The sequence below is a fragment of the Vulpes lagopus genome, chromosome 7 (genome assembly GCF_018345385.1).
Source record: "Vulpes lagopus strain Blue_001 chromosome 7, ASM1834538v1, whole genome shotgun sequence".
NCBI classification, from domain to species: domain Eukaryota; kingdom Metazoa; phylum Chordata; class Mammalia; order Carnivora; family Canidae; genus Vulpes; species Vulpes lagopus.
The window spans coordinates 54,074,953-54,217,617 of NC_054830.1; the positions used below are offsets into that span (position 1 = coordinate 54,074,953).

Below are 142,665 nucleotides of genomic sequence, written 5' to 3' on the forward strand. Positions count from 1 at the left end.
TGCCTTTTTGTTACCCAGACTTAGAATCAGTGAGTGGGAGGGCCCTAGGCAGGTGGTGGAAGCAGGCAAATTGGGTCTAATGGTGAAGTTTTGGGTAGCTTCCGGAGAGCCATCCAGCTCTAACCATCTTCCACAGCTCAGAGGATTGTTTTCTCTGCTATGCAATGGGAAATCTTCTTAATGTATTTATATTTTAATTTGTTGACTCATGAAAATAAGTTGATTTTCACATGATAGTCCACTAATTTTAGATAACCATTCATTTCTCTGAATATAATGGCTTTCTCTTATTTATTGTATCAGTTCTGAAGGTATGTATTGTTATATTATCAATTCATATCTTTTACAATTTAAACTTGGTTAACATATAGTGTATTATTAGTTTCAAGGGTAGAATTTAGTGATTCATCAGTTGCATATAACACCCAGTGCCCATTCCATCAAGTGCCCTCCTTAGTGCCCATCACCCAATTACCGCATCCCTCCACCTGCTTCCCCTCCAGCAACCTTCATCTGTTTCCTGTAGTTAAGAGTCTCATGGTTTGCCTCTCTCTGTTTTTATCTTATTTTTCCTTCCCTTCCCTTATTTCATCAGTTTTGTTTCTTAAATTCCACATGAGTGAAATCATGTGGTATTTTTTTCTCCCATGGACTTATTTTGCTTAGTACAATACCCTCTAGTTTCATCCACTCATTTTAAACCCAAACCTTACTAATTCATATTCATAACTTATTTTGAAAGGGTAAGTTTCAGCTCTGGTTTTTAATTAAGTATACTCAGTTTACTTCTCTCCATGAGTCAACTAGAACTATTATTTAATAAGTGCTGCTGTAATTGTGTAATTAAGAAAAGTCAGATTCTTTATTAAGAAATAAGGTTCTTTGTTCAAAAAATTGCTTTATATAGCAACATTAACCACAGTACTATAAAAAATCTACCAGTATTTTCTCATGAAAGCCTTGTTTGCCCAGTTTTAATTTCACAGATTTCAAATCAATGGCATTAGCACTTAAGCCTGTGCCTTAGCAGGTAGAAATTTCAAATCACAGAATAGAGAAAGTGAGGCTGCAATTAATTAAAAAATAAAGAAAACAAAGTGATGATGACAGAGATTTCTTCTGCTTGTTTAAGGATCTGATCCCCCAGAAACTGGTGAGAAAAGACTATTTGGATCAATTTATCTTTTCTTTGCAAATTAGCTCATATTCATTTAAAAAATTTCCTTCCCCTTCCATTTATGACATACATGCTGAAACACCTTTGACCAGGAAGAAAATTTATGACCCTGATCTCTATGCTTGGGTTTTAAATATTTTTTTCCAAACTTCATCTTATCATGCATTCATTATGAACAGGTAAAAGTGAACAGATCTCCTTCCTTGTGACTAAAATACAAATGTTTTGGGATAAATGAAAGTGAGAGCAGTTCAACAAAAAAGCCATCCTGCTCTGATTTCACCATTGGTTGGTTGATTGAAGAAACCAATTCTTACGCAGGAGCATTTGGGTTCCTGATTTTTGACAATTTCATATTTGTGATGTAGTGCCTCTGGGATTTTAATGTTTCTTCAATTTAGAAAAAGAATTCCTCTTCTCATGATTGTTCTCAAAGTAGATGAAAATATATTGATACTTTAAATACTGGAGTTCAAGTGAGCACCCTGAGATGTACCTTACGATCTTTTCAATTTGCAAAAATCAATACATAATTGTCATCCATTATTTTTGAAAAATAGCAGCCATCCATGTACTTATATATTCCTTAAATTTTTCTTCCTCATCCTTCCGGAGTTCATACTGGTCACAAATGCTCTGTACACAGCACTGACACGGAGTTGGTGAAGACTTGACTTTCCTGACTGTGCCAGCTGTTCCTCCCTACAGGTATAGCTTACAGGTATCACTGGTTTGGTGCCAGACCACCACAATAAAGAGAATATCACAGTAGAGTGAGTTAAATGAATTTTTGGCTACTCAGTGCATATAAGAATTATGTTTATACCATACTGTAGATTATTAAGTGTTCAAAAGCATTGTGTCTAAAAAAAACAATGTACATACCTTACTTTAAAAATACATTAGTGTTAAAAAAAATGCTAACGACTGTCTGAGCAAGTTGTGATCTTTGTGTGGGTGGAGGGTCTTGCCTCGATGTTGATGGCTGCTGACTGATCAAGTTGATGATTGTGGCCATTTCTTAAAATAAGACAAAAGTGAAGTTTGTCATATCAACTGACTCTTAATTTTCACAAACAATTTTTCTGTAGCATGCGATGTGCTTGATAGCATTTTATCCCCAGTAGAACGTCTTTCAAAATTGGAGTCCATCCTCTCAAACTCCGCCACTGCTTTATCAACTAAGTTTATGTCAGATTCTAAGTCCTCTGTTATCCTTTCAACAATCTTCACAGCATCTTCACCAGGAGTAGTTTCCATTTCAAGAAGCCACTTTCTTTGCTTATCCATATGAAGCCACTCCTCATCTGTTCAAATTTGATCACGAGATCACAGCAATTCAGTCACGTCTTCATGCTTTACTTCTGATTCTGGTTCTCTCGTTATTTCCGCATCTGTAGTTACTTCTTCCCCTGAAGTCTTGAACCATCAATTTGTAAAAACACAGTATCTGTGAAGCGCAATAAAACAAGGTATGCCGGTAGTTCTCCTCATAGTTCTCCAACTAAAATTGTGCCTCAGGTAGAGAAGATTACTTAATATGCCCACAGCCCCAAATGCATAGTGTATGATCAATTGTGCCTTATAAATGCCTTTTGTATGTTCAATTTAATTCATAGATGACAAATGTAATGACAACGATGGAAAATTTGACACATATAATAATGACAAACCGGAGTCTGCTCTTTCATATATCTAAGGCACATTCCTAAGTGCTGACACTAATCGTGCTACTTCTACATCACCTCCACCCTAGTAGATGTGCATTATTATTTTCACGGTACACATGAGCAAGTGCATGTGCCCTTCCTTCTTTCCCTTCACCATGTAATCTGTTCCACCCAAAAGAACAAGAGCACAAAACTTGTATTGGGGTTTAGCAAGGGAATTCTTCGCTCCATTATACCTTCCACGTCCTTTGTGACCACTGGATCCAGTGAAATGACCTTACTATTCTTCACTAGTTGATGGTCCTCTTGATTATCCATGATTTGGACAAGTGCAGAATGTCTACAGTGATTGCTTTTTTTGATCAGGGTATCACAGGGTCTTAACTGCCATATCTTTCTGATAGCTTCACTATCAGGTCTAAGAGCTCTTGGTGGTAACTTTTCAAAATAAATGTTCAAATCTCTCTCTCTCTCTCTTTAAAAGATTTTATTTATTTATTTGAGAGAGAGAGAGCACAAGAAGGGGCAGAGGGAGAGAGAATCTGAACAAGACTCCCCACTGAGTGTGAAGCCTGATTGAGGACTCGATCTCATGACCCTGAGATTATGATCTGGGCCAAAACCAAGAGTCAGATCCTTACCTGACTGAGTACATTGGTGCCCCTGAATGCTCAGATTTCTATTTGGCATTTCTTACTCAATTGTGTTTTGTTTTCCCCTAATCTGTTATTTGCTTCTCCTTCATCTTTCACAAAGTGACCTCTCCAGATGTGGCCTATTTTAGAATTTTCTTCCATTTTATTTTCTCTGTGGTATTATGTCATTTTAAATATCTCTGAGGGCAGCTAGTTTTCTCCACTATATAAAATGAGATTTTTTTTGTGTGTGCCTGGTATATAGGTAAGTCAGGGACCATCTCAACATTAACTATTCCTAAGAGCTTTATTTGAGGAAGGTCTCCTAGATCATTCTGCTAACGGGAAATGATTCTTTTCTGGCACCCTAATCTCCTAAAACAGTGGTGTTTATTCAGGTAATGACTGCAAAAGGACACACTAAATTTCTTTTAGTTTCTTTTAGTTTGTTTTTATGAAATGTTCATATCTACTACTTTATATAAAAATAATATAGTGACACATCTTTATAATGATTACAATCTACACATATTTATAATATTTACAAACAAATATAAAATGTGTATATGTGGAGTGTGTGCTTCATCGATATAATTTTGTGTAATCCACCAAGTTTAGAGACAGCTAGATGAGTGAGATAATATTTTCTGTTGACTCTCCTCTACTCCATGGAGGAGATATAAGTGGGATGCTCATGAATGCATCAAATTGTGTCATGATACTGGGCAAAAGGAGATTAACTTTTCTTGGGCTTCCTATGGGATTTCTCCTATAGAAAAACAAGAATTTCTAGTGGCCTTTTTTTTTCTTTTTTAAGCAATTATGTCCTTTACTCATGGGAAAAGGATCTCTTTCAATGTATCAAATAGTGGGATGCCTGGGTGGCTCAGTGGTTGAGCATCTGCCTTTGGCTCAGGTCATGATCCCAGGATCCTGGGATCATATCCCATGTCAGGCTCCCCCTGGGAGCCTGCTTCTCCCTCTGCCTATATCTCTGCCTCTCTCTCTCTCTGTCTCTCATTAATAAATGATATCTTTTAAAAATGTATCAAGTAATAAATGAAAAGATATGGGTAAACTGGAGAGGTCATTAAGGATGGAGACAAATCTGGAAACCTGTCTTACTATTAAACAGTAGGGAAAACTGGACTCTTTTGCTTGGAAAAAAAAAACTTTAGCAGGCACATTATAATAATCCTCTGATAATTTAAGATGTTATAAGAAGAAGGAATAGATTTGCTCTGTTTGGTTTCAATGAGCAGATATTAAGACCAGAGGTTACTAGGAGATCATTGTGTTTCAGAATAAGAAACTTCTAATAGGTGCAACTGCCCACATACAGAATCAGGCTGATTCATGAGGAGGAATGAAAACTAGGAGTTTATCTTTAGAGCCCCTTCTTACAGGTTGGCTTCCTGAGAGGCAGGCTCAGAGAAAGGGATTAGCTGTAGGATCCAGTGGTTCTAAAGCAATGACCACCTAAACCGTGATTTCCTAAATACCAGGGCAAGTTCAAGGCAACTATACACCCCTGCCTTTCCTTAATAATTTTTATTTGTAGGACTGCAGTCCCCTTAGTAATATTGAAAGTAATGGGAGTTCTACACCCCAATATAGAGGATTGAAACATGCTACTTGACCACTTTTACAATGTTACATACTTATAAAACTGTATTTTCAAACTAAATTAAAGCGAAGTTTGTATTCACAGAAATTACACATAAGAATTTTACAATTTTCATTGTAACTTATTTTATACCATTCTTTAAAATGTTGTCCTTTAAGATATTGTTTATTTATGTGAGACACAGAGAGAGAGAGAGAGATAACACGAGCAGGGGGAGAGGAGCAGAGGGAGAGCGAGAAGCAGACTCTCCACTGATCAGGGAGCCTGATGCAGGACTCGATTCCAGGACCCTGAGATGATGACCTGAGTGAAAGGCAGACACTTAACTGACTGAGCCACTCAGGTGCCCCAAAATGTTATCCTTTAAATAGTATATCTAATTAATGTTGTTCTTTTAAAATGTTATCAGTATATATTTCAATTCCTATAGGAAATAATTTATAGGAATATATATATATTTCATAAGCACATAACAGACAACGAATACCACTTAGGACTGTATACGTGATGATATCATCGTGACCCAGAAAACACAGAAAATTAATATTTTTCTGTTATTTCTTCTGGGCATATCACAGGAGTAAACCCTAACTTGTTGAATGTGTGACTAGAAAAAATTATATCACTTTACTTGCTCAATATTTTGGAGAGGGACTGGTATATATACACAATGGAATATTAGCCATCAAAATGATGAAATCTTACCATTTGTAACAACATGGATGGAATTAGAGGGTATTATGCTAAGTGAAATAAGTCGATCAGAGAAAGACAATTATCATATGATTCCACTCATATGTGGAATTTAAGAAACAAAACAGAGGATCATAGAGGAAGAGAAAAATAAAATAAGATGAAGTCAGAGAGAGAGACAAACCACGAGAGACTCTTAACTATAGGAAACAAACTGAGAGTGGCTGGAGGGGAGATAGGCAGGGGGATGGGGTACCTTGGTGATGAACATTAAGGAGGGCACATGATGTAATGAGCAGTGGGTGTTACATATAACTGATGAATCATAAACTCTACTTCTGAAACTAATTATACACTATACATTAATTAATTGAATTTAAAAAGTAGACAGATATGGAGGGGATAGAAGAAAAAAATATTATTTTTCTAATGCTATTAAGGAATTTCTGTTTAATAAAATAAAAATTCCCCAAAGGCTTTAGAACAAGTACCCATCTAAATGCTATATTATGTTGATAGTAACTAAACATAATAGAAGTACCTGTTAAATACCTGTGAAAATATTTGAGCCTTACATTCTTGATTTATAGACGACAAATCTGAAAATATGTGTCCGGACCCATTTTACAATGTTATGTACTCCATATTTTTAAGGCTTGAATAAAGTAAATACCTGCATTGTATAGGGAAGATATTCCTTGTGTAGGGCCATCACCAAGCTCCCTGGTGTAAATTTTACATTTGGTCCTTATGGGATATCAGTGATTACTTGAAGGAGACTTGGATGCTTGAACTTCTGTGGAGAAACATCTTTCAGGTTGGGGTGATCATCAGTCTTCTAGTTAAAACCTTTCCAGAAAGTAACCCAGAATCTATTTAAATTGCTGTTATCTTTACTACCCTGGTACCATTTGCAAAGAATAGAGAGAAAAGAAATTTGGAGAGAAAATTGGGAAATTTGGGAATTTGTTCCTGCTAATGATTAGTTATTTGATTTTGCTCACTTAAAATTGTTTTTTTTTTTTGCCCCCTTCTTGCCTGATAATAAAAAATACATAAAATGTGAAATTTCTTGGAGGATTCTGAGAAAAGAGTAAAATTTCACCAGCGTCCTATGAACATAGCTCGTTAAAATGTTCTACTATTTTAATAATTGTTTCTCCTCTCTCTCTCAGAAAGGACAGAGCTAGGGAATTATTAGATAATTGCATCAACTCTCTTAAGTCACAGGTATGAGGAACTAAATAATAATAAAAATAATAGCTAACATTTCTGTGGCAATCCCTATGCATCAGGCACTCATCCATGTTCAGTATATTGACTTAATCTGTTTATCCTTATATCTTTAGGATATAGGTACTATAGTTATCCTTTACATGTGAGCTCAGTTTAATGCTAAACTGGTTGCTCAGGTTCATGCTTGTATCAAATGTCAGCTCATATGTTTAAATTCAGGCTGCCTGACTTTAGGACCACACATCAATATTTAGTCTTATTTGGTCTGGAAATAAACCAGAATCAGAATAAAGACTGTAGTGAACTAATACATCTGTATGCATGGCTATCTCATTGACTCCTTTTGCTTGGGAGGGCCTTATTTCCACTTTTAGGCAATTTACCTCACTGTAATTCAGCAAAAATTATAGAGCTCTTACTATATATCCAGCATTTTATCAGGTTCTGTAAGTACAAAGGCAAATTGGCTTTATGAGCCCAACAATGAAAACACAGTCCAGGGAAGACTGGGAAGTTGCAAAATGAGGGGAATTTGGAGATGGCTTTCAGGAGGGTGCTAGAGTGGTCTTCTGCACTAAAGGGTAGGAAGCAGGACATTGGGATTACTCCACCTATTTTCAGGATGGCAATTGTGATGGTTAAGTTGATAACTTTGTTCATATTTGTGATAAAGAGTTTTTCTTGAGCTTCTCCTTAGGCATTTACTACATGTTTATTTTCCACCATCATAAAGATGAATAAAAATAACAAACCTTCCAGTTTTATTGATGTAAGGAATGCCTCTTTCTCCGAAATTGGAATTGGGATCACAGCCAATGCCATCCTTCTTATCTTCCACGTCAACGCCTTATTTCTCAAGCACAGGCCTAAGCCAACTGACCTGATCATTGTTCACTTGGCCCTAATCCACATAGTCATGCTACTAACCATGGGGTTCATGACTGCAGACATCTTTGGGTCCCAGAAACTTTGGGATGACATAAAATGTAAATCAGTTATCTATTTGTACAGATTGATGAGGGGCCTATCTTTTTGTACCACCTGCCTCCTAAGTGTCACCCAGGCCATCACCCTGAGTCCCCGAAGCTCCTACTTGGCAAAGTTCAAACATAAATCATCACACCAAAACATGTATAGCATTTTCTTCCTCTGGGTCTTCAATACGGCCATTAATAGTAATTTCTTAATATCTACTATTGCCACCCCCAATGTGACCTCAGCCTGTCTTCTATTTGTCACTGAATCCTGCTCACTTTGTCCTGTGAGCTACTTCTTTAGGTACATATATTTTGCACTGGTGGCATTCCAGGAAGTCTCCATGATGGGGCTTATGACCCTCTCAAGTGGGTACATGGTGATTCTTTTGTACCAGCATAAGAGGCAGACCCAGCATCTTCACAGCACCAATCTTTCTCCAAAGACATCTCCAGAAAAAAAGGCCACTACGACCATTCTGTTACTCATGAGTTTCTTTGTGGTCATGTACTTTTTGGACTTCATTGTCTCCTCTTCTTCAAGAATGTTGTGGAACAATGACCCTGTGCGTCTGTGTGTCCAAATGATTGTGGGAAATGGCTATGCCACCATCAGTCCTTTGTTGCTCATCAGCACCAAAAGACAAAAATCAAAGGACGACAATAAATGTGTAATTTTTCTATGACAGTTTATGCCTTTAAAGGATGATCCAAGGCACTGACTTCAAACCAATTCAACATAGCGTAAAGGGTATGCTCTCTGGGTTAACTGAAACATAAAGACTTAGGCTTTTTCTGTTAAGCCTGTTTATTTTGGTATACATGGCTCACAACTACATAGTAGATCATTTAAGAATATACCTATATGATATAATTCAGGGATTTCATTCAAATCTCATTCATAGGAATTGGACCCCTAACCCAGTAACAAACTTTTAAGTGATAAGGAGATCAGTGACTATCTGCAAGTGGCTGAGGGGAACAAGAAAAGCAGAAGGCAAGATTTACAAAGGGACACGAGGAAAGTCTGGGGGGGGGGTGATGTGATATTTTCATGATGTGTATATATGTTGAAAGAATCCATTTGTATGTTTCAAGTATGTATAGTTTATTACAGATCAGCTAACTCAAGTAAGTTGTTAAATGACAAAGTGAAAAACAAGGAAGACAAAACCTAGATAACCAATTTGAAGACTTTAATCACTTATTAAAATAATATGTACATATGTGTGTGTCTGTATGTGGGCACAGAATATATTTGTAAGACAGAGTTTTAAATATTGAGCATGTACAAGGTCAGAGAAAATCTCTACATAGTCCATAAATAAGTCTTGCAGTTTTAATTATCTAGACATAATTTATAACATCAGCGAATAACAGCAAAATGCTTACATGTAAGAATTATTTATCCCCTTGCAAGATGTATAAATCTTTGTACATTAGTACATTATGTACTAAATTTTTATATGTTAGTAGAACCTATAGACTATATATATATATATTTTTTTTAAATGAAGTTAGATACAAGGAGGCAGAACAGAACATGAATTCAAATCTTTAATTGTATATGTCAGATTCAGAAACCAGAGGTCAATAATTTTAACCACTGTTATAAAAAAAAAAAAACCACTGTTATATCCCTTTAGTAACATGAAGATTATAATATCAAATTCTGGTGGGTTTTTAAAAAGATTTTTTAATTTAAATTTTTTTTTTTTTTTTTTTTTTTTTTTTTTACTTATTTGAGAGGGAGTGAGAACCACAGCAGGAGCAGGGGAAGGGGCAGAGGGAGAAGGAGAAGCAGGCTCCCGGCTGAGCAAGGAGCCTGATGCAGGACTCCATCCTAAGACCCTGGGATCATGGTCTGAGCCACAGGCAAACACTTAACTGACTGAGCCACTCAGGTGCCACATGGTGTTATTTCATTTTTAAAAATGCAATCAAAACATTAAAATTATTATTCTTCCTATAACATAATATTAGAAGCAACACAGAATGAATATGTCACAAAGTCAAGATTATTGACAACATACTTTTTTTCCTCCAACACAGTCTGTGTGAAGAGTCTGAAAATCGCATTCCTGACACATACAATGTGACTATTGTTCCTCAAGGTGATAAGATAGTCTAGTCAGTATGAACACCTCTTTTTATAAACTGTGGATAAATTACAGTAAACATTCCTTTAAATACTTAAAATAACATAAACATAAACATAAAATAAAAATAAACATAAATAAATAAAATAAACATAATGTCAGGGTTCAAATATGAAGAATGATCTAAGACCAGAATATTAAGTAAGCTGAAAGCCTGTGCTGCTCTTGAGACATTGAGTGATAACCTGGATAATGAGTTTTTGCCTGCTGGGCTAGGGCAGGGCCCAGGTCTCCATGCAGGTCACAGCTGCAGAACATTCCAGTTTACAGAAGCGTCTGAATTTATATAATCAGTCCCCACGGGTGGATCTTTTGATTCTCTGGGCCTCTTGATATTTCAATTAATGCCTCTGTGAGGCATTTGGTCACTTGGCACATATGTGAGCCTCCCGGAGGGTCTGTATGTCTGGTGGTAGACTTGTTGGGTTGAGCCCCAGGATGGTAGTAAAGGTCAGCAGGATAAGGGGCAGGGGGCAGAGCCAAGGGGTGGACAAGGACAGGCGTGGGAGTCCAGGGGAAAGGGCTCCCTCTCAGCTCGCCCCAGAGGGGTGGCGGGCGGCCACCAGGGTTGCCCTCAGACTAGGAAATTAGGGAGAGTTTAGAGAGGGACTGCTGTCCAGCAACCTGAGGAACGGGACAGAGTGTGGGATAGCTACACGATGGAGTATTATTCAGCCATGAGAAGGAAGGACGCATTGGTTACATGCTACACCATGGAAGGACCTTGCAAACATTATGCTCAGGGAGGGAAACTAGACACACCAAAGGCCACGTGTTGTATGATGCCATTTATGGAAAGTGTCTAGAATGGGCAAATCATGAAGACAGAATATTGTTTATCTTTTTTAAAAAAGATTTTATGTATTTATTCATGAAAGACACACAGAGAGAGGCAGAGACACAAGCAGAGGGAGAAGCAGGCTCCATGCAGGGAGCCTGATGCAGGACTTGATTCCAGGACCCCTGGATCACACCCTGAGCGAAAGGCAGACCCTCAACCATGGAGCCACCCAGGTGCCCCTGGACCAAATATTTTTTTAAAAAACCTGTCAGGACCCCAAAATAACAGAAACAGGTCAATCATAGAGGGAGACAAAAGCTGGAGATCCATCCTACAAAGAGGATAGTTTCCCATTTCTTTTTTAGAATACCTTTTTTCTTTCTCACAAAGCAGCATGGAAGAGGTAAAAGAAGTCATGTCCTTCCGACCAAGAGAAAGAAGGAAAGGAGTCCTTGAGGGGTAGACGGTGTGAGAGGGAAAGCCAGAGATGAGACAATCAGAGAAGGGGTTCTCCAACTCTGCACCTGTTCCTGCAAGGGTTTCATCCTAACCCCTGAGCATGTCTGGAGAAGGCCCAAACAGAGCAGAGATTTAGCCAATGGGGCAAGAAGACAAAGCAGCACTTGTACACTAAACGGACCGGGTTGGCTGTCTTCTAAACATTAGCATTCTCCACAGCAGGACTGAGAACACAGCAGAGTATTCAGACAGTTCAAGATACAATGCAAAATTACCTGCTGTACAAAAAATGAGGAATATGTGAGTAACTCTAAGGGATAGATACTTTCAACAGAGGCCAAACCCACGTTCACATGATGTTGAAATTACCAGAGACTTTTAGGAAGCTTTGATGACTAGGTTCTATAAAGTAAAGGAAAGTAACTAAGAAGGAACAGAAAGATAGGATTTCTCAGTAGAGTAAGCAAAATTACAAAAATAAGCACATGGACATTTTAGAATAGAAAGTACTATATACCTGAAATAAGACCTCCCTCTCTGCTCAATAGCAAGATGGAGATGATAGGAGACAGTAATACAAGAAATGAGAATGAGTAACATGGACAGAGTTTCAGAGACCTGTCACACAATATCAAAAGATTTAAAATATATGTAATTGGTTATTATGATAAGAAAGGGGAAAGGGATGGGGGGGAATAATTTTTTAAATAACAGTCATAAAACTACCCAACTGTGATTTAAAGACACAGAATTTCAGCAAACTTGAAGCAGGAAAAATTTGAATAAAACCATGCCTAGACAGATCATAATAAAACTGCTAAAACCTGGGACACCTCGGTGGCTTTTGCCTTAGGCTCAGGTCATGATCTTTGGGTCCTGAAATCGAGCCCCATGTTGGGCTTCCTGTTCAGCGAGGAGCCTGCTTCTCCTTCTCCTTTTGCTGCTCCCCCTGCCTGTGCTCACACACACTCTCTCTCTCCCTCACTTTCTCAAATAAATAAATAAAATCTTAAAAAAAAATAACTCAAAAGAAAGCAGCAGAAGAGAAGAATAAAAAAAAACAAGAGATAAATAGAAAATACATCAGGAAATGATAGATCGCAATCCAACTGTATCAATAATTATATGAGATGTTAATAATCTCATAATCCGAATAAAGACAAATATTAAGAGTGATTTAAGAAAAACAAGTTCCATACTAGATAAGATATGTTTTCTAAATACGAATACTTTAAACAGGGAGTGAGAGATACACCACATTAAAACGTGAGCAGAGGAAGTCACAGGTGGCTGTTCTAAGGTAAAACAGACATAAAGACAAAGCAATTTTTTCCCTTTTAAAACTTGGTATAAAATACTTCACACATCAAACTTAACATCTTAACTATGTTTAAATATGTAGTTCAGTGGCTTTGGCACATGCACGTTGTTGGGTAACCATCCCCGGCATCCATCTCCAGAACTCTTTTCATCGTGTGTCGTTGAAACTCTGTCCCCATGAAACTTGTCCCTCCCCCAGTCCCTGGCGACCTCCAGCCTACTTGAAGTCATCAGATTCAGATGCAGGCCTACTTTCCATCTCTGAATCTGATGACCCCAGGGACCTCATATAAGTGAAATCATTCCATATTTGTCCTCATTTCACTGAGCACCTCAAGATTCGCCCAAGTTGTAGCATGTCAGAGTTTGCTGTGACCCTCAAAGTCCCCTTCCCCTCTTACCTCTGGCTAGAATAATGTGGTTTCTATTATTACTTCATGAGAGAAAAGAAATGGGGAACTCACCCACAAGCAGGATGCATCTCCAAATTTTGGCTTGCTCCACGATTGGCCTGCTTTTGTTCACTTTTCAGAGTCCTCAGGTAGCCGTTTTTCATGTTCTTCCCAAAGATTATAGCTGTAATTAGCAAGAGCAAGTTTTCACTAGAGAAGAACTGGAGCCCTCCCAGCAAATTTCTTTTTTTTTTCCCTCCCACCAAATTTCAATTTAAAATGTTTTCACTTTACTTTTGTAATTTTCAGATGGATCTGATAGTAATGGAGGTCCTCCTTCATATTAGTTTGGACTTCAAATTTTACAAGTGTGTATGATTCAGAATAGACATTCTCTAGTTATTCCTCAAGAACAAGAGGGAAACAAATAGTAATTCATTCATAAAATAGTTCCAAGAGTAAGATCAGCTATATATGAGTGAAAAAAATCTAAACTTTTAAGACATACATAAGCCTAATTTCTGTTGAAATTAAGAATCTAGATGCTGTAATAACCAAGAGTGCAGATATTATAATAACCACATATGTAATATAAGCATGAAAATATTAGACATGAATATAAGACTTCAACGTGAGCAAAGATCAAAAATACTTGAAAAATAAACCAGATGTATATGAACGGGGCTGAGTTACCCAATTCTTGGCTCTCATGGATTTTTTTTTCTCCTGGATTGGCCTGGCAAGAGTAATAGAAACCATATCCCTCAGGCCAGTGAATACAGGAAAAGAGCCCTTGAGGACCAGAGAGTGTGGGAGGGAATTCCAGAGGACAGAACCAGAAACGCTCCTAATTCTGTGTGGGTCTCTGCAGGTGTCCCAGCCTAATCCCTGAGCACATATGGCACACATACGAAACAATGGAGCTACGTGGTCTAATACACAATCTCAACCAGACACAAAGGCTCACTGACCCAAACCAGGTCGATTGCTTTCTACAGCAAAGTAACATCTCACGAGGCATATACCAAGACTGAGAACACAACATAATACTCACAATGTCTAAATATAATTCAAAATGACTCAGTATACAAAGTATCAGGAAAATGTGACCAATTCTAAGGGATGAACACAATCAATGGATGCCAAACTTATATTGTACAGATGTTGAAAATATATTGCTAGGTAGTCATTCGGTTTGTGGTCATTTGTTATGGCAACCCTAGAAATCTACTAGGGTTTTCTTCTGATGTGTAATAAAGTATGACTCACTGAAGAAAGCTTTACCACATTCATTGCATTTATAAGGATTATCATCGCTGCAGAATTTTGGTGGCTAAGGAGTTTTAACTCCTGGCATTATAGCTTCTCACTTACAGTAAAATCAGAGGAATTCTTTACAGTATGACTTGTCTGCTCTCTTCCCTAGTGAAAACCCTCCTACATTTATTACACTTATGGGAATCTCTCCACTATTAATCCCTACAGATCTTATGAGGTTTGTTATGACTGAAGTTTTTCCCATACTGATTACATTTTAAAAATTTTACTCCTGCCTGGGTTGTGCTCTTAGAGAATAATTTCCCACATTTGTTATGTACATAAGAATTCATGCTAGCAGCTTCTCTCATCTTTGTCTACACTACAGTGAAATGCCCTCAAGTGATTATGGGATATTTTTCTTCGAGGAATAAGCTCTGAGCTCCAATCAAATTGGTTTTTCACTTTTACCACATTCATGTTCCTCCTCCAGAGTCAATGCTTTATTGAAAATGAATTCATCTGGCTTGAAATCTCCTTTTCCATAAACTGTATAAATAACTATTCTTTCTGAATATTCTTACAATCTACTTAGGCATATCTTTGGTCAGAAGTGTCCTGTTGTGTGTCTGATATCCTGGTTTCAGGTCTACTCTTCCAGAACTAAAAAGAGCTCAAGGGCGAATAGTCCCTCTCCTATCTGAAAAAGTACCTGTCATAAACCAATTGGTAGAAAAATGGACAATTTGGGGAAGAGAACATTTGAATTATTTCAGATATGCTCCTAATGCAGAAAATCCATAAAGCACACACAAGAAATAAGTAGAGGAGAATTAAAGTACACAGACAGATGAGTTACCAGAAACTAAAGAGCTTAGAGAGATGTCAGAGAGAATGACAGAAAAAGGACTTCCAATATTCTGCTTCATAAAAGCAATGAGCACACTGGCAAAAATAGTCAAAATCAACCCTTTCAGACTCTTGAAATTAACCAAAGACTTGTAATAAGAGAATTCAAGAAAGGTGGCTGAATATGGGTAAGCACAGCATGCTCTGTGGCATTGAAATTGCTCTATCTGTACCTTCTTCTCCTTGTCTGTGGGTATCTTTGAAAATCAAGAGCCAGCAGTCAGAGTGAAAATCTACGGCCTAGCTGCCAATGAAGGAGAAACAACTGGGTTGGAATGCTCCAAGAGAACTGTCACTATTTCACCTGTCTGGAAGCTCCAGAGATAACCTCAAAGCCCTTCTCTTCATTTTTCGTTACTCAAAATTAACCACTGCAAAAAGCCAAGTCAACAGGCCATCTGTCAAAAATAATCAGCAGTTGAGCTCCTTGAGGTGGTGTTAAGAGGTGGGATTTTAAAAAATCAAGCTAACCAAAACCTTTTAGAAAGTAAAATCTGGAGAACAAGCTGTCAATGGGAGGTGGGGGTGGGGGTGGGGCTCTGAATTTCGGGGGAATCTAAAAACCACAAGCACACATAGGGTATTGTGCAGACTCAGGGCTTCAGGTATGCTGGGAAAGACATGACAAAGCCCTGAACTCTCACCTGTGGCTGATCATGATGCTTCACACAAGTAGGAAGCCAAGGCTAAGACAGTGTTATAAAGTGCCCTGCGGTGTCAAAGTCATGCCCCTTAGTCCCAAGATGAGCAATGTTAACTCCCAGGGCAGGTCTCCTTTTATCTCATTTTCCTTAGTCAGAGAAACATTACCTGTGGTTGTGGCCTCTACTTCATCCATTCCATTCTCCCATCAGCTCACCCAACTGGCTTCTGTCTGTACCACCAAGAGCATCAGTAGACCCCATGGTACCAAATCTAATCATCCCCTCTTGGTCTCTCTGTTCACTGTCTCACTGGGTTTTCAGCACAAGGTGGCATCACCTTTCTTGAAATCATCTCTTCTTTGAAATCCATGTCATTACATTTACCCAGTCTGCCATCTGCCTGACTGAATGCCCTTTCCTCTGTCTCCTTCATGTGCTTCTCTTCTCTCTCTCTAAACGTCAGCATGCCCAGGACTCAGGGTGAGGTCACTATGTTTCTGTCTGTACCCTCAGTGTCACGGTATTAAATATTATCCAACTCCCATGACTTCTGGCCTCCTTCCTACCTGGAGTGCTCTCCCCAAGGATATCTAATAGTATCTTACACCGGACAATGCAAACACAGAAGACCCCCACCCCCATGTCCTGCCCTGGGGAAAAATCTGTCCCTTTTTTTCCTGCCCCAAGTCTCTAACTCTCTGTCCAGGATCCAGCGACATGAACCCTCTGTGTTACTGTCATGAGCATGCTATGAAGGGCCACACACCCCCAATGTCAGCTTTATGCAATCATGAAGCAAGGTGAACATAATTATAAAGCTGGTTCAGGGGTGGCTCAGTGTTGAGTGTCTGCCTTTGGCTCAGGGTGTGATCCGGGGTCCTGGGATCGGGTCCCACATTGGGCTCCCAGCAGGGAGCCTGCTTCTCCCTCTGCCTGTGTGTCTGCCTCTCTGTGTGTCTCTCATGAATAAATAAAATAAAATAAATAAAGCCGGTTCAGGTTTCTAAACTGCGTGACATTTCACCACGTGATTAACTTGGCTTCTGACACAGCACATGAAGCAGAACACAAGACAAGTCACACAATGAACAGGATAACACGGAGGGCAGGAAGTGAACAGACCAAACGCCAAGTCAGTGGACACGCAGTTGAGATAAGGCCTCAGTCCGGTCCAGGTCAGCTCTCAGCACTCGCTGCTGCTTCTGTTCAGTGAAGAATCTCTGTTCTTTGTGGAGATGAGTTGGGCAGAGCCTTCGGCAGCAGCTGCCTTTTTGAAGTGGTCTGTGATAGAGGGGTCAGTGTCTGAGGAGTGTGACGGTTTACTGCAAAAATCCTCTCGTTTTAAAGGGATTTCAGTGGTCTTGGGCCCCTGCAGACCTCCTCTGCCCCTGCTCGCCCTCAGTTCCCAGGTGTCGCCAGCTGGTGCTGGTCTCGGACATATCTGGTAGCTGCCATCCACTTAGCTGCTCGTGTCATTGCTTGACACAGGCCCCTACATGACATGAGTCGCTCCATCTTGCTCTCTACACTTGCCCAAGCCAAGAGCTCAGGAATCATCTTTAGATTCTTTTTTCCCATATCCATCACACCTATCCCATCAACAAACCCTGCCTTCCCTAGAGCCAAAATAATAGCCCAAATCCCACCACTTTTATTCTATCACCTAGTCACTATAGAATACCTATTATATATTCTATTGCTACCCATCTCCATGGCAGCAGGATTTGCTGGGTGCCCACAAACCCTCTTCATACAAGATTCATTTCCAGGGATGCCTGGGTGGCTCAGTGGTTGAGCATCATCAAGATTTTATTCAGGATCACACCCTGAGCCAAAGGCAGACACTCACTCTCTGAGCCACCCAGCTGTCCCTAAATAAAAATAAAAATAAAATCTTAAAAAAAAAAGACTCATTTCCCAGTCTCTCTGCAGTTACTTCAGACCCTGACTGGGTTCGTGCTGCTAGAATGTGGAAACAAGTAGCATATGCTGCCTCCAGCCTAAAATGCCCCCTCAATCTTCCTCTGATAGGCTAGAAACAGGGTCAAGGAGTTGGCAGTCACAAGCCATTCCAGCCCAGACTCCAAGACACCTTCTGGGGTTGTTGCTCAGAGTTTCCTTCCAACCACATTATACTATGCAGTGTGAGAAATAAACTTTTCAATGTTAAGCAACTGAGATTTGGGAGCTTTTTCTGGCACCATAGCTGGCATGTCCTCTAATGGACGCATAAAAAGCACACGTAGAGATCAACCCACTTGGACCAGTAGATACCTCTGGTCCAAGTGCTTGAACTGGGTGCATCAGCCTAATTTACAATGTTTTCATTTTCACAAGGGTAATGAGTATATAGATTTTAGGTGTGGGTAACACATTTACAAGACAATCCCTGCATTCCCCTCCTCTTGCTCTTGGAAAACCCTATCTATTCCCAAACTGTCCTTCCCTTGCTCACCTCCATTGTTCCCTGGGCTCCATGGCCTTGGCTCAGGGCTAGGGCAGGAAAGGAACCATGAGACATAGTCAGTGAGTGAATCAGTCAATAGACACTGGCACCAATCCCCTGGGCCCTGGGGCTGCTGCAAACTGGGCACCAGGAGATAAATGAGTCATGTTCCTTGGTCCTGGGCAGCTCCCATAGTCTGGCAATTTCTCCTCAGAGTGACCACTCCGTGCAAAGAACTGTGCTGCATTAACAAGCTCACATGCTGAAAGTGGGACTTGTCTGGGATACAAGGGGGCTCACTCTCTGGGTCCATCTCTTTCTCATGGTCCAAAGCTAGCAGAGCAGCGGAACAGAAAAGATAAGTGTGTCAGGGCTAGGATAGTGGTGTGTCCTCAGATCAAGGGGAAGGGCCACAGTGGTAGAAGACATCAAATCAGGAACACCTAAAGAAAACTCGCCTAAGGTGGGTCTTCATAGCTGAGCAGGAGCTCAACGAGACAGCACGAGTGAGGCAAGGATCATGCAAGGCAGCGGGACCCACATGTGCAAGGCAGTGAGGAGTGAAATGATCCTTTACTTTCAAGGCACTGATGGCCTCAGTTTGGTAGAAACACAGGTGTGTACATGGGAGAGGCTCTCTGGGCAGTCCACCCCATATGAATTTGGACTTCATCTACAGGGCTGCCACAACCATTGTATAGATGGTGTCCTTGGGTACCTGGCCACAAGGGCAAATGCGGCTGAATTCCAATCACGCTCAACCCACCATGCACCCTGGCACTGGTTTGCGTCTACCAGGAGAAAGGGATGCCTTTTTCTCATCTTCCCAAATGTGCTGTGTAGTCTACCAGCAGCCTTGCTTATCCTGCCCCCAACACCACAGCTCTCAAAGTCTGGGAAAAGGCTTATAGGATCTTACTGAATTTTCACAACTCTAGGGAATAGGGATTATGAGCATAATTCTGTAGATGAAGAAATAAGGCTGAGAGGTGGAGAAAGACAAAACTCTCCAAGAGGCACTGCTCAAGTTCCAGGGATCCCACTCAGGTCAAAAGATCTTGGGACAAGCCAGTGAGACTCCTGGCCATGTGCCCCGTGCAAAACACAGGCTTGATAAATACAACTCAGATGTATAATACATTATACAACATGACCAGAAACAAATTTGAACAAGGCAAGGCAAAATCATAGCTCTTGTAATTATTCTAATATTTCCCTAGACTCTATTTGGCTGTCTTTGGGGAAAAAACTCATCTATAAAAGGATGGCATGTCCCCTCATGACCTGGCAGCAGAGACCAGGTCATGACTGCTTTTTGACAACAGATTTAAATCCATTTTGTGGACCCTCCTATGATTGGGGGCCAGGCAGCCTCCAATTTCACACATTTGAAATGTTAGAAATTTTGCTGAGAAACCAGTGCAAGTAACACGATCTGATTTTTACCTAATACTACTTGGGAAAATAAATGGGACTTCAGGGGGAAAAAATCTTCCTGATTGAATTCTGTTTCCTGGCTTATAAAAAGCAGAGCCTGACGATGAGAAGGGGATGTCCCCCCAACTCTGGCCAAAGTCCTTGAAGCATCCAGGCAACAAAGGTTGTAGGAAGAATCTGTGAGTGAATTCAGATCCTGAACTAGCTTCCCGAGAACAGCTATGTGGCTTGCTGTCTGAGTATGGATGATGGTTCTGCAACACTGGGTAGATATTACTCCCATTCCTGTTTACATCTGGAACATTAATTAGATACATAAAAGTCATCAATACTAGTACCAAAAATACATAAGCTGTTTATGAAACAAGTTGTTAAGGGGCTTTTTTGTTAAGCCCCTTTTTTCCCCCAGTAACCAAGCCAGTTTACAGGTAGCCACCGCTCCGTGGCTTCTAGAGAAAGCTTTGAGTACAGTTTCGGCGCCATCTCGTGTCTAGTACTGAGATCAGCACATCCAAACAAGGAAAAAATACATAAGAGCAGAGAGGTATTAAGGAGTTGATCTATTCTGGCAGGGGTGAGCAGCCAGGCGTTCCTGAAAATTTAGGGAGAGGAGAGAGGTGCAACTGGAGAAGTAGGCTGGGGCCAGCTCCTGGAGGAAGCTCACAGGCACCGAAGGGGTGTGAGCACCTCAGTGCTGTCATCAAATGTGTGTTTCTGAACAATTCAGCTGTAGGCACATAGGCATGGGCTTCAAGGAGGCATCAGGCGCTTATGCGGGTCAGCATGTGCAAGACTATGCTTACCGTCTCAATTCTTGGGCCAGATCATAGGAATAGCTGCTTTCTACCAGAATATAAATAGCGATTATTGGCTGATCTGCTCACATCTCTACCCACACCGCCTACAACTGTGCCTGGGACATAACAGAGCTATGCATGAGTGTATTTAATCATCCCAAAGTAATAATGGCTTCTAATGTCAATACACAAAAGTGGTTTTTTTTCCAATATAGAACAGCTCAGAAGCTACTTTTATAAAGCACCCTTTCCTTTAAAAGATCCTTTTAAAGATGACATGATAATACTGTCCACATGCAGATCCCCTACCCCACCCCTCGTCAAGGCATCTCTTTAGAGGATAAGGGATGTGCTCTGACTTTTCATCAGCCTGTTGGGCAGGCATCATCAGCTTCCCAATCTTGCAAACGAAAACAAGGAGGCTTGGAGAGGTGGCTCTGCCAAGGGCCAAGGCCCCCTTCCCGTCCGTGACTCTCTAGGACCAGCAAGGCTCCACTGTGCCAGCGGTCACACAGTCACACAAGCCCCCTCTGGACCAGGTTACAGCATCTCCTGCACCCAGGGAAGTGTCCTCAGCCCAGCCTGAGGGGCAGTTATACCTCCAGAAAAACAGCCTTTCAAGGGACAGTCCCCAGGAAAAACCCCAACCAGAGAGGCAACAGTCAATCCCACAAGAAACTATGACAAGTCTCTATCATTCCCCAAGGGGAAGGCCTTAAGAAAGGCTGCACGCCCCAGCGTCTGCTGCCCCCGGCATTGCCCTCATTTTACAAATGGGGAAACCGAGGCCACCGAAGGCAGAGAGTCTCTGTGAGAGTTGCTTCATGGGCTGAGGAAACCAGAGGCGGCTTTCCCCTGGGCCTATAGTGGCGGGGTGCAGAGGAGCTGTGCCTGCCACAGTCTCCCGGGGCTGCCTCCCGGCCGCGCTCCCACCGCTTCCGCGAGGCCCACCCACTGGGCCTGGCCCCTGGGCCCCTGCTCGACTCCGCGGCCCCTGCTTGGCCAGACCCTTGGCCCCCTGGCCCATGGGCTTGGCCCCTTGCAGCCAGGAGGACACCGTATCTTCTCACCGTCGCCCTGTCTTGCCCCAAGGCCACGTGCCGGGCTGGGCCAGGCCCTATGTGACCCACTTTGGGTTGTGTGGCACACAGCTGGGCTTTACTGGGTGCCCCTCGTCCCCTTCTTCAGTCACGTACGAAGCCCCCCATACACCTGCCAACTCCTCTCATACCAGGCCGCTCGGGGGTAGTTGGTCTCACCCGACCCCGCAGGGTTTCCAGGCAGACTGAGGGACAGTCCTGGGTTCTGACATTTGGTGGACTTGGCATCTTGTCCAGGACCCCCACATCACATGTGGATGACCTTGGGGGCACGTCTCCCCTCTGAGGCTCTGTCTATCTGCAAAATGAAGCTGCCGATAATTCCACTTTCCTGGGACTCCTGGGAGGACCAGGGAGCCCCTGAGCACGTGTTGAGCACCGTCTGTGTGCTGAGCGAGTGTAGACGCAGAGGAGACCCTGGCCTAGCATCCTCCAGGAGCACACAAGCCTAACCAGGGCGTTTTTCAGAAGACCAGGTCCTGTGCTCTGCTGTAGCTGTGTGGCTCTGAGCACGTCACTTAGGTACCCCAAACCCGAGTTTCTGCTCCCTCAGGCAGGCATAGCTCCTTAGCATGCAAGAGCCATCAGTGCTTGCCCTGCCCTCCAGCCCAGGACGTCTCAGGATGAGGCTGCAAAGGCGTCCGTCCCCTTACCTGTCTTTCAGAAGGTTGACTTGGGGTAAGGATAGCCTCTCACAACAGCCCTCTGTGCAACTAATATTCATTCTAGAAACATTTAATAGCTTTGAACTCTGCAGAGACAGAGCAACAGTTGGGTACTTGAGTTGCAGGCTGCCGAGACAGAATTTACTAATTTAAATTAAAACAATTGTTACAAGGACACCGGGAAAGTAGTGGAATAAGGGAAGCCTGAAGACAAGGGTCAGGAGCACCTGGGTGGCTCAGCGGTTGAGCATCTGCCCTCAGCTCAGGTCGTGATCCTAGGGTCTTGGGATCGAGTCCTGCATCAGGTTCCCCATAGGGAGCCTGCTTTTCCTTCTGCCTATGTCTCTGTATTTCATGAGTAAATAAATAAAAACCTTAAAAAAAAAGAAAGAAAAAGAAAAAGATGGGTCAGTAAAGCAGGAGCTGGGCTGTCTCAGGTGGTTTTGTACCCAAAACTTCTGAACTGTCACTCCTGGATGCTACTGCTCTATGAAGGTATTCCAACCCTTTCTACTATCTGACTGGGCTGTCACTGCTAGACTCTATGTGTCCGGAGAAACAATCTCATTAGTGGTGCCTAGGTGTCTGGACATTCTTCACATTGACCTGAGCAGGTTTCAAAGGATGAATAGAAAGTAGCCAAAGGAAAAGGGAAGGGGACCTTCCAGGCAGGAGCTGCATGTACGGGGCTTGTCCAGCATAGGGCAGGAATCTTGGGGCCAACTCAGAATTCTGCTTGCCACACTGTGCCAGGTGCTTTCCTGGTCATCTTATTCAATGCTCACCAAAACTCTACAAAAATAGGTATTATTAATTTTTTTTGAAAATGATTTTATTTTCTTATAAAAATGCTAAATACGTTTTACAAAGAATTCAAGCAATAGGCAGAATGGTGCAAAAATGAGGGGGAGTAGGATATCACACATATTTCAGTACTCCAGATATTCAGGATTAATGCTAGGCAATATCATTCCAGATATCTTTGCAGGCATATATATTGCAGGGGGCAAGAAGGAAAGAGAAGGAAGGAGGAAGTTTGGGTGGAAGGAAGGTGGGGAGGGTAGAAGGAAGGAAGGAAAAGAAACTTTAGAGTCGATCACACTCTTCAAGAAAATTTTTATTTATTTCCATTTGGGATGTTTATTGTAATAATTATACAAATATAAGGTCAAGTCCTGAATTTTCATTTAATACTGTATCATGAAAACCTTCCAAGTCTTTAAATAAGGTTTGGAAGCAGCATTATAATGGCTGTATAATATTCTATCAAATTCATGAATTATAAATCATAATGTATTTTATTACTTACCTATAGTTGGACATTTTGATTATTGCTAATTTTCACTATTATAAATAACACTGCAGTAAAAGACAGTGTTTAGGCATCTGTATAGACATCTTTGTATAGACATCTGTGAACCCATCTCTGATTATTTCTTTAGAAGTAGCACTATTGACTTACGGACTATGAATATTTCTGAGATAATTCTCAGTTTGCTTTCCTAAAATAAATATTAATTTATAACCTCACAAATGATGCATGAGTACTTGTTGTAATGAGTAGTGAGAATTAACATTTAAAGTATACTTTGCCGGGGCACCTAGGTGGCTCAGTCCGTTAAGTGTCTGCTTTCGGGTGAGGTCATGATCCCAGAGTCCTGGGATTGAGCCTTGTGTCAGACTCCCCGTTCAGTCAGTGGGAAGTCTGCTTCTCCCTCTTCCCCTCACCCAGGTTGTGCTTTCCCTTGCTCTCTCTCTCAAATAAACAAGTAAAATATTTTTTTAAAAAGTATATTTTGTCAATTGTATAGATAATAAATAGTATTTTATTGTGGCTCTAATGCATATTTCTCTAGTAATGAATTTGGTAATTTTTAATATATTTGTTGTAATTACTGTTTTTCCTATCCATAATTGTCTATTCATGTTCTTTATTAGCATAATAGTGACTTTTTAGAGATTTTTGTTATGTATTAAGGATAGCTACCTCTTGTCAAAATTATTTTTACCCAACTATTTACTTTTATATTGTTTGTGTTCTGTTTTATGATGTATTGAAGTTTTAACTTTATCACATCATTTTTTCCTTTGTCATCTCTTTCATTGCCTTTTCCTTAGAAAGTTCCTTTTTACCTTTGTACCAGTTAAAAAGACACATTTGTTTTTTGTAGTATTTTAGAGTTTCATCATTTACACTGAAATCTTTAATAAACGCATCAGTGTGGTATAAGTTGAATGCTTTTATTATTAGATACATTCCCAAAAGTCTTTACTAAGTAAACCGTCCATCTCTTTGGCATTTGTTTATGATGCTTCTTCACAATACACCTATTTCTTATTCTGTGTGCTAAATTTTAAAAATAAAATATGGAGCTGATTTATCCTCAAATTTAACGAAAGAAAAAGAATTTAACTGAAATCAAAGCAGTTGCTAACTTGACCCACTGCTCCATTGTTTCGTTACTGTATCAGATATTGTTTCCTACAAGACCCCCTAAGATTATGAAGAACATTAAGAAGTTGGGGGGGGGTTGTATATTTGTTTAATTTACATGTTTCACTCTCACTTCTATTTTTCCCTACTGTGAAGGGTGAGAAAAGTTAAGTCCCTCGCACTCTCTTCCCTGCACACGCCCAACACTCTGTGGCTCGGCTATTGTTTTTTATAATGCTGAGGTCTGTGATAATCACATTTGCTCTCTCACCTCCCTTCCCTTAGATGTTCAGACCTAGTTCTGGGTTTATTTGGAAGCATTACTTTGCATTTTCCCTCTCTGAGTTCCCGGACTGAATCTATCTCTTGGTTGGCAGAGGCCCACTTACAAATGTGAAATCAGGCTTGTTCAAAGACACCTTGCCCATGGCAAATCAGTGCAGGAGTTAAGATTCTCATATACTCGCCTGACTCCAGAGACCATGCTCAGGAGAGCAATGGGAGCCAGGAGCTTTCAGTCTTGGGAGGAAGGAGTGAGGCACTTTCCTTTCTGGAACCTTCTAGAGGTCAGATTTGGGGCTGGGCAGGCTTTCCAGGGTACCTAGAGGGCTGACAAGGGAATTAATGACACAGGCTGCTGGTCCTCTTGGCATAGATTTAACTGGAGTCTGACAACTATGAACAGAAAGAACAATGAGTGTGCTTGATTTGGGGGTGCATATAGCAAAATTGGAATGATACAGAAATTAGCATGGCCCCTGTGCAAGGGCGAGACACAAATTTGTGAAGCATTACATATTAAAAGAAAAAAAGATAGTAGAACAACAAGGAAGCCCAAAGCATCGGTTTTCCTTCTACTAGAAACAAAAAAACTCCCTAACCAGGAGCCTAAACAACAAGAAGTCTATTTTCCTTTCACTTGGGGGAAAAATGAAAGCCCAGAGGTGCAGTCTGGGCTGCAATGGCAGCTCACCCATGCTGGCAAGTCCTTGTTTTCCATGCTGGCAAGTTCTTGTTTTCCATTCTGCCGTTCTTCAGGATGGCAGCCAGAGGCCCACAAAGAAGGGCAAAATCAAGAGACTAAGAATCTGTGACTTCCACCTACATCTCAGTGGTCACAACAGAGTCCTGGCCACTCCTAGCAGATCCAGGTGGTGAGATATATCATTTTTTTTTTTAAAGATTTTATCTATCCATCCATGAGAAACACAGAGAGAGGCAGAGACACAGGCAGAGGGAGAAGCAGGCTCTCTGTGGGGAGCCCCATGTGGGACTCGATCTCAGGACCCGGGATAACGCCCTGAGCCAAAGGCAGATGCCCAACCCCTGAGCCACCCAGGTGCCCCAAGCAAGGGATGTGTCATTTTTAAAGTCTGTCCAAAGACAGGAGCTTTGTCTTGTGATAACAGATGTTTCACTTTATAACCTATGGTAAGCCACACTTATTCATTTGCAGATATTTGTTGGAAGTGCCACGTGTGGGTTGGGCACAGCGCTCACTGTTGTGTGCACTGTGGTGAAGTGACAAAGGTCTGCTCACATGTGTCACTTGGGGTGCTCATTATGTGCAAAAGACATACTACGTATTATTCCTTTTATTTCTTGTAACAGCACTGGAATGTTAAGTACTAATTCCCAACAGCACTGGAATGTTCAGCACTATTATTCCCATCTATGCACAAGTAAACCGAGGCTTTGGGAGGCTAGTGATCTATTTGAGGGTCGATAATTATACAAAAGAGCCAGAATCCAAACCCGTGTTGATCTCCTCCAAAGCTTTGGCTCTTAATATTGTTTTTCTACACCAGTGATTTCCATGCCTGGCTGCATCCAATGCCTGGGACCTATCGCTCAGATTTGGATTTAATTGGTTGGAGGTGAAGCCTGGGTATCAGTCAGCTTGTATTATCTTATTTAATCCTCACAACAATGGGAGATGGAAGTCTTTTTTCCTCTCTATTTAAAATTAGGTAAACTAAGATCCAGAGAGGTAGACTCACTTGCCCAAAGTCACACAGCAAGTCCACAGTGGAGCTGGGATGTGTGTCTACAACTCTTTACCTTCTCCAAAGAGCTGTCCTTGGTTCCAGAAAAAGGTGACTTCCACAAAGTTGTGGGGTACACTGGTCAACCCCTCTGCTCCAGCTAGCCCAGAAGCTTCCCTGGGAATGTGTGTGCCCGAGGGGCAGGGCACCACGCGGAAGCTTGGTGATAAACGGGTCAGGTTATGCCAGGATGTGCGGCGGAAGCCCAGCCTGCCGAAGGCAGAGGTGTGGCTGAGCCAGGGTGGGGGCCGGACATGGGGATGCACTTTTTCCCCAGCACAACAAGCTGTGGGCTTCCTCCTCTCTAGCTGAGTCCTGCCTGATATGTCAGGCCCAGAATGGGTCACTGGCCAGGGACTGGAGGGCTGGCAGGCGGGCAGGGGCCCAGGGCCAGTCCCCAGAGGAAGTCACATGGCGGGGGTCACAGGCCTGACCCAGGAATGGTGAAGGGAGGGAGATATTTCAGGCCTGAGAGGAAGGGCCCGGCCCACGAGATGAATCACCCGGGACAGATTATCCTGAGGAAGACCTTGGGGGTGGAATTGTGATAAGCAGCGTCCTCCCAAGGTGACCAGGAGCCCGCGGTCAGCTGGCCGGTGATCAACGAGGCCACATGAGACTGGAGTACTCAGATGTATCTAAGAAGACCCACTGGCTCCAAACGAATTGCCAGAGTGACTTCTCAGAGACCTTCTACCATGAGGATGAGCATCTCCACTTTCAGGATGAGAAAACAGAGCTTTGGAGCTAAGTCACTCACCCAAGGTCACATGGCTGAGATGGGATTTGAAATGGGAGCCTGCCTTTCTCTTGTTGCCAGCTGCTTCCCCAAAGCAGGAAGCCAAGACAGGGACTGTGCTCCCTCCCCGCTTGCTCCTGTGAGGACCTGGGAGTCGCACAGACAAAACGACCCGCCTCTACTCAGGTCTCAGGCAAACCAGGCCTCAGGTCTCATTCTTGCTTCTGGATGACTTGTCCAAACTCCTCAAGGTATGAGTGGGAAGGATGGATCACAGAGAGGGCAAAGAAAGGGCTTGCCCAGGATTCCAGAGTAAGTCTGTTGGAGGCCGACTCTCTCTGCCTCCTCGCCTCCCGGCCCACGGGTCTGGATTTGGATCCTCAACAGCCTTTGCTCCTGCAAAGCCAGACATGGCTGGCCCCTGGGGGGCTGCTTAGAAGCAGAAAGGCCACTCCCACCTCTCCCAGGCAGCCCTGCTTGATCTGGAAGGGACCTGGGCATCTGTATTCGTTACCAAGTCATTCTGACAGACGAAGAAGTTTGAGAAACACGGGCATAGATGACCTTTCAGATTCCTTCTGGTCCTAAAGTCTGGGTTCCAATATATGTCATTACTGTGATCATCATCAAATATCAACGTACGTTGAGTGCATGATATATGCCAGAGGCTCTGCTAGATGCTTTACATACATGATCACATGTAACTCAGAGGTAGCATTATTATCATCCCCATTTTATGGAGGAGGAAACTGCGGCTGAGGGGGACTAATCATTTTTCTAAGATAGCATAGCAAGTGGCTAAGCTGGGACTCCAGGCTGCGTCTGCTGCCCCACAGCCTCAGCAGCCTTTCATGTGTGACTCTTCCCGAAGCTGGCCAAGTCTCAGGATCTTCTAGTATCTGCTTTGGGATTCAGTCTCCTCATCTATGGGATGGGCTGCCTCCTTGCACCCTTCAGGCTCTGCCCCAAGTTTGCAAACAGGCCTTTGGGTTTGCTGCCCAGCCGAGCAGTTAATAGGACTTTGGCAGCAGGAGGAGTGAGACGCTGCTTTTCCAGCCCTGATCCCCATGTTCCAACTCCTCCCAGTCAGGATGCTTTGGCCCTACTCATCCTGGCCCCGCTGTGTTAGGCACTGAATCACTGACCTCATGCACAGCAGTGGGAGGGCTGGAATGGAGATGAAACCAGGATAGAGGGCCCCGTTGTTGGCAGGGGTGGGAAGACGTGGGGCAAGACAGAAAAGGAATCGATAGTTAACTTTTATTGAGCACTGACTGTGTGCCAGACACTCCGCTAGCTGCTGGACAAGCCACTTAACCTCTCAACATCTCAGTCTTCTCTTCTGGAAAACGAGGTGGTTATGAGGAGTAAATGAGACCCACTCAATTACTCATTTATCCAGCAATCGTTCACTGAGGGCTGATTATGTGCCAGCCGTCATTCTAGGAATGCAGCAGCGAAGCGATGAGTATCTATCTCTTGTAGGGCTAACTACAGCTGGGAAACATATTAAAATAAGCCAATGAAGAAACCCATTGTGTAAAGTTGGAGAGAGTGTCAACAAATGCCTAGAAGCTAAATAAAGCCAGGGTAAGATGTGTGTAGGTGCCGTGTAGGGACAGGATGGATGATCAGGGACTGCTTGAATGAAGTAAGGAACCACTGGTAAAACTACCTGGGAGAAGAGTGTTTCCAGGGAGCAAAAAACTCAGAGTCCATCAGGGGGCCTGGCACATAGTAGGTGCTCAATAAATGGTGAATGCTATCACAGTTCCGAGGGAGACACCATTTCCTTATTCTACCAAGTGGGTGGGCTCTGTGTTGTTGCTGTTTCCTAGCTGTGGGAATGTGGTCCCCCTTCTCGTCCCACTTGCCCCCATCGTGGGAGAGAGGGCCTGGAGGTTGACAGCCCCAAGCAGGAGGAGGAGGCAAAGCTTCTGTGGGAGAGGCTGCACAATGCCCACCAGCCTGACACACAGTGGGAGCCTTCCAAGTGGAGACTGACATGCCAGTCACCCAGGGCCTGGACGCTGGACAGCCACAAGATCATAGCGGCTCACCTCGCTCATGGAAACCTGCACAGGACTGGGTCACTGCCCTCCTCAGACGCAGATGACACTGTGGCTTCCCACATCCACAGATTGAAGTCTATAGGCCTTTTTACTGTCAACTCCTGAGCAGCTTCTGCAACTCTCTTTAAAAAAAAAAAAAAAAAAGATTTTATTTTTTTATTCATGAGAGACACAGAGAGAGGCAGAGACACAGGCAGAGGGAGAAGCAGGCTCCCTAGGGGGAGCCCCATGTGGGACTCGATCTCAGGACCCGGGATCACACCCTGAGCCGAAGGCAGACGCTCAACCACTGAGCCACCCAGGCTCCCTGCAACCTTCTTTCCAGCTCCTCCCAGTCGCCTCCCAACTTCTCCCACCCAGGCTCCCTGCAACCTTCTTTCCAGGTCCTCCCAGGCGCTCCACGGACTGGTTACCCTGGGTCCTGTGAGCATCACCTGAGCATGGCATCTGTGAGCCCTCTTCTGGAAGTGCTCACGTGAGGTGAGGGGGACAGACCAGCCTGCAAGTCAGGGTGATAGAGCTGGCTGGCTGCTGTGACAGGGGTCAGGGCGGGGGCCTGTGGAGATGAACATGCCTGGGGGAGGAGTCTGCTGGGGACGATGTCTGGAGGAGGGGAACTGCATCTCAGAGTGTGTTTTCCATCATATGGTTGTCAGCAGAGAGGTCTCTTCTGGCCACACTGGCGAGAGGCCCCACTAAGCTCTACTCTCTTGCACGCTCCTTATTAAGACTCCTTATGAACAGGACCCTCCACTGACCTCATGGGGGATCTCCGCTCCCACCTGCCCTTCCAGAGTAGGGAGACAGACAAGAAAGAGACAGGATGCAGGAGGAAAAGTGGGGTCCCTGCAGTGGCCAGTGCTGTGAAGGGAGTAGATCGGTGAAGGGAGGGAAGGTGGCTGGAGGTGAGGCTCTTTTAGACTGAGTGGCCTGGGAAATGTCTCTGAGGAGTGACATTTCAGGGACTTTCTCAAAGCCACACAGAGTAGTGACAGAGCTGAGGGGAGAAGCTCATCCTCTGGCTTCCATAGAACAGCTTCTGCCCCAGGCCCCATGTTCCCAGAGTTCCCTCATGCTGAAAAACCCACACTCTTCCAACAGCCTTCCCCAGACACCCATCCCTGGGGGCCTTGTTCACGGGAATCTCTGCTCCTCCCAGTTGCTCCCAGCAGCTCCAAATACTTTAGCTATAGAAGCTTTTTCCCTGGTTTGCATTGCTGAAGTTTTCCTATAAGCAAACATGAAGAAACAAAAGAAGCAGAGACAAAAGGGAAGACTCTACAACCTGAACCCTAGGAATCCAGCGACGGAGGTGGTCTTAAACACGGACATCCTGTCCTGATTGGTGGTGGTGCCAAGTGGCGGCTGTGGCCTTTCCATTAGTTTTATGGTCCAGTTGCGTGCGTGGCACATGGCAAGCACTTTCCGGGGCGGGGGGGGGGGGTGCACCTCAGTCCTGGCAACAACCCTAGGAGGTAGAAACTCTTATAATCCTCAGTTTACAGATGAGGGAACTGAAGCAAGCAGCATTTAAGTATGTTTCCCAAGGTCACGGAGATAACAGAAGGAAGCCAGAACTTGAAACTTCAAGAGCTGCTTCATGTACAGCAGGGAATGGGCACCAGTGGAGCTCGGGGCCTGTTCTGTGATGCGGGCCTCGGGACCCAAGCAGCCTCTCCTTCTGCATCCAGCAGGGGGAGCCAAAGGCCAGGGTCCTCTGTGCCCCTGCCCCGGGCAGGCTGGCGTGGCTCAAAGTGGAGGCGCACCTGCTAAAGAGACACCCTTCTGCCTTGATACAGGCAGAAAGAGCCACATGGGGAGAAAGCCTCTTGCTTAGCATGACTCTGCCAAAGAAGGACTTTCTGCAATAGGTCCCACTGAGTCATGAAGCAGTTAGTCACAGCCGGTTCGGGGTCTTGCAATGAATCAGCTATAGTTCCCTCTGGGGGAGTTCTCATTCAAGTGAAAGATTTTTACTCCCAGAGAAAGCCAAACAACTCTTTAAAAAACTGGCCTGGATTTTGCAGCTATTAAGTGGCAGAGCTGGTATTTTCAGACTCAAGCCTCTGACTCCAAAGTCTATGGGTTTTGTTTTGTTTTGTTTTGATCAAGCCATGGTGGTCCTCAGTCGAGGCGGGGTGCTGGGGATACAGAGATGCAGGAGCGAGGGTCCTGTCTGCAAGGACCTCATGTTCTAATGGAAAAGCGAGGCACCTGAACTGACATCCTTCCGGTGGGAAGGGCTCCACCAGGAACAGCTAACGGGCCATGGAGCACAAAGGAAAAAACTGTCTTCAGTGAATGTTGGATGGATGGATGGAAGAGGAAGAGACCAAGTGCCTAGGACAGAGGCAAGGCTAATCAGGGAAGGCTTGTGATGACCCTCACACTGGGGAAGGTCCTGAAGGATGAGAGGAGCTAGCCAGGTGGAAAAGAAGAGAAAGGCATTCCAGACATATGAAAAGGAATAACAGGATGGAGGAACAGTCTCAAGTTTGTTTTTATTACAACTCACAGTATATACCATACAGTTGGAGCCTTATTATGTACAATGTCTGCTGTTATTTTCTGGTCTAATTTCATTTTGTAAATATTGGTGGCAACCCACTAATTTTTTTGTGATATGGGCACAGGGGATTTGGGAAACGTGGAGGCTGTAAAGGTGATTTGGAGCCATGCTGTAAAGATCTCTGGATGCTTGGGTTGACGACTTTGGATCTTTTTCAGTCCTTGCTTCCCCTGCAAGCTCTGACCCTGCAAACCCTTGCTCTTTCTTTTTTATTTATTTTTAAAGATTTTATTTATTTATTCATGAGAGACAGAGAGAGAGAGGCAGAGACATAGACAGAGGGAGAAGCAGGCTCCCTGCAGCAAGCCTGATGTGAGACTCAATCCCAGGACCCGGGGATCACAACCTGAGCCAAAGGCAGATGCTCAACCGCTGAGCCACCAAGGGTTTCCTCTTTGCACCTTCTCTAGCTCTTTGAGAAACCTCCTCTCCACCCCAGCTAGTCTTTTACAGTTGCCTCTGGCTGCTTCTTCCTCTCTGGTTGGTTCCTCAATGGTGCTGAGTTGGGGCTCTGTGCTAGGCTGTCCCCACTCAGCCGTCTCAGCCTCCCTAACATCTCAGCCGTGCCTTGGTTTGGAGGACTGCCTGCCTGTAGCTGTGGAGACCTTCACCCTCCAAAGCCCACACTCTCCCTCCTGAGTGCCCGGCACACTCCAACTTGCCCTTCAGTGAGCTACAGACACAGCACCCTCAAACCTGCTTCTCCCTGTCCCGTCTCTGTGTAGTCCTCACCAGTCACAGTGTCTCCAGGACAGAATCTTGTCCATGGGGATGCATCGTGCTGTCTATGCTGCTTTCACACCAGCTCTCAAATCTGTCCACTTTTCTCCTTGCTGTCTGTTAGCACCCTGGCGTGGGCTGGGCCTTCCTGTCCTGCCTATCTGTTGACACCTTCTGCCTCCGTATGCTGTCCCCTTCCCTCAATTCCCTGTCACTGCTGCCATCAGCCTTCTGTAACATAAACCTGATCGTGTGACACCCTGCTTCCCTTTATGATAAAGCCCAAACTTATTCATATGCCCTGTGTCCCCAGATGGGTCTCATCTCTGCAGCCCTCCCTACTTCCATTCCCTCTGATGCTCCATTCATCAGGGCCCTCAGACTTCCACAGGCTTTGCTCCCTCTGGCTTTGAAAACTCTGCCTGGTGAACCCCAACTTATTCCTCTGGATCCTGCTTTAGGAACACCTTCTCCAGGAAGCCTTCCATGACCCACTCATTCGCAGCCCTCTTCTCTGCATCCCCACAGTCCTCCGTGCATCTCCCACCTTGATGCCTAAAACCTTCTTTTCCATAGCAGTAGCCTCCACCTCTCTTTTCCATTAGACAGGAGGCATAATTGAAAGATTAGAGCAGATGCTCTAAGTCAAAATTCTGCAGGTTCCAATCCCATTTCTGCCATGTGACAGCTGGGGGAGTTTGGGATTTTATTTAATCCCTCCCTAATTCATCTTCTCCAAACGATAAAATGATGATAATTATGATAATCATAAAAATATTAACAAAAGAATGGTGCCTGCCTCACAGTATTGTTAGAGGACTGAGTGAGTCCCTGTGCTGATGACAGTGCCTGGCACATAGTAAGTGCCACCCGTGTGCCTGATAATCAAATCAGCCCTCAGAATAGTTGCTCCAGGAGGGCAGACACTGGGTTTATTTGATCCACTGCTACATTTCCAGCACTTGCCCCAACATCCTGAGCGTCGTCCAACACTTGTGATGTGAATAAATCTTTTGTCCAAGAGAATGTCCAGGAAAGAGAGGACCCATTTGAATGATGCTTTGGAGGACGACTGCTCAGAACCCAGCGCTGACTGCATCTGGGGGTGGGAGAGAACAAGGAGGAATACGGGAGGGAGAGCATGGCTAGGACAGACTTGAGGACTGTTCCTCCCAAGCCCTTGGCTCTTCTAACCTCCCTCTCCCACTCTCCCTCATTGCTACCTTCATCCATGTGAGGGCTCCTGCCGGCCTAGGGCTCACTGTCCATCTCTCTCTCTGTCTTTCCAACCCCTCACTCCATTGGGTCCTTCTATGTCCTGGCAGGGCTGCTTGTGATCCATGCCCAGCATCCTCCCTTCTCCCTGCACCCTACTTCCACCTTAGCTGTTCATGTTATAATTGCTGTGTAACAAGCATCCTCCCCCCACAAAAAATAGTACCATAAAGCAGTCATTTCATTATATTTGCAAGTTATGGGTCTTGGGAACTTAGAGCACCCTGGGGATGACCGCAGAAGCCCCTGTCCACAGCGTCTCAGCTGGGAAGACTCAAAGGCAGGGATGACTTGGCGGCTGGTAGTTGGAATCATCTGGAAGCTCCTTCAGCCACATGTCTGGCACCTGGGCCAGGATAACTCCAACGCTGAACTGGGACTGTGGATTGAACACCTCCCTACCTGGGCTTCCTCACATCATGGCAGCCACCAGACTCCTTCCACGGTGGCTCAGGGCTCCAGCAGGAGTGTTCCAGCCAATGAGGCGGAAGCTGCCTTTGCCTCCTTTGACCCTGCCTGGAAGTTTCACAGCATTGCTTCTACCACACATAAGCCCACTCAGATTCAAGCAGGGAGAGCACAGACAGCGCACCTCTCAGTGGGAGGCACGTGGAATAATTAATTGTGTGGCCGGGTTTTAAAACCACCAATGTTTGTACCTGGACCCCTGGGGTAGTCTCCTCTCTGGTCTGCCTGGCTCCACTTTGCCCAGCCCTACCCTTCACCCCACGCCTCCCCGGATTCTCTAGGGAGCAGCCAAGGGGAGCTTTCGAACACACACATCGGATGAGTCACCCTTCTTCATATCCCTCCAATGCCTTCCTGCTGAACCTCCCGCCCCCCCCCCCCCGAAATCTAAGCTCCCTGACATGCCCACACAGCTCTGTGGGATCTGTGTGCCCCCATCACCTCCCTTCTACCCCACTGGCTTTCTTTCTCTTCCTTGAGCACAGCCCCACATCCCCTCCTGGTGCTCATGCCCAGCTCCAAGCTTCTGCACTGCTATCCTCCCTCTTGAAATGCTGGGACCCCAGACCCTGGGTCCGTCATGTCTCAACTCCAATGCTACCTCTCTGATCTCAAATAATCCCCTGGCACCCAGTATTGTCTCTCTCATCACTCCGTTTTATTTTTTTCACTTCTCCCTGTGATGTCTGAAATTACGTATTTGTTTACCTCTGGTCAGTCTCCCTCACTAGCTCCAAGACAGAAGGTCCCATGTCCCTCCTGCCTTTATCCTCGGTGTCTGCCGTGATGTCTGGCACAGACATTCGTGTGATGTGAATGAAGGTATGAACAGCGGTTCTCAGGGAAGATTTAGAAAAGTAATTCTGAAGGACTGGCAGTCCGGGCGTGATGGCAGTTAATGTGGGTGGGTGGGTGGGTGCTGTTTCCGAGCTGGCTCTCCCACCCACTAGCTGGTGACTTTAGGAAAACACCTTCGCGTCTCTGAGCCTCAGTTTCTTCGGCTGGAACGTGAGTCCAACAGCCGGCAGCTCACCGGACCGGGGTGTACATCACAGGGAGGGATCTGCAGCTCGGGCAGCTCGGCCGCCAGAGCACCCGGCTTCGGGGAGCCAGGAGGAGCCCCGGCCCCGGCCCCCACCAGGTGTCGCCACGAGCGCGCGCTGAGCGGAGGCGGCTCGGGAGGCCCGCGTCTGGGTCCCGCGCGGGGCGTCCCGGCCTCAGCCCGCCCCCGACCGGCCGCTAGGAGCGCAATCCCGAGGAGGCTGCCCCACCTGGGCTCCCACCTGCCGCAGCCCCCGCCCCGCGAACCGACAGGGCTGGGGAGGGAGTATGCTGAGCCGGTTGTCCCCGCTCGCGGAAGGGGGCGCCCTCCCTGGAGCTGGCCTTGGAGACCCGGGCCAGGGGGACCCCGATGCCACCTAACCGGCAGCCCCCGCCAGCTCTGAGCGCCGCGCCAGCGCTCGGGGTTTCGGCCGAGCCTGGATTCTCTCAGCCCGCCGGCGGCCGCAGGGCGCAGCTCGCCCCGCAACTTGCGCGTGAGCGACCCGGGGTCCGGAGGGCTCCCACGGCCCCTGCCCGCTGCGCGCCCGGGAGCCGGGAGGGGGCGCCGCGGGAGCGCGTGGGGCAGGGCGTGCGCGCGCGCTCGGAGCTGGCGGCCGGGTCCCGCGGGCGCGGGGGTGCGGGGCGGGCGCTCCGGGGAGGCGGGCGGGAGGGGGCGGGAGAAAGGAGGAGGGCCGGGGGCGGGGGCGGGCGGGCGGCGGCAGCGCCCCCGCACTCCCCGCGCCTCACACACTTGCACCGGCCGCTCGCGCGCAGCCCGGCGTCGCCCCGCGCCGCGCTCGCTCCTCCCTCCCTCCTCCCGCTCCGTGGCTCCCGCGCTCCCGGCGAGGCTCGGGCGCCGAGCGCGCGGACGGGCGCACGGACAGACGGCCCCGGGACGCTTCGGCCCGCGCCTCCCGGGCGGGCTATGTTGATAGCCCCGCCGGGGCCGGCCCGCGGGATCAGCACAGCCCGGCCCGCGGCCCCGGCGCACAGCGGGGACTATGAACCGGAAAGCGCGGCGCTGCCTGGGCCACCTCTTTCTCAGCCTGGGCATGGTCTACCTCCGGATCGGGTAAGGGCCGCTCGCATCCCCTGCACGCGTGTCCCGGCAAAGTTGGCTTGGCCCGGGAGGGCGTCGGCCGGCGGCCACCAACTTGTTCGGCCCCTCCGAGAGGCGGGTGGGCGAGGTGCGCGAGTGGCGGGCGCACAAAGGCCCCCCGCGGACGGGCGCCCCAGGGCGCGCACAGCTCCAGACACGGGGCAGAGGTCGGGCCATCCTAAGGGTGTCCGAGTCTGGAAGCCCCCAGAACCAGAGGCAACCAGTGCGGACGGTCCGGCTTGGGGGGCTCTGAGGAGAGCCAGCTCCTGCAGAGGGTCAGCCTCTGCTGGGGACGCTTCTGCCGGTCCCACGGGAACACCGGAGCCGAGAGTCAGGACGACAGCAGCCCCCAAGGAGCTCAGCCCCCAGAGCCGGAGAGAACTCTGAACAGAGGCGCGGGCACAGCCGCTGCTGGGGACTGGGCAGTCCCCGGGTGGCAGGTGGGGCCGGTGCGTGCCACGGGAAGCAGGTACCCAGAGGGAGGGGCCTTCGCTGGCAAAAACAAGAACCGCTGCTCAGATCCCTGACACCACCCGATTCCCAAGAACCCTCAGTACCCCCAGAGCCCTTCCCCGGGCCAAGGGGACAGTGCCTCCCATGCCCAACGAACACACACACAAAGGTAGCACGAGAGGTGCCCCCAAACACCCAGGGAGACAAGCTCGCAGAACCAGCGCCGGAGAGAGGCGGGCCACCCCGCCCCCTAAAACTGGGCACGGGAGTCGGCGGGCGCGCTGCGGAGCGGCCCTCCCTGCTGCACTCCAGCGTTTCCCCGGAGGTGGGGCCGGGGGCGGCGCTCCGGCCGGAGAGAGGGAGCGGGCGGCTCGGGACGCGTCTTGGAGCTGCGTTTGCAGGGCCAGTCACCCTTTGTACTTAGGAGATAATGCGTGTGAAGCACGGAGGCGTGGGGGCGGGGGCTTTAGGGATGGATAGAGGTTCTGGCGCTGAATTAGGGCCACCTTGGCGGGTTTCGCACGACCTGCTTTCCCACCTCCCCGCTGCCCGGCTTCGGGGAGGGGGCGGCCTGCGGGGGCTGCGGCGAGGGGTGTGTGCGCCCGAGCCTTTGTGTTTTGCCACTACCACTCCTCCCCTTTCCCCACCCCGCGTTCTCGGTAGCGGGCGTTTCGCAAGTTGAGCCGCCGCGGCTCTGAGCAGGTGCGCGCAGAGCGGACCAGGCGGCCGCCCGCCGCGACCGCGGACCGAGAGGCGACCGCAGGCGGAGAGGCGGCTGCGGGGCCCGCGCGCTGTCTGCCTGCGGGTGTGTGTTAAGTGTTATTGATTCGTCCGCGTCTGGGTGGCTTTTCTTTTCCTCCCTGCTTTAATCTTCATCTTGGCCCGCGCCCCGCCGCCCCGCGCGCATCCAGCATCCAGGAAGCTGGTCGGGCTGATTGGCGCTGGCCGCGCGAGGCTTTATCTTCTTTTTAATTAGAATCGGGGCGGAGGGACCGGGGAAGGGAGAGGGAGAGGGAGAGGGAGAGGGAGAGGGAAAACAACAGAAAAATAACCTCCCCTGGCCGTCCCGCCCGCCAGACCTCCCGCCGGCGCGCGGAGACCTCATTGGCCCCGCGGGGGCCCAGCAGCCCGGACGGAGGGAGGGAGCTACCGAGGGCGCTGGCCTTCAGCACCGCAGTCGCCCTTTTGGGCGGGGAGGGGTCCAGGTCAGGAAAAGGGGTTGCAAGGTGAATCTGGCCCCGGGCTCTGCTCCTCCTTGAGCCCGGGGTTATCCATCTGTAAAATGGGCATGAGGGGTAGAGTCCCAGGGCCCTTAAGAAGCCTTCCAGCTCCCCAAATGTTCCTGGTTCCTCCCTGCTCAGGGCTGATGGCAAGGCATCTGCAGTAATCTGTTAACGTGGATAGTTCCAGTGAATCAAGTACTATCTCCTTCCAACAATCAAATCCAGCAACAATAAAAACCACTACAGCAGCACATTTATTGACTACCTATTAGGTGCCTGGCACCTTTTGAACACTTTCCGTGTTTTAACACATTTAATTTTCACAGCAGCCCTGTGAAATGAAGACTAATGATCTATATCCTCATTTTTGTGATAGAAAAGCTGAAGTACACAGACAGGGGATGTAACTTGCCCAAGGCCACACAGCTAGTAGGTGAAAAAGAAGCTTGGATGGCACCCTAGGCCTGACCTTTTAGCTGCTAGATTAATTGTTCCTGTGAATTTTTGACTCTAATATATTATTTTACACTGCTGGGGTAGGAATTCCTTGGTGGTCAGCTGGATAGTCACAGGTTCCCCCTGACTTGTGGCAAAACATCTCCACTTGACCATCTTTCCATGCTGCCTCTTCTTCAAACATTCCAGCTCTAGCTGTATCAGGCTGTCTCTTGGTGGCTGAAATGAATGAATGAGCTTCTGTTTCAGATGGGTGACCCACTAGCCTCTAGATCTCAATCTCTGTGAGCCTCAATTTTCAGATATGTGAAAGGGGTATGGTAATTCCTGCCCACCGGGACTGTTTAGAAAGGCTACATACATCTCATGTTTTCAGCAACACCTGCCATCCTGCCTTGGCGTGGTAAGGATGCTGCAAAAGTTCACTGATGCATTCAGTGCCTATGGGGGAGGGGGGTCATAGGTACTTAACCTGAGTGAAATTTTGAGAGCTCCGTAATTCATTCATTCATTCAGTAGCCATTTAGTGACCAGGCTAATAGCATTCCTGTCCCCAAAGAGCTCATAGTCTAATGAGAAGGATAAGTGATAAACAAAGTGGGCACACAGAACCAAACACGTACATCAAAGCATTTCAGGAGACCATAAGTAATCAAGAGAATTAAGTAAACAAAACAGAGACTGTCATGCAAAGTTATGAGGGGTGGGGTGAGGAAGCAGGTTCCCTTAGCTGGGATGGTCAAGGAAGGTGTCCCTTGAAGTCACAGGAATGATGGCAAGAAGCCAAACCTGTGAAGCTCAGGGGATGAAAGAGATTCCAGGGAAGGAGACCAGTAAGGACAAAGGGCCGGAGGCAGGAAGAGGGCTGATCTGAGGCAGAAGTAGAGGAAAAGAGGGTAGGAATGATCAGTTGTGTGCTTGGAGACGAGTGGGGTCACCCATCTCCTGCGCTGTTGGTGCACAGAGCCTCGCTTTAAGAAATTCCAATTCCAGAACAACTTCCTGTAGCTGAGTCCCAGGATGGAAAGTGTGAGGCACTTTGCCCAGGGCTGGCTGTGACCTTCAATAAATGGAAGCTCTTATTATTATAACCAGAGTGAGGCATCAGGGGTGAAGTCAAAAGCTCCGGACGTGTGGACCATCTTTGTGTAAAGGGAGGGCTACCTGGTCCATCAGGGTTGCCACTGGAGCCTGTCGGGTTATCTTGATATTAGGAAACGGCCCCACCCTCGGCCAGATACCTAGGAGTCACGCTGACGCCTGCCTTTCCCTCGGACTCTCCCCCATCCCTCCCCCTCGACTCCACCCTTCCATCAGTCCACCCGCATGCACGTTTGGTCGCTCCATCTGCAGCCACTGCCTGCTGCTGCCAAGGCCAAGCCCGCACCCCCTCTTGCTCATACCATTCTCTCTGCTCCTGCTCTGGCACCCCGCATGCCTCTCTCCCTCCCAGGGGGCTGGACGGATGGGATCCTGTCACTTTCCTGCTCACAGTGCTTCCCGATGCACCTGAGAACATTCTAGCCCTCTACCAGATTCTCTCCTCAGACCCCTTCCCCGAGCCCTGCACCAGCTTCTGTGGGTTCTTTCTGTTCCTTGGTGATCCTGAGCTTGTTCCCCTCCCAGAACTTTGCATTTGTGGTTCCCTCTGCCTGGATTACTCTTCCCCAGACCTTCCCATGGCTGGTTCCTGGCCATTCAGGCCCTGCTGCACTGCGCCTCCCCAGGGAGGCCGTCCTTGACCACCCAGCTAAAGCGGCCCCTCTCTCGGCCCTCCAAGCCCACCCTCTTCATTTACTTCCCTCACAGTGCCGAAGGCTGTCCGAAACGGTCTGTTTGATTCATTTGTGAAATGGGGGTAGTCTCCCTCCACATAGAACCAGGAGAGCAGGCCCTTGACTCTCTCCCGGCATGGTGCCTGGCACGTGATAGGTATCCAACATGTATCTGCGCAGAGAATAAGTTAGGAAGATAGAAAACGTATCAATAGGGACACCTGGGCGGCTCAGCTGGCTGAGCGTCTGACCTCAGCTCAGGTCATGATCCCAGAGCCCCGCTTTGTGTGTTGTGTTGGCCTCTCTCCTCATGAGGGAGACTGCTTCTCTCTCTCCCTCTGCCACTTCCCTGCTTGTGCTTGGGCACTCTCTCTCTCTGTCAAATAAATAAACAACAACAACAAAACCGTATGAATAGTCATAGGCATTTTCTAGATGGGTCATGCCTAGAGTGGGGTACGCATGCTCCATTGGCATGCAGAAAGAAAATACTAGACCTTCTATTTACAATTACTTTTGAAAGATTTTGTTTGTAATACAACATATACGTACATACCAGAAAGTATATAGGACGTGTACAAGCAGTTGCGTTTTTTTTTTAAGATTTTATTTATTTATTCATAAGAGACACACAGAGAGAGAGAGAGAGAGAGAGAGTCAGAGACATGCAGAGGGAGAAGCAGGCACCATGCAGGGAGCCTGACATGGGACTCGATCCTGGGACCCCAGTATCATGTCCTGGGCCGAAGGCAGGTGCTAAACCACTGAGCCACCCAGGGATCCCCAGCAGTTTTTGTTTTTTTTTTTTAAATGTGTACCCACAACCTCTCAGGGCAACTGCTGAATGAAACTTTGTACTTCTCATCCCCTTGCTTGCCTTTGCAGTTTTACCACATTGACACAATTCCTAAACAATATTGGCTGTTATTTTGCATTATCTTATTTTATTTTATTTATTTATTCATATGACAGAGTGAGAGAGAGCACAAGCAGGGAGCATGGCAGGCAGAGGGAGAGGGAGAAGCAGGATCCTCACTGAACAGGGAGTCTGCTGCAGGGCTGGGGGCTACATCCCAGGATCCTGCGATCGTGACCTGAGCCAAAGGCGAACTCTTAACCTAACCTGCTGAGCCACCCAGTTGAGCCTAGTTTGCATGATTTTAAATTCCACCTCAATTGAGCCCTAACCATAACTAGGAGGGCAACTTGCTTTGTGTACAACATTGTATTTGTGACATTTGTCATCTTTGTGTGGGTGTGTGTTTGTGTCTTAAAGGGAAATCAAGCCTCACTGGTATTGAATATGCATGCTACACAAGTACCGATATGGAATAAAGAAATGAATAAATGTGGGTTTGGGGTGCAGTATCAAAAAAGTTGGGAGAGCTCTGCTGGGAGCAGTGGGTGAGGGGTGGGAGGAGTGGAAGCAGCAGCACCTGGCGCTCCGGGAGGGCCTGGAGGCCATGCCCCCGCCTCGCTGGCCTAACGCTCCGTTTCTCTGTGTCCCCTGCTCCAGTGGCTTCTCCTCCGTGGTAGCTCTGGGCGCGAGCATCATCTGTAACAAGATCCCGGGCCTGGCTCCCAGACAGCGGGCGATATGCCAGAGCCGCCCCGACGCCATCATCGTCATAGGAGAAGGCTCGCAAATGGGCCTCGACGAGTGTCAGTTTCAGTTCCGCAATGGCCGCTGGAACTGCTCAGCCCTGGGGGAGCGCACCGTCTTCGGGAAGGAGCTCAAAGTGGGTATGTGCTCACCCAGGTGACCTGCGCAAGGTCTTCGCGGCCATGGGCCACCCGAGTACCCGCGGGAGCCCCGGGAGCCTGTCACCGGCCCCAGCTGCCGTGCTCCCGAGGATGGGATCTGCAGGTGCCACGACTTGAGTCGGGTCTCCCGGTGGGTGAGGGTCAGCTCTCAAATCCAAATCCAGATCACTCCAACCACGTATGGCAAAGTTGAAAACCAGCAACCAGTGGCCTAAGTGCTAACCGGCCGGGACGGCACTGATGTTTCTTAAATCGAAGCCCAATTTTCAAAAAAGAAAAAAAAGCATAAGTTTTTCAGCTAAAAGAATGAATTTCTGTCTTATTTAAAAAAAAAAAATCTGGCAGATCTATTGATAACTTACCATGGGCCTACATGGTCATGATGGGGTCAAGCCGAGACTGCAGCTTCCTTTAAATGGAGCCATTGCCACAGCCCACCACTCCCTATGACCACCATGTCCCCTTGTGTGACTCCCCAGGCCACTGTGGACATTTGAATTTGCAACCCCTGTTTTGTGGGAATGTGTGCTGCTCAGCCGTGCGTACGTGGGCATGCGTGTGTGTGTGCACACACACAGATACACATATACACAGACTTGCACAAAGTGTCAGGTCACACTTTTGGTTTTTCAAAGCAATTGTGAGGAAAACCTGGTGGGGGGGGGGTGGTCATTGGGATATTTGTGGAGAAGGCCACGCTGTGTGTCTTGCTTGTGTGTGTCTGGACTAGGGGCCCAGGACTTCTGCAGGCTTGCTGCCAAGCTGTGAACTTCCCTGAAAGTAAGTCCACCTCAGGCCTCTTTGGGCTAGAGTGGTTCTTAAAAGCACCCCGAGTTCTCTCTCTCCCTTGGCCCCAACATCAGTAAATTCAGTGGATATTGAAAATATTCTCCCCAAATCCAGCCATTTCTCCACGACCTTACTTCCTCCTCGTCGGGTCCCACAGCTGGCACCTCTGGGGTCCCTGGCACCCCCATCAATCCTGCTGCCCCCTAGCTATTCTGCAGACCTTCCTGTAGGCAGTGTCCTCCTTTGTAAGTGAAAATCAGATCGTGTCATTTCCCTGCTTTAAATTCCATGAGGCTCCCTCTCATTTTAATTTTTTTTAAAGATTTATTTAGTCATGAAAGGCACACACACACACACACACACACACAGAGAGAGAGAGAGAGAGAGAGAGAGAGAGAGGCACAGGCAGAGGGAGAAGCAGGCTCCATGCAGGGAGCCCGACGTGGGACTCGATCCCGGGTCTCCAGGATCACACCCTGGGCCGAAGGCAGTGCTAAACTGCTGAGCCACCAGGGCTGCCCTCCCTCTCATTTTAAAACACTGCTGACCTCTGCCCATGTCTGTTTCCATCTTCCCCCTCCCCCTTGCCCACCCAGGCTGGTCCTTTTTCTCAAACACATCACTCCTGCTCTGGGGCCCCCGCACCACACATTGTTTCTGCCTCACATCCTTTATCACAGCCAGCACCCCAGAGCCCGTTCTCTGAGCACATCTCTCCCTCCTAGCCTCCGGGCCTCCCAGGGCCTCCGTTGATCACTGATGTCTAAAGACCCCTCTCCTGGGACACCTGGGTAGCTCAGTGGTTGAGCATCTGCCTTCAGCTCAGGGTGTGATCCAGGGTCTGGGGATTTAGTCCACATCGGGCTCCCCACAGGGACCCTGCTTCTCCCTCTGCCTGTATCTCTGCCTCTCTCTGTGTCTCTCATGAATAAATAAATAAATCTTAAAAGAAGTCCCCTCTCCCCACGAAGCTCCAGCCCCTCAGCCAAGCACTTGGCGCTGTGACTCATTCCTCACCCCTTGGGAATGCCAGCTCCATGTGGGCCAGGGCTCCCTTGTCACATTCGCCACTGGGTTTCCTTCCTCCTTCTTGGAAGGAAGAACAGTGTCATGTCAGTCCTGAGCAGGTCTTGTTTTGTCCCCATCTTCTGTAGGCACCTGCTTACTCACACCCAAGGGAGCCAGATGCCAGCTTCATGGTCAGGTTGGCAGGGGGGTGTGGCAGCCTCCTCTTACAGAGCCTCTCTTTCCACGCATGCCCTTTCTGACATCTTCGTGGTTAGAATTTTGCCCTGTGCCACCTGCCCTTCCTTCTCCCTCTTACCAACCTCAGGCTGACTTTGCAGGTGGAGAACAGGGGTCCAGAGAGGGGGCGGGGCTGCCCTGGCTCACACCACGAGGTGGTGTCACACTGGGAGTCCAGTGTAGGTCCCTGAAATCTCTGTCTGGGGGGGGGGGGCTTTGTTGGCACCTATAGTTTTTCTGCCTTCTCCTGCTCACATCCCCAGTCCCCTGTTCCTGGGACGCAGGCCTGGGCTCTGGCACTATCTTAAACTTGTGTTTTGCTGATGTATGAGATGTTACAGATGAGGAAACAATCTCCGAAGGGACTAGTCCTAGGTCAATGAAGAGTGAGTGACAGAGTCTTCCAGGACTCGGTTCATGCCACCACAGGCTGCAGCCTTGGAAGAAGCAGCCCATAGCCTGGCATTGTAATAGAGCATGCTGGGGTACAGCAGAGGGCTGTGTTTACGGGAGCCCCTGCTGTCCAGCAGCCCTCCCAGCTGACCAGAGTTGTAGAATTGAGGGAATCCAATGCACGTTGAGTGGCCTCAGGGAATCCAAGCAAAAAGAGGAGCCCAAGAAAACCCAGGGCATGGCAGTGCTAGGGCAACAAGTCCAAGGGCCTGGAAGTGAGTGGGAGCCAGGGCTGGGAGGCATGTGGCGTAAGTCTGAGCAGTTTGAATTTCTGGGTGGTGGGAGCAGTTAGAGAATTTTGAGCACGAGCATAGCTGCCAAAGTAAGGTCATACTGTATGAAATAGCCACTATTCAATGATTTTTGGCCTCCAAAAATGGCAACAGCGCATATGATTCAGCCTAATAGCAATTCTGGAAGATTCATTAAAGGGTGGCTATAACACTCATTCATTTATTATGTCATTTATTAACTCATATATTCACCAAATATTTATTGAGTGCCCAGCATGGCTGGAGGCTGCCGTTCCAGCCTGTTTGGTCAAGGAAGGCCTCTGGATTCATGAAGGAATAAGCCATGGACATGTTTGGGGAATGGTGTGCGGGGCAAAGAGGATGCATGTACAAAGGCCCCCAGGCAAGAACGTGTTTGAGGTCCAGTGAGGGGGCTAGTGTAGCTGGAGGATATCAAGCAGGTGGAGGAGGAAGTCTCAGAGGCCAGAGAAGAAGCCAGGAGGGGGACAGCATGACATCTTCGGGCAAAGTCAGGGGTTGGGGTTTTCCTCCAGAGAATGGACAGCAAGGGAATGGCAGATCTGGCTTTGGATTTAGCAGCATTGCTCTAGGTGCTGGGAATGGAATGAACTGTGGAGGGGCCAGGATGGGAATTAGAGTCTGGTCCAGTCTTCCAGGCAGGAGGTGATCCTGGCTACGGCCTAAGTGATGGCAGTGGAGTTCTCCTTTGGAAATGAGTTGTAAAGGATGGAGGGAGCTGATGACCCAAAGGCCACTTAGGAAGAAGTTACCCTGGGCCTGGAACCTGAAAGGTGGTGGCAATAGAGAGAGGAAGAGGAGGCCCTGATGAGACCCCCAGGGGCTAAGAAGTTACTTCCCCTCTGAGCCTTGCTTTCCTCATGTATAAACATATCCTGCTTGAGGACACCAAGAAGCAAGCCTCAGATTTTGGCTTTCTGGCCTCTTCCCCAGTGCTCTTGCCCTTAAGGGATTGCCTCTTCCTGGCAATGGCCAGCCAACAAGGCTGCCTTGTGGGTAAGGCATCAAGAGTGTAGTCTTTGACTTTGGGAGCTTTGGCCACCAAGGCCACACTCTGGATGGCGGGGAAACATCACCTCCCCCCACTACCTTCCTACTTCTACTTACATCATTGGCCAGAACTCAGTCACATAACCACATCTAGCTGCAAGGGAGTCTGGGAAACATATCTTTTCTTCTCAGAGTAGCTCTGAGTTAAGCTCAGGGTCTGTGACAGGAGGAAGGGGAAAGTTGACATTGGGGTGGGCAACTACCCTCGGCATAGTATTCATCTTATGCTGAGACCTAAAGGCTCACCTTCCTCCGTCTCCTCTGCCTCTGCTCTGGTCTCCAGCTCTGTGTTTCACGGCTCTGTTTCCCCTCCTGAATAGCTCTCAGGAGCTATTTTACTGTATAGCTCTCAGGAGAAGGCCATGGGCATGTACCAGACAAAGCCCTCTTGGATGCTAGAAACTACAACCCAGTTGAAGCCCCCTCAGGCAAAAAGGTGAATTTGTGTCTGTTTGAGTCACTGCAAAGTCAGGGATGGTGCTGACTTTTGAAATGGCTTGGATCAGAGGTGGTGTTGGCTTCTGCCAACCCCAGAATGCCTCTTGGGGTAGCAAGATGGCTCTTACAGTGCCAGAACCACAACTTCCAGGTTCTAGATTTGCAAGAGAGAGCATTAGCCTTTCTCTGGTGACACCTACAGAAGTCCTACAGTTCACCCTGGGTGGATTAGCCAACAGGGCTTGACTTTGGGTCATGTGTCCATCCCAAACCAATCACAGTGGCCAAGGGCAGTGCTTTTGTTGGCTAGGCCTAGGAGCCCCACCTAGACCATCTCTCAGGGGACAGGGACTGTTCATGAGTCTATAAGCCAGCCCGGGGCTTCTGTAACAAACAACCACGGGCTGGGCAGCTTAGACAAAGATGCTTCTTTCTCACTGTTCTGGAGGCCGGAAGCCCAAGATCAAGGTGTTAGCAGGTTTGATTTCTTCTGAGGCCCTCTCCTTGCCCTACAGATGGCCACTTTCTTACTGTGTCCTCACATGATCTTTCCCCTGTGGACATGCTCTTCATGTCTCTGTGTGCTCATCTCCTCCGCTTATAAGGACACCGGTCTGACTGGGTTAGGACCCACCATAATGGCCTCATTTCAACTCAACCCCTGTTTTGAAGGTCATACCTCTGAATACATATTGTCCTTTGTCATATTCTGTAACACTGGGGGTTAGAGCTGCAACATATGAAGGGGATGGGAGACACAAGTCAGCCCATAACAATGAGCAACCAGAAAGTGGAATGGTCTGTGCTTTAGGGAAAGGCCAATAGGGTGTAGTGGGTGCTCAGAGGTGAGACTCCAAGGTGGTAGAAGTGGACTGGACAGTGAAGATAGCCCTTGATCTGGGTTTTAAGGGGTAGGTAGAATTTCACCAGTGAATGGGATCCCTGGCAGAGGGAACCATGGGGCAAAGACATGGATGTTGGATTGCTAAGAGGATCTTGAACAGGAGTCTGCAGCCTCAGGAGGCAGGGAGGCAGTAGCCTCAGATGATATTGCAGGCCAGCTCTCCAGGGCTCTTAAATGCCAGGGGTTATCGGAATGAGGTATGTGGCTCCATATCAAATTTATCAGGTGCTACCCAGTGTGGCCCTTGGGGGCTTAAGAAGGCATTCACCTCCCCTTCACCCTTTTTCTTTCCTTAAATAACTCAGTGAACTCCCCTTGAATCTGCCACCCAACACAACAACTAGAACTGAGAATGGGTAATTTATACTTGCTGTAGCCATCCCTTGTGCACCCCCTGCCTCTCCCTCCCAAGCCACACTGTCTCTATCTTGAGTCTTGGGTTTCCCATTTCTTGCTTGTTTATGTTTGTTTTATCATATCTATATAGTCCCCAGAGGTAAATTATTTGGTTTTAGTTGTATTTAATTTTATAAAGAAAAGACATCATGCTATATGCAATCTTTTGGATTTACTATTGTCACTTACTAGTAAAAAAAAAAAAACCATCTACAGTATTCCTTCAGCTGTTGTTGATTCCTTTTGGCTGTGGTAATAGACTCCAATCTATACTCCTGTGCTTTTGGTTAGGGGGCATCTGGGTCACCTTTAAGCTTTTGGTGTCACATTGCCACCATCGGCCTCTTTGAGCATGTCTCCTGGCACCCATGTGCGTGTGTTTCTCTTGAGTGTATACAGAGGAGTGAATTGATGGCCACAGGGTATGAGTGTCAACCTGATTTCTGCGGTGATTGTGCCAAGTGCCCGCCAGCAGAATTGATTGACAGCTTCTCCAATACTTGGGATTATCCAGATTTCCTTCTTACTGTTGTCTTGATTTCCCCTGAGAAATAATTTGGGGGAGCCCTCTTCCCCCATGTGCATGTTTACTGTATTGGCTGTGCATGTTTACTCTTTTGTGACTTGCCTGTTCATGCTTTTTGCCCGTTTTTCCATCCAGTTGTGTGTTCTTTCCTCAGGTTTGGCCATCATGATTATAGTACTGAGTTTTGGTGCAGGGGAGCAAGGTTGGACCAGGCAGGCCCCAGGGGTGGTGGCCCAAGTGGGGCTTCACTCTCCTGTCCTTTGCCTTTTCACCGAGGATCCATAGCAGCCAGGCACTGCGACAGCCCTTCCTCCTGTATGGCTTCATCCATCCCTGCAAAAGGTGGTCTGTCTACCTCCATCTCAGCCTCTGAGTGAGGCAGAGGCTGACCAAAGTCAACTAGCTGTTTTGTGGTAGAGCTGAGATGGGCAGTGCCAAGTTCCCTGCTGCTGGGAGATTCTTCTGTTTTGTGAGCCTGCCAGATTTCAGATTCTCTAAGCTGACATGTATTTGAGAACCTTATCTTGTTGGTAGGCCATGTGGCAGCCAAGTGAGAATTCATAGGAAAGTCACACAGCTAGGTTTCCATCCTAGCCCCATCACTAGGACTCTGAGAGAGTACCTCAGTCTGCTCATCTGCAGAATGGGGGAGTCGCATGATCCACCTTGCCAGGTGACAACATTGTGAGGGATATAAGACCCTGGCACCTGTAGATTAAGTCCATCAGAAATCATCCCTTTACCCCTCCCAGGAGGCTCACATGCCCATCTCAGATGAAGATGAGCTCAAGGAATTGAGGATGCATGCACTAGATTTTATTCTCGGTGCAGTAGAGTGGGCAGATGTAGAGAAGAATGGGGAGAAGCTATTGATGCAATTGCTAATCTAAGCTCACCATTTGGACTCTACCTATGAAATGAATCTGCCTGTCAGTCTACTTCTCACACCTCTGTCACCACCTTCTGGTTCAAAACCTCCATCTTTAGAGAGTTGTTGCCCAGACAGCTCCATCAGCCCCTCATGTACCCCTGCCTCCAACCACACAGCCATCCAGCATAGCATCTTCTCAGCATTGCTTTGATCATGGCATCCCCCTGTGTAAAACCCTGTAGTGGTTTCCTATTCCTCTGGGAATCAAATATGGACAGGGCCCCTGGTCCTTTACAGACCTTGGTGACCTGCACCCAGACTCCATTTCCACTCCATCTTCATCTCATTTCCACCACAGACCCTTGCCTTTCTTTTGACCCTCAAGCATGCTTTCTCCCCAGACGCTCTTCTGTCCTTCCATTCCTGGCTCACATGTCACCTCCCTAGAGAAGCCTTCATGACACCCCTTGTAGCATAGACCACCTGTCCCTGTCTGCTCCTTACCTTGCCGGATTTTTCATATCACGTCACTACCTGGGGACAGATTCTCTATTTGCTCATTTGTGCAGCACTGTATGAGAGTTCAGCCCTGAGGCCACCTGCTTGGCTCTTTTCCTGTCTTCCCCACTTACTAGCTATGGACCTTGACCAAACAGCAATGATAATAGCATCTGTTCCATAGGTTGTGTCCCATAGGTTGAGATCAATTATTCCCCATCAAGCATTCAGAACTGTCTGGCACAGTTCTCCAGAAATCATAGTTGTGGCGTTGCTATCATCTATCTCTTGGGCCAGAAGACAGCTCTGTGAGGAAGCAGAAGCCTCTGACACAGCACCTGGCATGTGGAAGACATGGTGGCCACAGATGGGCACTGAGGATGTGGGGACCTCCCTGGGTACTGGTACCTGCCCTTAACTCCCTCTGGAGGCAGGAAATGGAAGAGAAGGGTGAGAGGGAGAAGGTGGCAATACATAGGAGGTATCCCAGCAGGTTTCCACTCAAATGCCATCTCCTCCAGGAAGCCTTCCTTGACCATCAAGGTTGGTCAACTTGTATTGATGTTTCTACAGCACTTACCACTCTCAGAAGTAACATTGCTTCCTTTTGTAAGGATATGTCCAATATCAGTCTTTTCCCTGACCGTGGGGGTGTCCATGGAACCCAGGCCTGTCAATCATCTTCTCCTGGGACACCCCCAGAGCCTGGCACACAGCAGGTGCTCAGGAAACACATGAAGAAATGCACGACCCTGAAGCTCCTCTCTACCCTGTACCAGCAGTTGCTCTGACCCCTGAGGACAAGACCTGGCTCTTGTTTCTCTTCTGACTCCCAGGTCTGGGTTATATCTCATGCACAGGAAGCACTCTGTTCCCTCCGTTGTGTGAGCAAATGCTTTTTATTGTGGCCCCAATACAAGACTGCACATTTTCATTTTAACCCATTTTAGCCTGGCCTTCTGTTGGTTCTCCCTTCCACCTTTGCACTGGCTTCAAATGGGATAGAAACTCTGATTAGGTCAAGGCCTAGGGAAGACCCCTTTCCCATAGCATGATTTGAGAAGACTTGGTCCCAGGGTCTGTTCAGCAGAACAGTAGGGCCCACCCCCTCTCTTCCTCCCTCCACTACCACCAAACCCTCTGGAGAAACGTAGGAGGGTTTTTTGGATGATAAATTGGGGAACTCAGAATGCTATGCTCCCTGCTCAAGGGAGCCAGAATGCCCACCAGCACATTAAAGGCTCTGAAAAGTCTTACAGGCAGGAGAACAGCTTGAACAGTGTTCCCCTGGAGGGTCCATTCATTTCTGACCTGGGACTCACTGACCATCTGGTGGAACTCCTCTTCAGAGGCCCCCCACACTAAGAAACACCACTCCGGGGATTCTCACAGCTTGATCATGCTCATAATGTGGTTTGGGACTAACAAGGAATTGACCTAGGTGTATTCAGTCACCAAGTCCTACGTCTTTCCGCAGTGGCACAGTAGAGGCACGCCCTAGCCTCTGACATTGGCATGCACGGTGAAATGTATTCAAATCCCCCCCTCTTTCAAAGGGACTTGAAAGTCCCTTCAATCAGCCACAAAATTCAGAATACCTGGTTTTCTACAGTAAAACATTTGTATGAATATATAATGTATATGTAGTAATGCACAGTATAGAAGGAAGAGTATGTGTCTAAAGTATAAGTGTACATGTTAGTGTTCTTTTGTTTTTTTGATTCCACATGTACGTGGATTTCTCTGTATTTGACTTTTTGCGTCTGATTTGGTTCACTTCGTGTAATGTTCTCCAAGTCCATCCATGTTGTCACAAATGGCAGGAGTTCCTTCTTCATTAGGGCTGGATAATATCCAACTATATGTATCAATCATATTTTCTTTATCCATTCATCCATTGATGTTCACATAAGTTGTTTGCACATCTTGGCTTTTGTAGATAATGCTGCAGTGAACACAAAGGTGCAGGTATCTTTCCAAGAGAATGATTGCGTTTTCTTTGGGTATGTTATCCAGGAGTGGGATTGCTGGATCATATATGGTCATTCCATTTTTAACTTTATGAGGAACCTCCATACTCTCTTCTATAGTGGCTACACAAATTTACATTCCCTCCCCCCCTCCAACAATATTGTCCTTTATCTTTCCCTAGGTGCTTTTGGTTGAATTCATCTAGTTTAAATCCTCGTGGGATCACACACCACAAGCTCCCCCCTGCCCCACCGTTGTGTCCACCCATTCAGTCATTTATCCACCCCAAGCATATTTACTAGAATCTTCTGTGTGTAGACTGATGAATAGGCCACGGGCTCTGCCCTCAAGATGCTCATGGTTTGGTGGGGAGAAGCAGCAAAGCTGAAATGTGCTCTGGGATCTCATAGAAGAGGAGAGGGCACTGGGCAGGGGAGCAGGTGGATTGTAGCACAGCAATGGGCTGGTCCACCACCGCGGGAAGGAGGGAGGGAGGGAGGGAGGGAGGGAAGGCCATGTGGCAGAGAAGCAGTGAAGAGAGGGACTTGCAGGTGTGACCCAGGCACCCCAGACTCTAGGGTGTGGGGTAGGGAGCACAGAAAGGGGCTGGAGAGAGAGGTGGACATGAATCAGTCCAGCACGGCTCTGCCTGGGAGGGGATCTGTCAGAAGAATTTCTTTCCCCTGTGTCAGGGGAGAGACAGGATGTGGGAAGACAATCACATTCTTAGCACATATAGAAATTTGCAATGTCCCCAGCATTACTGTCAACAAAGAAATGGTGATTTCCCGACGTGTGCTCCTGGGGACTGCTGCATTCTTTTCCAGATACTCACGACCTCCTGTTTGGTACTCCCCCCCCCAGAATTTTTCCAGGGATGGGCACAGATGACCTAGGATTCAGGCCCTGGGAGGGCACTACGCCCTCCTGCGTCTGCAAACCTGGTGATTTTGAAGCATTTCTGGACTTCTGCTCCTGTGACATTTGTCACCAGTTCTCTAGTGCCGCTCCCCCTCCCTCCCTGGGGGGACCTGCTGGGCCTAGGGTCCCTCCCCTGGGAATCTGCACCCCCACAAATGGCTCTGTCTTTTTGCCCCTTTCGGGCTGTGAAAGAGACTAGAGCACATGTCTGGTGAGCTAATGACCGCTTAGAGGGATGGATTCGAGGCCTTTCCAGGGAGTGAGAGAAACAGAAGCAAGGGGCGGGCCAGCTCCACTTTCTCTCTGCCATTTCTTAACAATACGCCATCTTGCCCCAGCGAAAGACCTATTCTTTCCCCATTCTTGCTTAGAACGCAGCTAACAAAGGACTTTTTGTCTCGTTTGCATTTTTTTTGCAAGCCTCAGTTCATCCTGGGTTTTAGCTCTCCTGACGCTATTCTTTGAGATGAGTCTTTTGTTATAATGTTCCCGTTCCAGCTTTCCTATGGTGGACAGACAGACAGACAGACAGACACACACACACACACACACACACACACACACACTCACACGCTTACACCCTTACACACGCGCTGTCTTTCATTCATCAACTGTGGGAGACTTCGCAGATAAACAATCCAGCTCCCCACAGCCTCGTGGGAAGAGACAACACAAAGTAAGGAACGCTAAGGTGCGGGACCACAAGCAGAGGGAGGGGATGTCAAGAAGGTCCCTCAGAGAGGGGACACTGGAGTGGCGTCCCCAGCATGCATCTTGTAGGAGCTCCTGCTTATTGATCCTTTCCCAGGTGTGGACCGAGTCTGTTTTGTGCTTTGTGTTTTTTTTGCCATCCAAACAAGGAGGTTAACTTAGGCCTTCAGAGGTCCATTAACTCATCCAAGGTCCTGCCATGGGCAAGCAGAGCCAGGATGCGAATCCAGATTTATTGACCTCCAGGGCCCTACTTCTAACCACCTGGCTACATTGCCCCTCATCAGGCAGATGGGAGGAAGGGCATGTCCAGGCTGAGGGAACAGCATGTGCAAAGGCACGCTGGCAGGAAGGGGCAGACGTTGACCTTTCGTGGATGGTCAGCGGTGTGCACTGGCTTTGCCCAGTGAGAGGAGAGACCCTGGGCTGGAGGGCAGACAGACGAGAGGGGCACATGCCCCTCCCCCAGTTTCCGGTGCTGTGGGCCCATTATCTGAGCCAGGCGCAGCACAGACAGGTACTCCCTACACACACCCCCCCTTCTTCCAGTTGCTCATCGAGAGGCTCTCTAGTTCCTCTGGATGGAGACAGCCAGCTGTGGCATTCTGAGCCCAGAAGGGCTGTGAGCCGCCATGCCACGGGACTGGCAAAGGCAACCTTTTTCCATCTGTATATTTTCCAAATCATCATATATTTCAGCTTGTGTCACTGCAGATTGCTCACTCTCTGACCCACTGGCTTTAAATAGCAAAAGAAAAAAAATACAATGCACTTTGTGGTTTCCAGTAAGATACCGTAAATACACCCAGATAATATTCCGGGGCAAGCCATTTACAGCGATTGCACAGGGCGGTGGAATGGAATCTTTCGGGCAGGCTTGCTCATCAGTTTATTTCCTCTGTACCCGCCGGGATCGTTATGGAGCTGGGCTGTGTGGAGGGCATCAACCAGGCTACCCATTTTCACCTCAGTGATAACCCGGTTCTTTGCTGAGCACCTTCTCGGGGTCTGGGCTCTTCACCTCGAGGTTGCACTAACTCTTCCTGGCAACTTGGCAGCGTCCTCCTGGTGGTTCCCATTTCACAGATGTGCAAGCTGAGACTCAGGGAGGCAGTGTCCTTGCTCAGGGTCACCCGGCTGAATAAGGAGTAGAGAGGAAGGACAGACAAGCCCTATCTTACCCAAGTTCTGAGTGGAAGCCAGCCACTTCTGGGTGGAAAATGTACCTGCACTGAGAATTAAGGAGGATGGGGTGGAGGTGAGAGTGGGGGCCTCGTGTCGGGAGTGAGGAGAGCCTGGGTCTAGTCCCCCTGGTCTTGCTGAGTCGCTGGTGACTTTGGGCAAGTTTCCTGGCCTCCATGAACCTGTCATTCCAGGAGGGACCCATGGGCTTTCTGTCTGTGGCTCTGGCAGTCTATTCTCTGATTCTGGAGACATGTGGGGCCTCTGTGCAGGGCAGGATGGTGGAGCCAGCCGAACCTGTCACTGCTGCCCTGTGCCCCTGGCTCACCTGCCTCTGCCACTGGCTAGACCACTTCGGGGTCCTCATCAGGGCCACCCCTGGGCCTGGAGCCCTCTCTCCCCACAGACAGAGGTGCATGGCTGGCTCCTCAGAGCTCTGAAGTTGCCACCCCTACTCTTTCCCTGCTCCCAGCACTGCTCTGTTCTATGTTCTTCAGAGTCCTCAGCTGCCACCAAGTGGTGTGATCTTACTGTCTGTCCCCCAGTGAAGGCAAGACCATTGCCTGAATCTGTCCTTGTGGTATGTCCAGCACCCAGCACAGTGCCTGGCACCTAGTAGGCATTCAAGAAATATGTGTGGAGTGCAGGAACAGGGCACATGGCTTGGTCAAGGAGGTTTGATGGAGGTTCTTCCTCTGCTCATGGGTGGGAGGGACAGGTTGACAGTCCAGACAGAGAGGACATGGGTCTTTTCTTGGAGGGCATGTGGTCAGCACTGGCCCAGCCCAGTGTGTGTTGCTCTCTGGCTTCATGTGGAAGACCTGGGGAGGAGCCTGGGCTGAGGCCAGGAGGACTGAGTGGGCATCATGGTGTTGAGGCAGGAGAGTAGGTTGGACTCTGGAGCAGAGCTAGTTGGGTTTAATCTCAGCAGGTTGCATCACCTCTCTGAACCTTAGTTTTCCCATATGTAAAATGGAGACAGTAATGGTCCACACCTCATAGGGTAGTTGCTAGGATTGAGTTGATCTGTATTGAGTGCTTAGGGAAGAGCCTCGCAAATAGTGTTTTATGACTTTGCTATGCTTATAAAGACCTGTGCCATTGGGCAGAGTTTCTGCAGCAGTAAAACAGATGTCCTACACACACTCTTGCAGATGTCTCAAGAGAGACTGACAAGGTGCCATTTGGGAAATCACCCAGCTAGAGGGGCTCCCTCAGGTGCTGAGACAGGGGCTGTGCTGGGAGCCCTGAGCATGGTCAGGGTCTAGGGCAGTCTGTGGAGTGGTTAGAGACAGCAGGTGACCTCCAAGTTTTCATACTGGCTCTGCCTGAGTAAGTCACTTTTCTGAGTCTCAGTATCCCCACTGATAAAATGCAGTATCCCCATGCAGGAGGCATGGATGGATGGAGTGTAACATGGTCTCTCACCCTGAGAGGCTGAAATTTTAAGATCTGGAGATCCTTGGAGTGCCTGGGAGGCTCAGTTGGTTGAGCGTCTGCCTTCGGCTCAGGTCATGATCTTGGGGTTCTGGGATCGAGCCCCACATCAGGCTCCCTGCTCCCCAAGGAATTTGCTTCTGTCTCTCCCTCTGATGCTTGTTCTCTCTCTCTGTCTCTCAAATATTTTTTTTAATCTTAAAAAAAAGATTTTGGGATTCTTCTCTACCTTCTTTTTGCCATCAAAACCTGTTCTTAGCTTAGCAAGTCATTTGCTTAGAATGAGCCTTATAAATTATTTGTTGATATGTTTTAACTGATAACGGAATGGCATTTCTTGGCAGAAATAAAGGCATTTTGATAAGCATCCATGCCTTAAGCCAAAGGAATCTCTCTTACCGTGGGCTTTCAGGTGCAGCAAGGAGCCAGGAAAGGAGGTGGGTAGGACCGAGAAGGGACACTTGGGCTTACAGTCCCAGTTCTGGCCGTGGGTGAGTGGCCTCAGTAAATCACGTCTACCTCTCAGAGTCTTGGTCTCCTCACCTGTAACATTGTGGAGAATGGTGTCTTGGGAGATACCACACAGAGCCAAGTGTAGGTCTGGCACATAGGAGGTGCTCAGCAAATGCTACTTTCTGCTTTCTCACCCCAACCCCAACTCCCCACAAAGCCACCCAGCCTCTGGCTAACTCTCTGCTGATACCTAGGTTGAATGGACCAAGTTCACCACTGCTCCCCACCTGCCTAATCAGACCCTCCCTGTACCTCACTTGGGGTGGTTTTCCTAAGGAATAGGTAAGCATACTTTTCCAAAGTGCCTAGCAGGGAGCCTGGCAAATAAGCCCTAAATAAAGGTCATGTGGTTGTTGGCCACTGACCAAGTTTGGAGCTTTCATTCTTTCATTCATTCATGCATGCATGCATGCAACAGAATTTACCAAGTACCTACTGTGTGTCAGGCTCTGGGGACCCAGTGGGGAACATGACAGAGTGATTGCCTTCAAGGAAATTATATTCCAGCGGAGCAGTGGGAGCGGTAGGTGTGTGAGGAACAGACGATAAATCTAAAATGGCAGGAGGGCTATGGAGAAAATTAGATCAGGGGCGGAGGGAGTTTCTTTACCTCCCAAGGGTGTGCCTGTAAGTTCATCAATTATAATCGCTGTAATACTCACTAGCATTTGTTTAAGCACCAGCTATGTGCCAGGTGGTACATATTTCTTCCTGCAGAGTAGGTGATACTAACAGACATGGAAATGGAGGCACAGAGAGGTTAAGTGACTTGCCCAAGGTCATCTAGCTTCTGGCAGGGGTGCAGCTGGAATGCAGCCCTGCTCATTCATTCATGCCTCACACATTGTGGTGAGGGTTGTAAACAGTGGAAGTGAGACAGACACGATCCCCATCCTCCTATGAACCTGAAGGGTGGCTGAGTACACAGCAAAATGGGACTTGGAAGTGATAATAACAAAAACGACCATGATGGTTGGCATTTACGGAACACTTAGTACACGCCAGGCTCTGTGCTCAGCACCTTCCCCTCATTCTGTGATTCAGTCGTGGTTGATGTCATTGTGCCCATTTCACAGAGGAAGCAACAGGGGTGTAAAGGGGTTAACAGCCTGATGCCCAGGCCAGTTTCCTCAGTGGCCAGGTGGGCGGTGGGGGAGAAAGGGAGGTGGGACTGGGCAGTGCCAGTCTAATGTTGGTGGGCAAGGCCACCGTCCAGGTCAATAGCAGAGGTTCATGGTGACTCTTAGCATCCAGAGGCACTGGACTTGAGCAGCCAGTCCCTGGGTTCCTGGGGACACTCACAGCCATAGCCTTCACGTCCCTGGGGCAGGGGTGCTGAGGTGAAGGCCAGATTGGCAGAGAGGGGAAGGCCATGGCGCATGGTGGCACTTCACTCTGGTGTGGGGAGTCCACCTTGAACTCAGGGGAGTTAAATGTGTCAGGGTGCAGCTGCCCTCCCCCAGCCTTAAGGGGGTGTGCCTGGAAACAGAAGCTGTGTTTGACTGTCTGTCCGTCACCATCTCCATCACTGTATGCTACTCAAGGGCTCAGGGACACCAGGGGACCATCCTGCGGGGCGGGTTCAGCAGCTGCACACAAAATTACCACAAAGGTCCTGCCCCTCCCCACCCTGCCCCTGCCCCCCACCCCACCGCCCCAGGGAGGAGTCTGGGAGAAGAGCAAGGCTCTGATGACCAGCCTGCCCCCCCTCAATTTGTATACTCCATTCTTGATCTGGTCAAGGGGACAGGTCTCCCTTCAGCTGGAGAGCCTGCCAATGGTGCCCGCTGCACCTTGGGTCATTTAATTCCTGGGGACCGGTCTTGACCTGTATGGGGTGTCTGGAGGCTCAGTCTGTGGCTCAGCTCGCTGCTCCCCGTTTGGGTGGCCTGCACAAGCTGGACCTTTCTCCTGGCTTCAATTCTTTCAAACATAAATGAAGATCAATGTAGCCTCCCAGTCTCTACCTTTCCCAGCAGTAAAGGACTGTTACTACCGACATCAGGAGACATTGTAATAAATCTAACCTTTGGCGCCCCTTTTTCATACTGGGCCCTGTGCTAAATGCTTCACCTTTGTTAGTTTTTTTAATCCTCTACCCTAAGAAAGTGAGTGGTTGTTATCCCGATTTTATAGTGGAAGGACTGAAGCCCAGAGTTTGGGTGAGAGTTTACCTGAGGTCACACAGCTGGAAAGCGAAATGGGGATGACCTCCTGCCCGTGGTCTTGCTCTCTTTATGCCCTTCATCTGATGATTCTCTTCTTTGATGTTGTTGAGGGTCTAATCTCACTGTTGGCTGTCTCCAGCATATTATTTTCTTGTGTGTTTGATGGTCTGTGCTGTGAACTGATTCCTGGGGGCTTTGTCTTTGCTTCTCCAGGGGTCTTAGGGAATCACCAGCCTGGGGCCGGTCTTCCCCCCTGACTTGGGAGCCCCTGAGCATGCAGAGGGACAAGTTGGAGCCAAATCTCAAAGGCAGGGACAAGACTCCCAGTTCCCAGGAGATTCTGGTTTCCTCACCCTCCTACCTCCTGTTCTGGCCACGTCACACCTGCTTTCCTGGGGGCGGGCTGATTTTTCCCAATCTACCCTCTTCTGTGGAGTCTATCCATCAAGTTTCCAATGTTCTGCCCTGGTGGGACTCAAGTCCTGATCACTGGTCCTTGAGGCCTTAATTCGTCCTTGAGGCCTTAATTCGCTAGCTCCTTTTTCTGCAAGAGCCCAGCAACACGAGATGGCCACTTTCTGTTCCTACTTGTCCAGCTGCTGATCAGTTCTGTCTCCAACACATGGCCCCCCACGGATTCCCTGGCCTTCCTGTGAGCCCAGCCATGCACTAGAAGGTGTTATGCAGCATTTCTTAATTTCACATCAGCGTTGTCAGGTGTCCAGCCTGCCCGGAGGTCGAGCCTATGCATATATCCACCCAGGGGCTGCCCCCTGTTGATGTTACTTTGTGCTCAGCCCTCTGCAAGGTGCGTGTGACACATGTATGGTTTCTCATACCAGTGTGATCAATAAGGTGTGCAGAATCAGGAACCTGGTAGGTGCTCAAATAATGCCCTTCTTCACATCCCAGGGGTTGAGATACTGTCAAAAGGAGAAGTGCCTGGTGTAGGGGTGTTTGTTGAGCTGGGCATTGGGCTAAGCGTGTCACACACACTCCTGTAACTTCTCAGCTGCTCCTATCAGGCAGGCATTGGCATCGAATGCATTTCCCAAATAGGGAGACTGAGGCTCAGAGAGGAGGAGGAACTTGCCTAAGTCACGGGCAGGAGGTGATGGAGCTGGGATTGGAAGCCCTATGAGAACAGGAGCCCCACGGATGGGCTGGCATGGAGCATCAGGGCAGAGGGCCCTAATATAGCAAAGCCATCCGACAGGTGGAGAGGCCTGCATGTCTGCAGAGCGAGAAAGCCGTAGTCGGGGATGGGGTGAGGGCAGATTGTTTGTGGCTCAGCAACCTGGGTGAGGGAGGCCTGGAGGTGGATGGGGAAATCATGACCTGAGGCCTGAAGCAGCTTGGAGGTTGCCTCACCCAATCCTCACCCACCGCTGAGGGCATGGCGCCACAACACCCTGGAACCCTTCTCCCTGCCCCTTAGTGCTGGCTCAGCCCTGCCTCACTCACTTGTTGTGGGTGCAAGGCCTATTCTTCCGGGGAGCCCTCCCTGAACCCCCACTGTGAGAGAAAATTTGCTGAGGGCTCACTTGGGGCTTCCCATAGAGTGCCTGGGTTCATCTTCATCATGTACAGTAGACTCTGCTCTTGAACCCTTTTTGTGGATGGAGAGAATGAGGCTCAGAAAGGCTAAGAGGCAGAGTGGCAGTGCTGCTGTGCGCAGCTACTCGGGATCCTTCCACTCCCACTTAAAGCCCTAGCACCGTCCTGCAGGGCCTTTATACATCCTTATAGGCAGTTTCCAGCCTCCTGGCAGGGCCGTCTCCAAAAATCTGGGAAGACCTGTGGGAAGGCACTGCCTCAGTGCCCCCCCAACGCCTTCCCCTCCATTGAAGCTACTTGTCCAGGGTTCCTCCTGCCCCTTTCCACCCTGACTGTGGGCAGTCCCTCTCCCCTCCACTAGCCCTTGCCTTCTGTATCAGACTGATGCCCGAGGATGCAGACGTGAAGGGGGCCAGGTCCCAGCCTTCTCTGGAGAGGCTCACAGTCTAGTGCGAGGGCCATGGAGAAGAGGAAGGGATGGCCCTATAAAGGACAGGTGACACACAACAATAATAATAGGGATCAGGAGCACAAGACCTGCTGTCAGGCAGGAGCATGAGCCAGGCACGGAGTTGAGAGACTCTTAACGTTCTCTGTCATTGCTCTGAGAAAGGCACGATTGCCATGTCCCCACCTTATAGCTGAGGAGACTGAGGCATGGGGAGGGGTCGTGGTTGGCTGAAAGTCGCAGGGCCCGGACGAGGTTGCTCTGGCTTCGGGGCCTGCAGGTGTTTAAGAACTCCTGCGTTGTGGTCTGTCGCCAGGTGCCGGGAGTGCGCTGCCAGGGCTTCAGGGCGGCCTCAGGTTGGCGGGGAGTGGGCGTTCTCACCAGGGCGCCACATCGGGCCTCGCCTGGAGGCTGGACTGCGGGCCCTGCGCCTTCGTGTGGCTCTGTCCAGCGGACGCCCCGGGGCGTCGGCGGATGGCTCTGGATGGGTGCTGCGAGCGCCCAAGGTGGAGCTTCCGGGGAGGGAGGGAGCGGCGGGTGCGCTGGGCGGGCTTGCCGCAGGGCGCCCGGGCCTGACGCCGTCCCCTCCTCCTCTCCTCGCAGGGAGCCGGGAGGCTGCCTTCACCTACGCCATCATCGCTGCCGGCGTGGCCCACGCCATCACGGCCGCCTGCACCCAAGGCAACCTGAGTGACTGTGGCTGCGACAAGGAGAAGCAAGGCCAGTACCACCGGGACGAGGGCTGGAAGTGGGGTGGCTGCTCTGCCGACATCCGCTACGGCATCGGCTTCGCCAAGGTCTTTGTGGATGCCCGGGAGATCAAGCAGAATGCCCGGACTCTCATGAACTTGCACAATAACGAGGCGGGCCGAAAGGTAGGCAGCCCGGGGCGGGCGCCCGGCAGCCCAGCAGGCCGCAGACAGCGCCGCTCAGCGCCCGCGCGGCGCCACGCGGGTCGGGCCCGGACACACGGAATGACCGGGTCCCTCTTAGCACCGAGGGCTGTGACCCGGCGGCATGGCAAGAGGGAGGGGGGCGACGCCCTGTCCTTGAGTCCACGGAGTCGGCTAGGGCGAGGGGGACGGGTGGAGGTGAGCTCGGTAGGAATCACCCCTGAGGAGCAGTTGCCGGGGCCGCTGAAGTGTCCTCGGTCGCCTCTACCAAGATCTGGAGCTCAGAATAAGGGAGGTGACCGTTCCATCTCGATTGCCTCTTCAGATCCTCCTGCATTCTAGGCTTAGCTTACAAGAGAGTCAGGGATGCTTCGGGATATTCCCAGTGGAGGCGGCTGGGATGGAAAGGGGGCTGGACACTCTGTCCCATGAGCAGCTGGCTCTCCCAAGGCAGGGGAGCACATGGGTCTGCAGGCCCAGAGTATAAAGGAAGAGCCTGTGGGGAGTGAGTGTCACACAGAGGCAGGTCCTGCCACTGTGAGGACAAGCCGCAGCCACTGAGAAACAGATTGAGTTGCCGAGGAAGTGAGCTCTCCATCCCAGGAAGTATGCAAGCGCCAGCAGCTTGAACAGGTGTCTCGGGGCACCCAAAGTAGGCTGCCTGGTGTGGGCGGTGTCTGGGGCAGAGGCCTGAGGTTGGGGGTGGGTTCTGGAAGTGCCTGTGAAGGCCAAGGTGTTCAGAGCCCACTCGGGAGAGGAAAATCTCCAGGGACTAATTGGAGCTCCATAGAGGAGTGTCTGTGAGCCAGGGCAGATAGGGAGGGAGGGCTCCATGCTACCTGGAAATGTGGGAGCCACAGGAGCCGGGCTGGAGCAGGAGTGACAAGCGTGAGGGAGACAGTGCATAGGGCGATGGTGAACCAGGGAACCCGGGCCCCATTTATGAGACTCCCGCTGGGTTCCTGCCTACTATGGCTACATGGGGAGGCCGGCCCACGGCTGCCAGACTCAGACTTCTACGTGTAATCACTTCATTTTTAAGTGTTGGACTTTAAAACTGGTAGTCACTGGCAGACTCTTAAAAAATACAGAGAAGGTCAGGACACATGGGTGGCTCAGCGGTTGAGCACCTGCCTTCGGCTCAGGGCATGATCCCAGAGTCCTGGGATTGAGTCCCTCATCGAGCTCCCAGAGGGAGCCTGCTTCTCCCTCTGCCTGTGTCTCTGCCTCTCTCTGTGTGTCTCTCAGGAATAAATAAATGAAATCTTTAAAAAAAATAAAGAAAAGGTGAAAAGAAAGATCACCAGAGGCTCAGTTGCATACATCTCCTGGCAACATATAGGCCTTGAGCTGCTCATTCGGGTGATGGAGGATTTTGTGGCATGGTCTTGTTCTGCGAGAGCGCATCCATGGAACAGGTGTCTCCTGGCTCTGGATGTATCAGCTCACTTAATCCTCTAGGCGTCCCTGTGAATGGTCTTGTCATTATCCCTGTTTCACAGGTGAAGACATTGAGGCACAGAAGTGAAGGAGGTTCCCACAGCTAATGAGCAAAGTCAGAATTCGAACCCAGCACATCTGGTTCCCGAGCTGGGCAGTCTTTGCTTGCCAAGGTGTGATGGTCAGAGCATGGGCCGGCAGTAGGCTGCCTGGGTTCACGCTCTGGCTCTGGCACTCCTTCCTTCCTGGGAAGGAAGCAGAGCTGGCAGGAGTGTCCTTAGGGCTTCGGTGGAGAGCGAAGGAGACAAGGCAGGAGGACACTTACCCCGGGGCCTGGCACAGAGTTAGTCCTCGGCAAGGTTGGGTGTGATTACAAGTTGTGCAAACATGTGTCATGTTCGAGGCAGTCTGTCTGGCAAGTGGTGTCAGGAGTAGCCCGCACACCTGCAGGGGAGCCAGCCCCCCCTGGCGTGCAAAGGAATGAGGCCAGCTGGCCCTTCCTGCTGCCTTCGGGTCCCCTGCCCTCCTCCTCCTCTCCAGCCTCCCACCGCATCCTGTGTGTCAGAGCCTCCCCAGCTGCCCTGCCACGGTGAGTCACACAGGCAGAGCGGCTCACCTGGCCCTCCCAGGACGATGTCCTGGGGCGAAGTGTAAGGCCCTGCCTGTTCAGTCCCCCAGCTGGGAGCTCCTGCCTGGGGCCAGCGCCCCCCCTCCAGGGTTCTCCGCTACTCATTCCTTCCTGTTTCTGTGGTCAGATCACTCCTTAGGGTTGAGGTCACAGCTCTTAGGCTTCCTCCTGCCCTGGAAGCTCCTGCTCCCTGGGGGTGGACGGAAGGAAGGCAAGTGGCTTCCCTCTTCCGGCCTGTTTCTTCACCTGTGCCTACCTGGTTGGGCCCCTAGGAGACCTAAAGGAGGGACTCCCCTAGCCTGGGGTAAGAAGGACTCTGGGTATATCACATGCAAGACGGCTTGGGAAGCCACGCAGCTGCAGCAGGTGCGAGGACCGTGGTGCTGTGCCAGGCAGCTTTGGGGCAATGCAGATGATGGGAGCTGTCAGAGGTCATAAAACCAACCTCAGTGGGCTTCCTGGAGGAAGTAAGTGAGGTCTGGCTAGGCAGAGAAGAGAGGTGAAGAGAACCCAGGTCTGGGTGGGGACTTAGGGCCAGTTTAGGGGCCAGAGCAGCTGGTCTGTGGGTCCTTGAAGGGGTAACAGCACCTGAGGAGCCGGCAAGGTTACATGCCAGGTTAAGGAATGAGGGCCTTGCGTTCTCCCCTCAGATTTTCCTGTGGCTGCCTTCTTACTGTTTAGGCTTCAGCTCAGCTGTCTTCTCCTCAGAAAAGCTTTCCTTTCACTTCCTTCCCAGCCCCTTCTCAGATGTTGCCTCGTTCTGGAGCTTTCTGCTCTCCCTAGACCATAAGCTTGATGAGGACAGAGACTCCGTGTGTCTCACTCATGGCCACATGCCAGAGCCTGGCAGGCAGAGGCATTCTACATAGGTACGGAGTGAATGGTTGAGTGCCTGGTGGTCACTGGGGAGCCACTGATGGTTCTGGGGCAGAGGTGGTGCAGAAGTCCTAGGAGCTGACTCTGGGGAGGCGGAGTGAGGCCTCCGGCAGGGTTGGGAATGGGTCTGGGAAGAGAGCGGGCTGTGTCCAAGTTGATGTTTTGGAGCAGGAACAACTCTCCTAGCTCAGGGAAATGCAGCTGAAGGAAGCTCCGCACCCCTCCCAGCTCCAGTCTGGTTTGGGAGGACCCTTGCGGATGCCTTCCTAAAACAGCCATTCATTCACCCAGGCACTGTGTATTTTCCAGAGCTCACAGGTGGAATTCGAGACTTTCCAGTGTACACAGGAAGAGACCTGAGCAACCACCAGTCTGGCTCCTTGTGGGGTGCAATCAGAGGCCACCCAGGGCAGTGGCCACACTCCTCAGGCAGAGCACAGGGGGAAGGCAGCGTCCCAGCCTAGTCCTGCGGTGGCCAGACTCTCACACCCTGCTATAGGGCACCCCAAGGGTCCAGGCACACATCCAAATGGTGAGGAGCAAGGGTAGCCACTTAGCCTGGGGTTGGTAAGGCTCAGTGTATATCAGCTCTGGGCCTCATCTCCATCTGAGGCCTCCATTCCACCATGTGATCCCCAGGTGCTGGTCAGGGCCAGGTGAAGGCATGGTGTAGGGGGCAGGGGGAGATGCCCGCAGGGTCCTGCCTTGTGTGCTGTTTGTTATTCAGAGGCACAGCGGCCCACCACAGGATTCCCCCACAATAGGCTTCCATGGCCCCACGCACAGGAGAAAGGAGGCCAGCCCACAGCCGCCCCTGGCTGAGCATCTTGGAAGGGATCGCAGATGTGTTTATCGCTGGCTCCCTTGCTCCTGCCGTGAGAAGACAAGACTCAACCCGACCGCAGGCTCTGGGCTTGTTGGCAGTGGTGAGAGAGCAAAGGAGGAGGAAGTTGGGGAAGGGTTAGGCGTCCCGAGGGGCAGAGGTGGTGGCAGGCCCCGTGAGGGGAGACCCAGGGCAGCCCACCGCCTCACCTGGCAGGTGCGGGCGGGTAAAGGCCGTGGGGCATTGTGCCCTTATAAGTCTCTAGCTTGGGTGTGAGCCGGGGCAGAGCCAGGTGATCACCTGCAGATGCGGGCCTCGGGGTGGGGGCACTGCTGCAGGCCGCGGGGGCTCTCCCTCCCCTCTCTGTCTCATGTAGCTGTGTGGTCCGCGGGGTCAAGTTAGCATGGTCAGATGAGAAGAAAGAAGTGGGGGTGCCGACAGCTCTTTTGGGAAGGTGATCTTAGAGTCTCTGCCTACAGGCATTTTAGGGCCATAATATTTTTGGATTGACATCCCAGGCTATTCAGGTTGGGATTAGAATATTAGGTTCCCATTCTCACATGTGGAGCCTAGAGTCACAGGATCTTTTTGGTGGAAAAGATCCTCCCTTTTTGGGTGGGAGGGAGAGAGGTGTCAGAAGCGCTGGGCTGAAATCTTTGGATGGTGGAATCCATGGCTTTGCATGGTTTCTTTCCAGCCTTTTGGGGGAGATGAACTAACCCTGATTCTTGCCCTTAAGATAGTCTAGTGAGAGAGTTGAGAAGAACAAAAATTTGATTGAGGATGACCCTCCATAGGAGAAATGCAACATAGAGAGAAGAGGCAGTGGTTTCCTCTCAGAGAAGTCTGGAGACCTCTAGGAAGAAGGGACTCCTTAGCTGGGCTTTGAAGGATCAATAGGAGTCCTACTCGCAAGGCAGGTGGAGGCAGGGGGAGGGTAGTGCAGGCAGTGTGGGGCTGGCAGAGTGCTCTGTGGGTCTGGGGAGAGAGGGGGAATAGGTGATGAGGCTGGAGCGGGGAGCCAGGGCCAGATGTGAGGTCTTGAATGCCAGTTCAAGGAGTGAGACTTTCCCCTTCTGCAGGAGGTTCCTGAAAGACTTTGGCAGGGGAGTGCATGGGCAGGTTTCTGGCCCCTCTGGGATAAAGTACAGAACAGTGTAAAGGGGGCAGGGCAGCAGCATGTGGGGAGGGACAAGCCATTTAGGGAGCAGAATAGCCAAGACCCACCTTGAATTGCTTTTGGGATGGATGGGTGGGTGCTGCTTCTTGCTGGGGTCAGGACCTGAGGCAGGGGGAGGAAACCAGTCTCAGAGGAAATGATAGGGATGCCTTTGGGACTGGGAGATCCTGGGGGCTGCAAGTGGGGGTGCCCAGGGGCATCCTGGATGCCTGGGTCTTAATTCAGGAGTGAGGTCTTGGCTGCAGCCACTTCCTGGCAGCCACCAGCAGGAGGCAGTAACAGAAGCCCTGGTGTGTGATAGGCTTGCCCAGAGGAACCAGAAGAAGTGGGAAAGCAGGAGAGCCAGGCACAGCCCTGGGGAGGGGAGCACTGGGCAGGAAGGCTGTGGGGAGCAAAAGAGTAGTCATGGAGGTGGAAGGAGAGACAGGTGTAGGGCCTTCCAGATGCATTCCCCTGCTGGGCAGGATGCCCCCTATCCTACCTCGGCAGACACCCCTGCCAGGTCCCAGCTCTGGAACCCCAGCCAGGGGGCTAGGGGACCCGCCTCTCAGAGCCTCCGCACAGATACTGCACCTGGCAGGGCAGGCTGTCTGTCAGAGGCCTTCCTGTGCAAAGGGGAGTGTGCTGCAGCTCTGCGGGCCTTGAGGGAGGGAGGGGCCCCCCAGCATCCGTACCTGGGATTGTGGTGACTGAGTCCCAGAGAGGCAGCCCTGGGGACGGGGCCCAGCTGGGACTGGGCTGGCCCTGCTGGAATGTGCGCTTGCTCCAGGGAGGTGAGCTCAGGGGGATGGAATTCCACCGGAGTGAGAAGTCACCTTCCAGTCCCTGCCCAGCCTCTTGCTCACCGGAGGGAGGGGGGGTCGGTCTTGTCCCTTCCTGCCCTGCCCCGTCTGGTCTCGGTGCTCCTGGGAGCTGGATTCCCACTGTGCCCTGGCAGCAGGCAGGCCTGTGCATCAGGGGACACCAGGGACTTGGCCCCTGGCAGCTGGGGCGGGGCCCAGATAAGACTTACTGAGCTATGCTCCGCTCCACTTTCCCAAGGGCCACTTGCATATTTGACCAGATGGAGTGGTCAGCGGTGGCACGTTGAGGGCCAGAGGAGCCAAGCCCGGCCTGGTCTGAAGCCAGCTGACCAGGCAAGGCTGTGAGGAGTCCACCCCTCAGCCTGCCATGCCCTCAATTTCTGCCCCAGATCCAAGCGCAGCTGTGTGTTCTCACCTTTCCCCATGGAGAGGCTTCTGGCCGAAATTGAGGGATATGGGCTAGTGGCGGCCTTGGACAAAACTTGACCTCCAGGGCTTCAGTTTCTTCCATGATCTCAGAAGCGTCTTCCAGATCCAACATGTGGGGAAGGGGAAGACACTCCTGGATTTGGCCGATCTTGTTCCCACCACAGGACCTTAGCACATGTTCTTTCTTCTGTCTGGAATGCTCTTCCCTCGATCTTTGTATAACCAGCTCCTTCTTTTCCTTCAGATCTCTGCCCAGATATCCCCTTCTCAGGGAGCCCCTCCCTGACTTTCCTCTCCCACGTCCACCTTAGCTCTCTCTACACTACCCTGCTTTATTTTCTATGTGACTTTACCACCATATGAAGTTACCTTATTTACACAGATCATTATGCGTTTATTGCCTGTCTTCTTCCTCTGCAGTGTCAGCACCACAGGGTAAGGATGATGTAAGTTCAAGGCGTGTTGCCTGGCCTCAGAACAGTGCCTGGCATATAGTAAGAACTCAAGAAATATTTATTGAGTAAATGAATGAAATGACAAGTATCTGCTCTTACCTTGGGGAATTTCCCAGGAGTAAGATTGCCAGATAAAATACAGTTAACTCCCAGTTAAATTTGAATTTGGGATGACAAATTATTTTGTAGTATGAGTATGACCCAAGTATTATGTGGGGCATACTTATACTAAAAAAAAACTGTTTGTTGTTTAACTCAAATTCAGATTTTACTGGGTTTCTTGTATTTTTAAATTAAATTTCATAGGTCGACATATTATAAATATACACGCAATGGTCAGAACACAGAAACTTCCTATGTACCTTGGCCCAATTTTCTTCAACAGTTTGCAAAACTATAGTATAATATCACACCCAGGATATTGATATTGGTACAAGCATGACACGCAACATTTGCTTGCCGCAGGGATTCTTGAGCTGTATCTACTTTCTTCCTTCCCGTAACCCTGTCCTAATCCCTGGCAACTGCTCATCTGTCCTGTGTTCCTATAATTTTTATCATTTCAAGAATGTCGTATAAATGGAATCATGCAGTATCTAACCTATCGGGATTGGTTTTTCTCACTCAGCCTTATTCCCTCCAGATCTCTCCAAGTTGCTGTGTTTATCCATAGTCCATTCCTTTCTGTTACCATGTGTGCATGTGCCACAGTCTCTTTATAACCACTCACCTATTGAAAGACAGTTTGGGTCTGTTACACACAAAACTGAGTTGAACATTTGCGCACAGGTTTGGGGGTGAACATAAGGTTCCATTTCTCTGAGATAAAATGCCCCAGAGTGCAATGGCTGGGATATACGGTCATTGTATGTTGAGCTTTGTAAGAAAGTGCATTCCCACCACCAACATATGAGGGATCCAGTTTTCCCCCGCATACTCACCAGCATTGGGTGTTCTCACTGGGTTTTACTTCCGCTGTTCTCATAGGTGTGTGCAGTATCACACTGTGGACTTTTTTTTTTTTTTAAGATTTTATTTATTTATTCATGAAAGACATACACAGAGAGAGAGAGAGAGAGAGAGAGAGAGAGGCAGAGACACAGACAGAGGGAGAAGCAGGCTCCATGTGGGGATCCCGATGGGGAACTTGATCCTGGGACACCAGGATCACGCCCTGAGCCAGAGGCAGATGCTCAGCCCCTGAGCCACCCGGGTGCCCCTCGCACTGTGGTCTTAATGAGCATTTCCCTGATGGCTGATGATGTTGGACAGCTTTCCACGCACTTATTTGCTATCTGTAGATCCTCTTCAGTGAGTTGTCTAGTCATGTCTCGTGCCCATTTTCTAATTGCATTGTTTATGTTTCAACTGTTGGGTTTTGAGATCTCTTTCTGTATTCTAGATGCTGGTCTTTTGTCAGACACGTGGTTGGCCAATCTTTTTTTTCTCAGCAGATAGCTTGTCTATTCATCCTTGTCACAGGGTCTTTTCCAGAGCAGTACGTTTTTAAGTTTGATCAGACCCAGTTGATCAATTTTCCTATTTGTGGACAACGTTTTTGGTCTTGGCCAAGAACTTGCTGACTCCTGGCCCCACAGATTTTCCCTTTTTTTTCCAAAAGCTTTTGTAGTTTTACATTTTACATTTGAGCCCATGATTCTTCTTTTTTTTTAATTAACTCGTTCTTTTTAAAGCAACAAAGGCCGATTTTTTCAATTTATTAAAAAAAATTTTTTTTAATTTGCTTACTTAGTTTTAAAGATTGATTGATTTGAGAGAACACAAACAGGGGTTGGGGCAGAGAGAGAGGGAGAGAAGGAGGCTCTGCAGTGCAGAGCCCAACGTGGAGCTCAATCTCATGACCCTGAGGTCATGACCTGAGCTGAGACTCAGATGATCAACTGACAGAGCCACCCAGGCACCCCATAAAATTTATTTTTAATTGCAGTAAAATATACATAACACTTACCATCATAATCATTTTAAGATGTACAGTTTGGTGGTATAGGTACATTTATCTTGTTGTGCAACCATCAACACCACCTGTCTCCAGAACTTTCTTATCTTCCCATCCTGAAACTCTGTCCCCATTAAACACTAACTCCTCGTTCCCCCCTCTCCTGCAACCACCCTCCTATATTCTGTCTCTATGAATTTGCCTGCACGAGTGGAATCATGCACTGTTTGTCCTTTTTTGACTGGCTTATTTCACTGAGCACAGTCTCCTCAAGGTTCTGTGATCCATTTTGAGTTAACTCTCACTTGAGGTGTGTGTTTTAGATCACGGTTCTTTTTTTTTTCTTTTTTTTTGGCATATCGATGTGCTTGACCTGCAAACTGGGGACCCTACCCAGCCCCTACCGCTCCATAGAGGAGAGTGGCCTCAGGACAAGGGAGCCGAACTGTAGAATTATTTTAGAACTGACACCCTCCCTTCCTTGGGCCCATTTAATAGAAGAGAGACCGACACCAGATGCAGAGAGCCCTTGCCAAGACCACACACGCCAGGAGAGTGGAGGCGTAGGATTCGTACCTGAGGCCTGGCTCCCAGCCCTGCCTCCCTCCTGCCTCCCTCCTGTCCCTGTGGCTGGCCCAGGTGGGAGCTGGGCTAGATGAGGTGCTGATGTGGGGGCCCAGAGGTCCATCGGGGACTACTTCCTGGGATGACCAGGCTGGGGTGTGTGGGCCCAGGGGAAGGAGCCAGGATGGGTCTGGAGTAGAAGCTGTTGAGGAGGGGTCAGAGGAAAACCAGCCCAGGCCCAGGTGGATGATGCTCCTGAGGCCTGAGGTTTTCTAGTTTTCTCTGATGACACAGCAAAGGCAGAGCCCAGCCAGGTCTAGTCCCTGATGCCTTGGTGATAGCAGTGGATGGTGCTGGGGCAGGGAGGGGATGAGATAGGGGGCCACAGAGGTGGGGAGCAGAGGCAGAGCCCACAGAAGACAAATGTGTCTGGGTCCCCAGCTCCCTAGAGCCTGGTGCTCAGCAGCCCACTTTGCTCTGGGTGAGCTGCTAAGACCACCTCCCCACCCTGACCTGGGAATAGACACAGGCAGCCCAGCGCAGGCCCACAGGAGGTGGCTCCACACTCTGGCCTGGGAGGAGCTTAGGTTCAGCCTGGAATGGGCAGCCTCATCGACCCCCAGCGGCTGAAGGATGGGTTAGGGGTGATGGTGGTAAGGTAGCAGGCAGGCCCAGGACTCGTGAACTAGAGGAATATGGGAAGATGGAAATTGCCCAGTGAGGAAGAACTTGCTACCAGAAAGTGAGATCGGCTGGTGGGCAGGTATGTGTTTCCTGGGAGAATAAAGACAGGATTCTAATATTAGCTCTTGACATTCATGTACTAATTTAATCCCACCACAGTTTTATGAGGTTAGCGTTTTCTGTTGTCTACATTTTACAAATGGAAAAACTGAGAAACAGAGAGGTTAAGAAACTTGCCCAAGGTCACACAGCTGGCAGGTGCCATCCTTGGATCTGAATCCAAGCAGTGTGGCTCCAGACTCAATTCCTAACCCCTGAACTGTCTTACCAGCCTCAGGGGTTCTTGGGCTTGGATGCGTTTATCCTCAGCCCCGGTTCTGACACACTGTGATTCTAAGATGTTTTCCTAAGATTCTCAGATCCTCTGGTTTGGGGGGACTTGGAGACTCTACAGTCCTTGACCCCCAGAAGACTCCAGTGTCTGGTATTTAGGGGGCTGTGGATCACTCAGACACTGAATTTTCTCCCACTCTGGATGCTGTGGCCCTGGGCCAGTCCTGGGCCACCGTCCCCTGCCTGGGAGAGGACACTTCAGGCCAGGAGGGAAGTTGGCTGTATGAGGACAATTCTACACATTGCCCCTTCCCAGTGGGGAGGGGTTCTGGCTGTCATGGGGGGTTCAGGAGGAGATGCCCACACCTGGCAGTGCCCAGGAATGCCCTCACCTGTGCAGAGACCTGGGGCACCTTCTGTTTTAACAGGCTTTCTGGGCTTGCTCAGCCTGTGAGGGCAGCCTGGGAGCCACCTCCTCTCCCCCTGCCAAATCCTCCTCATCCTTCCAGACAGCTGTGAGGGTCGCCTGGGCATCTCCCAGAGCCCAGCATGGGGCCTGGCACACAGCAGGTGTTCTCAGGGACATGGGGTGCTTAGAACTGTGCTGTCCTATACAGTTGCCACAGGCCATATGTGGGTATTTACATTTAAATTAGTTGCAAACAAATGAAAATAAATTCAGTTCTGTAGTCCACAGTTCAAGTGCTGGGGAGCCACGTGTGGCTCGTGGCTACCGCCCAGACGGTTTCATCATTGGATAGCGTCCATCCTCCTAGGGTGGCGGTGGGCACAGACATTGGTGTTGTTATTAAGGGGACTTGGGAAGATCTTGGCAGGCGCGGTGGCAGCGAATCCTTTCACCTCCTGGCCCCTGGCCAGCCCAAGGGGTTCTCCAATAGTGGCCATCTGATTTCTCTTGGAAGGAATTTCCAGTGTGGCTGCTGGCCCTTCGGCCAGGGGGCTCATTCGAAACCGACTTGAGGGGAAGAGGGGGCCCTGAGAGGCCTCCCAAGTGAGGTGAGGCCACGGGGGCTCGGTTTCACCATGGTGAGACCTAGTCAAAAGGCGCCCACCAGGGACAATCGCTGCCTTTGTCCTCAGGAGGGGGACTGGGACTTCTGGGTGTTATCAAATCTGCTGGGACGAGAGGAGGGGGAGCCAAGTGGTGGTGGGGAAAGCAGGGAGGGGAGAGGGGCAGGAGTGATCCTGGAGGGAAGGGGGGGCGCCCAGTGAGGTGTGGGAGCACAGGTCACTTTCCCTAATCCTGAACACTTGCATGTCCTTTGAGGGGAGATCTAGGTGCTAGCGTGTCCTGAAAAGGGGGCTCCTTGCCTGACGGTGGGGCTTCTTTAAAACTTGGCTTTGAGATGCAGATGATAGCCACTGCTCACCCTGGTGAGTGCTAGTTCAGTCCGAGCACTCTGTCTGTAGGAGCTAATCCTGTTTGTTGGCCTGACAAAATTAGGGGTGGTAGGGGGCTCCTTGTGAACTCCGCTCTACCCATGGACAGCTGAGGTCCAGGCAGCATCTCAGGCTCCTGGGATGTCCCAGCGGTAGCAGAACGAGTGACCTCATCTCAGAGGTCACTTGCATGTCCCAGGCCTTCCCAGGACATGGGGGGTGCAGCCAGGCCCTGGGCCAGGAGGGTGCCAGCAATGGGAGACCAGGCCCCAGGGCCTCTGTGCGCCTCTCTCAAGGCCTGACCCAACATGTGCCCACCAGTTCCAAGTGCTCTCCACAAACCACCTCACAGGGGAGGGCCTATGTTTTCACTCCCATTTTCCAGATGAGGAAAGCTGAGGCACAGAACGGTTATGTGGTACACTGAGGTTGCTCAGGGGGAAAGCATCTGAGTCAGGGGTCCCTCGCAGCCATCTGCCCTTGTAGCCTGTGCTCTATGAAGCCTCTTCCCAGCCCGAATAGTGTATGCTGTGTGTGTGTGTGTGTGTGTGTGTGTGTTACATCTATGTATGTATGGTGATATGTATATATATGTGTGTGCACATATGTACTTTTTGGCAGGGGCGGGGACCTGAAAGGATTGATTATATTGTGAAATAATAATTCTAACAACATTTGGGGAAATTTTTTTCTTGTTAAAGATTTTATTTATTTATTTGAGAGAGAGAGAGTGTGTGTGAGAGTGGGGGGCAGGGGGCCGAGGCAGAGGGAGAAGCAGGATCCCCACTGAGCAGGGAACCCCACATGGGACTTGATCCCAGGACCCTGGGATCATGGCCTAAGCCAAAGGCCAATGCTTAATAGACTGAGCCACCCAGGCGCCCCTAACAATAACATTTATAAAATACTTCATAATTTGCAAAACTTTTCTTTAACACTTTGATGGCGAGGCTCAGAACTTACTTACAAAAAAAAAAAAAAAAAAGAACTTACTTACCTCCAGGGGAGGGGAGACATTGTGCTCATTTTGCAGACAAGGCAACTGAGGGTCTGGCTGGATGTCACTCAGTCTGCTGGGAGGGTGGCCATGTGGGGAGTTGTGCTCCTCTGGGCCTTGAGGGTCCTGGGAAGGGGCCTCCTAGCCACACTGTGCTCTTGACTCATGAAAGGATATTGGGTTTTTGCTCCGTGCTGCGAGATGGGAGTGACATGACTGTGGAAAGAGCTGCGATAAAAACCCCAACTTGGCAGCTTGTTTGTGATGTGACCTTGAGCACCCCTCCCATTCTGAGCCTCAGTTTCCTCGCTGGGAGAAAGGCAATGATTGGTACTTCCCGGAGCCGTTGTGCAGACTGAACGCCCTCGTGCTGAGTCCTGTGCTCTCGTGCAGGATGAGCGCTCGGAGAACAGTAGCTGCTGTTGTGAATATTATTATGAGTAGTAGCAATAGTAGTCATTTTATTTTTTTTAAGACCTTATTTATTTATTCATGAGAGACACGGAGAGAGAGAGAGGCAGAGACACAGGCAGAGGGAGAAGCAGGCTCCCTGTGGGGAGCCCGATGTGGGACTAGATCCCAGGACCCTGGGATCACGCCCTGGACCGAAGACAGGCGCTCAACCACTGAGCCACCCAGGCGTCCCAATAGTAGTCATCTTAAAGCTACAATTAGGTCTCATGCCTATATTCTATTCCTACGGATCTTTCTAGCTCTAAAGCTCCGTTTCTCCCACGTACCAGACAAGTAGCATGCTAGAAGGACCGGGGAGGAGATGTCTGGGAGGTCACTAGGAGTTGTCACTTTAATGGAACAGGAAGGGTTGCCAGGGGACAGAGCTGTAGTGACACCACACTGCTCCTGCCCTCTCAGAGGTGGAGGCGGTCCATCTGGGTCTGCTAGTCCTGTCTGACCCTGCACCAGAGAGGCCCTGTCTCTGTCCTTTCTGGCCTCACGCCATAGGGACCCAAGGATGCAGGGCCGAGTACGTGCCACGTTCCGGGCCCTGCAAAGAAGTCGGGGCCTGTCCCCCGCCCAGGCTCCCCAGCCACACTCCAGCCTCATACGTCCAGCTGCCTCCCACTCCCCACTCCGGAATGCCTGCTGGAAAGCCCTTCCATCCCCAACTTCACTGTTCATCTTGCTCCTAGAAACGGGCTCCTGCTTCATGAGCCCCCAACTCAGGAAATGGCAGCTCCATCCTTCCAGTCATCCAGGCCATAAAGCTTAGTTTTGTCCTTGGCTTTCTTTCACACCCCACATCCAATATGTTGGTTCTACCTACGACATCTCCAGGATTTTCCCCCTTCTAGCAAACCTGTCTCCCTGATCCTCTGGTCCAAGTTACTATCATCTTTTCCCTGAAGTAGTGCAACAGTCTCCTAACTTGTCCCCCTGCTCCCGCCTTGACCCCTGCAGTCTTCTCAAGCATAAGTGAAATTGTCCTTCCTCTGCTCATAACTTCACAGTGGCTCCCAACTCACTCAGAGTAGACATCAAGTCTTCACAATGACCGACAAGGCCCTTCATGACCTGGGCGCCTGTGACCCTCTGACCTCATCTCCTTCTACTTCCTCTTCGCTCAGTCTATTCCACCTACACTGTGCCTTAAATACACTGGGTATATCCCTACCTCAGGGCCTTTGCATTTGCTGTTTCCTCTGCCTGGAATGTTCCACCCTCCAGACATTCACCCCTTCACCTTCTCGAGTCTTTGCTCGAATATTACCTTCCTAAGGAGGTCTCTCCTGACCACCCTATTTGAGGCTGCTGTCCCATCTGCCTCACCACTTCCTGTCCCCTTCCATGTTTTCTTTTTCTACATAGCACTTGTGACCACCTGACATAATATTGGTAGTTTGCAAAATGATCCCAGTGTGGCTGGAAAAAGTTAAAGTGTTTGCTGTAGCAGGCCTCCTGTGGGAACAGTGCAGGCTCAGAGAGACGCTTCCCTCCTACCTTTTAAACTCAAGACTCTGTGCCATTAATATTTGTTCCTATGGGCCAGCTTTAAATGGAGATTTCATTTTTAAACAGCTATGTAGCCTTTGTCTTACTCTGGGCACTATCTGAAGTACCTCATATCTATCAACTCAAAAAAATCTCATACGAACCCTGTGAGGTTAAGTACTATTGTCACCTGCCTCTTATGAATGAGGACACTGAGGCACAGAGAGGTTCTTTGACTCACCCGAGGTCACACAGCTAATAAATAGAGAGCCAGGATCTGAATCCAGGCATTCTAGCTCCAGAGTCTATACTCTTGCTATATTCCTCTCTTCTGCACATTCACACACTCACCCATTCATGAAATATTTATAGCATGTCTTTTTTATGTCAAATGTAAGATTTTAGAGACCCCCAGGGACACCTGGGTGGCTCAGTATTTGAGCATCTGCCTTCAGCTCAGAGCATGATCCTGGAGTCTCAGGATCTCAGGTTTCCCACAAGAAGCCTGCTTCTCCCTCTGGCTGTATCTCTGCCTCTCTTTGTGTGTGTGTGTGTGTGTGTGTGTGTGTGTATGTGTGTGTGTGTCCCTCATGAATAGAAAAATAAAATCTTAAAAAAAGAGATTTTAGAGACACACTCTCCCCCCCCCCCCAGATGACTAAAAAATGGTGCTTGCCATCAGGGAGCTCAGGCTGCTAGGGAATGCAGAACAAGTAAATAATGGGAAAGGAAAAAATACTCATCTAGGAAACCTTAACTAACACCTACTAAGTGTTAGGCCCTGGAAATCAAAAACAAACAAAACACATAATTTTTGCTTTTGTGGTTGTTATATTGTAATAACAGAGAGAAATGGCAAATTACTGCATGTATTTCATGATGACAGGAACTGGACTTGGTAAAGGGGAGCCTAGGGGATTGTGGGACCCCAGCATAGGAGGTCTAACCATCTGGGGGTTGATTTGGATGGGTGGGTGGGTGGTTATGTGGATGGACAGAGAGATGATTAGATGGGTAGATATTAGAAGGTGATTGGATGAGTGAATAGGTATTTGGAAGGATAGATGGATGGATGGATGGATAGTATTTGGAAGGATCATTGGATGAATAGTTATACGGATGGACAGGTGGATGAATGGATGGATGGATGAATGGATAGTTATTTGGAAGGATGGCTGGTTGAATGGATGGGTGAAAAGCTGAGCTCATTGCTGGCAAGTTGGACATTTTCCCAGTGAGATCACCAGACCAACTGAAAGAAAGGGATGGAAATCCATGCATTCATTAATTCAACAAATGTTTATTAAGCACCTATTTATGTGTCTGGTACTGTTTTAGGCTCTGGGATTAGATGGTACTTGCCTTTATGGAGCTGACATTCCAGAGGGAAAGCAGAGGACAAACAATCAAATATAGAGAGAATCTACTTGTCAGAGAATAATAAATGCTATAATGAACAAATAGAGCACAGTGAGAAGATAGGGAGGGCGGAGGGGGGAGCATTTTATATTAGGTCCTCAGGGTAGCCTGAGAAGGTGAGTTCTGGGCAGGGAGTGAGGAAGTGAGCCATGTGGGGAATAGCATTTGAGACACAGGGAACAACAGGTGCAAGAGCCTGAGGCCGAGGCTTGAGGGTATCTCCCTGAGCCAGAGAGGGGAGGGGAGGACATGAAGTCACTTGGCTGTTTGGGAGTGGGGCTGTAGGAGGGGGGCACATCACCTCCTGGACCTGGGGAAGTGAGTGGGGAAGTGAGCACCTCCTGTCCCGGGAAGCCAGTGGCAGACTTTGAACCTGGGCTGATGTGCATTTGGAAAAGGCACCACCCTCCCTGCTCCCTGCTACGGGTCCCCAGCCTGCTCCCTCCCAGCCTGTTCCCAGTTGGGAGGCTGTCAGCATTTTAATTACAGCTCTCAGCTCTCAATGGTTTACAACTCAACCGTAAAACAGGCCCTGGGCAACCTGTGGCACCTCTGAGTGATTTACTTGCTTACCATTTCTATATTTAGTGCCATCTAATGCCTGTGGGCCAGGGTTTCAGAGAGAAAAAGAGGGAGGAATTTAGGGGGAGTTGATTGTGGTTTTTTTTTTTTAACACTTAACATTTCACTTATTTTCTGAGATTATTTCCCAGCCTTTAAAAAGTTAGGATGCCAAACAATGGCGTATTCCTTGATACTGTTCACTTCTAAGAGAGACTAGTCTCTCGCAAAAGGAGGTTTGGTTCCTGGCTCTAGAGAGTGGGTTTAAAGGACACTGTGGACATTATATTTCACATAGTGGGGGCTGGACTGCAGGTCACTAGCTTGGACTCCCTACCTGAAGGGGGGATCCCCCAGACCACCAACCAAGGCATCTGCAAGGCATCTCAAATTTAAACATGCGCATGGATCACCTAGGGAGCATGTGGAAATGCAGACTCCTGTTCTTTGGTCTGGGGTAGGGCCTGAGAATCTGTATTTCCAACAAGCTCCTGCGAGACTGTGCTGATGGTACCTGGGGCCACCCTTGGAGCAGCAAGGATTTTGACTAGCTGTCCAAAAGAAACTAATAGGAGCCATGTATGTAATTTAAATTTTCTCATGGCCACACCAAAAGGTTTAAAAAGGTGACATTAAATTTGCTAATTTCTTGTGTTTAATCTAAGACACCCAAAATATTGTGATTTCAACATATAACCAATCTGAAAATGCTGAGATACTTTATGATATTCTTTTTACCCATAATAAGTCTTTGAGATCTTGTCATTTGCTTTATACTTACAGCACCTCTCCATTCAGACTAACCCCAGTTCACGTGCTCATGTGGCTGGTGGCTGCCATTCTGGATGGTGCAGATCTAAATCTGGCTTGCTTACCTCTGGTGACAGGGAGCCCACTCCTCAGTCGGTTGTCATCCTGCAGGCTCTCAGTTGGGAGTTTCCCCCAAAACAACTAGGAAGAGCCAGCTTTGCTCCCCAGATCCACAAACTCACTGGCATCCTCTGCAGAAAACAGTCCTGCAAAAATTTGGAGGCACCGACCAGGTTCCCTTGAAGCCTCATCCTCCAGCTCCCTCCTATGAGGCAGACATGTCACATCCTCTGCCTCAGTTAGCAGCCCTGAGATGGTTTCTGTTGTTGTTCTAAGGTTTAGTTGTTGAAGAACCAGGCTCAGAGAGGCTGAGTCATATTCCTGTGGTTGCCCAGCCAGGTGGCAGCAGTCAGGACTCCCAGTCAGGATGTTGAAAACTCCTCTCTCTGCTGTAAGGTGCTCCAGTTCCTTTGGTGTGATGTGGTTTCAGAGGCTCTTCCAGGCCCACTCACATGCCTCCAGACACACAGGGCTGGCCCAGTGGCAGAGCCTCAGAGATGGCCGGAAGGAGGGGGCACAGAGGCTATACAGCTCTTGGTGGCTAGGCTGAGACAAAACCCCAGGTCCCTCTGGGCCCTTGGGTCTCAGCTCCTGTGACAGCTCCTTGTAGCTTCAGGGCAGTTCACTGCTCAGTAAGGGCCCCCCTCTGCCTGAGAGGTCTCACCCCACCTCTCTGGGAACTGCCCTGGCATAGAGATAATCCAGGGTGTTTTTCCTTGTCGCTTGGCTGGAAAAAAACCTGACACCATCAGTGGGGCAGGAAAAAGCCTATCTCAGGGGAGGTGTCCCTGTGCCCATGTCCTCTGGGGCATGTGAGAGAACATAGAACCTCGGGGCTCCTAGATACCAGCTCCCCTGCCCGGATGCCTATTCTGGGATAAGGGTTTAGAGGGCTCCGTTGGTACCTGGTCACCCAGGCAGAGCCTTGTTGGGGTCAGGACAATTCATCTGGAGATGGCCAGGGGCACAGAGGGCTTTCAGGCAGCATGACCTCATTCCTGGGTCTTTCCTCCATGCTCTGGAGTACCCCTACCTTATGTCCCCCATCATAAAACCCTCCCTGGGGTGTCAGCCTTCATCCCCTTGTGGACTAAGTCAGGGTCTCTCTACAAGATCCCACCAGGAAGGAAAGGGCCAGCTAGGCTCCTGATCCAGGGTGAACTCATTCATTTGCTCATCAGTCACTTCTTCATTGCATTCATTTTTTAAAAATATTTTATGTATTAATTCATGATATATACAGAAAGAGGCAGAGACACAGGCAGAGGGAGAAGCAGGCTCCCTGCGGGGAGCCTGGCATGGGACTCAATCCCAGGACCCCGGGATCACGACCTGAGCCAAAGGCAGGCGCTCACCACTGAGCCACCCAGGTGGCCTCCTTCATTGCATTCAAATGCTGGTTGCATCTCCTGTGAAGCAAGCCTCTTCTAGATGCCTCCTGACCAAGACAGATGAGGGTAATGCTTTTCTGGAGCTGACATTTAGGCAGGGAGGGAAGAGGCAAACAAGTTACCTTCAGGTACCCCCAGGGCTTGGGGAGGTTGTAAACAGGGTGATAGGACAGGGGGTAATCCTGGGAGGGAAGTGCATGGGGCACTGTGAAGAGGCTAACCAGTGAGGGTTACTTTGTGGAGCTGAGCTGGAGCTAAGGAACCAGATGGAGGGTGTCACAGGCAGAGGGAACAGTAGCTGCAAAGGCCCTGGGGTGGCATGCGCTTTGTGGGGTTCAGAAAGACCTGCCAGTAAGTGCTCACAGAGGGATTCACAGAGTTGCACAACTATCACCATAACAATTTTTAAAAGAGCTTATTTATATATTTGAGAGAGAGAGTGGAGCAAGAGAGAGAGAGAGAGAGCAGAAGCAGGGGAAGGGGGCAGAGAGAGAGGGAGAAGCAGACTCCCCACTGAGCAGAGAGCCTGACTTGGGGCCCCATCCCAGGACCCTGAGATCAGGACCTGAGTCGAAGGCAGAAACTCAGCCGACTGAGCCTCCCAGGCGCCCCTGTTATAACAATTTTAGAACGTTTTCATCACTCCCCAAAGAAACCACGTACCTATTAGCACTTCACAGTTACTCCCCACTCCTTAACCTTCCCGCCGCAGGCAGCTATTAGTCGCTGTCTCTATGAATTTGCCAGTTCATATAAGGGAATCCAACAGTACGTGATCATTTGTCTGGCTCCTTTCACTTAGCATCGTGCCATCCAGGACCATCCACGTTGTGCCTGTATCAGTACTTCATTCCTTTTTATGGCTGAATAATATTTCATTGTGTGGATATGCCACACTTTGTGTCTCTGCGTAGCAGTCGAGGGACACTTGGGGTGTCTCGCCTTTGGGCTCCTGCGAATGTGCTGCTCTGAACGTTCGCATCCAGGTTTTGCATCTGGTCTGGTCTGTTAAATGATCCTGGTGGTCATAGATACCAGGGGTCCTTGAGGTTCACCACTGTCAGGGCTGTCCCTGAAGGAGCCCGGTCCCCAGGTCTAGAGAGGAGGGTCTGGACAGACACAGGCCAAGGGCCATGCCCTGGGTGCCCAGGCTCTGTAGCCACGGATGGCTGGCCAGGACCATGAAAGGCAGCAGGTGCTGTGACTGTTTGTAGCTGATTCACCACCAAAGCAGGTTTATAGGGGCCTTTTTCTGGAAAATGGCCAAGTGGTCCTCCAGCTTCTGTGAGCTTTCTTGCCCTTCATCTGCTGTTCCACCTGGCTGAGCCTCCATCTTCCTGCTTCCTGCACCTGCTCAGGCCTCTGCTCTGTCATCCAAGGACCACCTGAGGGGGCTTCTCAAATACCAAGCCCACCCCCAGCCCCAGTCTCCATCAGGAGGCCAGGCTGGCCCTCTCCCAGGGTCTTGACTTCTTGCTCCATTCTGCCCCAGGGCCTTTGCCTGTGCTATTCTCTCTGCCCAGCCTGTCCTTGCCTCCTTCATGTCCAGCCTCGTCCTCCTCAATGTCAGTTCTCAGTGCCGGAGGATATTTTCTCACCTCACTCCAGGTGTGCTCCATAGTTAACTGCCCTCAGCGATTCATTCAGCAAGTGTTTCCTGAGCACTGGCTTATGGTCCTGGCACCAGTCTAGGTGCCGGGGACACTCCCAGGAGCAGACAGACCAAGTCCCTGTCCTTGAGCAGTTTGTGTTCCAGTGGGAGATGAGAGAAACCAAAGGAAGAAAATATGTGCTTGGTCAGTTACTAACTCAAGGGAACCAGATGAACCAGGGCAGGGTCAGGGAAAATGTTCCTGGAAAGAAGAGACTTAAGCAAAGGTCACGGGAGAGACAGAGCCATATATTAAGAGGGTGGGGATGAGTGTTCCAGGCAGAGGGACAGCAAGTGCAAAGGCCCTGAGGCAAGAGCATCCCTCGTGTGTTGGAGAAACAGCTAGGAACATATTGTAACTAGAGTGCAGTGGACAAAAGCATAGGAGCTGAGGTCAGAGGTAACGAGGTGGGGGTCGATGGAGAGAGGACAGTATAATGAACCCCGCATACCCAACCCCCAGCTATGACAACCCCAACATTTGGCCAGCAGCCAGCCATCAATATTATTGTAGTGTCCACCCCAACTCCCCTAAACTGGAACAATTGAGGGCAAATCCCAGACATCATGTTATTTCACTAATCAATAAGGATTTTTTAAAAAATGTAACAACGGTACTGTTATTACCCAGAATAACATGAACAGTTCTCCAATGCTGTATGATAGCCCCCATTGTCTCAAAAACGTTTTCCAGTAGGGTAATGGAAAGGCTGGGGTCTGTGACCACAGGAGGGGCAGGTGTGTGCTTTCCTTCAGAGCCACCATTGGTGGGGGCTGACCTCGGCCTACGCACAGTCAGATGCATGGTCACCTTCCCCCCAGAGTCTAAGCTCCCAGAGAACAGAGGGCTTGCCTCTTAGGGGACTTGCCTCTTTCTGCCCACCTGGCCGTCAACCTCAGGGCACAGCCCAGGGCAGGGGTTAAGTGAACACGTGGTGGAAGGATGAATTAGTTAAAGAAACCATGCATGCCAAGGCCAGTTCACTGAAGCTCTGGAAGTGGGGAGGAACAGGTGGGTTCAGTGGCTCCAGCGCCCTCCTGCTGGCTTCCCTACCCCTTGTGCAACCATTGGGGTCACCTGACAACCTCACTCCCAGCCACAGTCCACGTTCCCCACCCAGACCCCATCTCTCGGATCCACCCTGTTGGAGGCAGCCCCTGCCCCTTGGTCAACCCAGGTGCCTCCAGGTGAGTCAGCTCGTGAGAATCAAGCAGAGTATGTTCGGGAGAGACAGGCTGGGGTTAGGAGGCAGCACTGGAGCAGCCATTGCCCCGCTTGGGGCTTGTCTGTTCCACCTCTCAGATGGGGTTTCTACCTTAAATGCCCACAACAGCCCTTTGAAGGGGTTGTGCTAGGCTCCATTTATAGGTAAGCAAAGCTAAGGCCTGGCCCAGGGCCTGGCTAGGAAGCACAGCGGAGCCCATTTGCTGGCCTCCACCATCTGGGTTCCCTCACGTCTGAGGATGTGTGTATAATGTGTGTGAGTGTATATGTGTACAATGTATGTGAATGTAGAAGGGGAGATGTATGTGGTTAGGTACACGAGTGAGCATATAAGGGGTGTATATGTGTATGATGTGTGCGAGTGTGTGTGAGAGGAGGTGTATGTGTGTATATACATGTGTAAGTGTATGTGTGGATGTATGGGTATACATGTGTGTGAGCATGTGATAGGTGTATATGTATGACGTGTGCAAGAGTCTGGGGTCGTATGTGTATGACATGTGTGAGTGTGTATGGGGAAATGGATGTGCATCTGTCCATGTGTGAGGATGTGGGGGCTCTGTGTGTGTATGTACATGTGTGAGCACAGGAGGGTGTTGGTGTGTCTGGGTGGGTGAGGGATTAGATGGGCATGAGCTGTGCAGGGGTGAGTGGTGTGTGGTGGTGTGTGTGAGTGTGCACACATGTATGTGTGACTGGGCGTGAGGGAGCAGATGAATGTGAGCACATGGGTGACGGGGTGTGTGGTGATGATTGGGAGGGTGTGAACAGTGTGGAGGTCACTGGGGGCCATGCATGTGGAGAGGGTGTGTGTGATTGTGAGCAGGGGCGTGCAGGTGTACTGGGGGGAGTGGGAGCCTGGATGGAGACAAGTGTAGGGGTGAGGGGGTTTGTCTCTAAGACGTGGCTTCCTTCAAGTCCCCAAAGTTGGGCAGAGGCCAAGTTCGTGGAGGCCTGGAGAGCCTGGGCTTCAACCCCAACAACGGGGAGCCATAGATGGTGTTAGAGCAGTTGCTACCTGGCCAGCACTGAATTTGAGAAGGTCCCAGTCCAGACCAGGAAATTTCTCGCTCCAGTTTGGGTTGACACTCCTTTTCCTGAGGCCCAGGCCAGACGCTGTGCCCGCCTTGCACTCAGAGCCAACCTGGTTGCATTCCAGTGGCGCCGTTCTCTGGAACGCAGCTTTCCCCTGCCGTCCCCACCTGAGGCAGACAGGAATATTTGCTTGAAGTCAGTGCATCCAAGATGACTTAAAGAATGTGACTGAGAAGAAAATACTCCGAGTGTTTACCAAAAAAGCTGCCTTTTCCTCTCTTTCTCTCTTTCATCTGAGTTGCCCAGAGGAATACAGCTGCGGCTGAATGACATGCAGCTTTCTGCTCATGATGGATTGACATGCAAGAGGAGGGGAACTAGGGGAGGAGGAGCAGAGAGAGCAGGAGGGGGAGGAAGGAGAGCAAGAGACAGAGGAGAGGGAGGAGCAAGAGAAGGAGCAAGAGGGAAAGGAGGAGGAGGGGAAGGAGAAGGAGCAGGAGGAGGAGGAGGAGCAGGAGGGGAAGGAGAAAGAGGAGGGGAAGGAGGAGGAGCAAAAGGGGAAGGAAGAGGAGCAGGAGGAAGAGGAGGGAAAGGAGGAGGAGGAGCAGGAGGGAAAGGAGGAGGAGGAGCAGGAGGGGAAGGAGAAGGAGGAGGAGTAGGAGGGGAAGGAGGAGGAGCAGGAGGAGGAGGAGGAGGGGAAGGAGGAGGAGCAGGAGGAGGAGGAGGAGGGGAAGGAGGAGGAGGAGGGGAAAGAGGAAGAGCAGGAGGGGAAGGAGGAGGAGCAGGAGGGGAAGGAGCAGGAGGGGAAGGAGGAGGAGGAGCAGGAGGGGAAGGGGGAGGAGGAGCAAGAGGAGGAGGAAGAACAGGCGGAGGAGGGACAGGAGGGGACAGGGAGGAGGAGGACAGCAGGAGGAGGGGAGGCGGTGTTGCCTCTGGGCTGGCAGCCCGCGCCTCTCCTCCCAGGGCAGGGCGCACTCCTGTGGTGTCCGGGAGCACGGTCCACGGCCAGCTGCCCCCCGGATGCTCGGATGCTCGCTGGCCTAGATCAGGGCCCCTGACGAGGAGACTCGCCTATGGCCGGGCCGTGGCGCGCCTTCCAGGAGGGGCTGCGGGCTGGTGCACCTGCCGGGAGGCCGGGAGCCCCGGGCCTGTGACGGAGCCACAGCGGGGCTTCCGCGGCTCCCACGGCGCAAGCTGTTCTCACGGAGCGGGGCCGGCCTGTGGGCAGCACCCACCAGTCACGGGCTGGGGTTGCCCTGAGAAGGTTTGGGTGAGCTGGTTTCCAGGACGGGAGGGCAGCTCCCGGAGGGCCTCGCCTCCAGCATCCGCGGCCGTGGCCCGGGCGGTGGGCGGCGAGTGTGCGTCGGGGGAGCGCCTGGGAGCACCACCCGGGGCAGCCCTGGGCCCGCAGGCAGACGAGGGAAGAGGCCGCCGCCTTGCCTCTGCGGCCTCCTGTCCCGCCGCCGCAGTGGGGCTCCAGAGGCCCAGGGCCTGCGCGCTGTGCCAGTCCCCACGCCGCCGGCCGGGACTCCTGGGCCTTGGCCTTGTCACCTGCGGAATGGGGGTGAGGATGGCAGATCTGCCTCGGGGGGCTGCTGTGCCGAGTCAGTGAGCTGCTTTATGCGAAGTATTCAGAACAGCAGCTGGACGAAGCGAGTGGCTTTGACTGGGGGTGCACGTGGTTTCCTGCCCTCACGGGGCTCATGATCTGCAGGGAGGCATAGGTGAAGCTTGGGCGGGCAGCCAGCCTGGAGCTCTTTCCTGAGAAATCGTCCCTACTCTTACCCCAGACCAACACAAAAATGTCACGCAGCCCTGTAAATAATTTAATGGTCAGAACAACGGCAGCTATGTCTCTAGAGAGCCTCCTTTGGCCTGGCACTATGCCTTTGGTCATTCAACCCTGGCGCCCACCATCAATGGGTGAATTCCATTGAATGAGGAGGTGGTATAACTTACTCATCAGTGTCCTAGCCCCTTCCTTCCTTCCTTCCTTCCTTCCTTCCTTCCTTCCTTCCTTCCTTCCTTCCCTCCCTCCTTCTTTCCTTCCTTCCTTCCTTCCTTCCTTCCCTCCCTCCTTCCTTTTCTTTCTTTCTTTCTTTCTTTCTTTCTTTCTTTCTTTCTTTCTTTCTTTCTTTCTTTCTGATTTTATTTATTTATTCATGAAACACAGAGAGAGAGGCAGAGACATAGGCAGAGGGAGAAGGAGGCCCCATGCAGGGAGCCCAGTGTGGGACTCGATCCCAGGACCCTGGGATCACAACCTGAGCCAAAGGCAGATGCTCAACCACTGAGCCACCCAGGCATCCCCAGCCTCCCTTTCTTCCTGCCCTCCAGTCTTCTGCGGGGTCTCCCACTGGCTGGACCTGACCAGAGGCTGGGGGGCGCAGGGAGCCTGTGGGCGCAGTGTGCACAGGTGAGCCTCCGGGCCGGAGTAGGAGGCAAACAGACTGCCCACACATCTGGGTTCTCACAGGAAATGAGCACGGGAGCCGGCCTTGACACCAGCAGGGCCCCCCCCCCATCTTGTCGGGCTCCTCGGGAATGTACCCGTGAGCTAGTGGCATCGGCGCAGTTAAGGGGCACCCCTTCTCACACCCAGAGGATGACAGACAAGTGTTCAGCTCCATCGGTGCAAGTGGTTTGGGTCACAAGCTGCTTGGGGTGGGGAGGGCGTGGAGACCTGGGAGAGGAAGCCAGCAGGACTTGGTGACCATCCTGCCTCAGGTCACCTCCCTTCTGCAGCACCCACACATCAGCCCCAGGGAGGTGAGGTCTCCATGCCCAGCAGACCTGCCGTCCACTTTCTGTGCCTCTCCTTGACCAACGGCCGGCCTTCCCAGGTGATCCAGCTCATGTGGAGAAGGTTCTGGGACCAGGTGTCCTGCTGGGGAGAGGATGGTTAGGATCTGAGAGTGGGAGCAAGCACCAGTGGTAACACATCGTGATGGGAGACATTGTAGGCACGGGACTGAGTGGTGTGTGGGGAGAAGCAGTGGCCATGTTGGGGCTTCATGTAGATGCCCTGGGCTCCCATACCAGGTGGCAGTAGCACAGACGAGCTTCAGGAGCTGGGCTGGGGGTGTTTCCAACAGGATAGGTTTTTGGGGTGAGTCGGCCTGGGTGTGGGAGGAGGTGGGAGGGAGGATGGAGGCCCAGAGCCTCTTCAGCAGAGGTCACTCAGTACTCACAATGACCCCCGTGTCTGCATGGCTACTGTACCACCCTGAGATTGACACATACCCTGGGGACATCTGGGAGAGTGTGGCAAGCCTCAGCCTATGGCTTCTTGCCCCACCCTTGTCCTCCTTGCCCCTCTGGGTCCCTGGTGTCTCTCTCCGAGATCCCTCTCTAGCCCCTTCGTTGCACAGGTGGCGACCCTGAGGCCCAGAGAAAGGGACTCCCCTAGAGCCACACAGCAGTGTAGAGGCAGCAGCAGGCCCTCCAGCTGATCGCTCCTCCACCCCACAACACCGCTCCCCTGCCCCTGCCCTTCCAGGGCCATGCCCGGGCATCTCAGCATTCCCGAACGAAACAAGAAAACACACAGGCTGGGGCTGTTATATGAGAAGCCCAGGACCAGGCCCCGATAGCCCATCTCCCATTGAATCCCCACTGTTCTCTCTGAGGAAAGACTTGCTCCTACTTGACAAGAGGGGGTGAATCACTGAGGCTGCATTTGGTTACAAGTAATAAGACATCTCACTCAATAAGAAGTGGTTTGCATGATAGGAGTTGGCTTTTTCTTGCAAAATAAAGTCTGGATGTAGGTGTTATTGTTGTAGTTGCTTGTTTTTTGTTTTTCCAGAGGTTCAACAATCTCTTTGAGGGTCCAGGTTGTTTCCATCCTTCCGGTCAGCCTTTTGGTTCTCTTGCCTTTTGGTCACAAGATGTCTGCCTAAGCACCACAGCATCCAAAGGCAGGAAATGAGAAGTCAGTCTCTCAGGCTTTCTTCTTATCAAGTGGAGTCTTGGGTTTTCAGCCTCTGTGGTGGGAGGCAGGCTGGTTGTGATGGGGGGTGGACAGCCAGACAGGGAGTGTGCCCTGCTCCTTCAGTCACTTCTGTCATCACTGGCATGTGGTGACCAGAGGTAGGACTTGAGCCGGGGTTCTTGGGCTACCTAGGTAGCTGCAGGCTGCTTTTCATCATAACATGTTGTCATGTAGGGACCAATTCTGATTGCCCGAGTCACTGCTCATTACCTGGGGTGCAAATGGTCCAGAACTGAGCCCTCCTGCAGAGGAGCCAGGGTGGCCAGCAGTGGAGGGGATCAAAGGGCAGGAAGGAAGCAGCAGATACCCAGCTAACTTTAGTCTTCAGCCCTCAAGGTCCTGGCCCTTTCAAGCAAACCAGTCTTTTGCCCCCCAGGTCTGCTCCATGCTGTGACTTAAAACCCGTGGACTGCCTATCAGCTTTATAACAGGCATCTCTCCTACACAGATAAAGGGAGCTGTGTATCAGTTAGAATATTTTAAGACATAGGAGACAGAAATCCAGTTTCAGCCAGCTTAAAAACAAAGGAATTTCAGCAGTTCATGGAACTGAATGGATTCAGGTCCAGCTTGATCCAGGATGCAGGTGCTATTCCTAGGAACCAGTTGCATATACCAATAACCCTCTCTTTTTTCTCAGCTCTGCTTTCCTAGTTAACTGCATCCTCATACCCAGATGATCCCAAGATGCCTATCCATAACTCTGGCCCCTGCATTCCTTCTTCACATCTGGTGGGAAATAACCAACAGTTCTTGGCTTTTCTTCACATTGAATCCCCAAGACTTGTTCTGACTGGCCTGAGTCATGAGCCTATCCTTGGCAATGACCAGTGGGATCTGGGAGGGATGAGCAGTGGGATCTGAGAACAAAGAGCAGTGGGATCTGGGAGGTGTGAGCAGTGGGATCTGGGAGGGGTGACCAATGGGATCTGGGAGGGGTGAGCAGTGGGACCTGGGAAGGGTGAGCAGTGGGATCTGAAAATGAAGAGCAGTGGGATCTGGGAGGGTTGAGCAGTGGGATCTGGGAGTAACAACTGGTGGAAGCTGGGAGTGATGAGGAGTGGGAAGGGGGAGTGATGGCTGGCAGGAGCTGGGAGCGGACGCTGACAGGATGACTGTAATGGTTGGCAAGCCTCCCTGAGGACTCAGTGTTTGTAGAGCTCCGAGGCCACCCCAGGCTCGCTGTGGAACCAGGCACAAGGAAGAGTTCGCTGGGAGCAGGAGAAATCGGTGTTGGCTGAGTCCTGCTGGCATTCGGGGGGCAGGGCAGGGGTGCTCTGAAGAGGGCTGTCGAAGGGTTGGGTGGCTCAGACCAAGGCAGGGGTGAAAGGAGCTGCACACCTGGAGGGACGGGCCGCCCTGACGTGGGCTGTCCTCCCGGACGTGTCGGGCCCTCAGGTCCTTCCCAGTGGCCTCAATGTGGGCGGGTCTGTGAAAAGGAGCAGTGGGACTCAATGCTGGGAAATTAGATGCCCCTCAGAATGCTTCAGACGGTGACTGGCTCCGGTCACGGGGGTGCCGTGCGGCATGGGCCATGTGGGAGCCAGAGGTCACTGACCTCCCTCCCCTCAGAACCCCTTCCACCCCCAGATCCTTGGGCAGCCCCAAGAGTCTGCAGTGGCCCAGAAGGCCAACTCTGATGGTATCTCTTTGGTTTTATGAATCAAGGCGTTTTCTGGAGCTGGGTTTCTCCCAAGGCTCCTCCTGGGCCGAAGAATCCTGCCCTGGGTAATTCTGGGCTCCGGGCAGCACCTGGTACATTGTTGGCACTTCCTGGGGGACCTGTCAGAGAGAGATTGATTTTTCTCCCTCCAGCGGTGCGGAAAATCCTTCCTGCTCTCCAGACAGGTTTGGGGCCAGGTTGGGGAGCAGAGAAGTAGATTGAGGGTGGCCCCACCCTGCCCTGTGCAGGAATCCCCACTGCGGACCCCACTGCTGCTGCTGCACACTCTCAGGACAGGGAGCTCATCACCTCCCCAAGCAGCCCCCAACCAGCTCTGGTCAGCTCAGTAGGGGAGGGTGGGCGTCTCCCTGAGCAGGGATCCACTATCCTGTCACTCCTCTCCACCTGGAGTCCCAGTGCTGCCCCCTGGGTGGACACACAGTACCTCCCATTCACCCTGCCCCAGGATGGGCCTGCCTGCAGAGCAGGGAGGGCAGGGACCAGGGACACCCAGAAACTGCCTTCTCTAGGCTGAGCAGCTCCAGCTCCTCTGGTATCTCCTCTGGGGTCTCCAGCTCTTTCCCCTACATGTGCTCTGTGTCTGTCCATCTGCTGGGGTGTAGCTGAGTTCTGAAAATCACATGGCAATTGCCTCCCTTACTGTGGGCACCAGACCTCAGTTAATATGACCTCAGGCTATTGGCTTTTTAGCAGTTTATTAGTTCCTGTTGAACTTGTGGTTATCTAAAGGTTTCCAGTCTTTCTCAGATTTGTGCTTTTGTAATCTTTTTTCTTTTCTTTTTTTAAAGATTTTATTTATTTTTTCATGAGAGACACAGAGAGAGAGGCAGAGACACAGGCAGAGGGAGAAGCAGGCTCCAATGTGGGACTCGATCCCGGGATCACGCCCTGGGCCGAAGGGAGGCACTCAAACACTGAGGCACCCAGGTGTCCCTTTTTCTTTTTTTAATGCCAAAATTATAGGTGTTTACCTCACTTCTGATCGCTTTCAAGCACTTGAGTCTGTGGAAGTGACTGAATCCTGCCTGGGACTCTAGTCATATTATCTCCTGTGGGCACCCAGGCTGACCGGGCCAGATTTCAGTGGCACCAGAAGGCTCCCCAGATGCCCCGGGCTTCTCACTGTGCCTGGAATTTCCTCATTATGCCCTCCATGCATGCTCTTCCTCTGGCCTGGTCCTTCTTTGGGTTCCTAGTTTCAGTGCATAGTCTCCGTGTCCATACGAGAGGCCCGTGAGTTGCCCCGGGCCCCCAGTAAACTCCCCAAGGGGCATTCACGAAGTATTGCCGATTTTCCCCTCCCGACCCCTCCCACCATCTTTGTTAGAGCCACTGTCCTCTCTGGCTTGGGCTATAGGGCTGGTTTCTTTCCCCGTCTCTATCCTGCCACTCTGAACTTCTCTAACCTAATTTTTGCTCTGTCTGGAATGATCTTTACAGGTGTCATTTGGCCCTTGCCACTTCCCATGTGAAAGGCCCTTGTGGCACCCTTTGGCTTTCCTGCCTTCTGGATGGACACACAGTCCCTCCCATGGGGCATCCATCCAGAGGGCATTGAGTGTCCACCCTGAGTGGCCAGCCCCCCATCCCTTCCCATTTCTCTCGTGGGCAGGCCACATCCCTCCTACCTCCAGGCCTTGGCATGTGCTATTTCCTGGTCTGAAATGCCCTTTTCCCATCCTGCTGTGTTTGGCTGATTCTATTTGATCCTTCCTGTTATCTGGCTGCCGGCTCAGCCTTTGCCTTCTTGGGGGGGGACTTCCTGGAGCTGCACTCAAGAGCAGCTACCCTTAGGACAAAAGTTTTCTTTGCATTCTGTTCCACTTCTTCATAGAACGCACTGCTTTGCCATTAGATTCAGGAGGATTACTGTGGCTGCTCCCGGCTTGGATCTGCAGGCCCAGAAAACGCAAGGATAGCATCTCCCTGCATCAAGGCTTTTCAGTAGCAGGTGCTCGATGCAAAATGAGCAAGTGAATGAACATGCGTAGACATGTGCTAAGGCCTTCTTTCTGCATCCTACTGGTCAGTACCTTCTCCATGCCAGACTTTATCTGCCAGAGGCTGGGGAGGTGGAGGTGAATGTCTGGCCTCAGTCTCTGAGGAATGTCACAGGGGGGTTCCTCCAGAAGCAGAGGCCAGGATGGAATTGCAGGTCAGAGCTGTTCATTAGGGCTCACCTGAGGGAAAGGGGAGGAGCAGGACTGGGCTGGGGGTTGCTGCGATGTTGGCCGGACAAAGCCTTGGGAGGAACTCTGGAGCAGGTACTGCCCATCAGAGTGGCCAGACCTGCTGTTCCATCTGTCCCCACAGCCTCGGGCTGCAGCCCACCTGGGAAGGCTGTCGTTCTGCGGCAGGGACAGACCCTGGAGTATCTGATAGCAGGAGGGCTGTATGCCGATTCCACTCCCGGTCCCATGATCTGCTGGAGTGTCCTATAGGCTCACAAGACCCAATGGTAAAGATTCAGGGATTTGGGAGCCAATTGTTAAATCATGTGTAGCTTAAAATCAGCCATGGTAGGAACATTTATCCCAAAGAGATTAGCAAACACTACAAAACAGGGCTCCCCCGACCCACCCCCGCAAGCCAATTTCCTAGCATGACACTAGCTGTAGCTTTGATGCAAGACTTCCCTAGAAGAGGCATCCGAACGGTACATGTCCATGTGCACCACAAAGACCTGCTGACAGGTGGACAGTCACCGGGCCGAGGTGACAGGTACTCCACAGCCCGGGACAGCCAGGAAGACCATAAGGAAGTCACTGACTGCCTTGACAATCAAGGAAGGCTTTGTGGACAGGGTGGCTTTTTCCTGACATGATAGCATATTCAAAAGGTACGAAAGGGAGGCTCCCCCCTCCCCAGGCCCCTGGCACTGGGAGCCCGCCACCCCCCCAGAAGTGGCCGCTCTTACCAGTCTCTCATGTATTCTTCCAGATATATTATTCTGTGCTCTTAGTAACACCCATGCACGCATCTTTTCTTTCTCACACAAATGAGCTCGCGGTCTGCGTACTCATTCTCTTTCACTGCCTCATTCTCTTTCACAGCTGCAGAACATTCCAGTTTACAGAAGCATCAACTTTATATAATCAGTCCCCACGGGTGGATCTTTTGATTCTCTGGGCCTCTCGCTATTTCGGTTAATGCCTCTGTGAGGCATTTGGCCACTTGGCACATGAGCCCCCCGGAGGGTCCATATTTCCAGTGGTAGACTTGCTGGGTTGAGCCCCGTGATGGCAGTAAAGGTCAGCGTGATAAGGGGCAGGGGGCAGAGCCAAGGGGTGGACAAGGACAGGCGTGGGAGTCCAGGGGAAGGGGCTCTCTCTCAGCTCGCCCCAGAGGGGTGGCGGGCAGCCGCCGGGGTTGCCCTCAGACTAGGAAATTAGGGAGAGTTTAGAGAGGGACTGCTGTCCAGCAACCCGAGGAACGGGACAGAGTGTGGGGTAGCCACATGACTAGGAAGGACACATTGGTTACATGCTACACCACGGAAGGACCTTGCAAACATTATGTTCAGTGAGGGAAACTAGACACACCAAAGGCCACGTGTTGTATGATGCCATTTATGGGAAGTGTCTAGAATGGGCAAATCGTGAAGACAGAACAGTGTTTATCTTTTTAAAAAAGATTTTATTTATTTATTCATGAGAGACACACAGAGAGAGGCAGAGACGCAGGCAGAGGGAGAAGCAGGCTCCATGCAGGGAGCCCGATGTGGGACTCAATCCCAGGACCCCGGTATCACACCCTGAGTGAAAAGGCAGATGCTCAGCTGCCTGGCCACCCAGGTGTCCTTACAGAACACTATTTAGTAGCTGCCTGGGACTGAGGGGAAGGGAGAAATAGGGAGTGACTACTAACAGGAGTGGAGCATCTTTCTAGGGAGATGGAAAATGTGGGGCCCAGGGGGCAGCGAGCAGGAGGTGTACCTGGCAGGACTTGCCTCCTGCCGTCTCATCTCACACCAGTGCTTCCACTGGTCAGGCCCACCTGGAAGTGACAGTGGCATTCAAACTATCCCATGACCGATACGCACCAGGCCCAACCTACCAATCACCAATAGCAATGGTCAGGGGCCACATGGTCTCCCCCGCACGCGGCAAGAGGCAAAAGTATGGGGAGTGGTCTGGAGAGACATACGGACACACACTCTGACCTTGCCTAAGTCCCTCCCTTTCTCTGAGCCTCACTTTCTTCACCTGTGAAATGGGATGATAATATCCATCTCTCAGGGAGTGTCAGGAAAATCGGGTGCCGTCAGGGCTCTGAAAACACTCTATAGGTTATGGACCAGTATGGATACAAAGCTAAGACAGAGAGATGGCATCAGAAGCAGCCTTGGGAATCATCTAGTTCAGACCCTTGAGTTCAAAATGGGGAAACTGAGGGCCAGCAAGGGTACCCGGCTAAAGAGCAGTGGAGACAAACCCAGTCTCAGCACTGGAGACTGTCCCTGCATACAGCTTTCTCTCCTGAGATCTTTTTTTCTTAAAAATAGACTTTATTTCTCAGACCAGTTTTAGGTTTGCAGCAAAACTGAGCAGAAGGGACAGAGATCGCCCCTGCGCCCACCCGCACAGTTTCTGCACCAGAGTGGCACGTTTGTTACAACCAGTACAAGATCTCTGTGAATCCAGAATTGTGTTCCTGGCCTCCCCATCCACTCACGATAAAATTGCATCTCCTAGCTGACCAGCAGCGACAGGTAGAGAAGAGAAGGAATCAGGTAAAATGTGAACCCTGGAGCAGCCACTTCTTTCCCCCCAGAGTGCCCCCCAGCCCACTAATCTGAGGCCCTCATTGTGTTCGGAACCCAGGCCACCATTTGCCCAGACACCAGAGAACTCCATGTTCTCCAGAGACACTGAGACAGCAGACCCTGGGCCTCCCAGATGGATTTTCCCCTTCACTTGCCTTTTGCACTGAGGCATCTCTGCATCCCAGGATGGTCAAGTGGCAGATCCCGAGCAATCTTAGGTGGCTGCTCTGTAAGCTGGGACCCAGCACCTCAACCAGGGACATAAAATATTAACATAGGTCCGTAGCAGCTGCTCCAAGCCCTCTGATGACCCCTCCACACATCACGCCTGCTCCCGGGGTCCTCCAGACTCCTCCATCCAGCCAGGCAGGGCCTCCCAGACCCTGAACATTCAGGGTGGTAGCTCAGGCTTGCTGCATGCTGGTCGTGAAATAGTTTGAATGCAATCCCAGGACCCCGGTATCAATCCCCGGTATCAATTCCTGTTGGCGAATTTACCTTTGGCCATTTCCTGGGCACCTACTCTGTGCCAAGCACTGGGAAGGTGCATGGGGTTGTGTCATCTTGGAGCCTGCAGACCCTCCAACCACGTGTCACTTAACCACAATCCAGACTCTTCAAGTGTAGAGGGAGCCCTGGAAGTCCCTCTGGACAGCTGAGAAGCTGGTAGCCAGCCTGGCCTCGAGGGGTGGGGGCAGGGAGTGCAAAGAATGTGGCTTTGTCCCACACTTGTTTCCTCTGCTGTTGTCCCCTGCCTCGGGGAGAGGGCTGGGTGCCCATCCGGATGCCCGTCTGGGTGGCCAGTTCTGGCCAGGGCGGCTGATTATGCCCAGCTTAGTGTGGATATAATGCAATCACTGAGGCTCTGAAAATGCAGAGTTTGCAGGGTTAACAGGCTGGCCATCATCTGATTAGGGGCCCACACAAATACTACCATGGCCTCGGGCCAGCTGTGGCCTCACAGGAAGAGGGAGGCAATGTAGGGGAGGCTGCATGCAGCGGGAGTGGCAGCTGCACCCAACCTGACCCTGGAGCCTGACCTCTGGCACTGGGGCTCCTGGCCCAGCATCCGCCACAACAAAAACAGTTGGTGTCACAGCCTCAAAAATACAACCTATTGCTTTTTTCACTAAAACCTTCCAGTGACTTTTTAAAAAACCAGCTCTACTGAGGTATAATTCACATACCATACAGTACACTCATTTAAAGTATTTAGCTCAACACTTTTAAACATATTCTCATATGTTAGACCATCATAATATTCTAATATTTTCATTACTTCAGAAAGAAACGTGTACTCTCTAGCAGTCACTCATTTCCCCCAGCCTCTTCCCAAACCACTAATCTACCTCCTGTCTCTATAGATTTGTGTATTCTGGACATCGCATATAAACACAATCATACAATTTGTGTCTTTTGTGTCTGGCTTGTATCACTGAGCATAATGCTTTCAAGGTCCATCCATGCTATAGGGTGTGTCAGCACTTCATTCCTTTTTATGGCTGAATAATGTTCCATTGTGTGGATGTGCCACATTTTGTTTATCCATTCATCAGTTGACAGACAGTTGGGTTGTTTCCACTTTTGGCGATTATGAAGAATGCTGCTGTTCACATTGGTTTACAAGTTTTTTGTATGGGCGTATGTTTTCATTTCTCCTAAGTGTATACCTAGGAGCAGAACTGCAGGGTGTCATAATCTGTTCAGGCGGCTATAACCATGTACCACAGATTGGGTGACTTATAAACAATAGACATTTATTTCTCACAGTTCTGGAGGAGGCATACCAGCATGGTCGCCAGCCCTCTTTCTGGTTCAAAGCCAGCTCTGGGGCACCTGGGTGGCTTAGTCAGTTGAGTGTCTGCCTTTGGCTCCAGTCATGATCCTGGGGTTCTGGGATCGAACCCTGCATTGGGCTCCCTGATCAGTGGGGAGTCTGCTTCTACTTCTGCCTCCCTGGCTTGTGCTCTCTCTCTCTCTCAAATAAATAAAATCTTAAAAAACAAAAAACAAAGCCAGTGCCTTCTTGTTGTATTTTCACATGGTGGAAGGGGCCAGGGGTCTCTCTGGAGCCTCTTTTGTCAGGCATTCATACCATTCATGACAGCTCCACCCTCATGACTTAAGAACTTCCCAAAGGCCCTACTTCAACACACAGATTTGAGAAGGGGGACTCAAACATTCTGGTCATAGCACTGGGCCATATGATAACCCTAAGCTTCACATTTTGAAGAACTACCATATGGTTTTCCACAGGGCTGCTCCATTTCTCCACACCCTTGCCATTACTTGCTAGGCCAGTGTTTCTTCTATCAGCCATCCTAGAGGGTGTGAACTGGTATCACATTGCAATTTTGATTTGCATTAGCCTGGTGCCTAGTGATGTTGAGCATCCTTTCATGTGCTCTGTGGCTCTTGTACCCATTGCATTTTTATAAATTGTGAGATATAGCTTATGTGCAAAAAAGCACACAGGACATCTGTGTTGATTTAAAAGAATAATTATAAAGCATCCAGAGACAGCCATTGTCTTGATTTTTGTGGCCCTCATTTCTTTACTTCTTATTATACTTTCTACCTCTGTAGGTGCCCCTGAACAATACAATCCAGTTGTATTGTATTAAAAGGACATGTGTGGTTTTTTTTTGGGGGGGGGGGCTGCCTACCTTTGAACTTTATGTAGATGAACTCATTCTGTGGAAGTCTTTTACAATTGCTTTGTTCCCACTGTATTTATTTTCCTTTTCTCCTAAGATCGATCGATTTACTTATTTATTTATTTATTTGTTTGTTTGTTTATTTATTTATTTATTTGAGAGAAAGAGAGAAAAACAGAGATAGCATGCATGGGAGGAGAGGGAAAAGCAGGCTCCCCCCACAGGGTACCCAATGCGGGGCTCAATCCCAGGACCCAGAATCATGACTTGAGCTAAAGGCAGACGCTTAACCAACTGAGCCACCCAGGCGCCCCTCCCCACTGTGTTTCTGAGCTTGACCTCTGTGATGTGCTTTGCTGTATCTGTTCATTGTTACTGTCTTACAGTGTCTCACTGAGTGCACCCCTCAGCCTATCCATCCCACCACGGATGGACATATGGAGAGTGCCCAGTGTGAAGATACCGTGCATCCACCCCCCTGGGCACTCTCCATATGTCCGTCAATACTGCTGCTATGAACGTCTTTGAGCCTGTTTGCTGCGCACACAGGCATTCCAGTCTCTCAGGTGTATACCTTGGAAGTGAAATCTCTGAGTTGTAGGTCAGCGCATCTTAGAGCCGTGCACTGTGTGTACACCTGCCAGCTGTGATGAGGGTTCCAGGTGCCCCACATCCTCAGTATTGTCAGAATCCATTCTGAGTGTCCCCAGCATGTCTTGTTGAGATCTCCAACTGCACTAAAGCCTCAGTCAGCCGGAACCTGCTGCCTAACCCTGCCCCCAAAGCACATTGCCACACCCCTCTTTGAGCCCTGCTCTTTCCCACGCTTCTCAGGCCAAGGCAGGAAGGAGAGCTGGACACTTTGGTGCTATCTCCCCACAGACAACCAAAAGGGACATGTGTGTTTTTTTTTGGGGGGGGCTGCTCATCCAGTAGCAGCTGCATGTGTGTGCGGGTCCTGTGAGGGCACTGTGCACAGTAGGTGCTCTCACACTAGGAGGTGTCCTGGAGTCAGAGCATTAGCCACTGGAATCTCTGTCCCTGGACATTCTGGATACTTGTGGTGTTGCTGGCTCATTGAATTGCAGATACCATGGTTGAAACAGGGTGTGCTCCCTTCCTGTTGAGTCCGTTGATCCATGCACTGGTCACCTCCTCCTAGAGGCAGAGCTCTTAGGACTGAGAGGACCCTGAACACGAGCCCATCCTTGGAGACCGGGACCTTATCTTGTTACTACCTCTGTGTCCCCAGGACCCACACTGGCCCAGGCCCAGAGAGAGAACTAATGATTATTTTTTGGACGTCTGATTCTGGTCCAGTGCCCTGACTTTGGCCTGAAAAGATGGAATTGCCTTCATTCCATGTCACAGTGAAGGCAACTGAGGCCCAGAGAGGGTGTGACAATTTCAAAGTCATGAAGCAAGTAAGCAGCCACCAAGCAGTTGATTCACAACCCCCAGCAATAAGACCCTTGTCTCTGAATGCCCTCCAGACCAGCTCTAGGACTTCAGTGAGCCTAGCTTCTACCTCATAAGATGGTATCATACCTACCTCATGGAATTAAGTAATGCCACATACAAAAGCATGACCAGTGCCTGGACAGGTGATTAATAAATGTTCAGTCATCAGTCCATTTTTTCCCACTAGACAACAGGCAAAGTTAATTTAACAGTCCAGATGAGGGCCATGAAAATGCTCATATGTTATGATGCAGAAACTATGCCCACTAGTACATCCCCATCCCCATGCCTGGTACACAGTAGGAGCTTCATAAATGTCTTTTGGGATGAAATCAGGCTGAAGAGGATGAGGAAGGAAGAGAAGCTTTAGTTCCACTGCCTTCTATAATAGAGTTATAAAAAGAAAGAAAGAAGAGAGGGAGGGAGAGAAAAAACTTTAAAAACCCCATAGAACCCAAAAGCTTGAAAATAACCTAGATATCCAGTACCATGGGGGGTTTGGTAAATGTTGCCTTCTTTGCTTGCAGGGGTATTCCAAGGCAGGGGTCAGCAAAATACGGTTCACAGGCCATCTGTGGCCCACTGCCCTTGTATGTAGAGATTAACGAAACCCAGCCAATAGTATCGCCTCTCCTTGAGCTTCCTATCAGTGGAATCGCATAGTATGTTCTTTTTGGCATCTGACTTCTTTCACTCAACATTACATCTTAGAGATCTGTTCTTGTGTGTATTAGTTCACTCTTTTCTGTTGCTGCCAAGTATTTCATTGTATGATCACTACTAATTACAATTATCATCTCCATTTTGCGTACGAGCAAACCGCAGCACAGAGGACTCAAGTAAGTTGCCCAAGGACACACAGCAGGTTCAGGTTAGATCTGGGGTTTAAATCCAAGGTCAGGTATCTTGTGCTTTTTGTTCCTCATACAGGATGGCCTCTCAGTGCTATGGTGATGGGAGCCAGAGGGGAATTGGGATCTCAGAAGAGGCATTCCTTTGAGCCTTTAGGTCACAGAAAGCTGCCCGGGAAGGTTAAATCAGAGCCAGGTGTTCCTGACCCCATGGGTTCACTGTGCCTGGCAGATGTCATAAGTGGTCAAAGCAGATGACCTTTTAAATATATACTCGAGGTCAGGGATACAATATGGAGTGGTGGGGACTGTGGCAAATTGAGGAATGCCAGCCTGTGAAGGAGACGGTTGCTGGTTCAGCTCCAGGGCTTGCTGCCAGAGATTGTGGTGAGCAGGACAGCCATGCTAGCATTTGTGGCCAGCTTCCATGCTAGTCGGTCAGCGCTCAGCTGGACCTGAGTACCTTAAATGATTTGAATCTTGCCCTGGAGTTGCCAGATGCCTTTTCTGTTTGCCAGAACCAACCAACCAACCAACCCTGGAAGTCTCTATCTGCTGGTTTTTCTTTTTTCTTTCTTTCTTTTTCTTTTTAAAGATTTTATTTATTTATTCATGAGAGACACACAGAGAGAGGCAGAGACATAGGCAGAGGGAGAAGCAGGCTCCCTGTGGGGATCCTGATGTGGGACTCGATCCCAGGACCCCAGGATCGCGACCTGAGCCCAAGACGACGCTGAACCCGCTGAGCCACCCAGGTGCTCCTCTACTGGTTTTTCAATGTTGGTGCAAAAATGCTTTTAAGCCTGTGCAGGCCAAAGGGAACCCCTGTGTGCCCTGGACTGGCCTGACTGATCTCAGCATCTATCTCAGGACCAAATAGCAGGACCGGGGGCCAGGAGAACAAATGGGTTCCAGGTAGAAGCACGGCACAAAGGCTAGAGGTGAGAGGGATTTGTGGCCTGACCACAAAGAATCACAAAAAGTCCTAGCTGGCTAGGTGGAGGTGGTGGGGGGTGGGGGGCGTGGGCAGGGTGTGGGCTGCCGCAGGCCGCCACATGCAGTGACTTGCGCTGTGCTCTTCCCCGCTCACCCCTGCAGATCCTGGAGGAAAACATGAAGCTGGAGTGCAAGTGCCACGGTGTGTCCGGCTCGTGCACCACCAAGACGTGCTGGACCACACTGCCACAGTTCCGCGAGCTGGGCTACGTGCTCAAGGACAAGTACAACGAGGCCGTCCACGTGGAGCCGGTGCGCGCCAGCCGCAACAAGCGGCCCACCTTCCTGAAGATCAAGAAGCCGCTGTCCTACCGCAAGCCCATGGACACAGACCTGGTGTACATCGAGAAGTCGCCCAACTACTGCGAGGAGGACCCGGTGACGGGCAGCGTGGGCACGCAGGGCCGCGCCTGCAACAAGACGGCCCCGCAGGCCAGCGGCTGTGACCTCATGTGCTGCGGTCGCGGCTACAACACCCACCAGTACGCCCGCGTGTGGCAGTGCAACTGCAAGTTTCACTGGTGCTGTTATGTCAAGTGCAACACCTGCAGCGAGCGTACCGAGGTGTACACGTGCAAGTGAGCCTGAGACGACGGCGCCGCCCTAGGGCCAGGTGGGCGCCTCCAGCTGCAAGGCAGACTGCAGGAGGGACCGGACAGCTCCCGGGCTGCAGTCACCCTGGCAGGTCTCTTCAGGGACCTCCACGGGGGGAATGCTGAGCTTGTCTTTTCTGCTATGGGGACACTTCTCCTGGGTTTTCAGCAGGTGCCCAAATGAAAGATCTCCCCAGAGCCCTGGACTGTTCTCGTCCGTAGCCACTGCTGCTCCACCCCAACCCCAGACAGCGCCCACCCAGGGCCCTCCTCGGCTGGAGCAGAGCCTTTCGCACCAGGAGCTCTGGACCCTGGGGCCTCAACATAGCAATATTTAACAATTTATTCTGATAAAAAATAATATTAATTTATTTAATTAAAAAGAATCCTTCCACCTCGTCGGGATCCGTTTTCTGCAATCAACGTGGACCGCTTGCTTTCCTTGCGGGATAATTTTGTCACTAGGACAAGGAGCCAAGTAGAACTGTACATAATTATCCTTGATGCAGATATTTCTACTAGTTGATTTTGCAGGTACTCCCCCCCCTTGCAGCACTAGATGTTTAAGAGCAGACGTCCTTTATACATATATAGATATATATACACACACGTTTATATTTTTTTGCTGTTTGCTGCTACTTATCCAGAAATTTAAGATGATCCAGATTTGGAGACATCTCCCCAGTTATGATTCCCATCCTTTAGTCCTCCCCAGATCAAATTTAACACCAGTAGAGGAATCCAGTTTGGAATACAGAGAGAGAGGAAGGGTAATAATAAAACTCCCAGCAGTTTCCATCTTTTGGAAAGTGAGCCACTGGATAAGAGAGAATATTTTGTAAGAGACTATTTTTATATGAATATTTTATTTATATTGAGTCTGCCTGTATCATTCCGTGGCCTGTGCTTCTTCTTAATTCTGGTACTTGCTTTGGGGTAAGGAGGAGTGAGGCGTGGTCCCCATGGGGACCCTCACATAGCTGGGTTCTCGAGTTCTGTTAGCCAGGTGGGCAGAAGCGGCCCCTGGATGCCTGGGCTGGGGTGTCATCAATATTACCTGGGAAAGGAATCAGATCCCCAGCCAAGGCCTTTTGAGTAGGGTCACTGAGCTGTGACCTCGGGATGAGCCATGTGGTGGGCAGGCCCGTACCCTTGGCATTGGGTGACCATCACAGAGCTTGATGATTCGCCATTCGGCAGAAACCAGCTCAGGGAGCCCACTCCTCACTGGCACACCCCTGCCATTGCTGTGTGTCCCGAGAGGTGAGGCATAGTCTTCAGTTATGGGGCAGAAAAGTTGGGGTGAGGGGGTCCCGTGAGCAGCAGGGCTCAGCAGGGCTTCCTGGATGTCGTGGTCTTAGGGCAGACAGGCAGAGAGGTGTGGACAAGGCCTCTCTGCTCTGGGTCCACCTGTATCCAGTGCCTGTCAACCTGGAAGGCTCTCCTCCAAGAGGCTGTGGGTGTTCTGTGTCCGTTTGCATTTCTGTGTGCACGTGTGTGTATGTATGTGTGTATGACCTTGGGGAGTCTTGGGGTAGTCATGTGACTTTGCACCATCAAGTACCCTTGGGGGGCTGATGTGCCTACATTGTGTGTGCTCGTGCATATACTCATCTATGTGTGTGTCTCTCTCCATGTGCCTGAGAGATGCAGGGTGGTGTGTACATGTGGGTGTGTGCCTATGCATCTGCTGGTCCCCAGGTGTCTCTGCTTGCGGGTGAGGTGTGGTGTGAGGCAGACTATAGGGACCTTTGGCGATTGTGTTGAGCCACCAAGAGATGGCACCTCTGAACTCTGTGCCCACAGACACTGGTGAAACTCAGATACCTCTGAGACCACAGCCTAATGGCCCCATGCACTGGGCACTCTTCCATGTCTAGGCTGTGTTGGACTCCCCAATGTCAGCACTGGGCCTGGATCACAGCATGGACAAATAAAATGGCTGGATGGTTGGTTGATTTCTTCCCTTGGACCATTTATTTCTTCTTTACTTGGGTGTCGGGATGGGTAGGGATGTGAAGGGCTGAGTGGATGGATGGGTAGCTGGTTGGATGGGTGAGTGGGTGGGTGGATAGGGGAATAGATGGGTAGATGGGTGGATGGGTGAGTAGATGGGTAGATGGATGGATGGGGGGTGGGGGGTGGGCAGTTAGGTAGGAGAAAATATACAGAAGCTTCTTACAGATCCCATGTCACAGTTTATCTCTGCCTGAGAAAACCAGAGTCTACCATGAGCGAAGAGAGTCCCTCTGTTCCTGGCCTCATGGTGTCTAAGAATCAAGAAGGTTCTGACAAAGCCTCCCTAGATACCCTAGAAATCACCTCCATGTCCTTGCCTACTATCCAGATGGAGAGTGTGTCTGGCATGAGGGCAGCCAGGCCTTCGAGAATATCTAGGTTGGCTGCCAGTGTGTCACCTGGCCCCTTAGCACAGTTAGTTTCCAACCCTGGGGCCTGCTCCCTCTCTGAGGTCCCCAGCTCAGTTGGGCTCTGAATCTCAATTTCTCCATCTATAAAAGTAGGATAATAATTATGTCACGAGGTCTTCCTCACACTGATGACTGTATGGCACTTTGAGTTGCAGAGCAATGGTAGAACAATAAATATTACTATTATCATGTATTACTATTCTTTCCATAATGATAAGATTCTTCAAACACAGCTTATGCTAAAAAATATTAGGCTCTGTGTTGAGCAAAATATTTCCCCCTCTTTGGTTTATTCCTAAAGTGGCTTTTCAACAAAATAGACTTAAAAAGACCTAAATCTTAAGAGACTGAATCAAAATTTTACATAAAAATCTCCCACCTTTTTGGTATTTTGCCAAATACCATGAGGATGGTGTAGGCTATAAGCTGAACTTGGCTTTTGGGCCACCAGCATGCAGCCTCTAATTTGAACCAAAGCTCCTGTTTTATCTTATTTTATTTTATTGTTTTTAGATTTTATTTATTTATTTGACAGAGAGGGGGACAGAGAAAGAGAGAGAGAGAGCATTTGTGCACACAAGCAGGAGTGGCAGATGAAGAGGGACTAGCAGGCTCTCCTCTAAGCAGGGAGCCTGATGTGATCTTGATACCAGGACCCTAGGATCATGACCCGAGGCAAAGGCAGATCCTTAACTGACTGAGCCACCCAGGTGCCCCCAAACCTCTCATTTTAGAGATGGAGAAACTGAAGCCAAGAGAGGGGTAGGGCTTTATGCAAGGCCACACAGCAAGTCTAGCAGAAAGACCAAGCTGGGCCTTGTGCCTCCTGGGAAAGTCCTTTCACCAACAGTGGTGCACTCTAGCAGCAGTAAAGTAGTTTGGAGGCTGGTTTGGGAGGGATAAAGTTCCTGTTTGTTTTCAGACGTACATATGTGTGCATACATGTGTGGGCATGCGCTCACACATCCTCTGGACTTAAGTTTAAGCCTAGTTCAAGGCTCCACAGGGCAGGGGCAGGGCCTTCCCAAGGACCCCAAGGGGATAGGCCTGCAGGGGGTGCCCTGGCAGCTGGCTAAGGGAAACCCAAGTCCTCCCATTCTCCCCTCCCCAGAGTCTCACCCTCCCCACCCCTGTCAGCTGCCCTGTCGTCAGTCTTGAGTCTTGTTTTCCTCCACTCCTCCATCCATCAGCATATCCCGTTGGTCTATGTCACAATATACCCAAACATGACCACTCTCCGTGGGCACGCCCAGCAGCCATTTGGTGGCAGAGTCTGGCTACATTTGCGCCATGGCGGGGTCTTCTTCTCCCAGGTCATGTTGCTTGGGCATGTTTCAGCCTCTTTTGCAGTTGAGAGTGGCCAGGGGACTGGGCTCAGATGGCGAAGTGGGGGTGACATGCTCCCTCCCAGCCCCTCCGCACCTCTCACGCTCTTTCCCTTCCAGAGCGTGACACAGCCACCCCGGGGCCCTAGAGTATGGGCAGTGGAACCACAAAAGGAAGGGCTCTCAATGGTCCCTGAATGGCCACTTGGAGGAGAGCAGCCTCCTGATCAGGAACACCGACAGCAAGATAAACACCTCTTGCCGTGGAAGCCACTGAGATTTTGAAGGTCATCTGTTAGGACACAGAGCCCCTCCCTCCCTAAGCTGTGGCTGGTGGCCTTCCTTCTGTGCCAGTTCCTGTCCTGCCTCCAGGCCTTTGCATATGTGGTTCCCTCTGACCTTTGCATGGCTGGATCTCTTTGGTTACTAAGACAACTCCAATGCCAACTCTTCAATGCCAACAACCCTGGCTTCCAGCACCCTTCATCTGCCCTTTTTGTTTCTTCGTGGCATTTGCCATGATATTAAATGGTCTTTCTCTCTTACTAGAGGCTGTGCGATATAGTGGTTAAGAGTCTAGAGCCAGATGCCCGGTGCTCAACCTGCCTCTATTGCTTACTGCTATGTGGTTTAGAGCAAGTAATATAACCAGTGCCTGTCTTTCCCCATTTGTAGAACAGGGGCGGTTGTAGAATCAGTGTGGTGTTGAACCAACACACGTAAACTGCAAAACACAACGCCTGGCATAGTGTAAGGGCTGAGGAGGTGTGAGGCTTGGGTATTAATATGTTTATTGAGTTTCATGAGGGTAGGACTTCATGCGTCTTGGCTACCGATGGGTCTCTGGTACCCAGCACACAGTTGGGTTAATAGATCTTTGTTGAATAAGAATGACCGAAGACCTAGAGCCTGTTCGCAGATTCGCTGGGTCCCCACTTGGGCCCAGGCAGGGGGTGGGGGTGGTGGGCGCAGGCAGGCTTCTGGAGTTAAGGAGCCAGGGGACAGGAATTGGCACGTCCTGAGTGCCGCCTGCCTACTCGGGGCCAGATGGGAGTGCGGAGACAGATCAAGCTCTCTTGATGTGATCGCAGACACATCTGCTCCCTTGACAAGGTGGCCACTGGTTGCCGCAACGACACTCCTGGCCCCAGAAGAATGTGTTGGAGACAACGGGAGAACTCTGTAGCCATCTTTCAGCTTAGCCTCCAAGATGGTCAGCCACCCCCGACCCAGAGAAAGCATCATGCCACATGCTCGTGTGTGTACGCACGGACACACAGTCTCACACAGACACTGAGCGAGAGACCCAAGGGCCTGGCACGTGGCCAATGGAGGGACCAGGCACTCACAAAGGGGAAGTGCAGGCACACATCTGCCATGACTGGAGCCCAGACGGACCTCACTGACAGGCTCTGAGAGACTGGCCACCCCCAGGGGTACAGGGTCACACTCACAAGATGTACACCCAGAGGCTGCTCACAGATTGAGCAACCTGTCTTACCTGGAAGCTGGCTTGATCTTCACCATTCACCTTTAATCCCGGGCATTTGCTTGGCAGCAGACCCTGTGTGTGTATGTGTGTGTGTGTGTGTGTGTGTGTGTGTGTGTGTGTGTGTGTTGGGTGCAGGGGCAGGCCAGGAAGCAAGGGCATGCGAGCTGGAGGGCACTCAGGGCCATCTCCCTCAAGAGAACATACCCAGATGGGAGATCATGGAGTATGAAGAGAGAAATGACCCATGAGGGCCAAGAGAGCACCCTCTGAGCCAGAGCTGTGTGAGCTGTCTGACCTCACACAGAGGAGTGTGCCCGGGTGCAAAGCCCCTCTCTCCGTCCAGGACCCTGGACTCCAGTTTCAGCCCTGTCCCTCTTCTTGTGGACAGACTGGGCCAGGGAGGCCCTTCCACTGGCTGAGCCTCAGCGACCCCGCTGTAAAGTGCATGCTAATCCCAGGCAGGCCTCTTGCGGCTCTCAGAGCCCACGGTAGCTGTGACTAGCCACGGTGGCTGAGACCCCACCAGCACTGCCTCACAGCTGGCCTGCATTCTGTCCCCATCAGCAGGTGGCTCTGGGGCGGTGAGGGGCCTCTGCCGGAGATGGGTCCCAGAGGGGGATTCTCAACGTGTGGCTCGTGGACCTCTCCCAGGATTAGGAGATCAGAAGGTCATGACCGTTTTTATGGTAATACTAACACACTTGCCTTTTTCACACTTGTGCACTCATAGGTATACAGTGGGTTTTTCTAAAGGCCAGATGACGGGTGCTAGCACAGGAGGCTGGATGCAGTGGTGGACGTGAGCCTCCAGCCGACTTCAATGAAGCCAAGCATGGAAGAAATGGGCAAAAATGTAAAACAAATGCCACTTTTCCCCACTGTTTTATTTTATTGGTTTTAAAACATAGAGCTATTTTCATTTAAAATATGTTATTTGTGTAAACACAGTGGGCTCATTCTCATTTAAAATGAATACATGAATATTTACATTTTTTTCTCAGCTTCAATTTCTATTATTGTAACAATTAATAGATAACCTCCCCCATCTCCAGACACACAAGAACAGCTCTGGATCTGCAATAATTTCTTTAAATGTTAAGGAGTCCTGACACCCCGACATTTGAGACCTGCTACCTTATATGCACAGCTAACAATCGATTATAGTTCCTCTGCTCACCCAATTTCAGTACATAATACAAATAGGGAGCATATATTGAGTCTGGACTGTGTGCCAGGCTGTGTTCTAAGGGCTTTAGAAGGATCTCATGGAGTCCTCACACCAGTCTCTTGAGGTTGGTGCAATGAAGGTAGCAGTTTCCAGCAATCTGATGGGTTATGGGGTTAGTTACATGGTGGGGTCAGGACCAAAACTCAATCTGACTTGGGAGCTCCCTGCTACCTTCCGGACCCAGTCATTTCCTGCCCCTCCCTGTGCCTACCGTTGTCAGAGGACACACGAGATGCCCAGCTAACTCTGAATTTCAGATAAGCAACAACAGCAAGTTTATTTATTTATTTATTTATTTTTTTAACAGCAAGTTTAGTACAAGTACGTACCGAATATTACACGGGGCATACTTATCTAAGAAGAATTCATTGTTTATTTGAAATTCAAATTTAACTAACATCCTATATTTTTATTTGCAAAATCTGATGACCCAAAGTTTACCCGAGGCCTCTGGGTACCAAGGGCCCCCGCCTCCCAGACATCTGCCCCTCACCCCCACCCCCCGGGCAGCCTGGCCCAGCCACTTTCTGGCTGTACACCCTGAGATAATGCCTTCCCTCTCTGGTCTGCATTATGATCCCTCTCCCCAGGGCAGAGATGAGGGGTGGGGGGAGCTGAGTTGTGATGATCTTAGGCACTTTTCATTCTGGTAACATTTGCTCTCAAATTCAGAGCCTGGGAAAGTCTTCTCAATAGCCACCTAACTGCTCCCTTCACCACCCCCCATACATACCACCGCTCCCCCCGCATAGGGGAACATAGTCCATCAGGACTACTTTGAGAGGTGGTCCTAGAGCTGCTGCAGTCTGCTCACCCCACCTTCTGCTACCCCCCCAAAGGCAGCCTATCTGCCTGTCTACCCCACTGCCCTGCACCCCTCCCCCATGGTGGCTGACCGGAGAGGACTATGTTCTGTGCAGCTTCCCCCTGACCCTCTCTGGTCTCCAACAAGGCATAGCTCGGATTTGCCACTCAGTAACAGGCTCTTGAACACCCCCAGGTCCTGGGGCTCCTGCATCCCAGTGACACCCATACTGCAGACAAGCAAACTGAGGCTCGGCTCCCAGGGCCTGTCATTTGGCACTTAGTTAGGCGTCAGGCTGCCCTCCTCTCCACAGGAATACCTTCTTTTGCCCTGCACAGCCTCCAGCCCACCTGCCAGCGCCCACCTGCTAGCCAGCACACCTGGACGGTGGCAGAAACGTGACTTGCAGCAGATACTCTGACACAGCTCTTGCTACTGGAAGGCAGCCAGGGCTGCAGATCCCTCAGAGACGTGGTGGTGCTAAATCAGAGAGCATGCCGGTGGACTTTTTCACTTAATATATAATTACTTCCTTGAGTTAGATCCTTTCTCTGCCAGCCTGGCCCTCTTCTCTGCTGTTTCACTTTCTTCCCCTTTGACCTCTGAGAGGATGATCAATTAATGTGGTTAAGCACCAACTATGGGCAAAGAAGGCATGGGGTGGCAGGAACTCGGGCGAAGTGCACTTAGGAGAGAGCCTGGCTTGCAGTTCAGGCAGGGCCGGTGAGTCGTCAAAAGCGTAGGGCTGGGGTTCAGACACCATGAACTGTGTGATCCTGGGCAAGGTGCTCAGCCCCTCAGGGCCTCAGCTTCCTCACCAGTTACTGAGTGTCAGTGTGTGGCAGGCCCTTTCCCAAACGCCTTACACACACTCTCTCGTGTAATCCCCACGATATAAATAGGCGGCTATTGGCCTTGGTATGAGTTGGCTAGGGCTGCCGGAACATAGCCTCCCAGGCTCAAGGGGCTTGAACAAGAGAAGCCGACTTCCTAACAGTTCTGGAGGCTGGAAGTCCACAATCAAAGCATGGGCTGGGCTGGTTCCTACTCAGGGCTGCGGGGCAGAGTCTGTTCCCAGCCTCTCTCTGCACCTCATAGGTGGCTGCTTTCTCCCTGAGCCTCTCCACATTGACTTCCCTCTATGTTCTCTGGGTCCAAGTGTCCCCTTTTGTAAGAACACCAGTCGTACTGGATTAGGGCCATCCACATGGCCTCCTTTCCATTTGATCACCCCTTTAAAGAACTTATCTCCAAATAAGGTCATGTTCTGAGGCCCTGGGTATTAGGACTCCAACACCTGAATTTGGGTGGGATAGACACAATTTGACCTATAACGTCTGGTTATAGGTAAGGACACTGAGGCAAGGAATTTAAGTAACAGGTTCAAGATCACACATGATTCAAAAGCTAGAAGTGGGATGCAAACCTCGGTTCCAGAGCCCACTACTCTGAAACCCTCGGCAGCGCTGCCTGTTGGAAACTGAGCCAGGCATTCCTGCCTGATGGGGCTGTGCCAGGGATTACACAGCAGAGCCATGGAAAGTGTTTAGAACAGTGCCCTGCACAGAAAAAGTACCCAACAGATGTTAGCTGTTAATATCACGGTCTGCCGGGCCTGGATTCAAATCCTGCTCTGACCTCTTGTGTGTGTGACCTTGGGAGGGCTTCACCTCTCTGGGCCTCCGTTTTATCATCTGTGGAAGGTGTGGAGGATGACAATCCTTCCCTAGACATCCCAGCTAGCTTCCTGCGGGCTCCCAGATATCTTCTGAGTACATGCTGCTGAGCCCCTGGACAGCACTGCAACATAAACCTCTCCTCCTTCTTTGGGGGTTCTGGGTCCCCTCCAGGTCCGAGGCTCTCTGACCTCCATGTGGCACAGTGAAGGGTCTGAGCTGGCAGGAGGGGAAGAGAGCAGGGAGAGAAGAATCTAATTCAGGTGAGGGTACGGAATTATTGGGGCTGTCCTCTTCTGGCCAGGATGGAGTCGCGGTGACCCATTTACCCTCCTGCCCAAAACCAACCAGACAGACAGAATACATGAAACAGTCGTTGTCAAGGCCCTGGATTTCAGGCCACAGAGGACAACGATCCCTACAAAACAGGGAACAAATGAAGTACGCTCTGTGGTTGTTCAGCTTGCTGCCTTGAGGGTTTCCAGGCTGGGGCCTCGGGAGGGGAGCTGCAGTGCTTAGAATTTGCTGGAGTCCATGGAGATGGAGGCAGCCGTGGCTGACCACGCAGAGCAACAGGGGAGACAGTTGCCCAGATCTGCGGAGGGGCCTGAGGACCCCACAGAGCAATCTGCTCCTGCACACGAGGACACTACTTGAGGCCAGGGGAGGACCCATCTGGAAGGGTTCAAGGTAAGGTCACCTGGTGTCACACAAGACTGGGAATAGGACCTCCTCCCACTAACAGGGTGGCAGGTGGGGCATTCCAGAAGGCCTTGCCTCAGCAGTAGGGAATCATCAGCTGTACACCAATCACAGCTCCACACACACCTACTAGATCATAAAAGCAAGACCTCAAAGGAAGCAAACTCTTTACAAGTGACATGACTGCATCTCTGAATAAAGCTTGAGAAGATTGACAGGAACACAAAAAGTATCCAGCACCCAAGAAGGTAAAATTCAACGTCTGCCCTATAATCAAAGATCACCCCAATGGTTGCTCCCTACTCAGGTCTCACCACTGTGGTCTGGCCTCCCTGCTGTCTGGACCACAGGCCCCTCCTGGGCTCCTCTGGCCACCGTGCTTCTCTCTTACACACTAGAGAGTAGTTGCCTGTTTGCACCTGCCTCCCTCACCAGACAGGGAGAAACTCAAGGACAGAGACTGTCTGATCCTGCACAGAGGCTCCGGCAGGGCAGGGCACTCTGTGGGCACTAAATAAATGCTTAGTGGATGGATGGATGGATGGATGGATGGATGGATGGATGGATGGTTAATTCGTTAATGATCAGGCCTTTCCTTTCTCCCTTGTTGGATTCTGAAGCCTTCACAGTTAGGGATTATTTCATTCTGCTCTGTATGCCAAGAATTCAGTAGCACCTGCCCAGCCTGAGTAGGCCCCAATAAATAAATGTTTGTTGATTGAATAACAAAACAAGCCTTTGTGCATGCTGCTGCTTCTGTCTGGAATGCTCTTTCCCAAACATCCCCATGGCTCACCCCTACACCTCCTACAAGTCCTCGCTCGAGAAGGCCTGACAACATAATTTAAGAGTGAAAGGGCCTTCTTCCTCCCAGTGCTCCAGCCTTCTTACCCTTGCTCTTGTTTCCACCTTTTCACTCATGCCCTCATTCACTTATTTATTATGTTGACTGTTTATTGTCGGGCTCCTGCTACCACCAGGAAAAGAAAAAGCTTTAAGCACAGAGCTTTTTGACATTCTTATTTTGCCTGATTTCCCCAGCACCTAAGGTGGTATCTGGTACATAGTAGCTGCTTGATAAATGCTTGTTGAATAAGGGGATGGCTTTTGTTGTGCCAGTGACTGCTCTGTGGTCTGGGACTGGCTTCTGGATCCTTCTGAGCCCCATATTTAAAAGAATAACAGCAACAATCATAGTAATGAAGAAGGATGGATGGCAGGGCAGTCACTGGCACCTGCTCACAAAGATTCTGTCTCTCCATCCTCCAGGCACGTGGGTGTGGTGCCCACCCCTTAGGGTCAGCCTATGACTTATGTTGGCCAATTTAAACAGAAAGGGCAGTGATGGGTCTCACTTCCAGGTGGACACTTTAAGAGCCAGTGGCACCTCCCAGCTCCTTTCTCTCCTCTGCCAGAGTGATGGCCAGTGTCCCCCACAGTGGTTGCCGCTCTGTTATGCCGCAGAACAAAGCCACAGCTGACCCAATTGGGACATTTTGCATGAGTGAGAAATAAACTTTTGTTGTATTAAGCCAGTGGGATTTGGGGCTTTTGTTACAGCAGCATAACTTACCATCTCCTGACTGAGGGTCCTGACAAATGGGATTTTGCTACCCGAGGGTTACCCCGAGGGCTCAGGCCTTTTTGCTCTGGGAGGGGTAGGACTTGCCAGGATAACAATGACTGTGGCTTATCGGGGTTGTGTGCCTAATGCCCCTCGGTTGCCCCATGGTATGGGCACAACAAGCCAGTGAGAAGGCAGTTGTCCCCATGGAGGCACTAGAGGTACAAAGAGGTGAGATGGTGCACCCAGGTTGCTGAGGGGGGTGGCGCCTGGGACATGAAGGACATGAAGCCTCAGATGGTTCTGGTTCTTTCCCCTGTCAGTGTTCAGATATTAGCTACTGCCACCCTGGATGCCAGCTTGCTCCATGAAGAGGGTTGCAGCTGCATGCCTGGCCTCTCTGGTATATGTGGGTCGAGGCTAACGGTAGGGAAGGCTGGACTCCCCAGTATGTTTGCCAAGGAAGTTTCATGGAAGAGGGTCTACTGGTCAGAGAAAGGGTGGGGTACTGGTCAGCAGGGACAAGCACACCTCCTCCCGCCTGTGAAGCCCCCCTCCGACATGACCCCATGTCAGTGTGTAGATTCATCCATTCCTTGGGGACTCTCCCTCTTCCCCACACCAGGCTCTTTCACTAAGAGCCCCCAGAGCTCCTGGCCCTGACCAAGTAAGCAGTGCTTTGGTCAGAGAGTCTGCTCACCTGGACAAGCTGGTTCAACAATGGGAGAGGAATAGACACCCCTCAAAAGCCACACAGCTGGAATGAGAGGTCATTCAGTTTGCCTGGATCTAACATCTGCAAAGCCGGTTTCCCTGAGTAGATACGCCTGCTCTGAGAAGCCTTCCTTATTGAAATTGGCACGGAGATGAGAGACTTCCCCTATGCCTTGGGGCAATGGGGAGAAGGGAAGCAAACATTTATTATGCCCAGAGCTTGACCTGAGAAGCCTCCCTGAGGTCTCTGATGTGAGTTTCATTGTGCCCCTTTCGCAAGTGTGAAGCCTGAGGTACCAAGCAAAGGGACGACTTGTCTGAAGTCATGGGGCTGCTAAGCAGCAGAGCCAAGGCTCATAGTGGGCTTCTGACTGCAGCCAGGTGTGTCCTGCAAGACCAGACCCTGCCCAGCCTCCCAGCCACCATCTCTGCAGGAGCCACCTCTTTCATTGGGAGCTGAGTGAAATCACCCAGGACAGCTGACTTGGGGGAGGCAAAGCCACACAGACCTTAGCTCCTGACTCTGTGACTTGGGCCAGGGCTTCCACTTTGCTGAGCCTCAGCCTCCTCAGCAGTAAACACTGATAGAAGGGACTCTGTGCAATGAAATAATGAGGTCAAGAGCACTGCACCATGTCTAGCAAATACTAGGTGCTCAGAATATGGCCATCTACTCTTGAGTGGTGGGAATCCATGCCTGCAGTGCCCACTGCCCCAAATAGCACTGCAGCGAGCCTCCTTACACATTAAATATTGCCTAAGGGACCTGTGTGAGAGTGTCTCAGATAAGTATCCAGGAGCGGAATTGCTGTGTCTTGGGTAGGGTAGGTGTGACTTCATTTGCATGAGCCCCAGAAGGTGGCTCCCTTGATTGGCTCCACCAGTTACTGTTCCCACACAGGGCACTGGGGATCCTCTCTGTCTGTGCCCGCACCAGCACTTGGCAGCGCCCGGCTTTTTTTTTTTTTTTTCCAGAAGGATTCACATTTATTGGTTCAAATGCAATAGCACCCGGCTTTTTAATTCTTGCCAGTCTAATTGTCGTCAAGTGATACCTTGTGCTTCTCTGGTCACTGCTAATGAGTTTGCTCATCTCTTCATGGGTTTCTTGGCCTTTTTTGTCTTCTCTCCTGTAAGTGGCCAGGTTACGTCTTTGGCCCATTATCTAACTTTTCTGTGCTTGCTACCTGGCCAATCTCTCCTGCTCCACACGCATCTTGTTCTGTCCAAGTCTGCACTGGCTATACATCCACAGGTCTCCCAGGATACCTGTACTTCCCTGCAGTTGGCCTCTCTGTGCTGCCTTCTTACCCCTGTTACTTTCTCATTTCATTCTTTCATGCATTGGTTTCCCAGCACAACTTAATAAGATTCAAACACCATGGCCAGCCCAGGAGTCCACATGATCTGGCAAGCAAGGACATCAACTTGCTCACTGGCATAAGCTTCCTGGCTAGGTCTGAAGTGCCATGCTCATCCCCAACCTTGAGGATGCAGGCAGGGCCTTGTTCAGAAGTCACTTCCTCAAAGAGGCTACTCCTGATGGCCCTGCCTAAAATACCAGAGCATCATTACCTACTGCCCTGTAATTATTTTTCTTCTTGGCACTTACCCATGCCAGTCACTATGCCATGCATGTTTTTGTTTAGTGGTATTTAGAGGTGAGGAAGTTGATGCATGCCAAGTCCATAGTAAGCACAGAGCAGTCCCCGGCAGGAGCCTCAAAACAGAGCCGGTGTGCCTTCCTTGGCACTGCTCAGACTTAGCTCCTAGGGCAGCTTTAACTCAGGTCCATCTGGATATTCAGGTGAGCCCACTTAATTTTTCTCCTGAGTCCCACTACCCACTTAATCTGCACAAGAAAAGTTGTTGGTAGTGAGGCAAAAAGGTCCAGAACATTTGTGCTCACTGCCTCAGAGCAGAGCCACTTCCTGGGGGTCCTAGTCCTATGTCTAGGGGCTGGTTCTGCAGGACTGCTTCCCATTCCACCCCCCAGTGAACCAGGAACAACAGTGGATATGCATCATATCCAGCAGTCGGTAGGTTCTTGACAGAGGAGCTGCAAGGTGGCAGGAGCCTGGGCCTGCCTCCTGCCACACACCCACTGCAGACTGCTGAAACACAAGGGGTCACCTCGATTGCATTAAGCCACCAAGATGCCCAGGTTTTCTAGTAGAGCAACTAGAATTACCATCTAAAACAGTAGGATAGGAGCCATGTCCATCTGTAGCTAGAGGCAGGTGCCAAGCCAAAGTCTCAGCAAATGAGCTGATAGATGGGAGTGAGTCCACCTTTCCTACTTGAGGCTCTCTCTAGGCACACTGCCTCAGCATAAGGAAGGACATCTTCTTCCTTTATATCTTTTATTAACAAAAGTAATGTTTGCTCCCTGGTTTAAAAATATACAAAAGTATCTATAGCAAAAGATGAAAAAATATTCCCCAATCCTGCTCCCCAGAGGGAGCCACTAGGACCCCAGTTGGTATGTATGAATACGAACGCATACGTGTATGTCCCTGCCATGTGCCTCTGCCCCAAGGTATTCTCTCAACTCCACATCACACATAAGTAGACCTGCTTCATCCTTTTCAACAGTCATGGAGGATTTCATAGCACAGAAGTACCCAAATTTATTTCCTCATCCTCCTGTAGGTGCACCTGGACAAGGCCTCCATTGGTTTTTCCACCATCACTAACAACATGGTAGCAGAGGTACTTGAACATCCATCTCTTAGCTCTGCTGTGAGTCTTGCTGCAAAGTCTTCCTGTCTCCTAGAGGTGGGGGTTCTTGGCCACACAGTGGTGGCTTTTACATTTTGAGGGATTCCCCCAAGAAGGGGTTTAATCATCCCACAGGATGACCCTGGATAAACCATGGAAAGCCTGTGAGGTAGTGAGCTTTCTTTTGCTGGAAGAATTCCAGGGGCTTTAGACAAGCACCCACCAGGGTGCTGCAGAGGGGGCTTCTCCGTCAAGTTCTGGATTGTCCTGGACAACCTTTACTTGTTCCCACTAGCATGTTTTATTTCCATACAAATATCCGGGGGCTGATCTTGGCTAGGAATCTCATGAGGTTCCTTCATGACCACAATCAGAAGTTCCCTGCTGGGGGAGCTAGAGCAGCCTCTCACCAACACCCAGCTGGAGGATGCAACTCCCTGTCCTCCCCCTGGGACGGCTCTGTGAAATTCGCACAAAAAACACGCGGCCTTATAATCAGTGCCACTGTTTGTCACCAGATGTTCAGAGGCAGGGGTGCTAATTGATGCAGGCAAGGAGGAGGGAGCGGAGGGGGGATGGAAGCTGCTGGGAGGATGGGCAGGCTAGGTGAGAAAGGAGAGCCCCATACTGGGGGTGTGCAAGAAAATGCAAATCTTAGGAGGGACTAAGCCAAAGGAGGGGCATAGGATATTTAGGGTCTCCTGGCACCGAGATGTAATGAGCCTGAGAATAAAGATCTCTGTTTTTGTTTTGTTTTTTTTTACAAGATCCTATAATAGTGATGAGAATTTCTATCATCTGGTTCCTGCATTCTATGACTGTTTTGAAATGCTCTGATTTGGTGATTCTGAGCCTCTGATTCTGTGTTAAAGCTCCAAGGGGTGCACAGGGCAGGTGGATTTGGAGCGGGGCTCCTGGAGACCCAGTGCAACTCTTAGGATTGTTGAGAACTTGGGTGCACTGCCTGCCGGTTCCAGGCCTCAGTCCCGGCTGGTAGATGGAGATGGCAAAGTAGTGGCTCATTGTGTCTCAGTGAGGGTTCAAGGAGCTGAATGAACCAGGTGGATACTCAGGCTGCAAAGGGAGCCTGCACACAGTGGGTGCTCAGCAAATGCTGGGTTTAGTTGCTCTTTCTTTCATTCCAAGGGCAGGCAGTCTGAGAGTTGATTCTGGGAGTTGAGGCCAGGGAATAGAGCTATTGTTCTAAGCTGCCTCTCTGGGTCTGGAAGTGTCTGGGGCTCCAGGACCTGGGTCCACTGGGCAGCCAGCCCTCCACAGCAGGCAGCTGCTGGAAAGCAAAGCAAACACGCAGAGGGAAGGAAGCTCCTAGGGCTGCGGGAAAGCAAACAAGGGCCATTTCCTCCAGCCGCATGCTGTGGACGGCCAACCTTTCCCAGAGCTGTTCCTTGGGAGTCCTCCTCGGGCGCCTGGCCAGTGTTTGGACAGCTTGAGGGGCGCAGGGGGCAAAGAAAGTGGAGCAACAGAGAGCCTGGCCTGGCCAGGGCAGTCACAGGCACACTCCGCCTGGCCCCTTGGTAGGGCACTGCCACGCAGCCCACCTGACTGCATCCTCGGCCCTGGCCGACGGGCCTGGCTGTTGAGGGGCCGCACCTGGGGGGGGGGGAGGTCCCCAGGATGGAGCACTAATGCTGCAAATACAATAACATCAATAATAATAGTGTTGATTAAATGCTTACCGGGAGCCAGCTCTATTCTCAGGGCTGTATGCAGAGTATTTCATGTAATCCTCATCGTGCTCCCACTATTACTGTAATTTCACAGGTAACAGAAACTGAGGCAGGAATGAGTAATTTTAGTCCAGATGGTCGGCCCTGGTCACTACACTCCTGGTAAACCCCATACTGCCTTTTGTGAGGTCATGGTAATGATGCCAACAGGGAGCGCTTTCTGAATAATCTGCTTTCATGTTTTCCCTCAAATCTCTTAACGATCCTAAGGGCTGGGTATCATTATGAGCCCCACTTTTTAGCTAAGGTAAACTGAGGCACTGTGAAATGGAGCCACTTCTCCAAGATTATTCATTTAGAGAAGGTAGTAGCTGGGATATAAACCTATTTCAGTCCAGTGCTAAAACCCATGATGTTAACCACTATGCTAGTGTATTGGTTTCCTGTGGCTGCTGGAACAAATCACCACAAACTTGGTGGCTTAAAACCAATGCAGATTTATCCCCTTACCATTCTGGGATTCAGAAGTCTGAAATCAGTTTCACGGGGCTAACATCGAGGTGTTGGCAGGGCCGGATCTTTCTGGAACCTCTAAGAGGTGAGCCTCTTTCCTTGACTTCTCAGTTTCTGGTGCCACTCGTATTTCTTGGCTCAGGGTCCCTTCCTCTGTCTTCAGAGCACATCACATGACACCAATCTCTGCTTCTGTCATCACACATACACACACACACCCTACCCGCTTCCTCATATAAGACCTAGGATTACATTAGGTCCTTCTGCATAATCCAGGATAATCTCTCCATTTCAAGATCCTTCATTTATTCACACGTTCAAAGTCCTTTTTGCTATATAAGGTTACGTATTGACAGGTTCCAGGGGTTAGGACATGACCATATTTGGGGGGCCATTATCCTGCCTGCCACAACTAGGTTAGGCTAAATCTTGCTGAAGTGGAGATAAGGAGCTCTCCATCCCTGGATGTATGGAAGCACATCCTAGGCCCACTCAAAACCTTGGCAGTGGGAGTCACGGATGCTTAACTCAGAATTTGAAGACCTAGGAGCTCATTCTCAGACCATGTGGCATGTTTCCAGATGGAAGCACAGAAGCATCCTTTGCTCTAGCGGGTGCAACTTCATCACTAGGGCCCTCAGCACTGGTCTCAGGGGACTTATCACACCCAGGTTTGGGTTACTGTGCTGTGCATCCAAGCTCTCACTCCACTGCCCACTGCAAGCTGGCCAAGGGCAGAGCTTGGGTGCCCCACCCTCTAGTGCCAGCATGTGGCCCATGCCCAATAAATGTGTGTGGGAAGAGCAAGCCACGGAAGCTCAGAAGGCTTATGTGACTGGTAGGTTCTAGAAGGTCCAGGTGGGGCCCAGCATACTGTAGGGCCTCGACTAGCATGTGCTGAGTTAAGTCACTCATCAGGCTCTACAGGAGCGCCATCCAAAGAAAATTCAGCAGTGCTAGAAATGTTCTAAAGTCATACTGCCCAGTATGGGAACCATTGGCCACACGTGGCTACTAAGTCCTTCAATCTGGCTAGTGTGACTTCACTTAGGCTGAATTCTCTCTCAAGGACCCCAAAACCCGGCCTGAAACTGGGCGTCTCTAGCCTCCCCTGTTCACTGCTCTGCATGGGTTCCCTTGTAAAGGTCTCTGGCCCAACGCCGGCCGCTGAGCCTGGTCCTTCTCTGTGTCCCCTCGGCCTTGTGGCAGCTCGCACAGATCCGCCACCACCAGGTCCAGCATTCCCAAAGGCACCGTTGTGCTGTGAACCTTTGGTCCCCGCAACAACACAGGGAGGCGGGTCTTGTTATTTCAACCTTGGAAATGAGGAAGAGAGGGCTCAGGGAGGGCCAGTGGCTCATCCAGGGAGGCAGGGCGGAGCTAGAGCACTAGACCAGGCCTCCGCCGGCACAGAGGAACCAGGGGAGCAGAAGAGCCTGGCATCTCGAGGCAAGAAAGAGACGAAACCGAGGCTACTGAGGCCCAAGCAGCCCCCCTGGCCCCCGACCGTCCCAACCTGCTTCCCGAGCCTGGAGCTCCCCCGAGAGCCAGCTGGGCAGGGGCCCGACGGCTGCTTTGGCAGAGGCAGGGCGGCCCCTCGCCATGCCAGACCCAGTTTCGACCAGGGCAGAAGAACAAAGGGCTTTCACGGGGTGTAATCCAGGCCGAGGGGGAAGAATGGTCGGAGTAGGGAGGCAGGTTCACAGGGAGGGAGAGGGCGAGCGGCGCGGCCCGGCTGGCACGGGGCGGTTCCGGCCGCGCTCCCAGGGCGGCAGACGGTCGCTGGCAGCGAGTGAAGGCCCCGTTTGTGCGACAGGTAGGCGGGGAGGGCAGGCCTTTGAAGGGGTGAGATCGTGTGGCCCGATAGCACAGCGGGCCTCTCCCTGGGGGGCCCGGGCCCCCTGTGAGGACTGTCGGCCATTGTTACCGCGCCCGGAGTGGAGGCAAAACGGGCCACAGGCCGTCAGCCGATACCTGTGCGATCTGGCCCGGGGACCAGTCCATGGCTGCGGCTCCGGTTACACAGCCGGGACAGCTGAGCGGGGCGCCGCCGTCCCCAGCAGGTGGATGGCACACCGGCGGGGCGGCCGCCGCAGCGAAAGGCTGAGGCCCATGAGGCCGCAGCGGTGGGTGCAGGTGCCACGGAGCACCCCCGGCCCCCGCCCACGACCCCGACATCGCTCGCTCAGGGAGGAGAGGACACGAACGCGCTGTCCGGGATGCTTGACCACATCGCTCCAACGGCCAACGAGGAGAGGTCCGGGAGAATGTGGAAAGTCAGACAGCGTGGGGGCGACGGAGCTACACTCCCATTTGTCGTGTGTGCCAATCACCCCGGTGTAAACGCTGGCAGGTGCCTGCGAGGCCTGCCACTACCACGTGACTTCTGGCCTGCCCTTGTGGGGGTTCTGTGGCCGCTCGGTAGTGGCAGTCACAGCCCTGCCGTTAGGGTAGTTCGTGCTGTTAATGTGTTTAGCCCTCGTGTGATAGATGTTACCGTAACTACCGCTCATTTTACACTAACCATTCTTACACCAGTCATTTTACAGAGAAGGCACAGAGAGGCTGAATAATTTGCCCAAGGTCACACAGCTGTGGGTAGCGCCGGGATTTGAACCCAGACCATCTGACTGCAGGGTCTGTGATACTAACCACCATCCTAGCCCGCTCCCACTCCTACGCGCCTCCCTTCCCCACCCTGTAGCATGGTTAAATAACAGCCATGTCCTGTGCCCCAGCAATGAGCTGGCATGCTCCAGGTTAATTCTCTCATTTAACCTGTTCAGCCCCCCTATTATGGTGGCTGCTCCCATTTTACAGAAGCCAAGACTCAATCTGGCAAGTGGCATGCCTGGAGAAGGAGGCAGGGTCATAGCAAGGAACAGAAGGAACAGACAGCATGCACAGCCGAATGGGTAATTGATGAAGGGCTGGTTACAGAGACGTGAGCAGGGTCAGAGAAACCAGCAAGGGACGGCGAGGCACACGGGCGCTGCCAGCAGTGCCCAGCTGCTCCCTCCTGAGGCCTGGGGCACAGAGCAGCCCTCCCTGGAACCTGTGCAGGCAGCGGCTGCTGGGGAGGTGGCTGCCCCAAGGAGCCGTAGGCATGGGGGGATGCAGTCAAAGCTCACCCAGCAGGAGGGGCCAGGGAGCCCCACTCACCCTCTGATCCCCTTTCAGGTCGGGTGAAGCCAGTGGGCTGGGAGGCCACGGACGCAGACCCAAAGTCAGCTCCCAGGGCACCGAGCAGGGCTGAGTGGATCTGGAGGGGCTTACGGAGAGGAGCCAGCCTGCCTTCTCCACAAAGCCGTGAGCCCAGAACCTGGGCTCCTGCAGAGTGCACACACCGACCCATGCTTCCCATCCGCCCACTAGCTCGCCATGCTGCCTGAGGACCGGGCCCAGCGCTCAGGCCTGGCACTGGCCACAGAAATGACACAAACTCCCAGGGACATCGTGCCTCCATCAAGCGAGTGCCTATTCATCCATTTACTGAACACTCCTTCACGCCGAGTGTGCTGGAGGCCCTGTGCTAGATGCTTCGCTGGACAGAGTAAACTACAGAAGCTGTGGAGGCTGCTGAAAGGGTTCTATCCCCCCGGTTGGCATCCTCAGGGCACGGAGTTCCCAGGGCGTCTGACACTTACGTGGCATTTTTATTTTATTTTATTTATTTTTATTTTTTTTTTTTTACGTGGCATTTTTAAATGGTTTTGCACATTAAAGATGTCCTTGACGACATTCTATGCACATACATACATATGAATGTGTGGTATGTGTGTTTGTGTGTGTATGCACACATGTGTATGCATGTACATATGTATATGCACTGGATATGTGTGTCTATACATATATACACTTATGTCCACACACATACTCACATACACATGCATATATCTGGCTTTGTTTCCAGACTTCGTGGATATTCTGTATTGCTTCATTTACTCAGTCATCGAACAAAATGCACTGGGATCACCTGCGCGCCAGGCCCTGGGATAGAGGAGATGGGGAAAGAACTGGATGCAGAGCTGTGTCTCTAGAAGCCCCTGAGCGATAATGAGCTATAGGCCCTGAGTGAGGCCAGGACCCAGTGAGGAGGCCAAGCCTCACCGGAACTGATGACCGCAAGAGGAAGCAGAACACACCGGAAACCAGATGTAAAGGGGTGGCTGCAGGGCCAGGTAGAGCAAGCCGGGGCTGCTATGGCTGGACTGCACCAGAAGCCAGAGCCAGGTGGCTGGCTGAGCTCTGGGGTGTGGATGAGCCTCATGCAGGTCCAGGCAGGACTCCAATGTCCCTTCAGCAGGGTACCCAAAGAGCTCCGGATGGAGGGACTATTGACAGCCCCCAGGGTCGGAGCAGCGCCCAGGGCTGGGCACAGGGGAGTGCCAACACCACCCTGGACCTGGGGGAGAGGCAGGGAGTGGTCCCTGGAGAGGCCTGGAGCCACCGGAGGGGGCCTCATGTCGGGGCTGCAACTCTAGGTGGAGGAAGGCAGCCACAGGGGACTATGGACAAAGAAAGGTGGGGACTGAGTGCCCCTGCGCCCCTCCTCTGCCTTTCCATTGGCTGAGCCCAGCTGGATGCAGGCAGGCATCAGAGCCTGGATGGTGGGGTCCTCAGGGGTCAGCCTCTGGGTGTTGAGCTAGAGAAGGGCAGGGAATGTATGGGGTAGGGTGAGAAGAACGGCCAGCCTTGGGCAGCAGTCAGGAGGGTTAAGAGCAAGATCTCTGGAGCCACTGAGACTGAGTCTGGGTGGCAGCCCCACCCTGGGGTGTCCTGTGGGCCTCCTGCTCCCTCCCTATCCTGCAGATGTGTGGCTTCAGAGACTTCCGACCAAGCACGCTCACCGACCATGCTGTTGCATGAGCTGCTCAGGGGCTCTGCAGCCCCTCTGCAGTTGGGGGGCAGGTGGCCTCTGTAGCCTGTGGACAGAATGGCAGCTGGCTCCTGATTGTCAGAACCACCTAAATGCAGTGGTGAGGCCAGAGCTTCAGGGTGACGTGCTGAGAAGGGGCTAAAGGCTTGGTGATGAACCCCCCAGAGGTTACCATGACCTCACACCCTGGACAGCATCTGGCCATTGCCCGCCCTGAGAAGCTGCACCACCTGCCCCTCCCAGCTGTGAAATCTCCAGCCTCGGCCTCTGTGTCTGTCAGCTGGATTTCCTCGAGCCTCTCATGGGGACTGGGGGTCTCCACCCGCCCCTACCATCCAAGCTGTGTGCCCTTGGACAAGGGGCTCCCTCTCCAAGCCTCTTGTTTCTCCCCCTTGAAATAAGAATACTAACTAGGAAAACTAACAGAATGTCGGGGGTTTTGTCAGGATGACTTGAGTCACCGAGCTCCGTCTTACAGCAGCTGATACTGTCATTGCTACTCCGTATTCATGAAAGTCCGTTTAATGTCGTTTCCAGCAGACCTAGAATGCGAGCCACGTAGGTCACTTAGATCTTTCTTAAAAAGTAAAAATAAACTAGTGCAAGTAATTTTAATGTCACTTAACCTGATACATCTCAAATGTTTCAACGTGTGGCACTGGCCACATTTCAAGAGCTCAGTGGTCACTTGTGGCCCGTGGTGACTGTATTGGACGGTGCAGGCAGAGGAATGCATGCAAACATGCTTCAGCCTGGAGAAATCAAGAGACTTCCCACCGGAGGGAGTATTAGCACTGGACACCCAAAGGTGAGCTGGGTGAGCTGGGTCCAGTATTGGGTATATGGGGATGGGTTAGGCCTTCCAGGCACCTGTCCATCCTGTTCTGCAGATAAGCCAAGGCCCAGAGAAGTCGCGAGCAAGCAGCCTGCACACGAGCTATAAAAAGAAGTACTTAGAAGGTGAGTAGGGAACAGGAATGATCCCCAATGCCAAGTACAGGGTGAGTGAGAGGGAGGGAGGGAACAGGGTGAAGAAGACGGGAGGGCAAGGGCAAGGGGAGGATGAGGAGGTGGAGGCGGTGAATCCGATATGGAGATCATCTGCAGCTTTAAAAGAGCTGCATCCTGCTGCTGCTTAAGATGCTCAGCCTGCTGTCGCCCTGGTAACGAGAGAAAAATCACAGAGCAATTTGTAATCAGTGGTGGTTCCTGCTGCTCCCTGGGAACATTGTTCCCCTTTGGAGGCTGCATCACTGAGCAGGAGGGGCCCTGCGGATCCCAGAGTCCGGCCCCCATGAGAAGGAGACCAGGCGGGGCTGCGTCCCCAGTGACATAGCTCCCTGCATGCAGAGCTCCCCTGTGGTTGCTCAGCCTGCCCCATGCCTATGGAGCCGGCTGGGAGGAAACTCTCCCTCACACCACACTGGAGCCTCTTCTCTCTGCTCTGGCCACTGGAGCCATAAGCCCCACCTCCTCCCTTTGCCAGCAGAGACTCAAGATGGAGTGCGGCATCTTCCCAGCCCCACTTACCAAATGGTGGCTGCAGACTCTTCCCAATCCTGGCTGCTTCCTCTCAACCAGGCCCAGGCACAGGATCCAGGGAGAGTCCAAGGAGCATAAGGCACAAATGTCACCTCCCTCATTCTAGGTATAGACCTTGATTAATGGGACCTAAGCTTAAGTTGGCCTGGCCAGGGGCCCACCCTCCTTACTCTCTTTGTGTCTGTCTCCAGATGACCATCCATTGGTATGAAACATCCACCCCAGTGAAATCAGGCATCCCACTACCCGTGTCCTATCCATTTTAAGGTCTCACGAGCAATTCCATGAGGCCAGTGTAGAACTCCTACTTATCCCCTCAGATCCTCCTGCTCAGACCATAAGCTTCAGCATCATTCCTCACCTGTCTTTCTTCTTCGCCTCCCATGTCCGATCCTTGAGCCTACTTACTGTCTCCCACTCCTAAATAGCTCTGGCATCCATCTACTGTCCTCCCCCGCCTCCACTGCCCCCCTGGACCTGCCACCATGAGTTCTCGTCCAAGTGAGTCCAGGTGAGACTCCTCCTGGCGAGTCTCCTGGCTTCCCTTCCCACCGAGCAATCAGAGATGTCATTACCTTGCTCAGAACAGCCCGGAATTCCCAGCCCGACTCCTCACCTGGGCCACATGGAGTCTTCAGAGCCACACCTGCCCTTCCTCTCACCCCTGCACTGCAACCACACAGGTCTTTTCTGTTCCCAGGCCCCCAGAAGCTTCTTCCCGCTTCAGGACCCTGGCACTTGCTGTTCCCCTGCCCGGGACACATGTCTCCCAACTATGCTATCGTGAGTCAGCTCTGGTCTCCTTAGAGGGGTCTCCTTAAGCCCCTCTGGGTGGGTCCTCTGCTCCTCATTGTTCCCCCCACCCCGGCCCAAACTCAGTGACTTTCTACCCTGCATGGTTTTCAATTCCTCTGTCACTAATGTAGGTTTTCCCTGGCCTTTGTTCCTTTGTCCCTACTTGGTTGATGTGGTCCCCCGTGGGCTGGGAGTTCCTGGGAGCAGGACTGGGACTGTTCCGCTGGGCCTACCCTAACACCTGGTGCTCAGTACACAGCAAGCACTCAGTAAATGAGGATGCATGTGGCTCCCACATGCTCCCTGTGTGCTGCGGGCAGGTGTGAGGCCATCAGCATCAGGACCAGGGGATGCACTCACTCCCTGCCTGGGCAGGCTCTTCTGCCCCTCTTGGGATCAGCTCCCCCCCGCCCCCCATGGCTCCCTTCACAACCTGCTGATGAAAAGGAACAGAGCAATTCCTGGAGCCCTGATGGTGGCTGCTCAAGTGGAGGCACCCTGGCAGGGCCTCCTGTAGGACCCCTGGCTAACTGTGCAGCCCTCACCAGGGGCTTCTCTCCTGGGGCAGCTTTTCCTCCCTTCAGGCATGAAGAGCCCACAAAGTTTCTGTGGTCAGAGACAACTCCACGATCTGAGCCCCGGAAGTTCTGGAGGTTGGGGGGGACGCAGGTTCATCCTACTTTGGGCTAGCCCAGGGCTCATCGGGGCTCCTGGTTTCAATCAGGACTCCAGGATACAGAAGGCCCCAGGGTCAAGGCTCAGACGGGCACGTCCTGAAGGGCCAAGGCCCTAATAATTATTCTCACATTGTTCCCAACTGCTCTGTGAGCAGGTGCAAAGGTCCTGCTCCCCCATTTGTGGATGAGGCAATTGAGACTCCATGAGAATGGTTTGGCCAAAGTCACAAAGCACATAAGGTGGGAAGCAACCAGCACCCTGCATCCGGCAGATGCCCAGTCCAAGGCCAGAGAGAGAGTAGACTTGGAGCCTCAGGGCTGGACCTCGAAGCACCAGAGCAGATGGGGAGGACTCCCGGCTGCTGGGAGAGTCCCCAGGCACCTCTGGACCAGGAGAAGCAGGGCCTGGGACTCTAGAGTTCACTTACTGTGTCACCTCAGACAAGCCTCTTCTCTTCCCCGGGCCTCAGTCTCCAGTTCTAGAAGATGGGGCTGCTGTGTCCACCAGGGAGGGCTGGAGGGAGGCTGGAGGAGGAGACAGGGTCAGGAGGAGGGGAAGACAGGAGGCACAGCGCTCCTGAGCTGCATGGAGCCCCAACGGCCCTGTCCTCTGCCACCCCAGCCCCCATTTCCTCCCAGTCTGCTCCCAGGGCTCCATCACTCACTCTGTGGTCCATTACTGCCTGTCCCAACTCCGGCCCTGGAAGTTGTCCAGTTGCAAATGGAAAGGAGCCGGGGGTTGGCAGAGCTGGTGGGGCTGCGGTTCTGAGGACAGGAGCCTCCTCTGATCAATGGGGTCTGGGGAGGATGGTGGATGGGAGAGAAAGAAGCTGCATCGATGCCCTTCCACCCCTGACCTGGAACTGCTCACACGTGCCCACCGTCCTGCACTCGATGCAGAGAGACACCCTGGACTTGCCGGTGAGCAAACCCGGGGACAGGGTGATATTTACCTCGAGTGGCTCATCACACAGAGCCAGCCAGGAGGAAGTTTGGGCAAACCCAGTTCCTGACCACAGGCTCTTCCAGCTGCCTCTCTGTGGGCTTCATGCCGGCCGGGGAGTAGCGTTTTCATTTGTAAGTGGAGGGGATCTCTGAAGAGAAAATCCATAGATCTCTGAAGAGATTGGAGTAGGGAGGACCCTCCTAGCTAAACTTCTACAGGAGGCAGGTGAACACTCAGCTCGGCCACTGCTTCCCTGTGTCCTTGGGTAAATGGGCCTTTGTCTCCACTTCTGCAAAATGGGTTCAGCGTAGGGAGGTTTAGTAAAGGAAACCAGTCTTGGGACTCCCCTTGACGACTTAGATCACCCGCCCCCTGCCATACCCACTGCCCGAATCCCAGTACTCCAGAAGGGTGATGGCCAGAAGCTGGGTGGGCTCTGCTGGGCCTGAAAGGAGGGGTCACTGCCCCACCAGGCTTGGGGAGAAAGCCCTGCAGGGGAGCTGCCAAATGATCCAGGGGCTCAAAGAGGCCGTGCCAGAGTGCCAACACCCGAGTAGCCGTGAGCACGGAGACCTGGGCCTCACTCTGCTCCTCTCCATCACCGAGGCTGTGAAGGGAGCTTTAGAGAAGGAGACTGATCCCCAGAGAGGTGAAGCACCCTGGCTGGGTCTCAGAGCAGGTGAGCAGCCCAGGCTGAGCTTGAGCATGTGCGCTGGTCCCCTGAAGAGCTGCTCTGTCCAGCACGACAGCCACCAGCCATAGGTTGCTGCTGAGCACTTGAGATATGGGCAGCCCAGGTGGCTCAGCGGCTTAGCGCTGCCTTCAGCCCAGGGTGTGACCCTGGAGACCGGGGTTCGAGTCCCATATCGGGCTCCCTGCATGGAGCCTGCTTCTCCCTCTGCCTCTCTCTCTCTCTCTCTCTGTGTGTGTCTCTCATGAATAAATAAATTAATAAATAAGTAAATAAATAAAATCTAAAAAAAAAAAGAGAGAGAGAGATGACAAGTCTGGATTGAGGTGTGCTGTGAGTGTCCCCTATCCACCCGATTCCAAAGGTTTAGTTCAAAGAAAAGTAATAGGAAATGTCTGATTATTGTATTTTAGATATAGATCTCATGCTGAAATGATAATATTTTGAGTAGAGTTACATCAATTATATTATTAAAAGTCATTTCACTTGTTTCATTTTTACATTTTTTTTTAACACGGCTACCAGAATGCTTGAGATCCTCACACGTGTGGCTGTGTTTCTACTGGGCGATGTAAAGTCGTGCTTGCATTCCGCGGTCCTGTGGCCCACCTGCCGAACCATGCCGCGCCGCTCCAGACCTGGGTACCCCTCTCGGGGTGCCTCGCTGTACACTGAGGGTGCTCGTGGCTCCACCCCAAGGTTACTGCGAGAATTAGTAGAGAGAATGCATGTCAGGTGCTCACAGTGAACATGCAGAAATATCTGCCGTTGTGCGATGGTCGTGGCTGTGGTCACTGCTATTGTTACCCGCTGAGGCCCAGAGAGGGAAGCACCTGTCCTGGGGTCACGCAGCAGGGCAGTGGGACTAGCAGCCTCCCCAAGGCAGGGTGTGGGAGCCCCTCCACCCACACCCCAGACATCCAGGCCTCCGGGGCGGGAGGTTGAGGGAGGGAGGCAGCTGGGGGGATACTTTGAATCGCTCAGGTCCGAGTGCCTGACACAATGGAATTACTGACCAGGCCAAGGCCGGGTGGCCCAAGGCGGGCCTGGCCTCTGTCTGCTTAGCATACTAGGCGGGGGCCCCTGCCCCTTCCCAGAGAGGGTTCCAGGAGCAACCAGAATGTCCTGACTGTCAGACAATGCCATGATGGAGGGCCCTGTCACATTTTTGTCCCCGTTACTGGGGTCCCCATTCACGGCCACTGTCACCACACTCAGAACAAGCCAGGCCTGGCAGCCTCCTTTGCATTAAAATGGGATGAGAAATAAGCCTTCTCCACTGTTCAGCAGGGCAGAAAACGGGATTAGGCCAAGGGACAGGGCTGAAGGCCCCTGATGGGGGTCGCCCGGGGAAGGCGGGTGTCTGCTGCCGGGCCGGGCCTCACACACACAAAGCACCTCTCCCGGGCCTCAGTTTCCCTGGATCTAACACATGGAGGGGGAAGGAGGTTCCTGACTGTCTAAATGCCTTTGCGCATGGCTGAGAAACTCCACATTCACAATGAAAAATCCATAGCGAACTGGGCAAAGCAGCGTTGTCACTGTTGGTTGGTGGCAAAGAGGGGCAGAGAGTGGCCAGAGATGTGCCAGTCTACCTGGCTTCGTGCTCTCGATGGTGTTACCCATCCAAACCTGGGAGCTCTTGGCCTGTGGCAGGAAGCCATCACAATGAGGCTATTTGTAAGGCAGACTAGAATTAGCACTCGGCACCCAAAAGATGAGTCAAATGCCAAAGGGCTGAAGCAACTCAAAGGCCCCGTCGTGGGGGTCAACCACCAGTTCTGGGGAGCTCGCCACCCCTGAACACGTCACCACTCACAGATACGTATGCCAAGGCGTATGCGCTAAGACGTTTGTGCAGGAACCGAAAATCAGAAACAGCCCAGATGTCTCTAAATAGGGGACAGCTACATAAATCATAAGGCTTGGATCTCCAAGTCACAGCTTGGAGCATCAGGTGCCACTAAAATGGTGGGAGAAGCGCTATGAAATTTGAAATAGAAGGATGTTCAAGAAATATTAGCAAGTGAAAACAGAGATGCAAACCAACGGGTCTATTTGGAGAGAAATATATACTATGTGTAGATGCATAGAACACGCCTACAGTGCAATACAAGAAGCTAGTCACATTGGCTACGTCTAGAAAATTCAAGAGGTTGAAAAAGGAAAATTTTACCTTTACATAAGTACTTTTTTATTGTTATATATTTATTCTCCTCATTTTCCTTTTTCATAAAAGTTAGTTAAAAGTTATCTACCCTGGCACAGAGGTCCTCTGAAGATCCTCTTTGCTTGCTGATTCAGTATGATCAGTTCAACCAACATTTAGCAAATTCTTCTGAGTGTCATGCCCAGTGCAGCTATGATGCCAGCCATCCAAACACCCCCAAACACTCCCAGTCAGAGACAGAGTCAAGCCAATGGCCTCTTAAGCTGGATGCCACAAGAGCAACTAGCATCCAATGGATATTGCCCTAGAGATGAAGAAGCTATCTGGGTTTTGAAGGGTGCATAGGAGTTCTCCAGACTCTCCCTCAGCAAGGGAGAGTTTTTGAGGAGAGGGAGAGGAGAACGAGTAGGGCATGCATTGTGTACGTGTGTGTACTTGTGCAGGGACTTGGGCTATATTGTCCTCCACTCCACCCACAATTCCTCAGCAAGCAGTATGTACTCATGGCTAACATTTCATGAGTGCTTACTGTGTGCTAGGCACTATTCTCAGCACTTCATATTCGAAAAACTCATTGCATAAACTCTAGGAGGTAGGGGTGCTCTTTATGATTACCCCCATCCCACACATAGAGAAGCAGGGATGTTAGGTGGTAAAGTAGTACATGCAAGTCCAGGAAGCTCATAAGTACCAGGGCTGGGTTGAGAACCTGGGCAGTCAGCGCCAGAGCCCACTCTCTTAACCAGTACACTATGCTACCTTCCGCAGCTGGAAAATGTGTGGGCCAAACCCTGCAAGCCGGGCATTTTACATATGTGTGTGGTCTCTCTGGCACATGGAGAGGCTCAAAGGGATCCTTTTCCCTGCCTAGGGCCACTCAGCTGAGTGGAGATTTCAACCATTGGGGTGGCCAGCTCCAAAGCCCACATTGCTCTTACCATGGGCACCTGCTTCTGGAAAGGGGCAGACAACTTGGGGCCAACAGCACACACGTGACAAAGGTTCAAGGGACAGTGAAAGAAAGAGAGCTTAGGGAGGATGATAGGGAGCGGTGGGGAGTGTGGTTACAGGGGAGCATGAGCCTGGTCCAAGGCTCTCAGATGCATTCTTTTTTCTTTTTTTTTTTAAAGATTTTATTTATTTATTCATGAGAGACACACAGAGAGAGGCAGAGACACAGGCAGAGGGAGGAGAAGGCTCCCTGCAGGGAGTTCAATGTGGGACTCGATCCTGGGACCCCAGGATCACACCCTGAGCCAAAGGCAGATGCTCAACCGTTGAGCCACCCGGGTGTCCCTCTCAGATGCATTCTTCCAGAGGTCTGTGAGGCCCAGAGAAGACACAGCAGGGGCCATCGGTGTCTGACCTCTAATCTGGTCTCGTCCCTGCCAACGGAGAGGAAGCCAAACCAGCCACACCCTGTCTCTGGGCTCCCCGCCCACCCCAAGCCCACTTGGAGGTCGACCTTCCCCTTTCAGATTCAGGAACCTAAATTTCTATTTGCTGCAGTTCAAACTGGGGCTTATGAGGAAGCCTGTGCTCATGGGTGGGGTGGAGGGTGGGTAGAAACTCAAGCCAGCTGGCATCTGCAGCCCAGCTTCACGCGATTCACCCCGCTGCGGCGTTTCGAGCCAAACAGAGGACGTCCCCAGGACACTGCCCTTGTCTGAGTGCCGGAGACGCTGGCTGGGGAGCTCCACGTTAGATTAAATGGCATTTACAGCAGCTGCAAGCACGTTTGAGTTGATTACCCTATAATTTGTATGCAGTTGCAGGTCATTACCTAAATGACAATTAAACACTGGCACCCTGTAATTAGATGTTTTTATGAATTAGGTCCTGAGGTATTAATGTCAAATTTCTGAGTTCTGCTCATCCTCCGGCTCGGATGCCCTTCTCCTGCCAGCCAAGGGCCCAAGGCCCACGGAGGCTCCTCTGAGGCCCTGGGCTGGCTGTAGCCACCTCCCAGATGGTGGTCACCCACAAGAACATTGGGTCCTTTGAGGTTACAGTGTGAGCGTATCAAAGATCCCCATTCTGGCCAAGCTGGTAGTCAAATAACAATAACCACCCAGAGTACAGTAAAGGTGAAAGAGAAATCGTGGAGCTGGGACGGGAGACATGACACACTGCGTGGAAGAGGGTGTTGGGATTTCAGACGTGGTAGTCAAAGAAGGTCCCCCTGAGAAATGACAAGTCTTTGGAAACGAAGCAGTGGGCCAAGGGGACATCTGGGGGAAGAGCTGTCCAGGAGTGAGAGCCACCGGTGCAAATGCCCCGGGGCATGTGGGTGCCAGGTAAGGCCGAGGAGCGGCCTGGCAGACTGGTGGCCTGAGGGCAGGGGATGAGGGGAGAAAAGTCACAGTTTCCAGACCCACAGGGCCTCCTAGGCCCCGGGGAGACTTTGACAGGCATTTGAAAAAGATTGGTTGAAGGAATAAACTGGAAGGAGACTGGAAGGCAACCTGACTCCAAAAAGACTTTCGAACATTTCTCTTTTCTTTGTCTTTCATTGTAAACTCTCTTTCCCTGGGTACTCGGCTCTGCACCTGCACTGAGAGGTCGGCCTGGCACGGTGGGGGTGCTGTCCCATGCCGCATGGGGAGGACACTGTTATGCCCAACTCACAAGAGAGAATGCATCCTTGGAGGGGACCAGCCTGACCCAGCATCATTACTGGAGCTAAAACCTGTACCTTCCAGCTTTAGGAGCTGTGAAGAGCATGCACCCGAACCAGCCCACTTGGGTTCAAGTCCCAGCTTAGCCACACACTGGCTGTGTGCCCTAGGCAGGTTACTTTGCCTCTGTTTTCCCACCTGTAGAAAGGGGGCAAACCAGCACTTACCCTAGAGGATTGCTGTAAGAGGCTCAGCCCTGGGACGCCTGGGGGGCTCAGTGGCTTAAGCAGCTGTCTTTGGTACGGGTCACGGTCTTGGGGCCCTGGAGTGGGACCCCACCATTTGTTGGGCTCCCTGCTCAGGGGGCAGTTTGCTTCTCTCTCTCCCTCTGCCCCTCCATACCCTCTGCTCTCCCCCAGCCCCCACTCTCCTCCCACTCCCCTGTGCACTCTCTCCTCTCAATTAATAAATAAAATCTTGAGAGAGAGAGAGAGAGAGAGAGAGAGAGAGAGACTCAGCCCAATGCCTGTCACATAGTAAATGGTTAAAAAGTATCAGTCAGGGCAGTCCCGGTGGCTCAGTGGTTTAGCACTGCCTTCAGCCCAGGGTGTGATCCTGCAGACCCGGGATTGAGTCCCGCATCGGGCTCCCTGCATGGAGCCTGCTTTTCCCTCTGCCTGTGTCTCTGCCTCTCTCTCTCTCTCTCTCTCTCTCTCTGTGCCTTTCATGAATAAATAAGTAAAATCTTTAAAAAAAATAATAAAGTCAGCTTTACCATTCGCTCTGCCTCTCTCTTGTGCTCCCTTTGGCAGCACCATAGCTCTGCCCACCTCTGGCCACATGACCTTGGGGAGTCCCTCCATATCTCTGAGTCTCAGTTTCCCAATGTAGTAATTGTGGTGTGTTCATGAGATACCAGTGGGAAAAGCAGGTGTTGATGCTGGTTATCACTGTGGTGAGGGCATTAGAGCCAGCATACCCTGCCCCACCCCACCCCCACCAAGATGCCCTCTTGACGCCCTTGAACATGACAGGGTTGAAAAGAGGCAAAAACAAAATTCTCAAAACTTAGAAGTCATAGTTACGTCAAGTGAAAAGTATTTTAGGGCCTCTTTCATTGAACTAATGGAAATTGAGAACTAATTAAAATCACCAATGGGACTGTGCCTGTAAATAAGGAAGTGCCTAGTTCTGGTCGTATTAACCAAGATCCATACCTAGCATAAGGGAGCTGATTATTCAATTCTGCTCTGTACTATGCAGACTCCCCAGAAGGAACTGAGTCCTACCATGAAGGTGAAGCAGGAATATCCTAGAGCATGTTCAGAAAAGGAGAGGAGATGGGCTGGAGCTCCCTGCCTGGGAGGAGCCAGAACTTTCCTGGGAAGTCGCATGGAGCCAGGCTCCGGCGCCCCGCAAGAAGGCACATCCTCAGTGTTAGAGCTACGTAGGGATTAAATGGGCTGCCTAAGCTCTGTGTCAGGGGTGGAGGGGAATGCAAGCAGGAGTAGAGGGAAGCCTGCAGGGGTGCCCGGGAGCAAATTCCAGCCCAGGATTCGAGTTTAGGCCCTCGATCTGCGATCCACGAGGAGTCACCTCTTCATGAAATCCAGGTTTATGGAGGCAGCACAGCAAGTTGGTCAGGCTTGTGGATTTCAGAGCCTGACTTCATGGATTTGAATCCTGGCTTCTCTGAGACTCAGTTTCCCCATTTCTAACAGTTGCCACGTCACAGGGTTGTTGTGAGAATTCGGTGACTAAGTGCGGGTAAGCTGTTGGGAGCAGTGCCTGGTGCTGTCGTTCGGGGACAGGGCTTAGCCTGCAAGCTCTGTGTGACAGTCTTGGCAGCCAGGCTCAAGGAGTCTCACCCCGCCCCTCGGGTGAGATGTCATGCCACATGGGCACGAAGCTGTCTCCTGGGAACTGGCTTCCCCAGAGCCCCAGGCGGCCGAGGGATTCCCCTGTGAGTCGCCACTGCCCTGGGAGACAGTGAATGGGCGCTTTGTGTCTCCACCGTGGCCTGCTGCTGCACGCCCAGGGCCCCTGCACTGCCTGCGGCCTGGGCTTGCACCCCGGCTCCTTCCTGACCCCGTGGTGCATCCCTTCTTCATCCCTTCCTCCCGCAGCTCCTCCTGCGGGCCCCACCAGCCTGCCCACCCCACACACCCCAGCCCCAGGATTGGCCTAGTTTCCTGGGTGCCAGATGGGAAAGGGTGGCCTCAGGGATAGGGTGGGATCAAAGAGGCCCAAGTGAGTCCTCAGGGACCCCAGTCCTCAAACCTCCAGAGCAGCTGGGCTCCAACCTGGCACCGATCAGGTCGGCCGGGCTGCTGTTCAGCACCCACCAGAAAATGCCCCCCCACCCCCATATGACCGTTGGGCTGGTCCCTGCCCTGTGGGCTGAGTGGGATGGCACCTCGGCATCCCTAAAGCAGAGGTTTCTGAGGGCCTCCCAGCGTGTAGACAGCAGAATCACAGTGCGGGCCCCTGGAGATCAGTAGCTCTCCGGGGCTCCCCTAGGGTACACCATGTCCTGTGGCAGCCCATATAGGCAGAAGCACTAGTGGAATAGCCCCTTCAGGAATGCAGCCACCAGGCCAGGAACTAAGCTCCGGTGGGCCTGGGGGGACATGGGATCGGGAGTGAAGATGGCATTGTCAATGCAGCTAAGGCCTCGTGCCTGAGTGCACAAATGGAGACTGTAGAATTTGAGTGTTTTCCTCTGCTTTCATATGAACATACCTGTACATAGTAACTCATTATTTTTCTCCTCCTCCTCTCCTATCCCCGTTCTGTCAAGACATAAGGTGCACTGCTGGTGATAACCTGGTATCTCAGCGTGTAAGTCACAGACATCAAAGAGGCCTGTGGCTCAGTTGCAAGAGGCCAGGTGACACAGGGAGGTCGCAGAGCACACCTTCAGTGGGCTGAAGGGCAGCAGGTGTAAGCGTGGTGTTGCCATGGTCTTATCCACACGGTAATAAGGTCAAGCTGTGTCCTTAGAATGTTGACTGGACACGGCCTGGCTGTGTTGGGCTGCCCGTCGCTCACCTTGGCACACCACACAGTCTGGGAACAGTGCTCCCCGGGACCCCGTCCCTGCCCGGTGTGGTGAAGAGCTTCCAGCCAGGGTACTCCCCTAGGATGGGGAGCAGAAAAGACGTGGCGCGATCGTGGCGGCACTGTGGCCAGTGGCCTGTGCTGACATGGTGGCTCCCATTTTGTGGTGTACTTTTGGGAGCCAGACCCCATAACTTCCCAGACTTCCGTGCTTTTCCTATATGGAGATTTATGTAAGAGCTGAGATGTGATAACTACGTCCGCAGGAGACCAAAGGGACAGGGCTATTTTGACATGGCCCCGGTCAGGGGGGTGGGTGTCTCATCCATGGGTGCAGGACCTGATAAAAGGGCAGAGTCCAGGGCCTCATCCCAAAGGTACGAAATAGGTTAAGACTTCCTGGTGCTAAGAAATCTGCAGTTTAGAGGCACTTGAGTGGCTCAGTGGTTGAGCCTCTGCCTTCGGCTCAGGTCATGATCCCAGGGTCCTGGGCTTGAGTCCCACATCGGGCTCCCTGCAAGGAGCCTGCTTCTCCCTCTGCCTGTGTCTCTGCCTCTCTCTGTGTCTCTCGTGAATAAATAAATAAAAATCTTAAAAACAAAAACAATCGCACTCATGCTCAAGATTGTCAACGTCAGGGGGTGCTGGGTGAAGCCTCCTTAGGAACTCTATGTATTCTCATTGTAAGTCTGAAGTTATTCCAAAATAAATAATAAATAAGCAATGAAGTTTTCCAAAATAAATTTTTTAAAAAAGAATGCAAATGGTACCTGACAACAAAAAAGGGAAAAAATATGTAATAAGCGTGACATGGGGGAAGGCAGAAATTTTGAAGAGACAGGAGCATCTGACATTTGCAAAACCCCGCTCTCAGGCATCTGAACGTTTTAGACTTTGAATGGTTCTTCAAAAATGAAAACACCTGGAAGCTGTAACAATTCTGAACATCCTCCCGTCCCCCTAAGATCAGAATATTCCAGACTTCTAAAGGTGTTAAACTGCCCAAGGACTTACTGTTGTAAAGTTCCCAAACTGCCAAAGATCCTACATTGCCAGAACCAGACAGTGATTCTCAAGATTTAAAATGTACCCGAGTCATTGCGTCGCCTCTCTCGGGGAGCAAAAAATCAGGACTGCCTAAAGTGAAGGTTCATGAACTTTGTCCCCTGGGGCTTCGGATTGGGTCTGTCAGGGACGGGGCCTGGGGATCTGCATTGTGATTTTTGCTGTCAGCACCCCTGACTATACATCTGCACATACCTGGTCCTTCCCAGTACTGTGTCACCCCCACCTCTCTCTCTCTCTCTCTCTCTCTCTCTCTCACACACACACACACACACACACATTCCCCCGGAAGCAGTGCAGGGTCTCATTTGCCCTCAGCTGGGCTCCCACCTTCCCCAGGTGAGCCGCAGGCCCCAGAGCAGCTGGACGTCCTCTCGCGACAGCCAGGGAGCCGCAGCGCCAGGCGCCCTGACGGGTGACAGCAGGGGCAGTAACCCCCTGGTACCCCAGCAGCTCCCTGCTGCCCCTTCCTAGGCTTTGCTGGTCCCTCTCTCACTTTATTTGGAACCAAATAAAAGATTAAGTTAAAAATAATTCCCAGAAGGCAGATCATTTGGTAATTATGTGCAGGTGTGCAATCAATCCCGGCTCCTCAGCCCCCCTTCCACCTCCCAGCCCCCCCACAGCGGGGTGCGGTAGTTCCAGAGCCAGCCAGCCCCAACCACCTCTCCCCGCCGCCCCCCCGCCGGGCACCTCACCCTCAGAACCCAGCTCCTGGGAAGGAGGGGGGGCCCCGCCAGCCACCCCTGGGGCCGGGCTTCCCCACCACCCTGCAAGGGGAGCCCCGGGATCCATGACCACTGCCCAGAGGCCAGAAGGCCGGAGAAAAGACAGCATGGACAGAGGCTGAGAGAAGGGTGGCCACAGACCGGCCGGGGGAGACGCACCCTCTGCCCTGCAGGGCAGGCTGGAGATGGGGCGCTGAGCAGCCGCAGGTGTGGACCCACGGTGGCCGACTCCTCGGCATCCTTCCGGCAGGGACACCTGAGGTCCTCTGGTCCCATTCCGAAAGGGCCTGGAGCAGCAGCGGCCACCACACCCGTGGGCACAGAGCCCGCGGAGCCCCCACTACCTCCGGGGCCCCACCGCCCCAGACTCACCGCCTCCTCAGCACCCCACACCCCTCCGTGCCTTTGCATGGCTGCCCTCAGGCCCTACCCAGCCTCTCCTGCCAGGCGAGATGCCGCGTCCTCTGGGCAGCTTCCCCCCACCCTGGCCTCTGCCTCTGGAACCCCACACCGCTCTCTGACCAACTGTGCCATTTTGCCTAGCTTCCTTGGAGTTCTCTGAGATCCCTCTCGAGGACACGGACCATGCCATGTCCAGCTGTGTGTCCCCGGGGCCCTCTGGCTCCCACCCCCTCCCCAGAAGGCACGGCGACCTCCCACCCAAGCCGGCCTGGCTCTTCCATTTGCACCCCCTCCCACGGGGCCGTGGTAAAGGTGGTGATCCCCCTGCAGGCACGGTTCATTCATTGTCCAGCCCAGGTGTGGGTGAGCCACGGCAGCAGCTTCGCCAGCCTCTCCCACCTCCTGGAGCCCATCAGAACCTCTGGGCAGAGACCGGGATCCTCACAGGACAGGTCGTAAAACCTACCGAGACAAAGTGAGCCAGAGGCAGTGTTTGGACCTGAATCCAAACCTCACATGCTGCTGTGCCCCTTCACTGCCATGGACCCCAACCCTCCTCCCCTGACTCCTCACTCTCACTCCAAGTTCAGATGCTCAGGAGCAAAGCTTCGTGCAACGGTGGACACAGAGTGGGCACTTGGCTCCCTTGAGGGCTACCATTGTGTGTGCAGAGGGAACAGGGATCCCTGTCCTGCTGGGAACTCCCAGGTGATAGACACACAGACAAGCAAGTCTGTAAAACATCACATGGGGTGAGCGACGGAAAGTGAGATTGAGGTGAATGGGCCACCCATGCAATTCTAAATTTCTCATTGCTTTGGAAAAACTAAAAAAGACAAAATTAATATTAAGATTATGTTTAATTTAAAAAAAAGACTATGTTTAATCGAATAGATCCAAAATATTATCTTGGCAACATGTAATCGATACAAAAAATAATTAATGGGATGTTTCACTTTTTTTTTTAAATACTAGGTCTTTGAAATCCGAGGTGTCTTTGACACTCCCAGCATGTCTCAGCTCTGACTTGCTGCATTTCAAGAACTCAGGAGTCACAGATGGCTGGTGGCTGCTGTATTACCAAGAGCCATCTAGAGGGTACAGGTCATACATGAGTGGTCAGGGAAGGCTTCTTGGAGGAGATGATTTTTGAGCAGGGACCTGGAAGCCAGGCAATGAGCCAAGAGTCTAAATAGGGGAAAATCATCCCAGGCAGTGGGATCAGCAAGTGCAAAGGCCCTGAGGTAAACAAGAGTCTGCGTCTGAAGCTGAGTGAGCAAGAGGTGAGGGTGGCAGGAGACAAGGCAAGAGAGGTACTTGCTCAGCTGACACTCTAGGCATTGTGAGGACTTTGGCTTTTCCTCTGAGTAGGCGGGAGCCATGCAGGGTGCCAGGCAGACCGCTGGGCCCTGCCTGGCTTGGGTGCTAATCGGAGCACTCTACATCAGTGTGCAAGCTCTAGCCCCAGACTGCTGGGTGTGAAACATGGCCTGCCTGTCCCCAGCAGTGTGACCCCCAGACTGTCACAGCACCGACTGCTGTGAGGGTCAAGGCAGTGCCTGGCATGCGAGGGGGCACTCCCTAGAAGCCAACCCCATCCAGCGCTCTGTGAGTGCGGGTCTTCAGGAGACACTCACGCCTTCCCAGATGCCAAGGGTCTGGGTTCCTTGCTTCCAGGAGAAAGGCATGGCCACGTACCCCGCCCAGCAGGCTTCCTTCCTCCGGGTCCTCTGACTTCAGCCTCTCTATCTCCACATTCCTGGAATTGCTACAGGTGATAAATGGCTCCAAAGCAAGGCTGCCCGCAGGGGCCTGACAGGGCAGCCTCCACTTCCTGTGCCCCAGTGGGGGGAGGGGGGCTGGGCGGGGTCTCCTGACCCTGCCAGGAAGCTCTTCCACCCCATCCTGGCCCCAGGGTTCTCCTTCCCCCCCCCCCCCCCCCCCCCCCCCCGACCCCGTGGGGACAGACCAAACTCTGATGCTCAAGCCTTGGAGGGTGTGCAGGACCTTCTCTCTGGTCTGTGCCACCCCTCACCTCTGCACAGAGCACTTACTCCCACATTCGAGACACAGGCGCGCGGGCCAGCTCTGGGCCAGGCACTGTGCAGGTCATGGAGATACAGGAGTGGATGAGACAGAGGCACTCGCCCCCTGCAGTTGGCCTTCCAGGCGCCTGGGGCTGCTTAGCGATAGCGATTCCCCTAAGGGCTCGCCCAGAACCTCTGACCAGATTCCAGTGAGGACCCTCTTTCTCACCCACCTCTGCAACCCACGATGGCAGCCTCTTGGACCCCACTGCTCTGGATGGCCGGACCTGCAGGAGGACTTACCGACCCCCTGGGGAACAGAGCCTGAAATATGAAAGGAAAAGATGGCACTTCCCGATTTAAACAAATGCTTTGAAAAGTCTGTGGGCAGGACCCACATGCATCCATAACAGCTGCCATCTGGGGGGGCGGGGGGTGCAGGATTCTAAGAGCCTTTGCTTACCTTCTGCTTTTCTATCCTCCAGACTTTCTGCACTACATACATGTCTACTGTACACTCAGGGGTTTTAAAAGAAAAATAAAAAATGTGACAACAATCACAAGAATGATGATGCCCAGCACTTCTTGGAGACTTCTGGAGCAACTGTCTCTGGTTGGCCGGCCCAGGAACTCGCCAGCCTGGAGCAGGACAGGGCTGACTATTCCCTCCAACACAGGGAGTCATGGTAGCTGGAGGCCAGGGGCTGGACTTGTGGGAAGGGAGAAACAGATAAGGCAAGAGAGTGGGGTGGGTGGTGGGGTGAGAAAGATGTTCAGAAAGATGAGGCCGGCCAGGGAGTGGCCAGGAGGCCACACGGGCAGTGGAGGGTGAGGAGGGCCCAGGGCCCTGCATCAGTCCTGTGGGCACTGGGGAGCCACAGATGGTGTGTGAGCTGAAAACGGCTAGTGGTTGGGAAGACCAGCGAGGCATCTTCCAGATTCCTCTTTCCTTCTCCCTTCTGACATTGATCTTAGGCTTCTTGCTAGTATAAAGATCCCCAGCATTCTTGGAAAGCCGGCATGATTCCACGGTCAAAAGTAGTGGCTTGACAGCCTGACAGCCTGGGTTCAGATGGTTGGTGGGCCACTTCCTTAGCTGTGTGTTGTGTCCTCAGGCTGTGACCTGACCCCCCTGTGCTTCAGCTCCTCCTCCCAAAACTGAGAATGGCCACACAGTACCAACCTCCAGGGATGGTGTGGTGGAGGAGATAAAATGCAGAGTATTTAGAACAGGGGCTGGCACACAGTGAGTGCTCAATGGATGCCAGTCTTTGCTATCATCCCATCCCCATCATTTGCTTTATCTCCCATCTTACTTGGCAAGTTCCTCAAGGGAAGAGACCCGCTAGGAGTCTGCCAGCAGGTATATGGCAGCAACAGCAGTCCTGTCGTCCTGGGGAGATGGCGCCCCCAAGCTCACAGGCCTGCCTGGCCCCCTAGGCCTTGCACAAGGTGGGTCCTTGGCTGCTGTGAACTGACATCTGCGAGCCCCCTGCTTCAACTGTTTCTCTAGCTCCTGTCTTCTCCTCAGCAGCCCTGTGAGGAGAGCCATCCTTATTCCCATTGTCTGGAAGAAGAAATGGGCTCAAAAGGGGAGGCCCTGGCTCTAGAGAGAGCCCACCAATACCGCCTTTCTCTCCAGGGCCCCTCGGTGCCCTTCACAGGCCTGGCACCTTCTAGGCACTCGGGATACATCTCACCAGGTAGAGGCGACCCAGCTGGAGTGGGGTGGGGGCCTGCCTGGGGAGTGAGAAGCACTCTGGTTTCGCAGGATGCCCTCGGGTGTCTGGGCTCCTGGTGATAGAGCTGGTAGGGAGCCGAGCCCCAGGTGGGGAGGGAGAGATGAGGGGGGCACCTCTGGCCTTTCATCTGGAGCTTGAGGACCCCTTGAGGGCCCCACCATCACTCACCTGAGCCATAAATGAGCCGGTTCTAAGGCCCACCTGTTGCCTGGCAGGTATGCCAGGACCCGACGGGGGAGGGGTCTCCAAGAAGGAAGCGTCGCCCACCTCAAGCTGAACCATGCCAAACTTTTGAAGCCCCATAAAAGCTCACAGACCTTCCCTCTGCCAAACCTCACCTGCCTGACTGTCAGCCACCCCCTCCCCCAGCCCTGCTGGGGTGTGCAGCCAGGAAGCCCAGCCACGTACCCATGAACGAGAGACTGACCTCTCCGAGCCTCAGTTTCCACCTCAGGACAGGGCAGCGGGAACATTCCAAGGCATCTCAAGGAGATGACTGCAGGCTGGGAGTGAGACACCAAGGGTCCACTATGTTGCCCGCCCCTGGCCCGGCATGGCCCCGTGAGGCCTTTCTGACTGTGGGGAGGAAGCTGGCATCCTGGCAGCTGTCAGCTGGTTCTGCGGTTCTGAGCTGGAGTCTGCCCCGTAGCGGGCAGGCTGGCTGGGTGGTCCTTGGAGAGGTACCTGGGAAACCCAGCCCAGACAACAGGCCCAGCCTTTACCTGGGGGCTGTGTGGCTTCTGTCTGCTTTGTCCCCAGACAGTCAGGAGCTCTGTGTATTGAGCACCTGTTGTATGCTGGTTCCTGAGGGAAGCATTACCTATATTCATTTTGCTGAAATACAAAGGCTTGGAGATGTGAAGTCCCAGCCTGGGGTCACTGGGCTCAGAATCCGAACCCACACCAGGAGCCCCAGATCCCAGCAGCTTCTGGGAACTGGCTTGCAGCAGCGGGGTCCCTGCCCAGCAAGGACCAAAATGCTCCTTTTCTTGCACTATGCACCAAACTGCCTGAGTTTCAGAAGTTGGATTTTCTAGAA

At 51.1% G+C, this 142,665-nt stretch overlaps 2 protein-coding genes and 1 non-coding gene across 3 annotated transcripts; all 3 read left to right on the top strand.

The window, feature by feature from the left end:
• The first annotated feature begins 7,771 nt into the window (after positions 1–7,771).
• Positions 7,772–8,698, top strand: LOC121495151 (vomeronasal type-1 receptor 90-like). Its single transcript, XM_041762426.1, has one exon. The coding sequence runs from the start codon at positions 7,772–7,774 to the stop codon at positions 8,696–8,698; it is 927 nt and encodes a 308-aa protein (XP_041618360.1).
• Positions 8,699–25,511: 16,813 nt separating this feature from the next.
• On the top strand, positions 25,512–25,615 carry LOC121496344. The gene has a single exon (XR_005989173.1). It is a non-coding gene; the product is annotated as a U6 spliceosomal RNA (small nuclear RNA).
• Positions 25,616–36,111: 10,496 nt separating this feature from the next.
• Positions 36,112–101,825, top strand: WNT7A (Wnt family member 7A). Its single transcript, XM_041762427.1, has 7 exons — positions 36,112–36,359; positions 37,049–37,280; positions 37,957–38,098; positions 40,700–40,802; positions 42,114–42,490; positions 61,465–61,736; positions 100,937–101,825. The coding sequence occupies exons 1-7, from the start codon at positions 36,112–36,114 to the stop codon at positions 101,414–101,416; spliced, it is 1,854 nt and encodes a 617-aa protein (XP_041618361.1). The 3' UTR covers positions 101,417–101,825.
• The last annotated feature ends 40,840 nt before the right edge of the window (positions 101,826–142,665 follow it).

Excerpts from the sequence above, each read along its gene's own strand:
- LOC121495151 (XM_041762426.1), top strand. The coding sequence starts at position 7,772 with ATGAATAAAAATAACAAACCTTCCAGTTTTATTGATGTAAGGAATGCC.
- WNT7A (XM_041762427.1), top strand. The coding sequence starts at position 36,112 with ATGCCACCTAACCGGCAGCCCCCGCCAGCTCTGAGCGCCGCGCCAGCG. Across the intron at positions 40,803-42,113 it reads GCCGAAGGCTGTCCGAAACG|TATCAAAAAAGTTGGGAGAG; the intron begins GTCTGTTTGATT and ends TTTGGGGTGCAG. Across the intron at positions 42,491-61,464 it reads CGGGAAGGAGCTCAAAGTGG|GGAGCCGGGAGGCTGCCTTC; the intron begins GTATGTGCTCAC and ends CTCTCCTCGCAG.